The 144179-nt window shown below is 45.6% G+C and overlaps 5 protein-coding genes and 1 long non-coding RNA gene across 7 annotated transcripts in view; 5 read left to right on the top strand and 1 right to left on the bottom strand.

Moving 5' to 3' along the window:
- Nucleotides 1–985, bottom strand: part of LOC147608491 (uncharacterized) — a 3301-nt gene extending 2316 nt beyond the window's left edge. Inside the window, exon 1 of the mRNA XM_086789008.1 lies at nucleotides 1–985. This exon is cut by the window's left edge and continues 2066 nt beyond it. Coding sequence (XP_086645134.1) covers nucleotides 1–985 — 985 coding nt within the window.
- Nucleotides 986–18002: 17017 nt separating this feature from the next.
- Nucleotides 18003–21506, top strand: LOC147608490 (pentatricopeptide repeat-containing protein At2g03380, mitochondrial-like). The gene has a single exon (XM_086789352.1). It carries the CDS (start codon nucleotides 18214–18216, stop codon nucleotides 21172–21174), a length of 2961 nt encoding a protein of 986 aa, XP_086645478.1. The 5' UTR covers nucleotides 18003–18213; the 3' UTR covers nucleotides 21175–21506.
- A 4265-nt stretch (nucleotides 21507–25771) lies between these two features.
- Nucleotides 25772–27947, top strand: LOC147608489 (uncharacterized). Its single transcript, XR_015264464.1, has 2 exons — nucleotides 25772–25988; nucleotides 27738–27947. It is a non-coding gene; the product is annotated as an uncharacterized LOC147608489 (long non-coding RNA).
- A 22856-nt stretch (nucleotides 27948–50803) lies between these two features.
- Nucleotides 50804–52397, top strand: LOC147608488 (pentatricopeptide repeat-containing protein At1g11290, chloroplastic-like). The gene is made up of 2 exons (XM_086789446.1): nucleotides 50804–52273; nucleotides 52329–52397. The coding sequence occupies exons 1-2, from the start codon at nucleotides 50804–50806 to the stop codon at nucleotides 52395–52397; spliced, it is 1539 nt and encodes a 512-aa protein (XP_086645572.1).
- A 26-nt stretch (nucleotides 52398–52423) lies between these two features.
- On the top strand, nucleotides 52424–53062 carry LOC147608487 (pentatricopeptide repeat-containing protein At2g03880, mitochondrial-like). The gene has a single exon (XM_086789445.1). It carries the CDS (start codon nucleotides 52424–52426, stop codon nucleotides 53060–53062), a length of 639 nt encoding a protein of 212 aa, XP_086645571.1.
- A 297-nt stretch (nucleotides 53063–53359) lies between these two features.
- LOC147608486 (uncharacterized) lies at nucleotides 53360–126973 on the top strand. Of its 2 annotated transcripts, none has more exons than XM_086789328.1 (4): nucleotides 53360–53798; nucleotides 53926–54005; nucleotides 82189–82290; nucleotides 126662–126973. In XM_086789328.1, the coding sequence occupies exons 1-3, from the start codon at nucleotides 53389–53391 to the stop codon at nucleotides 82266–82268; spliced, it is 570 nt and encodes a 189-aa protein (XP_086645454.1). In that variant the 5' UTR covers nucleotides 53360–53388; the 3' UTR covers nucleotides 82269–82290; nucleotides 126662–126973. The 2 variants fall into 2 exon arrangements, with proteins under 2 accessions (XP_086645454.1, XP_086645455.1); XM_086789329.1 differs by lacking the exon at nucleotides 126662–126973 and adding an exon at nucleotides 116386–116860.
- Nucleotides 126974–144179: the final 17206 nt, after the last annotated feature.

Here is a 144179-nt window from a genome sequence, read left to right as displayed (position 1 = left end):
CAGTATCAGGAGCCACCCTGTTTGCAGTCATCTCTGAGAAAAGGCCTCGAGCTTCTCTGAACAATTTGGCTTTGCCAAAAAAGTTGATCATGGAATTATAGACAATACGGTCAGGACAAATGCCAGCCGCCTTCAGTCTATAGAAAAGAGCCATTGCTTTGGAGAAATTCCCACGCTTGCCGGCAAGGTCTATGAGAGTACTGAACGTAATGAGATCAGGTGTGATGCCAGCATTCTCCATTTGTTCAAGCCAAAAGAGGGCATCTTCCAATTTACCAGCTTTGCCAAATTGACTGATTAGGGTTGCAAAGGTGTACTTATCTGGGGAGACATTAAAGTTGATCATTTCTTTGTAGAGACCCTCTGCAAGGACCCATTTGTGTTCTCTCAAGACATTTCTAAGCATGATGTTATAACCATAGATGCAGGGTCTGTAGCCCCCTTTCTCAATCATCCAGTCATGGAGGGCCAGTGCACGTTGCCAGTCTCTTTCTCCACTAAGTACAGTATTCATAAGCCTGAATGAGAGCTTACCTTTCCAAGCTAGCATCGCCTCATCAAGCTCCTCTGCACTTGAAGTCTCTTCCAAGGCCGCCTTGATCTCTTCAACATTGATAAAATGGTCTTGTAGAGTAACCTGCTTTGCCCTACCTTCTTTGACAGATATACCCAATCCTGCTCTGCGCCAAACCTCCTGCTTGTTTGCAGTTCGATAGGCTGTGGTTGGTAAAGACCCAATACTATTGACTGTGTTTGGCGAAGACCCAATACTGTTTTCCTTCGCAATTTGTGACTCTGAGAGCTCATCTCCTACTTGGTGCTCCGATGATCTCACATGTGCAACAGCTGCAGCTGGTACGACGAGAATCCCCCGCACTGCTACAGGTGAACAAAAGCAGCCGAAAGGGAAGTGTGGTTGAGGGCGATTGCAAGACGCAACGGGGTTTAAGACGGCCATTCCTGGAACAGGATAAGGGGCTAACATAACATTTTCCGGTCATAAGTTGGTGTATCCATTGCAAGGTCGTCATTTCATTTGAGCATGCTAATGTTCCCTCTGTCTCCATGGATTTGTTCCATAGAAAAATGCTACGGATGTTTTCAAAATCCTATGTGCATCACTCATTCCCCTCGCCCTTGTTTAGACCCATCATCTTGTTTAGAGGTCCCTTGATGTCGTGACATTCCTTAATGTATATGAGGCCACCCAATTAGGATTTCAGTTAGGAAAAGAAGAACGGCAAGGGTTACTGCCCAAAGGCAAAGGGACATAGGGCTCTACAACCCGCTAACTGTGAGAGAAATGTGTGCTTGTATGCAAATGGATTTGAGACATAGTAATACACTCTAAAGAAAGAATACATTCTAGTTGTGAAGAGAGAAACAATGCACTCAATGAAATGCAATCTGCCAGGCGCTACAACAGGAAGGTGTTTGTTCAGTAATGAAACGTATCACACTTTTGCCATTTTCAAATAAATTTGAGGAAATTTTTTGGAAATTTTACATTTTAAAAAAAGGGTAGGGTTGTAGCGCTAGATGTTTAAGAGGGTGGAGGCGCGGGATCGACGGGTGAGGAACTCGGTGCGGGACTTGGAGGGTGGATGATCGTCGATCTTTGAAAATTGAAAACTCGGCTGAGTTTGTACACTCGGCCACGATTGTAAACTTAACCAAGTTTGAAAACTCAGCCAACCTGGAATGGTGGCGCCACTTGGCAAACATGGGTGACACGTGTGGTGTGGGACTAAAAGGGCGGGGATGTGCGCGAAAATTGGCCATCGAACTTCAAAACTTGTAAACTAGAGTTAGCTGAGTTACGAGTGAGACCAGCTGAGTGAGGGAGGAGTCACCTGAAGGTTCAGCGGGGTCAAAGAGAGGTCAGGAGTGTGAGCAGGAGACAGAAACCAAGAGATCTGAGGGTCTGGGTAGCAGATCTGACCCTAGTAGACTGAAACTGACTATCAACTGAATCAGGTAGACAGAGAACTAATGTCAGACTGAGGGTTTTCTAGATCAATTGGGATCAGATTGGAGTCTGTGCTTGGGGTTTTCTGGGATTATAGTGCTATAGATTGCTCTTACCAATGCCCTCTAGGTTGTCATCATCAAAGTCAATTGCATCTTGGCAACATGCAATGAATGTTCTATGATGGGCTATGTATAGCACATTAGACATCATCCCCGCCCCCTCAGCCCCGCGCCACCGTGTCACCCATGTTTGCTAGGTGGCGCCGCCATTCTAGGCTGGCCAAGTTTTCAAACTCGGTCGAGTTTACAATTTTCAAAGATCGACGGCCGAGTTTACAATTTTCGAAGATCGATGACCATCCACCCCCCAAGCCCCACACCCAGTTCCTCACCCGTCGATCCCGTGCCTCCACCCTTTTAAACATCCCATCGGATTTAATCTTGAGGACAGCCCTCCCCCATTTTTTTTAAATGCCTTCTCTCTCTGCCTTCTCTCTCTAATGCAATCCACCCAGCGCTATTGCCTTTCCCCATTTTTTGAAATGTAAAAGAAAAAAATTAATGCCTTCTCTCTCTCTGCGTCTTCTCTCTACCTTCTCTATCTCTATATATCTTATTGGGCTAACACCCCACCTCCACGTGGGGTGTTTTTTTTAGCATTCCTTGGACCCTCATCACCTTCACCTACAAATGGTAGATGGCAGAAACTTTTATTTCGAATATTTCAAATTTCAAACTCATCGTCTCCTTATCGGGCAACATCAACAGCAACAACAGGCCCTCCGTCTCCTTTTGTTGTTGCTAATGGTGTTGCAGATGAAACGCGAGTCGAAATATTGATTACGGGTAGAGAGAGGAGAAGAGAGCCTTCACCCCTGCAACAGAGTGAAGACGAGACAACACATTTGGCCAATAACAACATTGTGTGTGTGCAAAGAGAGGTGATGGCTCTCTCTCTCTCTCTCTCTCTCTCTCTCTCTCTCTCTCTCTCTCTCTCTCTCTCTCACACACACACACACACACACACACACACACAAACTAGTTAGAGTGAACTAGCTTTGCAAGCTTCAATTAGAGGCCCTGCATCTTTTTCCCACGTCAATTTTAACTGTTGTTTGAGGTGGTTAACGGTTTAGGGTTAGGAACCATTTTACCATCGAGTGAAATAAGGAGGTGTCTCCTTTTTGGAGTGTTTTCGAGCAGCATCAATAGCATGCCCTCTGTCTTTGGCAAAATCATCTCAGCCCTTGCAATGTCCAGGTCCCAAGTCAAGTGTGCGGGTGAGCATTTTTTTCACTCAAGATACCACTTCATTTTTTTCCCAGGTCAAGTGTGGTATAGGGTGATGGAAAGCATGGCCAAGAAGTGTTCAGAGACATCACTTGTTGCCTTGTTGGCATCCCCATCGGCGCGACAGGCTTCGAGTTTGTGACCATTGAGGGGCCCCAACAACCCAATGCCATTAACTATGGCTTCTACACCAAGATGCCAATGAAGCGCTTGGCAGAGGACATCTTCACTCGGAAGATGCCTAGGGGTTGGGTAAGCATTCATATTACAAATCTTGTTGTGGTGGTTTCTGTGTCCCTAACTTGGTTTGCCTTGCTTTGTAGCTTGGTCATTGATGACTGCTTCACAAATGATGATGTGGTGAGACTACGTGTAAATATTCGGGGTTGGTTACTGAAAATGCTGGAGCAGTGAGCCTGGTTGTTGTGCCTTTGAAACCATAGATGTGAACGCGCAATCTAGTTTTGGCTCTATAATCGTCCTTTGACTTGAAATATAAATCAAAATTTTGCACCTTGTTCCACCTTATCTAATTTTCTTTTTAACTAATGTACATTTAAACTCATGATACTTTTAATTAAAAATGTAAGATAATGTGATGTTTTCAACTCACATAAATGTGATGTTTTTAATTCACGTAACTGTTTATATACTCAATTCACATAAAGGTGATGTTTTTAATTCACGTAGCTGTTTATATACTTACCTTTGTGAGATGGGCATGTGTAAATAGTTTTTATATAATATGCCTCTCATTTTGTGATAACATGTCAACAATTGTTACACTATCACTCCATGTCTCATGGATACATATATGACCCATAACAAAGCAAGTAATCCTTTGTACATTACATATGCATAAGCACAAATAATCTTGGGAGATTAGCCATAAAAGTTGTTGTATTCAAACAAAATATGTGCTCAACCTTCGTAGTAAATTATATTGAGAAACCATAAGTAATATTTTGATAATAACATATACAAAATAGATGAAATTACAATAACACCATCCTGAGCTTTGATGCATAAACATCAAACATCATTTGACCATTGGCTAGAGTTAACCACAAAGCATCGCTCATCATACTCATTGTTGGGACCACATGAATAGGATGACACGTTTGCACATAGGCATATGAGTCATCGTATATTGTCACATGCCGACCCATCAACGCCCCTAGTGCATCCTGTGGAGCAAGTCTCTGTGTCAAAGGTAACAATGCATGGCAAGTTTGGCATGAGTCGATATACATTGGGTCCACCAACAAAGTCTTTGTACAACAATGATGACAATATACTCACGGCGGCCATTTCAAAGCGCATCTGATTCCATCCCCATTGATGCTTCCTCCTCAACACACCTATCTGGCAGGTAGGTTGAATGGGTGCCACACTTGTCTTGTCAATCACCTCTCCTTTAATCATGGGCTTGCCATGACCAAGCCGTGTGGCTGTCACATGGGATTGCACTTTGCCAAATGCTGCCTTTCATTGGTAACATAATCTCCTTTGGGGCCCTTGTATTGCAAAGTCCATCATTAGAGATCTTCAATGCTTGTATTTGTGATTCATCATATGAAGGAATCCCTTGTGCAATCTTGTCCAGGATAGCTTTTAATTATTCAATGTCATAACGTAGTAACTCGGAAGTGGAAGGCCTATCCAAATCACCTGGGGGGTCCATGTCACATGTTGGTGCACACTCCACCCCCATTGCATGTGTTGTGTCAATGATGGGGAGAATGGCATGAAGGTGTGGGAAACAATTTTTCAAGATGAGTCGTACTCCATAGAGATTCTTGTAGCCACTTGACCAATCTTGGCAATCATAATATGCCGATTGGATGCTCACACGGTACCAAATGTGTGAACTTGAGGTACTCAAGACCTTAATGAGCATTGCTGACTCATCAATGATCTAAAGAGTGGATGAGTCACCTTCATACCTCTGAAGTATACCCTCTCCACTTGCTAGCCTAGCTGTCTGTGACTTATCGTCTCTCGTTACCATAAATGTTGTATCATCCAGAATCAACTGCAATCAAACCTGAACAAATCAAATGCAAGGGAAAGAAACTTGGGTACTCAAATAAGCCCAGACACAAAGAAACTTGGGTACTCAAATAAGCCCAGACACATAGATAAGCCCAGGCACCAAAGTTCATGTTCTTAAGTCACTCACAAGAGCATGTAGAAGGTCCAGGACTGACCTATTTATCTGTGCATCCAAGAGTGTATACGCTTCTCAACCAGTTTTTTGTGTCCACATTGCCATGTGGAAAAAGATGACCAAATTTTAGCCACATTCATGTCTTGCTACATGTTAAGCTCACCCTAACGTGTCGTGGGAAGTTACCGATCCATCGAGCTTGAGAAATGCTTAAGAGCCACTCGTCATCGCCATCCTCCCGCACTTGTTGTCACACCGAGGCAGTTGCTAATCCAACGGGTGGTGCAACCTCTCTCGAGTGAAGATCGTGTGGGATCTCCGATGGAAGACGATCGCGATGGTAGCCTAATCACTCAAGCAAGAGGGAGAGAAGAAGCAAGAGAGAAGCATGAGAGAACAAATGATTAGCACTAATCACTCCCAAATCCTAACCCTAAGCACACCACACATACTGGATTAGAGTTGCAAGAGAGAGGGAGAGAGAGAACACTCCACTTCCATTGCACAAATGGAAGAATGAGTTATAAACAAGAGAAATGTGCGGGGGAGTTAGTAAGATAGAAAGAAGTTAGTGAAGTATTGGCGTTCAAAAATCCAACTAGTCTGATGGGCTCTTATGAATTCGCTTTCTTGTATGTGCCCAGTAGTACTCTTTATTTTGTTTTTGGTAGTTTTTCTTTTTTGTCGCCTTTGTGGCTGGACATCCTCTTTAGAGGAGTTAGAGTACTTGAATGAGTAGACTATTACAGAATACTTAATGATGAGTATCCATGTGGTAGGTGATGGGATTAAGGAGGGGTTAGTAAAAGAATGGTCTTAGTAAGTAAGTGGCAAGAGGGGGATTTTGGAGGGACAAGGAGGTAACTCGTATATGGAAACAGCTTGCGCTATGAGATGTTGTAGTTTGATGGTGATGTACATGAAGCTCTACCATCTTAATGAAGACACCCTGATGGGTATCCTAGCTCCCGTGGGTGTTGAGTTATCGCGCTTCAGTGTTCTCTCTTTTCCTTTTTGTGGTTTGTTTTCTTCTATCATTTTAGCTCATGGAACTAGGATCTTGTGTTGATCGGAGGGGTAGTTGATGGCAAGGATCCGTAGGTGTTGAGCATAAGAAGAAGTTATGGGTGGGATTAAGCATGAAGTAGAGTTATTCGGGTGAAGCGGGGGTGATTAAGATGATCCAAGTGATGGGTTGTACCATTGACCAGGCTTGCACCCTCCATGGTCCCCCCCATCTAGATATGTACCTGGGTGGTTCTTGATGCTAAGGCTTTGTGCGGTGTGTGCACATTGATAGAGCCATGTGATAATTGCAGGTGTTGTGCATGGGCAAGGGCAAAATGTGTGCTCATGGTCCTAATCACCTAGATATTCCTAATCACCTAGAGACTTTTCTTTGTTTTGTTTTGTTTTGTTTTTTTGGGTCCTCATGTGGGTGAGGACTTACATGTACTTATTGGTTAGCACCTCTAAAGAGGGTTTTGTACTGAGTAGCCCATTTGGCTAGATTTGGAAGCTTACCCTTGAGTTTATCTTTGAGTGGTTGGATAAGCTCTAACATTTGTAGCATTGCCCCTTGGTTCGGTGTGACAAAGGTGAGAGGCATGGTGGAGTGTTGTGGATGAGGCTCCTTTGGTTGAAAGGGCTAGGCGAATTGAGCTTTGGAGTGCCCAGGGGTTGAGTGTGGGCAAGTTCGTAGGATTTAGTTGATAAAGAGGGGACTTGTTTGCCCGTTGGTCGCCAAACCAACTGCGTCAATTGGACATGAACTGACTTGGTTGGTGTGGTTTGGACCAATTGTTGAGGGTATGTCGGGGGATCCAAAATGATAGAGTTGCCATCATTGAATCCTTGGGAATCTAAGAGACGTTTGGGCACCCATTGTTGCTGAGAGTGATAAAGGCCCACGGTTGATGAGGCTTCTTGGTTTTTGGTTGATGAGGCTCACCCTAACGTGTTGTGGCAAGTTACCGATCCATCGAGCTCAAGCAATGCTCAAGGTAGCTCCACCATATTGTCACCACCATCCTCCCGCACTCATTGTCACACCAAGACGGTTGTTAATCCAATGGGTGGTGCAACCTCTCTCGCGAAGATCGTGTGGGATCTCCGCGGGAAGATGATCGCTATGGTAGCCTAATCACTCAAGCAAGAGGGAAGCATGAGAGAACAAGTGATTAGTACTAGCCCTAGCCCTAATCCTAAGCACACCACACGTGCTAGATTAGAGTTGCAAGAGAGAGGGAGAGATAGAACACTCCACTTCTATTGCACAAATGGGAGAATGAGTTACAAACAAGAGAAATTGGCTTTTATAGTTCCAAGTCTTTTCCCACTAGGTCGTTTGGGAGTAAGTGCCCCGAGGCACCCAAAACATAGTTACAAGGCTTTTCTTTATGGTTTGGCCAACTAACCAAGATCCTCTTCTCTGTCCTTCGAAGCTCAATACTTGGGAGTATCTTTAGGGTGTTTCCCTTAATTAAATGACTTGATTGTAAGTGTGGAGATATAGTTGTCGTAGGAATGTGTTAACCAATATGTGGTTAACATACTCCTCTTCCAAAACTCGATCGCGCCCTCATGATTCGTAATAAGAGGTTGTCGAGGGACGCTGGTCGAGAAGTGTTACACTTAGTTGGTTCTCCTATCTCTTTGGAAATGAGAGGGGGTAGGGGAGTTAGTAAGATGGAAAGAAGTTAATGGAGTACTAGTGATTAAGTATCTAGCTAGTCGTATGGGCTCTTATGAGTTTGCGGTCTTGTATGGGCCCAGTAGTACTCTTTTATTTTTGGTATTTTTTCTTTTTGGTTGCCTTTGCGGCTATACATCCTCTTTAGAGGAGTTAGGGTACTTGAATGAGTAGACTAGCACGGAATACTTAATGACCAGTATCCAAGTGGTGGGATTAAGATGGGGTTAGTAAAATAATGGTGTTAGTAAGCAAGTGAAAAGGGGGAAATTCTGGGGGGACAAGGAGGTAACTCGCATGGAAACTGCTTGCGCTCTGAGATGCTATATGTTGATGGTGATGTACACCGTGGTGGGCATTTTCATCAAGACACCGTGATGGGTATCTTGGCTCTCGTGGGTGGTGAGTTATTAGGGTGCGGTGTTCTCTCATTTTCTTTTTGTGCTTTGTCTTCTTCTGTCATTGTACCTCATGGAACTAGGATCTTGTGTTGATAGGAGTGGTAGTTGATGGCGAGGATCCGTAGAAGTGGAGCATAAGAAGAAGTTATGGGTAGGATGGAGTAGGCATGAAGCACAATTATTGGGTGAAGCGGGGGTGATCAAGAAGATCGAGGTGATGGGTTCTACCATTGACCAGGCTTGTACCCACCATGGTCCCCCCATCCAGAGATGTACCTGGATGGCTGTCAATGATGAGGCTTTGTGCGGTGTGTACGCATAGGACAGAGCCTAGTGAGAATTGGAGATGTTGTGCATGGGCGAGGGAAAAGGTGTGCCTGTGGTTCTAATCACTTAGAGACCTTTTTTTTTTCCTCATGTGGGTCAGGACTTACATGTACTTATTGGTCAACACCCCTAAAGAGGGTTTTGTACTTATTAGCCCATTTGGCTAGGTTTGTGAGCTTACCCTTGAGTTTATCTTTGAGTGGTTAGATAAGCTCTGACATTTGTAGCACGGACCCTTGGTTTGGTGATGAAGTAGAGGTGGGGTGGAGTGTCATGGGACAAGACTCTTGAAAGGGCTGGGCAAATTGAGCTTTTGAGTGCCAATGGGTTGGGTGTGGGCTAGTCCGCAGGATTTAGTTGGTGAAGAGAGGACTTGCTTACCCGTTGGTCGATTGGGCAAGTACGGGGTTGGTTGGTGTGGTTTGGGCCAACTGTTGAGGGGTATGTTGTGGGATCCAAATGATGGAGTTGCCATCATTGAAGCCTTGGTCTTCTAAGAGATGTTTGGGCACCCATCATTGCTGAGTAATGAAGGCCCGTGGTGGTTGACGAGGCTTCTTGGTTTTTGTCGCAAGACGACGAGGTTTTTGAGCTATGATTAGAATGACTCTAAGAACATGCTCTTGATTGTGGCTTTGGGAGCCATAGGTGTGTGTTATCTTCATGGAAGCCTTGAGCTTTGAGCACATGGGTAGGCACCCAGCGTTGTTGGCTTCGTTGTGCTTGGGATTGCCTAACCTCCTGCGGCTGTGGAGCCTTTTGTCTCGCAGCTTCTTAGGGAGTTGTTGTGGTGGATGAGCATAGGTGGGGTTCTTGGGTAGCCAAAGGCATAGTAGCCTTGTGCTTATAGCAGGTGGTTGGGGACCAGCCAATGTTGAAGCTTTGGCTTGTGGTTGGTTTTTGTTGGCTTAGTTTGCTTCTTGTGTGCTTGGGTTTCGGGAGATGGTCGTTTTGGGATCCAGAGTTCTGTGTAGCCATCGTAGAATCCTTGAGCTGCAAGAAGATTCTTGGGCACCCCCACCATTGGTTTTCATGTAAGAATCCTTGAGCTGCAAGAATATTCTTGGGCACCCACCATTGGTTGTCATGATAAAGGAAAGAGGTGGGGGTGCTTGAAGTGTGGGTGGTCAAGGATGTAGAGGTGAGGGGGATTGTTGACGCTTGAGTGTCATTGCTGGAGGGTATTGACACTTCCCTTTCGACCGACCTTGGTGAGGCATGGGGTGTGGGAACAGGGGAGATTGCCAGTGGGACGACGTAAGGGGGAAGGGCAGTCAAGGGCGAGGGTGTGTGTATAATGTCCTCTTAGGGACACAAGAGGATGATGGCTTGTTTGCCGTTAACTGTCATGGTGGTCGTTTCTTTGCGCCAATTGATTTGGCAATGAGTGGCATCAATCCACTCTTTTCTAATGATAATTCGGCCTTGGAGTGCTCCTACATCTATGACATGAAATCTACACTCCAAGTGGTTATTTTCTATAGAAATTTTAGGAATGAAATACCCAACACTCATTAAACACATTTCATGTAAAATTTGAATGCAAGTGTTTTCTTATGTAAGTGTGGGTTTTCCAAGAGTTTTCCATGCCTCCAAGAATATGAGATGGTGTGGACCATAGGATAGATGTGGGCTTGCCACCGTTGTAGACCTTTCTCAATCGGGATGATTCCAATCCATATTCTTGATGGGCTTAGTTTTGGTGTAAGTTCGAGGTCGGTGGAAGACTTGCCAGCTATTGTTGGGGGTGAGAGAGTACCCTTTGTGTGGAAGCAGTTGGTGCGGGTAGAGAATCGATGCACTTCCCATGTTGTCCACTAGGTAATTGAATTTTGGCCTGGGCAATGTGAAGAGATGGTTTACCTAGGGAAACCCATGTTTCCCATGGCAAAAGATTATGGCTAGCTGTGGGAGATAGCAATGCACGTTTTCTTTGAATATTTCTGCCAAAGGGGAAATCTAGCTAGACCCAAAGGGTGGTCATTTCATGCTGGGGAGCTACGCTTACACTTAGGGTGTTAAGCGAGGCAAGGCCCTTGTAGGGTTCATGAAGGTACTAGCTGGTTGGAAGCACAAATTGCGTGTGCTGAGTTTGCGATATGGGAGGGTATCAAGTGTAGCAAGGACTTTCATCCAGTCGTGGTCTCGATGTCATCATCATTGATAGAAGTGACTGTGTATGGCACCCACGTGTCATCAAGGGTTTGATGTGATGCATCACAAACAAAGAGATCGTTGGTCTTGGTGGTGGTCACATAATCTTCGGGGGCGAAGGGACCTCTAACCATGGGATGTGGTGTGCTAGGTATGCAAATTCACTTCTTGAGCATTTGATTCCCTTTGCAAAGGTAGACATGATTTGTGTCCCAATCATGGATCAATCGTGTTTGTCGCATGAAGGGTCTTCCCAGGATGCTGTCATAGACACCATTACGATAGTCCATGACTACAAAGGTGAGTTTGAAGGTCAAGTCACTGACTCTAATCTTGAGGTCATGCGCTAGGCCAAGGGGTCGTGCAGATGTCCCGTCTACATGCTTTATTAGCAATGTGGTGGGGTCATGGCCTGAGTTTTCCCAGCACATTCTTGTGAGGATGCTTACGCTAGCACCCCCATCTAGTATGCCTTTGACCACATGTCTGTTGTAGGAAATGGGTAGGGCTGTGTTGGTTGCATCACCTTCAAAGTAGTGGCCCAACGCATTTACTCGAATTGTTGGTGCGCCTTTGGGTCGTGGGTTGGGCTGATGGAGGAGTAGTTCAGGATGATGGGGCTCAGATTCGTCCGAGGAATCTGAGTTAGCTCTCTCCTCCACAGAGGAATGTAGTTTTTGTTTCATCCAATCCCTAAGGTTATTCCACCATAAATGTGGATTTCCTTTTAACAAGGTTCCAATGTGCATTTGGATTTGGGAGGAAAGGAAGGCTGAGAGGCCAGCAAGGTCGCACATTGATGAGGAGCTTCCTCATGTGCAGGGCCTTGTTCATAAGGTAGACCAGCAATGGTATATGGAAGTTCAATGTGGTCCTTATTTGACAGGGGTGGAGGTCTAGATTTGGGTGTCGTAGAGCAGCAGGGTAAAATACCTCACCAAATTTTGTGTGGGCACCTCGTGAGTCTTTGTCGGACTCTGTGTCATTGTGTGCATTTTGTTTGATGTGAACATGGGATTTGGGCTTGGCTGCCTGGGCAATAGGCACTAGAGGATTAGGAGGCACAGGTGGGGCAAGATCTTCATTTGTCAGCATCATGTTGGTGAACGGATCTTCCTCAACTATGAGCATAAGCTGGGGCTACTGTCTTACCTATTGGTGGAAGTTCAGGTTCTTGTCCTAGACATTAAGTATGGGGGACTATGCGCACTTGGGTAATGGGTCGAAGGTCACAAAAACGGGTGGTGGTTCAAGTTGATCCTGGTCATGTGCTCGACCAGTGCTTGGGCCTCCTGAAGACGTTACTTCTTGAGGATGGGATTGAGATATGCGACCAGTTGTTTTTGTTGTTTAGTGAGTTTTTGGGGTGTTGCATGGGGGCGTGGCATTTTGGCATGATCACTCTCGGAGGAGGATGATGTGGTCTTTGTTGAGCCAGTACGAATGCTAATTTGATCTTCACCTTGGCCAATGTGGTTAGAGCGTTGTTTCTTTTTGGAGGGGGCACATTCAGTAGCTAAGGTGTTGGACTACTTGGGTTTATTGGCCTTCTTGAGTTTGGCATGTAACCATATGACTACATTCAATGGGACAGTGGAGATCTTCCCATGTTGAATGCTCAACACGTTGAGGGATGGCATGCCTTTGATTATGGAGAGAGGAACTGATTGCAAGGGGTAATGATTGAAGTAATGGTTGATTCCACAGCCATGAAATTGTGGTGTGACTTGGCAGGCAGCATTGCTTTTGAGGGCATTTAGCCACTCTATGGGGTCCCTGGTAGAAGAAACAATGAAGAGGTGGTTTTCACAGGTGCACCTATAGTGTGCACAATTGGCTTATGGTCCATGTGAGGCACCGACAAAGGGAGATGATGTGTTATGGGAGCCTCAGGTGTGACAAAGCGCATGGGCTCCATGGGTTTATCAATGGACTTGGTTTGAATCTTGCCATGATCAATGGGGTTTTCCTTGAGAGGCAATGGTTGGAATGGAACGATAGGCACTGGAGAAGGTTGTGATGGCACTATGTGAGTGGTGAGCTAGGGGTGGTGCCACCAGTAATGCATGGTGCCCGGGAGGAGAGGAAGGTAATGTTATAAATGAGCTTGGGGTTGTCATTGGCTCAATGACCAATTGCGTGGAATGGCTTTTGTGCATGTTGTCATCGAGAAAGATCGCCCATTTGCAGGCTTGATCAAAGGTGGAGGGGTCCTTGACCAACATGTGGTCGTGAAGCCTTGGATTGTGCAAGCCCAAGAGGAAACGGTCCATTAAGTGCTTGTCACTCAAATTTTCCTTTTCTTCGCAATGCAAATCGAGGTGCTTAATGTGTGCGATGTAGTCGCACACATTTGATAGGATTTCTTGTGTACAAGAGAGCTCAAAGGATGTGCCTACCCCAAACCCCCAACAAAAAATAAATAGTAGATTATGGTTTGAAACCTTAGAAAAAATATGGATGTTGCGTGTCTAGGTGGATTTGCGCATGTGCGCGAGATGAAAATAGAAACATTGTGGGTGATTGAGGAGACGTGCGACGCAATTGTTCCATAAGGAATTAAGGTGGCGACAGGGCTAGAAGAGGGAGAATTGCGATTGATTGTGTGTGGTTAATAGTGCGCGAGGTGAGAGACCACCAGAGTCATTGCAGTCAAGTGATGCTGCAAGTTTTGTTTGATTTTGCTGATGGTTGTGCGGCTAGAGTACCTGTAGTTGCTAAAGCTTTGCAAAGAAGAGGCCAGTGCAGGAGGGTGAGAGAAGTTGATTGGTTTAGAGTAGAGGGAGTGCAGAAGTCTAGAGAATTAGCTAGGTGTTGAGTCCCCTAGGTTCTCTGAGTCCCCTAGGTTCTCTGAGAAGCATCTCTGTTAGATACTTGACCTAGATCATTTCTTCTTGAATGTAGCTATTTGAAAGTAAATCTATGAAGTTGTCGGGTGATTGCCTATGGGGAATCCTTGAGTATTTTGGTTCTTCTTTCTTCTATTTGTGCCCATGTCTCAGGACTGTTGAGACATAGTTGTGTTTCTTGTCTATTTGATGAAGACAAAGGTTTTTGTATTGTATCTATTATGAGTGGATTCAAAGTCTTTTGTTTTGATATTCTAGATGTGGCTAGTGTGTTTGATTGAGTTCATGGTGATAGAAAGTCAGTATTTGTTAGTTTGAACTAGTGATCTACTACTGAGTTAGTTCTAACTCAGAATCAAAAGGGAAGGTACAGGGTCAATTCTGTGAACTTAGCATCAGAATAGTCGGCTGATGGTGTAGGGCCCTTGATTTGGCTTGTTTGAGTTTGAAGGGAAGTGATCCTGAGTCACAACTAACTTCGGAGGCAATTTACAACCAGTTCTGTGGGCAGCTGGAGGGGATTTTGGTCAGTTGGATATCAGCTATGGTTAGGACAGGCTTGAAGTTTGAACATTAGAGGTGTTTTTATAGGTCATTGACCTGGGAGGACAGCTAAAGTAGGTAGCTGGGCCAGACAGGGAGGTTGGGAGGGTGTTGAAGTGTTCAATTGTGTTAGCTGAGGATCAGGGGACATTAGCTGGGTGTACTGGTGCCTTGTTTTGGTGTTGTCTACCAGTGTTGTGGTGTTGGTGATAGTTTCCTCCTCATGCTGGTGTGCTTTGGACAAGGCTATAGAGGTAGGTTCTCCCGGACACATCATTATTTTGGTGCCCCCACTAAGGAGGGCTTTGAAGCACCCTTCAGCTCGTTTGGAGGTTTGAGAGATTTCAATAGGACAGATGGTAGGCATGATGATGTACCCAGTGTTCCATGGGCTTGCAGGAGAGGATCCAGAGGAATTTTTGGAGGGAATGGAGTTGGCAGCATTCAATTTTTGGGAAGGATAGAGATGAGGATAAGTTGAAGGGAGATGCCAAAAGGTGGTTTCAGACTTGGAGAGCTCGGTCTAATAAAGGTCAGGCATATGAAGACATCAAAGGGGCCTTGATGTAGCAGTATAAATAGGGTGAATCCCCAGATGCTTTGTGGCAAGAAATTCAAAAGCTAAGGCATAATCTGTTAGATGTGTTTACCAGATTTGTGGACCACTTTGAGGACCTGTGGGTAAGATGGGATGCTTCCTTGTTGGGAATAGAGCATCCGCTTGCTTTACTTAAGAAAGGCATGTTTATCCAGTCTCTACATGTTGATCTGAAGGAGAAAGTGGAGCTGAAGAGACCTGAAAGCTTTGAAGAGGCCTTGAGGATAGCTAGAGAGGAATTGAAAACGATAAAAGATGGTTGAGAAGCAAAGGGTAGTTTCAAGTGAGGATAGATCAGTTATGTCTCCTTAGTGTATTTACCCTAGGAGAATGGATGGTTATAGCTTTCCTGTGCTATTCAGAAGAGAAAAAGATGGTTGAGAAGCAAAGGGTAGTTTCAAGTGAGTATAGATCAGTTATGTCTCCTTAGTGTATTTACCCTAGGAGAATGGATGGTTATAGCTTTCTTGTGCTATTCAGAAGAGAAAAAATGCAAGAGCTAGGAGAGAGGCAGCCTAGGAAAGCACTAGGTGAAGTCGGTACATTTGATTTGTTTAATACGTGTCCTGTTAGGAGAAGTGTACAGGTTGTAGATCCCTATATAAGCACTGTAACATTTGATTTGTTTAATATGTGTCCTACTAGGAGCAATGTACATGTTCTAGATCCCTGTATAAGCGTTGTAACAGAAGATGCAAAGGCTGTGGAACTGTGTGTTTGTGAGGTTGAAGTGAATGCAATTTGTATGACCGGGGACCCCGAGTTGGAGATGGTAGATGCCTGTAAAGTGGAGAAGGAATGCCCAGATGGTGAATCTATTATAGAGGGGCAGGAGGTCCCTAGTATGCTGGTGAATCTATTATAGAGGGGCAGGAGGTCCCTAGTATGCTGGAAATTCTACAACAGTCTGAGATGAGGACTACTTCGTTTGGGGATGCCGATGTGGAGCCTACATGTTTGTTTGATGCTGTGGACGAGTGTCAGGTGGAGAGCCTACATGTTTGTTTGATGCTGTGGACGAGTGTCAGGTGGAGAGCCTACATGTTTGTTTGATGCTGTGGACGAGTGTCAGGTGGAGAGCCTATTAGAGTTGCCTTTTTTTGATGACACGAATTTGAAAGCAGGTAGACAGTTAATATCTGATTTGTTTGTGGCAATTGGGAGAGTTTATTATCAGCTAGTGGTTAGCTACGGGCAGCTCCTTGATTTAGAAAGGTTCTGATGCAAGGTTTTGAGGCTAGTTGACATTGGAGGACTCATTTTGGACTGGGGTGAACCATCAGAATTTGAAAGTAGGTAGACAATTAATATCTAATTTGTCTGTGGCAATTGGGAGAGTTTATTATTAGCTAGTGGTTAGCTACAGGCAGCTCCTTGATTTAGGTGTCCAATGGCTCGTTCATCCCTCGAATGAATCTGGCCATCAGCTGCTCTTCATCCAAAGGTGGAGAATATTTGAGGAGAAGGGAAAATGCCTGATGGTATTCTTCAATCGTCCGGCTATTTTGCTTCAGTTCCAAGAACTCATTCATTTTGGTTTCCAAGAAGCCCGGAGGACAGAACCTCTTCCTGAAGTAAGCTTTAAGATCTGACCAGGTCTGGGTATTTCGGTCGAGACGGTTTGTCTCGCAATGGTTCCTCCATGCGACCCTGGCCGTTTCCACAATTTTCAATCTGGCGAGAGCCATCTTGCTCTTCTCGTTATAACCGGTTACATCAAAATACTCTTCCATTGCCTCGATCCATTTTTCCACTACTTCTCCTAACTGTTCCCCTTCACCCTTGAAGGGACTAGGTTGGGATCGGTGCAGGGCTTTACGAACGTCCGGATCTAACTTGATATCCATATTTGAATTACTAGAGTATGGCGCAGTCATAGCACCAACTCATATAGTCGACACTATTTTTCTAAAGAGATGATATACATGATGTACATAACACATTTATCTCTATAAAACCACCGTCACCTCACGAGATGAAGAGGGAGAAGAACAAAGGAAGAATACACCTACCCCTTGTTTTAGGCCAATCTTTTCCTTAGCTCAAGAAAGCCTAGAAGCCAAGAAGGGGGAGGATAACAAACAGAGAGATACTAAATCTTCTTCTTCTTCTTTCCCAACTTTTGATTTCCCTACTAGCCTCTAGACCCTAAGGGGTTGCTGGAAGCTATGCTAACCATTGCAAAACTAATCGAAAACTGCATGCTCCATATCTGAAGATGCACAGGACGGAATCTATATTAGGTAGGGGGAATGTTAACTCCATTTTGGGTTAATTCAACATCTCTTCTCTATATATGAGAGATTACTTATAATAATTGTCATGAACGATAGTGTAAAATTTCATTTTATGAGAAAAATTGACTTATGACCAAACTTATAATAAGTTTTTGGACGCCCAAGTGTGAATAAGGGCTAGTTATATATAAGTGACTTTTTCTCATAATCTAAGACACAATCCCTCTTTGTGCCAATTAAGTCTTGCTTGTTTACTCTCTTGTGTTCTAGTCTTGTGTGAGAGAGAGAGGCTATAGGATTCTTGGTGCATGTGTCTCTTGTTTATTGTGTGAAAGTGAGCAAGAGTGAGAGGAGTGAGAGTCCTTGTTGCGAGTGTACATGGAGCTCCATGCAATGATAACAAGGAGAGGGATTCGGAGGAGAAGAAGCTAGCACTAACTATCTAGTGGAGCTTGAAAAGAAATACGAGCTCGGGAATCTGTAAGTCCTCACAAGAAGTTAAGTCGAGCATAACTGTGTAATATAAAGTTTCATAATCTATCGAAAAAAATACTTCTAATTAATTAGTAAACAATCTTTTTTGCAAAAGTAGGGACAACAACCAGGTGGTTAAAACGACACCCTTAATCCTTCCCACGTCTTTCCTCAAAAATAAAAAAATCAGATCTCTCTCTAACAAACACGCACGCACGCACGCTCGCTCTCACACACGCACTCTCTCTCTCTCGCGCACACACGCGCTCTCTCTCTCTCTCTCTCTCTCTCTCTCACACACACACACACACAGTCGTTTCTTCAACGTGCTTGTATATGGAAAACTGTCGCGAGAGGCAAAGTAAGTGCCCCATGATCGCTTGAAATTCGTTTTAGAACTAATCAAATTCTGAAGGATTAAGAAAACCACAGGTTTAATGCATGTAACTAATCAAATTAACCCTCGAAAACTTCGAACAACCCCAAGGAAGCAAGCATACGTTTACCATGCATTCGTTGTGGACAGAAGCCCCACACTTCCTGCAGAGTAAGGATTGGGAATGTAAGGGGTTCAAAGGCTGCATTATTTGTGGACCCGAAGCCCTGGCCTCAATGGGGCTAGAAAGGTCTGAAATGAATGGCATGGCTACATACATGTCTTTATCACCTAGGGATGGATCATCAGCTCACCATCAACACAACAATGACAGATACTCGGAAATGTCCAGCATAGAGGAAGCATTTGATGCTTTTGCAAGTAAGGACCAGCCGCCTCCCATCGACTCCTTGCTATGCATTTTGCAGAAGTGCAGTAAAGCCAAAAGCCTGGCACATGCAAAGCATGTGCACGTGCACACATGTAACCAGGGCCTGGAAAATCACAGAAGGGTCATCAACTACATTGTCCCAATGTTTGTGGAATGTGGAAGTGCTCTGGATGCCCAGCAGGCTGTCTGTAGGTCGGCTCATTGCAATGAGTATTCTTGGACTTCTCTCATTCAAGGGTTTATTGAATGTGGAGATTTATGGCATGCATTCATTTTGTTTCAAAAAATGCAAGATTATTGTGTGCATCCCAGTGAGTATACATTTATGGCACTCCTCAAAGCTTGTGCGAGACAGAAATGCGTGGAAAGAGGCAAGGAATTACACACTGAGATTTCCAAGAGGGGACTTGAGAGAGATCCTTTCCTTGGCAACACTTTGGTGGGCATGTACGCCAAATGTGGTGCACCCTTGGAGTCACAGGAAGTGTTTGGTAAACTTTTGGTTCGGGATGTTGTTTCGTGGAATGCATTAATGGCAGGGTACACTGAACATGGACTAAGCAGAGAAGCACTGGATTGTATAGAACAGATGCAACTCCAAGGTGTTTGTCCTGATTATATTACATATACTTGCAGCTTGAAGGCTTGTGGCAGCAAAGGAACCATAGAGAGGGGCCAAAATTTACATTCCGAAGTCATTAAGAAGGGGATGGAAAGAGATGCCATTGTTTGCAGCACACTAATGGATATGTATGCTAAATGTGGGGCACTTGCAGAAGCTTGTGAGCTGTTTAACGAGCTGCCAGACCGAGATACATTATCATGGAATGCATTAATGGCAGGATATGCTGAGAATGGGTTCTCTGAGGAAGTGCTGAACTTCTCAAATCGAATGCAGGAGGATGGTGTGTCACCAGATGCTTCTTCATATCTTTGCAGTTTGAAAGCTTGTGGCACCATGGGAGCCAAAGATAGGGGCCAAGAGATACACATTGAGCTTGTCAAGAAAGGGTGTGAAGATGATCATTACGTAGGCAGCACTTTAGTGGGTATGTATGCCAAATGCAGTTCACTTGCAGAAGCACGTAAAGTATTTGATGAACTTCCTGTCCGAGATTTGGTCTGCTGGACTGCACTTATTGCTGGATATGCTGAATATGGGTTTGGTGAAGAAGCATTAGCATGTTTTGAACAGATGCAAGTGGATGGTATGTGCCCGTGCGCTCTCTTGTTTGCTTGCACCTTGAAAGCTTGTTGTAGCATAGATGCTTTTGGCAGGGGCCGAGAACTACATGTTGAGATTGCAAAGAAAGGATTTGAAAGGGATTCTTTTATTGGAAGCACATTGGTGGATATGTATGCCAAATGTGGTTCACTAGCAGAAGCACAGCAAGTATTCAACAATTTATTAGCGCAAGATGCAGTCTTGTGGACTGCTCTAATTGCAGGCTATGTGGAACATGGGTTTGGTGAGGAAGCACTGAAGTGTCTGGAACGTTTACAATTGGAAGGTGTGTCTCCAGATTCTGTCATGCTTGCTTGCAGCTTAAAAGCCTGTGGAAGCATAGGAGCCATAGACAGTGGCCGAGAAATGCACGCTGACTTAGTTAGACGGGGATTTGAAAGGGATGGTGTTATTGGCAGTACTTTGGTTGATATGTATGGAAAATGTGGCTCCCTCATAGATGCTCGAAAGGTCTTCAAGAACCTACTGGCTCAAGATGTGGTGTCATGGAATGCAATGATTGCAGGGTATGCAAGCCATGGCTTCAGTGAAGAAGCTTTGTTTTTATTTCAACAGATGCAGCTGCTGGGGGTGTCCACAGATATTATCTCATGGAATTCAGTCATTTTGGGCTATGCTGAGCAAGGAGAAAGCAAAAAGGCCTTCAAGTTTTTTGCACGAATGCAAGAACAAGGTCTGCCACCAACTAATGTGTTGTTTTTGAGCATTCTGAAAGCTTGTGGCAACACGGCATCCCTAGACATTGGGAAAAGAATCCATGCGCAAATCTGCGGTGTTGGTGCTGGACTGGTTTCTGGTGAAGCCAATTTAACAACCATTCTCATTGAAATGTACAGTAAATGTGGGAATATGGTTGATGCTCAGGAGCTGTTCAATACTATGACTCCAAGGCATGTTAGGATGTGGGATGCATTGATAAGAGGATATGCCCGTCAAGCAAAGTTTGAAGTTGTCTTTGGCTTGTTGAAAAAAATGGGGTCAGATGGCATACAGCCAGACGAAGTTTTGTTTCTCAATGTTCTCAATGTATGCTCTCACTTGGGTCTGGTGGACATGGGCGAAAAATGCTTTCAGGCTATGAGTAAAGATTATGGCATAACTCCAACCATCAAGCACCACACTTGCATGGTGGATCTTCTTGGTCGTGCAGGCCGACTAGATGAGGCTGTGGTGATGATAGAGAAGATGCCTCTGCAGCCTAACCTTGTCGTGTGGTGTACCGTATTAGATGCTTGTCGTAAGTGGGGAAATGTAGAGCTTGGAAGATGGGCATTCGAGCATGCATGGAGATTGGGAGACAGAGATCCTTCACCCTTTATCTTGATGTCCAACATCTATGCAGATGCTGGCATGTACGATGCTGCAAAGAGGGTCAAGGCCTTGAGGGTGAAACAGGCACATGGGAGGATGGAAGAAAGACTTGGACAGGGAATGGAAGAACTGTGCTTGCTTTAGTTTCATGACATTTTTCTGAAGATATTGTTTGTGTCAAGATGAAGGCATAAGGTCGTGATGTTTTTTAAAAACAAGAAAAGCGATACCAATGTCCCAGTCTCTCATAAACTGGCCACGCTTCCTCTCCGCAACCCTCAAAGATCCCTGGATTCTGGCCTAGGTAGCCATAATAGTGTGAGTAATATCACTCCAAATTCTCAAACCGCCGGGGCCACAGCTCCCGATTTTTGCAAATTTGCAAGTGCCGTTTTTTCTGAGAAAAAAATGAGATTTTGTCTTCTCCACTTGTAGTGGGTCTAATTTCTCTTAGCCCCAGGAGTTTTCAAGCATGCTCTACAAGCTGGTGAAGTCAGAATTTGATTTGATCAAGTCTACAGTGAGATCCAAGCTCTTCATCAAATCTGCACAGGTGACTTTGGTAAAACAGAGATTAAGCATTCAATGTTTGGTCAAATCTTGTGTTTCCTGGCTTAGTCCTCTACTAGACTAATTGCTATTGATGGCCTTGAAAGGATTTGAGCTCATTTGAACTCTAAGGCCTCAGATCTGGGCTCCTCGCATACTCTGTTTTTTGCATACAAAATAGAGGATTAATTTGCTAATCAATGATTAATCAATACTAATCACTGTATTTTGGTGCAATTGAGGGTTCAAATTAACCATTAGGTATCTGATATAGATCCCTATAGCTTCATATTGCAATTCAGAGATGGTTTGATACTCCAACCATTCCGTACAAATTGGTTACCCTTGATTTAATTTCTGGTAAAATTATGCTGATAAATTTATGGTAATCATCATTTTGCATTTAACCCTTGGTTAATGCCTGTAAATCACACTCAAATTCAAGATTATTCACAACCAGAGTTGCATTTGGAAATGTGCATAAGAATGAATGCTATATGCATTATGTATTGGGCACGTTACATTTTGTAAAAATGGGATTAGACACTGCCCTTGTCCAAAATAAGGCAAGAGGTAAGACCTCCCACATAGATTTGGGTTTACATTGCATAATGACACAAGATAAACATCAAAAACCCAAAAGAACTGTCAACAAAACATTTAAACATGTTGCTCACATGGAGCAAGAACTGACAAACAAGCTCATGGCCCCAGCCATGAAAGAAGAAGAAGATCTCTTTCCAAGAGGAAGATCCACACCAAGAAGAAAAGCTAGAGGAAGCATTGAAGGAAGACATGGACACGAGAAGAGAAGCTGCCACAACAAGAAGACTGAAAGAAGAGGAAGACACGGATGCGTGAAGAGAAGCTGCCCACGACAAGAAGACTGAAGACAAGAGAAGATGCGAGGCTCCAAAGAGTGAGGAGCCATGTGAAAATCTCTAAGAGAGAGAGAGAGAGAAACCCCACAACCCAATGTAACCTGCCCCAACACAGTAAAACCACCTTTGAGCCACCGATGATGTAGGCCATGTGGTAGATGTATGTGTGAGCACTTTAGTCAAGGTCATGGCCCAACAGAGTAAAACCACCTTTGAGCCACCGATGATGTAGGCCATGTGGTAGATGTATGTGTGAGCACTTATAGTAGCCTTGGACACATAGAGAGAGAGAGTGTCAAGGACTATGAGTTTAGGGACTTGAGGCACTGGTCGCGGACTATCAAGTAAGAGGGAAACTTGGTATAGGGTCCAGGTGTGCTAGGATTGTTCACTTGAGGGGAGGTGTGCTAGGCACTAGTCGCAGACTATCAAGTACGGACTATCAAGTAAGAGGGAAACTTGGTATAGGGTCCAAGTGTTCTAGGATTATTCACTTGAGGGGAGGTGTTGAAATATACAAGTGAATAGGGTGTGTGTGGGAAGGACAAGCCCTTGGCTAGAGGCTATAAAAGAGAATCTGTAAATGTGAGAACCTGTGAAAAGGTGAGAAGAATCTACCTGGGAGAGAATAAAGGGTAGCATGAGGAGATTTAGGAGGTGTGGAGATATTCTGGGAGAGGTGGAGAAAATCAAGCAAAAGAGGTGGAGTGAATCAAGGAGAAATTAGTGGGATTAGATGCTTGGATGTAAACTCTATAAATTGAGGCATTGGCCTAATGAGAACTTGCTGGTTTTTTATTATCCATGCCTACATTAAGCTATTAGTTAATTGCTCACTAATTACGTCTTAATTATCATCTAATCTTTTTGTTAATGATGTTGATTCTAGCATTTGATCCACCATAACTCATCACATTGCTGTAATTTTAACACCATGTGGGCTGTTCTCTTGTGTCCATTCCGCTGAGGAAATCTACTACTACATTCTGATTGCCGGGGGTGTGTACTATAGTTCTTGCAGTAGAAGCATCCACCTTGCTATTAGCTTCCTGGTCAGATTTGGTTTATTCACTAGATACAGTAGAGCTTGATCGATATGGAACACAAAGTGGTTTCCTAGCAGATAATGAGACGGAACTTATTGATTAAGTAAATCAGTCCCAAGGCTTTTCCCTCTCAATGGTGCTTGTGTGAAAAGGGTATTTTTTCCCAGCCCTAAAAAGGGGATTTTCTCTTGTTTTATCAGATTTATTTGTTTTTTGGGTCTTGTGCTACTGGGGGCCGACAGCCCCTACACTAACCAGCCCACCCCATATATATAGCTTAGCTATAGTATTTAGCAGCTACCATATCATCGACTACATTTGCTGCTGTGCTGCTGTCGGTGCATGCTCTACATCAGATTATCATCGCCTTTCAGCTCCAGCGTTTTTCTTGCAGTAGATCACCTTGTTGGAAAAACAGCCCTCTCTGCTACAGCACATCAACGTTTTTCATCAGCTCACATCTTGGGATAGCAACCCACTCTCTGCTTCATCACATCTTCTACAGTTTACTTTGGGACAGCAGCCCATCTCACATCATCGGGATGCCATCCCTCTTTTTCTTATCTTCATTCGACACCACTTGGGACGTCAACCCTCTCTGCTTTTCACCACTACTCAGGTATTACAGCACCCTCATCACCAAAACCTGCACGACTTAGGACGACATCCCTCTCTGCTCTTTATTACCCCTCATGTACCATAACACCCTTGTCACCAGAGCCTGCACTACTTCACCTTCCGCTGCCCACTACCACCTCGAAGTGCCTCTGCATCCACCACTGACGTGAGACTTTGACACCGACCGACCTCTCAAAGTGCCTTCGCCTCACATTGATGCAAGCCTTCGTAACCGACCGTGCTTCAGCTCCGACCTTGTCTTTGCTTCTGCATCGATCTCTTCTACTCAGAGTCTCCTCACATCAGAGAGCCTCTTGTACATTATTTCATTTGCCATCATACATACACTCATTCACCCATTTCATGCTGTGTTGATTTGCTCTCATCTCTTGTATATCCGATCCTTTCGTCCTTTGTCCTCACATATTGTCCTCACATGGTATCACAGCTATCGTGAGAAAAGGGATTGAAGACCTCAAGAGCACACAACATGGACCCGCATTCCCGGAGAAACAATTTTTCTCACGAGAATTTGATTCTCCTTACTCTAATCTGTACCACATAGGGAATGGGACTTCTTACTCAATGGAGAGGCCCGTTCAAGATCTTACATTGGGAGACGATCAACCCATCTACATCTCCTCACCCACTACAACTTTGCCATCACGATCTCCCTCTCGAAACTTATTAGACTTTCTTTCCAGAGGGGGATACATTCCTTTTGCTAGTGTGTCAGTATGGGACCTTGGTATCCTTCATCTTCTCTCATGGTTCTCTTTTTGGCTTGAGAGGGGGTGTGTGAAAAAGGTATTTTTCTTGGTCCTAAAAAAGGGGTTTTTCTCTTGTTTTATTTATTTTTTTGGATCTTGTGATGTTGGTCGATAGCCCCTACATTGCTAATTGTTGTATTCGATGCATCTACGAAAACATGGAACCTCTTGTCCCATTCTGGTGGTTGGATGATCCGTGCACTAGCAAGCATGTGCTTTGAGAGAATGGCCCTAAGGCCATTCTAAAACACACCATGGATGGTCTGGTTTACAATGGCCTTAGGGCCATTCTTCCATGGACAATCTTGATGTATTTTGCATTCATATGTAGAGATTTTCCCTAGCGCGTTGACATAAGGGAATGGAGAATGGCCCTAGGGCCATTCTAAAGCACACCATGGATAATATAATGGCCGAAAGGCCATTCTTTCAAGCACACCATGGATGCAAAATACATCGGGTTTGTCCATGGATGCAAAATTTTTAAATGGTGAATTACTAAGATTTTGTTACTTTTTTTCTTTAAGACTTCAAGGTAAATTGTAAATTTTGAATGATTATATGTTAACTTATTTAGTATTTCATATTTGACAAAATATCTATGCTAGTGCCAATTGTAGTTTGATATTGTGAGATGATGGTTTTTAGTAGTTCTATAGGCATATCAGAGTCAAGATTTTAAGGTTAGCTTTTAGAGTAGGTAGTTTTTACATCTTCGGAAGAATTATTTTCAATTTGTATAGTTTGAGAGTAAATGTTCTACAGAAGTCTCCAAGGGTCATAAATATTGATTTTTCTTTGTAAGACTAACGTCAAGAGTGAATGTGAATTGAAGGACTTTAGTGGCACACACACACACACACACACACACAAACAACACTCCTAGTGTTTCTTATCTTAACCGATTTAGGGTTTTTTTAGATATAAACGCTACATATCTTTTTTGTGGCGGTACTACATCGATCATGCCTGGCAACACACAAAGGCAGGAGCTTTGCACAAAATTGCAGAAGGATTCTCCTTAAACACTCATGGTGGTGGTGGTAAACTGGCATCCTTTATGTGGCTGTGGGCATAAAAAGGCCACCTTTCATGTGAGTTACACAAACTCAGCCTTCTATGTGTAGTATTGGTTTTCGGCTATGTCGATTGTGCTGGCTTTGGCTGGGAGTTCTTCTTCTCAGGTAAATACAGTGCCATGGGTTGGAGTCCTATTTTCTTTACTGCTGACGATAGTCTCTGCACTCTTGGGATAATGATCTTATGAATCCCATTTGAAGGACTTTTTTAGGATTGTTACTCTGTTATGGCATCTGCATGTTGTGGGTGCATGAATCATTTTAACTCTGATACTCTCTGGATTTTTCATAAAACCAAATTTTAACCCTAAAAAACAGGTATACATATATAAACTCTGTTAATCTCCTAATATTTGTGATTATCTGGCTCCAAAATTGCACATGCATTTATGTCATAAGATATTTCATTTTCGCCCTTAAAGAATCTTATGTCTATCTGTTGACATGATATTTTGAATGTTGCTTGGTGTTTTTTTTCTATTATGAATGTTGATTGGAGGGCTCATGTATCGGTTAACTCACACTGCATTAGAATATGTTGCTTGGTGTTTTTTTTCTATTATGAATGCTGATTGGAGGGCTCATGTATCGGTTAACTCACACTGCATTAGAATATGTGTGTTCTATTACACTATGTGTTTTATTTAGTACATCTATATATTTTTTGGTTGGGATTCTTGCTTTTCTGATAATATGACTGTTAACCCTTAATAAGGTGCTAGTCATGCAAAGGATATGGCTATCACTAATGATCAAGCTATTACTTATGAGTAATATTGGGTTAAGCCAGGCTATTACTGGTTAGTCGTATAATGAATGACTCTTCTTAGGCATGACTTGTATTAATCTGGCCATTATCATTGAATGATATATCGCTAATTTCAAACCTTGTATTAAGAGGGCTTTTTGATATATATACTGATTCTCGGTTGTTGCAGAGATAACATTATTTCATTCATATGGCTTGCTCTAGGATTGTTAGAATAGATCGCTAATAATCCGAACATGGTATTGTTTGATCTCCACATAAGGGTGATGCTATCTATGAAGGTAACACGGCTGATTTCAGACCAGGTATTCTGAAATGTTCTTTTATTTTATACATTCATTATGGATTGGATATATTTACTTGTTTTCAATAATTTGTTGGCTCCACTAAGATAGGAAATACTGTTATAACCGATTGGTTGGATCTACTTTGTTGTTTATTGGTATCTATTGTTCGGGTAGGATTATCACTATGGTGTTGACTACAAGTAATCTGACCCTCTAAGTGCTTGGATGCATGATAAGCATGTGATAGCTTATGGATCTTCTCCCCTTTTTTGATTTTTTCTGTCGATAATTCAGACCTTTGATTCTATGGCCAAATTTAGTAACTCTCTTCCATATCTCTGACTTCAATTGATGTTGGTAGTTGGCTTGAAAATAATGTGTTGAACCATGGATGACTAGCAATAGAACATATGACTAGTTTCAGTCGTGTGTAGCTTGGGCATGGACATACAAGGCCCATTAGTCTACCCAGTATGTGGACTATTTTTCCATTTATTTGACTTACATTTTTTTTAAAAAGGATGATCACATGATATGTTATCTTTACTGGTTATTTGCTTGAAAATTGGGAATTGACTCTTGAAGTCTAAAAAGGGACTAATTGAACCAACCATAGCTTAAACATTAGGGTCTTTGAGTGACATCTATAACATGTGGTAGGTCTTAGGATAGGTTAACAATTTGTTTGTCCATGTTGGATGGATGCAGGTAACAAGATCTACCCTCTCACACTTTAAGCTTTACGACACATGTTTCACTATTTGAGACAGTCTCCCGTAAACTGACATGATTATTGTAGACAATACTTTTTTTATGTAATCATGTTTAACACATGTTTCACTATTTGAGACAGTCTCCCGTAACTGACATGATTATTGTAGACAATACTTTTTTTATGTAATCATGTTTAGCACTTCATTTATCAAGACTCTTTGGGTTCTCAAATTTATTGTTCGGTTATGGATATGTTGTCTTACGGTTCCATTCAACATCAATCATAGAGTACAATCATAGGAAATGTTTTTAGTTTCACATTGTTTCTTTTGAGCCATTTGGAACTCATACAACATTTTAAATTCATTATAAAAGATTTTCTTGAAATTTTAGGAATATGGAAGTCATAAACATTATCAATTAATATTAATACATAATTGTAGTTCCTCACTCTCATAACAAGGTGTAGTAATAGTTTCTCTCCACTCACACATAGTGCACATGTTAAGAGTTTTTATAGAGATCCATCATCTTTGACAAGAAGTAAAATAAAATTGACATTTGACAATAAAATTAATGATAGAGATTTTGGATTCCAATACAATGACCTCTTGCCTATTGTTGTGCTTGATAGAACCATTTTTCTGTACCACTTGAAGATTGCAAAAGTTGCACATCCCAAAATAGAACAATGTTTTTGGAATTATTAGCTAATTCCAAGAGTTTGTCCCAAGAAGTCCTTTTGAATGTTCCCAAGCTCAAGTTTTCATCATATACTTTTGTATTTTGGGACCCCTTTAAATGGGTACCTTTGAATTTTGGGGCAAGTTCTAGTTTTGCAAAAAAAAAGTCTCATATTAGTGTTTTTTTGACAAATCCTAGTTGGGAGGACCCCCCCATATCAAAGTTCAAACATAGAGTTATTAGTTGAGAAGTTTGAATGGTTGTAAAGTTGAGAACGTTGAATGGTTGTGAGGTAAATACTTAAGCAAATGTTAGCTAATATTAGGTTCATTGTAAATAGCTCACAATTTTGACATATTATTTAAAATGGAGAGGTTTTATTATGCCAAAATACTTTATAAATAATTTTTTAGATTACTACCATTGTAGCCACAAAATCATAATCTAAATTGATCGAAAAGTGGAGATTCACACATATTTATGGCTAGAAACAAAAAATGGCAATTTATTAAAGAGAAGATTGTAAAATTCAAAGGGTTTCAACTTCAATGTACTTGGGTCCTCTCTTTGCTAGGAGGATTGTGCCACTAATAACAACATCAATAATAGAGATTTTGGAACCTAGTCCCGTAACCTCTAAGCTCTCACCAACCTCAAGTTGGTAGCTACAAACCTTCTTCCATACCTTTCTAGAGAAGGTTCCAAAAATAGAACTCTTTAAATAAGATGTTTTCTCCTTGATTTTCCTTTCCAGTGTGCCCAAGCTTCCATCTCTATCAATGTATTGCTACACATACAATATGAAACTTATTGTAAGAACTGTTTATTGTAAGAACTGTTTCTCTAATGAACACCCAAAAATACTCCCCAAAAAAAACCCATCAAAAAGATTACAACATGCTTTTCATTCAATGATACTACATCTAGGTGCTCCATGTTTATGGGGGATTTGAGCCAATGCAAGTATGTATAGAGCTTTCTCTTTACACGTGTTAAGAGACCTTTATGCATGCAAAAGAGGCCTTTATGATTTTTTTACTTAACATGTTCTTGACTAAGAAAGAATTCGATTTCCTACTAAGGAGGAACACAAAGCATGGTAAGAGAAATATCGAGAGCTCTATTTGCATGTATAGAGGTCTATCTACATGTGACAAAATCGAGAAAGAGCATATATGAAAAGAGTAGGGAAGAGTTTAGATGGGTACCTTTTAGGAAAGAGTTTAGATGGGTACCTTTTAAGGGTAGAGACTACTTGAAGATTTAAAAAAAAACAATGCATGTGAATAGGAATGTTAGATTACAAGTGATGTGGGAAAGTGGCCTTTATATAGGGGGCATCTGGCCAATAGCAACAAATACCCCATGACTAGCATAAATGTGTAAAATACATATACGCCAATAAAAGGTCCGGTCTCCACACACAGCGAGATGCACAAATTCTAACACCCCCTCTGCAACTCATAGTGTGCATAAGTGTGAAGAATATAAGCTGATGAAGATGCAACCATGGACACTCTATTCCTGCAGATACTTCATACACCTTAGAAAGAGCACTTGCCAACTTGGCTCCTTGAAAAAAAATGCCACCGTGAACAACAAAGAAATCTGCTTGGCTCCAAATTCCCACACCAGTGTCTAGTGAACTCCAAGAATATAGAATTATGAATTATTAGACAAACCATTCCCATAATCCCCCAATAGTGGACTGTGAACACATCACGTCCCAAAACCTCAAACAATGAAATTGGAACTCATCTAGTCCATAATTTTTGCTACACCAAGCAATAAACTTAAAACACATCTAGCCCATAGCTCCAAAAAAGAACTTCTCGCCAGATATTTTACTTGCTTGGAACTCCGACACACTAGTCATGCACCAAAAGTCAGGGCTTGTGACAACCCCCTCTCCTGCCCATAAGCCTCCTCTAGCTAGAAGCACACGAGGGGAATCTATCTGTATAACTATAGAAACTGACCATCTAGGTCCTCCATGGCTTTTGCAGCCTTGGGGGGACACTAGAAGTATAAGAGTCACCATCCTATATATGATCATTGCACTTCTTTGAAAACTTGGTCCTAGCTTGTGCTTTACCATTACTCTTTCAATTCTTGGCCAAATGATCATATTTCCACAATAGCAGTAGAGTGACACTATCATGTCTGTTGCATTGTAAGTGTTTGATCTTGCCCACTAGGAGGGAACCTTACCTTCCCCGTAGAAACAAGGAGAGATTCCTCCTCCAAGTGGGAACCCATATCCACGGCAATAGCAAATCTTCGTAAGCAAGCCTTTATGCCATCAATGATCTTAGCACTCCACCAATCTCCAGAACTTCTCCAATGGAACAAGGCATAAGAATCAATCAGTCCCCTCTCAAGACTAAGAGAGAAAGGGGCTGGACAGCAGCAGCAAACAGTCCACCAAAACGCACTAGAAAGCATCCTACGGAGGGGGAAAGAAGCCGAGGAAGGAGAGGATTTGTCAAAGCCACGTATCTAGTTATACCATATGCTTGGCTACAAAATATCAAACCAAACACCACCATCCACTATAGAAAATGCTTGAAGAAGCAAGAAACATAGCCAAGAAGGCTTGCACCTTGACGTCGTACAGTTACGCAAGGGCCAAAGCACTGCTCGAGCCAAAACTCTGATGAAGAAGAGGCTCTTGATGAAGAAAAAACCGCAGCCACAGCAACAAAATGCAACCCACCAATCACCAACCAATGCAGCCCCCCATATTGTACCTGGACTCCGCAAGGAAACATAAGGCAGGAGATGAAAATGTGATCCAAAAGGGAGAGTAGGGGAAGAAGATGTAGCCACTATAGAAAACATAGCAGTGCCACGATCCTTTAAAAAACGTAGAAAAAGGGAGCAAGATGCCCATGTGGGTAGTAGAAATCTAGAGGACTAATACTATGATAAAGTAACACAATGGAGAGGGAGACAGCAGGCACACAGAGAGAAAGAGACATCACACAATGAACATCTTTATTATGTATCAATAGGCTTTACAAAATGGCAATACTAGCCAGCACATGGGTAAAAAACGAGTGCTTGTAAATAGGAATGTTGGATTACAAGTGATAAGGGAAAGTGGCCTTTATATAGGGAGGCATGGGCAAATCTCCCCTATGGAGGTGGCCATCGGATTGGCACAATTGCGTATGAATTAAAACTGCTTCCACATGTTAGAGTTCATCCAGTCTTTCATGTCAGTAGACTGAAAGAGAAGTTGGGAGGTGAGGATAACATAGTTACTCCTCAAGAACTCGTTGAAGTCGAAGATTTGTCGTATGTTCCACATGAACTTGAAAAGGTACTTGAATTTAGGGAAAGGAAACTTCGTAGTTGCTTAATTCTTGAGATTAAAGGAACGTTCAGTGCAATTTTTCTTCTTTTCATTGCAAGAGTGCAATGTTTTGAGAGAGGGGAAGAATGTTATGTGTGCAAATTATATATGCATATACTAGGAGGCTAACCCACCCTAGGCATGTGAACATGGGAGCATGGGAACATGCTCTAGTGGGGCGGCAAGGGTTAGGTCTAACCTTAGGTTGAGGTTAGGGGTAGGCAACCAAGGGTCACACATGGAAATGGAGAGTCAAGAGTCACTTGAGGGCCCTCCTATATAATAGGGTCATGGGGCACTCTCAAGGGATGTTCTCTTGTGTAGAGCATTGTGTCTACTCTCTTGCCATTTCATGCTAGAGCTGTGTACTGCTGGAGTGAAGTCATATCTCTTGGCGGTATGGGACACTAAGGTAAGGTATGTGGTACTTCATTGTATTTATGTGTGCACCCTTGGGCTCGGGGTAGTCGAGTGGATGAGTTTATGCCTAGTTCATGCATGTTTATGCATGGTTATTAGCTAAAGAGATCTTTAGGGTTTTAAATGGAAGAGTCATATTTAGAGGAGGGGAGGAGGAGGTAGAGGTCAAAGGAGGAGGTAGAGGAGGGGTCAAAGGAGGAGGTAGAGGTCAAAGGAGGAAGTAGAGGAGGGGTCAAAGAAGGGGGTTAGAGGAGGGGAGGACTCAGAGGAGGCGAATCAGAGGATGGGACGAGGGGAATCAAAGGAGGGGACTCAAAAGAGGGGACAAAGGAGGGGACAAAGGAGGGGACTCAAAAGAGGGGACAAAGGAGGGGACTTAGAGGAGGGGTCAGAGGGGTTAGAGGAGTAGTCAGAAGGGGAACAGGGGTCAGAGGAGCAGTTAGAGGAGGGGTTAAAGGAGCAGTTAGAGGAGGGATCAAAGGAGCAGTTAGAGGAGGGGTCAAAGGAGGAGTTAGAGGAGGGAGAGTGGTCTGAGGAGCAGTCAGAGGAGGGGTCAGAGGAAGAGTCAGAGGAGGGGTTAGAGCAGAGGTCAAAGGACGGGAGTCAGAGGAGTGAGAGGAATTAGAGGAAGGGCCAGAGGAGTCAGAGGAGTGAGAGGAATTAGAGGAAGGGCCAGAGGAGGGGAAGACTCAGAAGATGGGGCAGAGGAGGGTCAGAGGAGGGTACAAAGGAGGGATCAACGAAGGGCATAGAGAGGAGGGGGCAGAGGTGGAGTCTGAGAAGAGGGCAGAGGAGGGATAGAGGAGGAGTTAGATGAGGGGTCAAAGGAGTCACAGGAGGGGAGTCAGAGAGAGTAAGAGGAGGGGAGTCAAAGAGAGTAAGAGGAGATTTTAGAGGGGTCAAAGAAGGGGTCAAAGGAGGGAAGTCAAAGGAGTCAAAGTAGGGGCCAGAGGAGGAGTCAATGGAGGTGTTGTATAGAGGAAAAGCATGGAAGTATGCGAGGCCTGCAGATCCTCACAATGGTGAGTGTTACTGGCGTGCTGTCCTTTCTTTGCCTTGGCATGAGCCAAGCAAACAAATTGCCACACAGAGGAGAAATTGAACATGATTGTTGCAGCCTGCATTAAAGATGAAGAGAAATCCTTTCTTATGGGATGCTTAACAATTCCCAATCTCTTATATGCACCTTGGATTACTTACCTAATGACAAGAGGAAGCTACAACATTGGTTACACATGTTTGTTTATTGGCTTAAAATTTCTGATTTTGGGGGTATCTTTGTTGCATGACATACGTAATGCAGATAGAGTGAGGCTTCCTAATGACAATGTGTACACAAAGTATGTCATGACCAATCGAAGAAAGCCTTTAATGCAAGCATTGTAGATCTTGCTTTGGATGTTCAGAATTGGAAACCCTCCACCATCATGAGTGGAATTATGGAAGCATTGAATATAATTTATACTAAAGGCAAAGTGAAAGGGAAGATGGTGGATCATTGTGCTAATATTTGGTGACTTCCCATTTGACATTGTTGTAGAGGGTTGTTCCATAAATAAGATTCTATCTTGGAATAGGGTTGATGATAATCTATGTTGAGCTAATATTTGGTGACTTCCCATTTGACATTGTTGTAGAGGGTTGTTCCATAAATAGGATTCTATCTTGGAATAGGGTTGATGATAATCTATATACCTTGGCCTTTAAATTTGCTGACTTTTGTTTCTTTGATGCTGGCTTCTTTGCATGCCTACCTATACACAATGGAGGAGGCTACAAAGGTGGATCATTGTGCCTCAATTTAAGTTTTGGTAGTGGTGCATCGCCAGGTTGTGAAGTGTATATCATCGGGGGTGGGAAGAAAAAAGGAACTAATGGTAACAAAGGTAACCTTTCTACATAGAAGTCTACATAGAGGCAAATTTCATATAATACTTTATTTTCATTATTCTAATAAATGTGTAACACAGGTGACATGCCTTATCTTATCTACATTGGTACACTCTTCTTCGCCAAAAAATGTATTCTCAATTCATAGTGATCAAATTAAAGACTTGAACCTTGGAGAGGAACTTGATGTGGAGCATGAACTCATTCATGATATGTATGTATTTAGTTTCAATTATCTTTGATTCTGTTAAGAATTTGTTTAATTTAAATTCGTTTCAACATGTATGTACTTAGTTATCATTATCTTTATGTTCTTCATGTAGTTTGATTTTGAATGATAATTTATCGAATCACCAGATTTTCTCCTGAAGATTTGGTCAAAAGAAAGGGCTCTTCTTGGAGAGGTGGTTGCAAAAGAGGCCAAAAGTTCTACAAGTATATTGTTTCATTGTTCAGCAAGCGTGGGGATATTGTTGTGGATTTGTTCTCTGGAACTGGGACACTTGGTCTTACAATAGCATATATGAATCACAATGTGATACTGTTAGAGAAGGATGAGCGCATTTACGAGCGCCTACTAGAACCCTACTCTACTAAGGTCATAAGTATTTCCAAGCTTAAGTGAAGTTATTGTTGTGGATTTGTTCTCTGGAACTGGGACACTTGGTCTTGCAATAGCATATATGAATCACAATGTGATACTGTTAGAGAAGGATGAGCGCATTTACGAGCGCCTACTAGAACCCTACTCTACTAAGGTCATAAGTATTTCCAAGCTTAAGTGAAGTTATTCCCACTAATGTGCATTGAAATATAATTTCCTCTAACTAACATACATATTTCTTTTGCAGATTTAGAACAAAGCCAAACAACTTAGAATACCATTGATGCCTTCTTGTTTGGAACACCATTTCATGTTTTGATTCTTGTGTTTGTTTATTTAGATTCAGAAGCTCCTCTTACACTTAGAGCTTTGAACATTATGGACATTATCTCAGTTTCACTATTGTAGACATTTATGATCAATCTAGGTTTCTTGCCTTTGTTTATTATGACTAAGAAGCTCTTTTTCCTATTACAACTTCAAACATTATGGACATTATCCCGGCTTTGCTATTGTGGACATTTGCTATGATTTAAGTAGATTTGCGATCTTTAACATTGCTTATTTGTGAAGGTATTGTTAATATTATTTCATTTTATAACTTCATTTAATTTTATGTTATGCCATACATTTTTCACATTGATGAGCAAAAGGTGGCACATGGTTTGTGAATTAATTCGTTGAATTCACTATTAACTTTGGAATGTTGCTTAATACTTATATTGGCATTGTCTCTTCTAGGCACTTCATGAAAGAGTAATCAATCACAAAACTCAAATATGCTTGCTCACAGACCCAAACCATTAAAAAAAAGGAAATCTGCTCACTCAATTGTGCTCGCTTTTTGGCCATCCCCTTGGTTGCTTGGGTCTCCTTAAGCTTCTTTGGTTTGAGAGTGGTGACATGTTAAGACCATTCAAACTTCCTTTTGAGGGAGTCTGCTTTGGAGGCTTCGTCGTGTGTTGTCTTTGCAGCTTTGGCTACGGTAGCATCTACTTTATCCTTGGCTGTACATTCGCCTACAAAGCGTTTATGTTCGGCCTCTTTGGCCAGCCTTGCTTCACATTCGGCTACAAGAGGTATGTGCATAATCCTTGGTGGCAAACTAATTTTGCTCACTATGCTTGACCTTATAACCCACTTACATCCAATTGTCTTCTTTTCCTAAGGCAAAGGCACTAATTTGTTGGAAATCATGGAGGCTCATAGGTGTCCAGCAATCTCATTGTTAATCAAGTGCTTATCTCCTAGCATTTATGAAGTCACCCTTATTGAGAGATTCTAGAGGAATCAATAGAGGGAATGTAGGAATTGATTGAGGAGCTAGCTGACATCATCCATGACACATTTGATACTTTGTACTCAACCTATTTAAGAGGCTTTCTCTCGTGAATGATACATGCTTGCCTTCTCTCTATGATGATGTGATTATGTACAACTTATGTTAAGCTTCTTACTATTATGTGTGATTAACTGAATCATCTAGGTTTAGCACTAATACTTTTCAGCATTATGATTAATCATGAGATTCCTTGTCACCTATGAGCCTCCATGATTTCCAACATAATTCCCATGTTGCATTTTCATCTAATGCTAAAACATCTCATCCATAGCATCTTCCCATTTTTTATTTCCAGGTGCTTGCTTAAAATAAGTGGGCTCCAACTCTTGTATTGCTTTAACCACATAAGCATAATGATGGGATGTATATCCATCATACCTCAACCTCTCGGTAGGGTATCTAACCCTTGTAGACCTACAAACACTTGGATCACTGACACACAACCAATACAACACCTTTCTGGCTCTTTCATACCATGCTTTATATCCTTGCACCTACCAAGGGGTGGCATTTTCTTCACCAATCTCTAGGCCAAGCTCCTTTTCATCATTGGTGATGATGAACTCCCAATATCCATAAGGAAATTGGTCAGCCTAAACTTTCGTCCTTGTAAGTTATTTTTGTCCAGCTTTTTGCTCACAATCTAGGATAGATTGTCAGACATGATTACATGCAGTAACATACCAAATGGTGCTTTCAAAAAACTTTTCACTTGCAAAACAGACCTATAATCTCAACACAATGGTACTATAAACTTGTTATACTGTAACTATATGTGAACTAGTCACATAAACATACATCCACCAACACTAGCAATACTTAGATTCTCTACAGAGAATGTCGTACAACCAATTTATACTACAACTTTGCACCAAACCAAAAAGTGGGGATACACAGTTACAATCGACACTTGCCTCCCAAAAACCTGCAGAGCTAAAACAAGTCTCCAAACGTGCCCAAATCGCACCGAAACATACAAAATTTATAGCTAATTACACACTTATTCTTCTTCCTTCACACCCAAGAGAATGCCTCAATCTAAGACAGTGACTTTCCTGTTTGCCTATAGCTCTCATAGCTACCAAAGGTGCTGCTCCAAAATCAAAGAGAAAAAAAGATGAAAATACCCTTAGTCGTGTACCGCTTCCTTGCTTGTCTCTTACTTTCCTCCTTAGCTCTCACACAAACCGGAGCTGTGATACCATAAAAAGAATATGCAAGAGAGGGAGAGCTTGAGTTCCTTGAAAGCAAATACACGCGCACGCTCGCGCGTGCGCGCATGTGTGTGTGTGTGTGTATGTGTGTGTGTGTGTGTGTGTGAGAGAGAGAGAGAGAGAGAGAGAGAGAGAGAGAGCAAGACACAAGAGAGACATGAATGGTTAAATTTTCTTCTATCTTTGTCTCTTCTCTACAACCATAAAAGAAATTAGAGTACATACTATAATTACTCTCCTACTATGACATACAATGGTTGATCCATAGTATCAACACAACTAAATGAGTTGGTGCTACAACTATGCTATACTTTAGTTATCCAAATATGGCTATCACATAGCCTATCACATCAACTGTTGAAATATGGTGCCCATCATGTCCTATATGGAGCACATGCATGCGGGAGCAAGGTAGATGGAGCTTAGGATGTCATGAAATTGGAATGGATGAAGGCTAAGGTTATTAGAGGATGTGAATGGATGAATGTAAAAGGTAGTCAACGGTTAAAAAGTTGGCACATGGAAAGTGCAAGGGGGCACAAAGCATGCGGGCATTTATGAACACATGGATGGCACAAGGGTGCATTAAGCATGTGGATGAGAGCTATAAATGGATGTAACAAACTTATTCTCTTGATGCAAAAACTTGAGTATGTGATTAGCCCTAATTCATATCTTGATTATCTTCATTAGTGTCGACACTATGCTCTAACTTTGTATTTTTCCATCTTTCATCCACCATAGCTCTTATTTCCTATGTCTTTGCACTCATACCCTCTTTAAATCCACTTCTATTAGTAGAACATCCATTAGAACCATAATCTCACCAACTATACTAGAGATATAAGTGTGGAAACTATCACACATGCAAGTTTCACTGATGCCCGTAGCATTAGTTGAGCTTGCTATCTCAACAACCATGCATCCCCACCCATCAAATTTAATCTAAAATAAAATCAAAACTTATAAAATTATATGTGTATGTGTGTGTATATATATAAATTTATTTATATTTATAAATACATATATACATGTTATACATACATACGTACATACATATATAATATGTATGTATGTATGTATGTATATATATACATATATATGTACATACGTATATACGTATATGCATATATGTATATATACACACATACATATATGTATGCATATTTATATATGTATAATATATTTATCTATACTATCTATTGTGTATAAGTTTTTGGGAAGAGAGGGGACCCGTGGCAGTTGGAAGAGGGTGAAGTGTTAGGGTAGGAGAAAGAGAGAAGGGGGTATGATGAGGGAGGGAGGAGCCATGTATTCGGGCAAAGAGAGAGAGAGAGAGAGAGAGAGAGAGAGAGAGAGAGAAAGAAAGAAATATTTTATTAATGTCTTCCAAAAGACCGAACTCGGCCTATGAGACAAATCAGTGTACCTGTGTGGGGTATCCTCTGTCATCCCAACAAAATGAAAAAGTACTGAACTAAAAAGCTGAATCTGGGTGTGCAATAAGTACAATGAGTGGGGGAGGGGATGGAGCTCTACTACTAGGAGAATGCAAAGCTATATGCATGGAGTATACAATCATGATATGCAACCTAGCTAGCTCCATCCTGTACCATACTGGGGGTATAAAATGGTATACATCAATGAAGGGGGTGTCCATAGCTCCTTGAAGAACATGCCTGGGTCTACTCTGAAGCGAGCCAGTCCCTCTGCACCCTCTCTGTGAAACTGAGCTCTGATCTCTGTCATCTCTCTCTGGTATAGGCATGGTGTCCGAAAGCCAGATGTCCTCTGTCTCCTGCGGGCTCTGAGTGTCTCTGCTCTGGAGAGTAATTCCTCGCTGTGTAGGGGTTGGGAATGGGATGGATCTCTGAAAAAATGTAGTGATATGTGTCTGTCGTTCCCCCTCTGGAGCTGTCTAAGCCTGTAACGATGTCTCTCTGTGATGCTGTATGTCTAGAATGAATCTCCCCACTATGCGCTTGTCTGCTCCCTCAAAGATTTGGCGTAGGGACTATGGCTCAATGGGATATCTCTCTCTGATGGCTGTATATGCTCTACATCTGCATACATAATGCTCCTCACTCTCCACCTCCTCTCTGCACAATCTGCATACCCTCTCCTCTCAGGGGATCCGTGATGCAATGGCAGTCTCGATCTCCAATCGATGTGATGAGACTCTAAGCTGACCAATATAGCTACTCGGGAGCCATGTGGTAAAAAGCCCTCCATGTATCTAGGCCTCTCTAAAAATCCATCATCAGTGATACTCATGAAGTGATCTTTGTAGTATAGCATCTTCGGTGGAAGAGGCTGTGTAGGCGATATCCATGTCTCTCGTGTATAGAGCTGCCATAGGTCCTGTCTCAATACTTTGTTCCTCTCACTATGAGAGAGACGGATATGTGGTGGATCCTTGTCATACTGGAATGGTGGTAGATGATCCATGTCTAGGCTATGCTGTGAGAACCAATGTGTGACCTGTGCATACCATGATCCTCTGTCTCTTGGCTCAGCCAGTTGTCTAGATGCCTCAAAAGCTCTGTATGACAATCTGTCCTCTGGCATCTCTCTGACTCTGTCTAGCAAGCATATAGTCTGGAACATGGCCTCTACCATCATAAGAGGCACAACAAACTCTGCTCGGATAATGTTATGAGGTACTGACGGTTTGCTGCGTATCATGCGTGCCATCATGAGGGCCTGTGGTCTCTCTATCTGTGTCCACCAATGGGTAGCAAGGCCTGGCGCCCATACCACTGCTCCATACATCAGTGTCGGTGTGACTAATGTGTCAAATATTCACCCTTTCATCCGCTAGGCTCCTGAAAATGCGCCTGGTGGCACTGTCTCTCTAGCATAGCCAATGCTGCATATCCCCGTGTCAATCTAGCTCTGGCTGCTGAACCCATGGTGAAGCGCGTGGCTGCTGCTATAGAGAAGGTAACACCTAGGTACACATATGATGTCACCACCTCCCTGCCCTGTCTCGATGTATGAAAGACCATAACCTTGGTTTTCCCAAGGTTCACAGTAAGACCTCTTTGTGTGCAGGAATCATCGAGTGCATGTAGATGCTGCTGTAGACCTCCTGGAGACGCAGACACTATTACAATATCATTAGGCATAAAGCATAATATGTACTGAGGTACCTGCTAGATCAACTCCATCTCCGCCTCCCCATGTAATGAAGTCAGCCACCTCATCAATGTATAACCCAAACAGCGTGGGGGAAAGTGGGCATCCTTGCTTCACACCAATGGTGCTAGCAATAGTCTCTCAGACATACCTCCTGGGCATCTGACTCGCCCAAAAACCTGCTCATATAATGCATAGATGCCCCATGTCATATCTGTTGGTATGCCAAGAGACTGTAGGCATTGAAAGATCCCCTGGCATGGGCTGTAATGGTATCCATAGGTGCCAGGGGATCCATGAGTAGGAGCCCATCCTCTACTCTACCAGTGTATATGTCTGCCATGTCATGTGTGAAGTAGATGGTAGTGTGTGGCGTCGATATGTGGGGGGCTGGTGATACTGGTGATCCGACTAGTGAAAATGCCAAGTATGTATGATCTGCCCCAATAGGACGAGGTGGGATGGAGAATAAGGTGACAAGCTGTGATGCCTCCCAAAGACCCCATAATGTAGTCTACCACCGTGCCTCTGGTCTGTGTATGACCCCCATGTGGGAAGCATGTCAGCCCTCCTGATCCTGAAGTAGCATCCCGTTATAAATAACGAGACGATGCCTGGCTCCCAACTCTAGTAAGTGGTCTCCATAATCTCCTCTGTATGGTCCAGTGCCCTCTGATGCCCAACTAGCCCCTATCTCCTCTAGATCCACAGGGTGGAGGATCTCCATGTCATCATAGTCATACACCTCACACTGTCTGCTCTCTGTGTGTGGGCATTGAAGCCACCCGTAAGAAATACTTCCCCTAGTCTAGAATAATGCATAATCTCCTCTAACAGACAAGTGTATGGTGAGGCTCCTGTCTCCTCCTCCTGTGGCATGTCCTCTGTAATGACATAGGAGGATCTTGATGGAGGAAAGTAACATAAGTCTATGTATATAACCCTGTCCTATGAGAGCTGCAAGCTGATCCACATGTATCTGGCCTCTGGATCCTGTGCTACCACTCTCACTCTCCCCTCTCTCACTCTCCCCTGTAGCTCCCGTATGAATAGAACTGCTACTCCCCCCGACCCTCTCGAGGTACCTTAGCGTGTGGTCTTCCTGTATGCTAACTCCCACTGGGAATCCCTCTACTCGAGGTAGCCCTCTCTCTGGGCTCTGATGTGTCTCTGTCAGAAGTATGATGTCTCTCCCCACCATAGCATGCTCCAGTCGTCTAAGCTGCACCACCCATAGTGAACCATTACAGTTCCATACTGCCATTGCAGTGGCCTGGTCTGTGTCCCATAGGCCCCAAACTGAGCCTAGCACGTGGTACCATATCAAATCCTTTGCGGAAGTCCACAAAACAACAATATATCCTCCGTCCTCATGCTCGTCCCTCCTCAATAAGAGCTCTGAGGGTGAGTATGATCCAATGTGGTGTATCCCCTCCTAAAACCAACCTGTCTAGTTGCTTTATGTCCCTGCCTCTCTGCCCACAGGCTCATCTCATGCTCTAAGATGGATCCATATATCTTAGCCAGATAATGGCCAATCATGATCGTATGATAGTTTGGGCATCATGGGATCCCTCCTCTTAAGCAATGGCACAATAGTGTTATCTGTCCAACTAGCTGGGGAACCTTCACACGTAGCTCTATTAAACATGTGTACAAGGATTGGTGCCAGAGTATCCTGTGCATATGAGAAATGTTCAGCTGCTAGACCTTCATGATCTTGTATCCTCCCTATGTGTAGTCTATCAATCGCATCTAGCACCATCCGCAAAGTGAAGAAAACGCAATGATCCAGTCGAGGTGATGGTGGGCGTGGAATGGGAGGCTGTCTAGGTACATCATATAAGGACATCGCATACTCGTGCCAAGTCTCAGGTGCCATGATCGGGGTAGGTGGCTGACTCTCCTGGAACATTTTCCAAGCCCTCTTGCTATCCTGAGTCAAGAATAATTGGTACAACTCTGCCGAGAGAGAGAGAGAGAGAGAGAGAGAGAGAGAGAGAGAGAGAGAGAGAGAGAGAGAGAGAGAGAGAGAATATTTCTATATGTGAGAGAGTGCATGTGGGGGGAGAGAGTGCGTGTTTGCATTAGTTCATGTGCGGGTGTGTACATGTGCGTGCATGTGTGCGTGTGTGTGTATGAGAGAGAGAGAGAGAGAGAGAGAGAGAGAGAGAGAGAGAGAGAGAGGGTGGATGTGCATGTGCGTGTGTGTGAGTGAAAGAGAGACATTATAGGTAACATGTATTTATTTGGAAGTGAGCATACCTCACCACGCATCCCCACAACACTTAAAATTTAATCTAAATTAGAATTTAATTAAATAAAATTATGCATATGTGTGTGTATAAATTTAATTATATTTATAATTACACATATATATGTATATATAGGTATATGTGTATAAATATAATAAAACATAATATTGTATATTAAATATATTTGCGAGCACAAGTGCGCACGTGCGTGTGTGAGAGAGAGATTGTGTGTATGCATGGGTGTGCGAGCATGAGAGAGAGAGAGAGAGAGAGAGAGAGAGAGAGTTTCTATGTGTGGGAGAGTGTGTGTGAGAAGAGAGAGGGATTGTGTGTGTGTGAGGAGACAGAAAGGGGGAGAGAGAGAGAGAGAGAGAGAGAGAGAGAGAATTTCTATGTGTGATGATGAACTTAGGAATTTCATCCTATCCCTGTTTGGTGTTGGTATGAAGTATAACTATGAGAACATTATTTGCTGCCTCCTCATTATAGCGGCAAAGTTACCTACCCATCACAGGTGGCAATCTCTACCAAGCTATAACCAATGACAAGCAAATAAACGAGTACTCTTGTAAGAACTTCATAACCATATCTCACACCAAACTCATAATCACTACGGATTAAATGCCAGGGCTTGCAAAATTACCATCAATTATCTAGCAACCTATGGCTTCGCAGCAAGCTCAGTCATTATTTGTGGATTGATAATGTGGTTATTAGTAGTTTGGAATTTTTCTTGATAGATGGTACAACCCACCCAAATAATTCATAAGGGTGTAACCGCTTATGAAGGGTAATAATATGCAACAATGAAGCACTTTGTTACAAGTGTGAAACCACTGATCTGTTGCAAAGCAGTTTATCAATAGTACCACCATATGTGCGTAGACACTATACCACATATGTGCGTAGACACTATAGCCACCAATGACAAGCAAATAAACGAGTACTCTTGTAAGAACTTCATAACCATATCTCACACCAAACTCATAATCACTACGGATTAAATGCCAGGGCTTGCAAAATTACCATCAATTATCTAGCAACCTATGGCTTCGCAGCAAGCTCAGTCATTATCTGTGGATTGATAATGTGATTATTAGTAGTTTGGAATTTTTCTTGATAGATGGTACAACCCACCCAAATAATTCATAAGGGTGTAACCGCTTATGAAGGGTAATAATATGCAACAATGAAGCACTTTGTTACAAGTGTGAAACCACTGATCTGTTGCAAAGCAGTTTATCAATAGTACCACCATATGTGCGTAGACACTATACCACATCTTCGTTGCAAGATGTTTAAAAGTTTCTTGGAAGGACTCAAGAATATAACATATGATATTAAACACGGTCTATATTTGTTCTTGGACCTATGACACTAGCGCATAGTCCGCTTGAGAGTAGAGTTTTTGAGGACAAAAACCTTTCTTGAGGGAAAGGAGGGATATCCTCAAATATCACATAAACTCGAATAGTTGTGTGAGTCCAGACAATACTTGAAGGGATGTGTCTGGTAATAGCAACAAAGAGTTGTAAGTGATTGGATGTAACTGCAGACACCCGTAGTGGTGCAAGAATCTTTATCAAACATCTCCACATACTATATGGTCTACCCGCAGATATAGTATGGCATAAGAGATAGGAAGTTTGATTGTTATATTTGAAGGGAAATTTTCAAAACTTACATTTACTCTGAGTTAGAGTGGAGTTTAACCATTCGTAGATTGATGGTAGTTAGAAACTCAACAAGATTCTAGAGCATATGATTGTGCAAAGATGTTACTCTAAGAGAGAAAGTATCTCTCAGCTTTGGAACTAGTCCTTGTGATGCATGATTAGATTGGCTCTAGTTTATTTCTCCTATGGCCGTAGAGCTTTCCAAGGAGAAGTTTTAACAAGTTGGTGATGCAACATGGTAGCGTAGTCTACAAATATCTAGTAGCATAGTCTAAGAACTTGCGCTACTAGAGTGCTCTCCAGTACATTAGCTTCTGTGCTAATGACATGATGCAAAATCAAGGCATGAAATTTGCCTTGGGGTTTTGGTTAAAATACCAAATCACGGCTTACGTGAATACTACTAGACATTTGCTTACCAATGACTTCCCCAGGTAATGGCACGTCGGATTGCCCGTATAGTGGCGGTCGAGCTCGACCGGACACGTGGGAGAAATATGCTAATTACTCTATTGACGAACGGGTACTTACTTTACAAGGGTAGAGTATGTGTACCAACTATTGGTGTCCAAGTGCGGGTCATCCTGGGATTCAGAAGACCTATGCACTAGTTAAAAGACAGTTTTATTGGCCTAGTTTGTTTAAGGACGTCCAGACTTATGTGCTGAAATGCAGTAAGTGCCAGGTCAATAAACATGAACGTCTTAAGGTTGGAGGACTACTCCATCCGCAATTCCTCAAGGGAAATGGGAAAGCATTTCCATGGATTTCATTACGAGGGAATGACTCGGTGTGGGTGGTAGTGGACAGGTTAACTAAAATGGCAAAGTTTATCGCCACGAAGAAAACTGTTAAAATGCCAGAGTTGGCAAAACTCTTTATTGAACATCTCTACAAGCTATATGGCCTGCCCGCAGATATAGTGTCGGATAGAGATAGAAAGTTCAACAGTCATTTTTGGAGGGAAGTCTTCAAAAAGTTGGATACTACTCTGAGTATGAGTACGGCAGATCATCCGGAGTCTGATGGTCAAACTGAAAGAGTTAACCAAATTCTAGAGGATATGTTGCGTTCTTATGTTAGTAAGAAGCAATCTAATTGGGAAGAGTACTTGCCCTTATTGGAGTTTGCCTATAATAGCTCCAAACACTCAGCGACTGGATTTACACCATTCATGTTAATGTATGGATTCCAGCCGAGATCTCCGATGGCTATAGGCTTAGAAAAGGAGAAGATTCAATCTGTCAAGAATTTCCTTGAAGATATGAATGATATGCTCAGAGCCGCACGTGAGAGCATTCGTAGCGCTCAGGATCACGCTAAAACTTATGCGGATAAAGGACGAAGAAAGGTGACCTTTGCAGAAGGTGACTTTGTATTCCTCAAGGTTCCTGCGCAGTCAGAAACCATGAAAACGGGAAAGTGTAATAAACTTTCTCCGAGATATTGTGGTCCTTTTAAAATCCTTAAGAAGATTGGGGACGTAGCATATAAACTTGAGTTACCGGAGAGTTCTCAAGTCCATCTTGTCTTCCATGTCAGTAAACTGAAGAAATCAGTTCACGGGTTAGAGAACGCAGTTTCTCCAGAGATTTGGGTGGACTTGATAGAGCCACCAAAGATACCACATGAACCTGAAAAGATTCTACAGTATCATGATAGACAAACCCGACATAAAGTGTACCAGGAGGTACTTATTAAATGGACAGATAGGGATGAGAAGGTAGCTACCTGGGAACGCCGTAGTGCAATTTTCAAAAGGTTTCCCCAGTTTGTTTTCGAGGACGAAAACTCTTCTTAAGGGGGGGGTAATGTCATGTAGGCTGTAACGCCTGTGACCGACGGCAGACCGGATGGCTATGTCCGGGGTTCAGTGGGAGAGGACGCCCATGCGGAGTCATGGGTGGCCAGGCTAGTGTGGACGGCAGGCCACACACTATATAGCCTGGGGGATGAGGGGCAATCCTCATTCTTCCTCTATGGTGGCTGGGTGGTGAGCCAGAGGCCGTCCCCTCCTGTGGTAACGCCCGTAGCGACGTTACGAGCATGTAACAGAGTGAGTATATGTGGGGAGAGAGAGTGTGCGTTTACATTGGTACATGTGTGAGAGAGAGAGAGAGAGAGAGAATAAAAGTATTTCAATTATATATATATATGTGTGTGTGTGTGTGTGTGTGTATTTATTCTCAGACACACACACACACACATGTATGTATGTATATATATATATGTATGTATGTATATATGTATGTATGTATATATGTATGTATGTATATATGTATATGTGTATAATATATCTATTTATACTATCTATTATGCATACGTTTGAGGGGACACGTGGCGGTTGAAAAAGAGTGTGTGAGAAGAGAGAGAGAGTGTGTTTGTTGTTGAAATATATGATGTACAAGTGATAAAGGGTTAGAGGAAGAGGTCATGTAGGTGTGAACACACCCAAATAAAGTGGGCATGTGGGTGGAAAGGGATCTAGGGTTGGCCCAACCCTAGTCCTTGGTGAATTCTATATAAAGGGTAGGAGGCCTCACTTTTTGTAACACAACACAACACAACACAATCAAGACATTCATAAGGTGAAGGTCAAGCCAACTTTAGAGTGGTTGAAATAGAAGGTAATACAGAAGCTTTCTATACATCTTGTGTTTTTGCTCTCTCTCATATATGTTGCTCTATCTTGCCATCAACTATTTCTTCCGTTGTGCATACTCCCCATAATTTTGACATGGTATCAGAGCCTTGCAAAGGCTAAGTTCCCCTTCAGTCCCTTTTCTTTCTCTCTCACTATCATAAGCCATTCACATCCTCATCAGAGAAGGACACTGGTGTCAAGAAGGCAACAAAAGAGCTTCATCAAAGAAAAGATTCCGTCATCATCAACAAGCTCTTGAAGCTTGGAAAGAAGAAGAAGAGGAGGAAGAAGATGAAGAAAACGCAAGGAAAATTGGTAAATTTCTTTTCCGTCAAAAAAAAATTAGCCAATGTTTTTTTTCCATCATCTCAATCTTCTTCAAAGATGTCAAAGATGCATGGGAGCTTCTTTGTGATTGGTTGAGGGTTGTTGGGTATGTCCTCTTATCCCTCCATCAAAACACAACATCATAAAACGCAGCAAGTCGTCATTCCACTCGTCTCATAATTTTCCATCTACAGCCGCCGTTTGTCCACTGCTGCAACAATCAATTTCGTTGCCATCAAATATTTCCGTACGTCGCGCTAGTACACCTGCCACCTTGTATGGTGGTTAAGTCAACTTTTGTAAGCTTGGTTGCTACACAGGGTTCGGGAAAAGACGGGTTCACTTTAGCCTAGAACTTGTTCAACTTCGGGAAAATCCTTCTCAAATTCTTATGAGAAGGTAATAAAACCCTTTCAAATTTTACAAGTTTTAATTATATTTTCTAAGTTCACATAGAAAATACCATCTCAAAAATAGCAATTTCCTTCTCATTTAGTGGTGAAAAGGATTTAGTTCCTTTACCCTAAAATTGTTTTCCCAAACCGTGTTGCTACAACACGGTGTGGCAGCCCTTCAATAACTGCAGTCATGCAGCCGGCAACAACAAAACACAAATCGCGCCGTCCAACAGCAGCAAACGAGCACCCTGTTCTAGCGTTCACCGACATGTGCTAAGCGTCCTTCTCTATTGCTTAAGCAACATTGTAGCAAGACAACAGCTACACCAACGAAATAAGCACTACTTGGCAGCAAAGCTTGACGGCATCACATGCGCATCCACTCAGAAACGCAACAACATGCATTTTTTTCAGAAAAAAAAAGGAAAAAACACGTTTTTTTTTAAGGTTTAAAACCTTGCGTCATCTTTCCATCCAAAGTTATAAAACTCAAAAACAAAAAAAAAAATCCCTTATCTAAAGGTCTTTAAACCTTTTTGTATAAGGTTCTCTCTAAGCCTTTTACTCCATGTTTTTCACCCCGGTTTTTTCCAAAGCTCTCTAAGGTTTTGCAATCGGTTTTTTTCTCCAAGGCTCACAAAGCCAAAGGTTTTCAGAGGTACTCTTGTCCATCAAAAATCAAGAGGTGTTTGTTGTTCATCAAAGATCACTCGTCAAACTTGAATTCTTTTTGCCTTGTAAATGGAGTTAGACAGTGCCCTTGTTTTTTGCAAGTGGTAAGACCTCTCCTATCTCTATTAATCATGTCGAAGGAGATTGGAGCCTTGATTGAGAAGTTTGATAGCGAGGGTTTCCATACTTGGAAAGTTCAAGTAAGATATATGCTAAAGGTCAAGTAAGATATATGCTAAAGGTCAAAGCAAAGGGTGGATCTACATCTACATCACCTTTGTGAGATGAAACATGGTACGCCCAAATCCAACTTGAAATGTATCTTTTGCAAGAAGATGGTTTCATCAAAGCGAAGGAGCAACAAGGGTGGTGAACGAAGCCACTATGGAAAAGATGGTACCGAAGATGTTACTAAGGTTGAGGGAAATTTTGTAAGTTCCTCACATGATAAGCAACACTTCTAGATGAAGAATGAATCATGTTTGCTAGAATTGGGAGTGAACCACATTTCTCTATAACTCATCACTTTTGTAAAAGCCTAATTTATAAAGCCTACCTACCTTGTCATCTAGCCTATGATTGAGAGGGGGTCGTTTAGTTTTTGTATGCCCAATGCTAACCTTGCTCCATGTTTGGCATTGTCCCATGGTGGCATTGAGAGGGAGTGTTGAAATATATGATGTACAAGTGATAAAGGGTGAGAGGAAGAGGTCATGTAGGTATGAACACACCCTAAATAAAGTGGGCATGTGGGTGGAAAATTGGCCCAACCCTAGCCCTTGGTGAACCCTATATAAAGGGCAAGAGGCCTCACGTTTTGTAACACAACACAACACAACACAACACAAGCAGGACATTCACAAGGTGAAGGTCACAAGCCAACTTTGGAGTGGCTAAAATAGAAGGTAATATAGAAGCTTTCTATACATCTTGTGTTCTTGTTCTCTCTCATATATGCTGCTTTATCTTGCTGTCAACGTATGTAAGTGAGATGAGTGTGAGAAAAAAAAGAGCGCGTGTATGTAAGAGAGAGAGGGTGTGTGTGTGTGAGAAGAGAGAGAGAGAGAGAGAGAGAGAGAGAGAGTATGCATGCGTATGTGTGCATGTGTATATGAAAGAAAGTGAGTTGCTATGTGTGGGAGAGTGTGCGTAAGAAGAGAGAGACTCTGTGTGTGTGTGTGAGAGAGAGAGAGAGAGAGAGAGAGAGGGGGGGGGGGATGCATGTGCATGTATGTGTGTGTGTGTGTGTGTGTGTGAGAGAGAGAGAGAGAGAGAGAGAGAGAGACAAAGAGATGTAAGATGCATTTATTTGAGAGTGAACACACCTCACCACATATCCCCAACCATTAAAATTTAATTAACTAAAATTATAAGCATATTTATTTATATTGATAAATATAGATATATATGTATGTATAAGTATATGTGTCTAAATATAATATTATATATAATGTATATTTGCATGTGTGTGTGTGTGTGTGTGTGCATGAGAGAGAGAGAGAGAGAGAGAGAGAGAGAGAGAGAGAGAGAGTTTATATGTATGGGAGAGTGTGTGTGAGAAGAGAGAGGGAGTGTGTGTGTGTGTGTGTGTGTGTGAGAGAGAGAGAGAGAGAGAGAGAGAGAGAATTTCTATATGTAGAGAGAGAGTGTGTTTGCATTAGTGCATGTGTGTGTGTGTGTGAGAGAGAGAGAGAGAGAGAGAGAGAGAGAGAGAGAGAATAAAATATAAATACAAATATAAATTATATATATATATGTATGTATGTATGTATGTGTGTGTGTGTGTGTATTTTTATTTACATTTACACACACACACACATGTATGTATGTATAATATATCTATTTATTAGAGGCCACATATTGGGGAAAGGGGTATGTTGAGAGATTTTTTTAAATAAATAATTTAATACAAAAATATATAGTAAATAAGCAAAAAACATATATAGAATACAAATATATATAATATTAATATGTAAATAGATAATAAAGATATTGAATAAGGATATATATTAAATATATATATTAAATATATACTAATATATTATACTATATTGTTATATATATAGTAATAATACATAAGTATAAATTAAAAAAATAAAGATACATATATATAGTAAATATATTATAAATATGATAATTTAATATAAATATATATAAATAATACAATGTGACATATAAATATATATAGTAAATATACACATGCACACACGTACGTGCACACACACGGATTCACACTCACTCATACATGCTTGCACACACATACACATGCATAGATGCACGCACGTAAGCAGGCGCACACTCACAAACGCACATACATATGTATGCACATATCCATACAAGCAGCTTGTAGAAATGGCCAGTGATATCATGCTTCAGGGCGTCATGCCCTGAAGCATGATGTGGTGAAATCATACAGTGTCAATGTGCAGAACAGGCCGATGAAAGCTCTAGACATGCAATCTTCTTACAACGATGAGGCTCTGCAACACGCGGATCTTATGCTTCACCAAGGTATGCTTTTACCCAGGGACACCATCTACACCGTTTTGCAGCATTGCATCAAAAAGAAGGACCTTGAAGGATGTAGGCATGCACATGCCCTCATGGTTTTCTGTGGATTTGCTCCACTAGCAGCTCTAGTGGACCACTGCATCCGCATGTTTGCCTTGTCTGGAAGCCTGTTTGAAGCAAGTCTGGCTTTTAGTAGGGTTTCAGGACCAAGTGCTTACACATGGCATGCCATCATCTCAGCCCATTTCAAGCTTGGCACCTTCAAAGAAGCTTTTGATCTTTATCATGCCATGCAACATGAAGGTATACAGCCCAGCCCTGTAGTATTTCTAACCATGTTGAAAGAATGTGGTAGCCATTGCGTCATAGGCAAGGGCAGAATCCTTCATAACCACATCATTAGTTGTGGATTCGAAGCCGACTTGGCTGTTGGCAGTGCACTTGTTGACACGTATGCTAAATGTAGGAGCTTGATGGAGTCACGGAATATATTTGATCGATTATTGGTTCGAGATCTGGTGGTATGGAATGCCATGATTGCTGGATATGCACAGCATGGGCATGGCCTTCCAGCACTTCAACTTTTTGATAAAATGCAAAAAGAAGGCGTAAAGCCACATGTCGTTACGTTTTCAAGTGTGTTGCGAGCGTGTAGCAGCATAAATGACATAGAAAAAGGCAGGGAGATACATGCTGAGATCAACAAGAGTGGACTCGAATGTGATGTGGTTGTGGGCAGTGCCCTTATTGACATGTATGCTAAATGCTGGAGTCTTGGCGAGGCGCAAGAGTTGTTTGACAAGCTGCCAAGTAAGAATGTGGTATCTTGGAATGCAATTATTGCTGGTAATGCTCAACAAGGGCTTGGCAGTTCTGCCCTTGATCTTTTTATGCAAATGCAATGCGGCGGTGTAAAGCCAGACAAAGTCACATTCTTGTGTTTGTTGAAAGCATGTGATGGTCTACATGCCTTTGATCAGGGTCTGCTAGTTCATGATCAGATTGTTGAAAATGGATTTGACTCTGATGTGGTTGTAGGGACCACTCTTATTGATATGTATGCTAGATTTGGTAGTCTAGACGATGCGCACAAAGTGTTTAATCAGTTGCCCAATCGCAATGTGGTGTCATGGGGGGCAATAGTTGCAGGCTATGTTCAGCAGGGACATGGCCTTCCTGCTCTTGAGCTTTATTCCAAGATGCAGCAAGATCATGTTAAACCGGACAAGGTTATGCTCTTGTGCATGCTAAAAGCATGTGCAAGTGCAGGCGCCATGGCCCAGGGCAAGCTTATTCATGACCAGATCATTAGAGGTGATCTCGAGTCAGATGTGATATTTGGTTCTGCACTGGTTGACATGTACGCAAAATGTGGGAACCTTGAAGAGGCCAAGAAGGTTTTTCTTCGGCTGCCACGGAGAGATCTTGTGTCATGGAGCATAATGATTGCAGCTTACTCTCAGTTTGGCAACTCCTTTCTGGCACAACAATGTCTGGAAGAGATGCAAAGGCAGGGCTTGAAGCCAGATCACGGCATTTACACCAGCATGCTTGCTGCCTGCAGTCGTGCATGTGAAATTAAGAAGGGCCTTGACTGCTTCAAGGCCATGAAGGAACTTGCCATAACACCCAGGCTGGAACACTACAATAGCATCATAGTCCTTCTTAGTCATGCAGGATGCTTTAACGAGGCTGGGCAGCTAGTTCAAACTATGCCTCTCTTACCAGACACTACTGAGTGGACAGCTTTACTGGCTGCCTGCAGAGCGCATGGTAACATGGAGCTAGGAAGTCGATGCTTTAATCAAGTTGTCCAAGTGGATTCAAGTGTTGCGGCTGGGTATGTGCTTATGTCAAACATGTATGCTGATTCTCACATGTGGGAGGATGTTGACAAATTACAAGGTCTAAGAAAGTGTGCCAGTGCATGGAAGAAGCCTGGGGGTGCTTGGATTGAGGTGAACATGCAGATGCATGATTTTATCGTGGACGATGAAAGCCATCCAGAAAGTGTTTATATCTCTGCCAAACTTAATAGTTTAAAAAGTTTGATGAAAATTCATGGCTATGTACCACAAGGGGACTTCAAGGTAGGACCAACGACCATTGAGGGTAAGCAGCATGTTGAGGGCAAGCAGGATGTCTTGCTTCAACAGCCTGATGGTTTAGGTGTAGTTTTTGTGTGAAAATGGTTCTTATCCAGCCCTAAAAAGGGAATTTTCTGGATTTTATTTGTTTTATTTTGGATTTTGTGGGTCTTGCTCCTGGCCAACAGCCCCTAGCCTGGCCGACCAGCAGCCCCACTCACTATATATAGGAGAGCCTCATCATTCAGCAGATTGTACCACTTCATAGACATATCCGGTACCAATTGTCTATCTGCTGCTGCCGGCGCCTGCCCTACATCAGCACATCTTCGTTGACAGCATATCTGCAGCATTTTCCTTCAGCAGCATACCTTGGGACAGCAGCCCACTCTCTGCGACATATCATCAGCGTTTCATATCAGTTCATGGGACAGCAGCCCTCTCTGCTACGTAGAGCACATCTGCGTTTCACAGCAGCTCATGGGACAGCAGCCCTCTTTGCTACAGTAGAGCATACCATGGGACAGCAGCACTCTCTGCTACACAGAGCACACCAGCGTTTTATCTTCAGTTCACGGGGACAACAGCCCTCTCTGCTACATAGAGTACATCATCGTTTTTCTTCTACAGTTTACCTTGGGATAGCAGCCCTCTTTGCTCCTCATCTCTCACTCAGGTATTGCAGCAGCCTTGTCACCAGAGCTTGCACCACTTCCACCACTTGGGACGGCAACCCTCTCTGCTTCTCACCACCACTTAGGTATTGCAGCATCCTCATCACCAGAGCCTGCACCGCTCGGGATGGAAGCCCTCTCTGCTCTTCATCACCATTCAGGTACCGCACGCAGAACCCTTGTCACTAGAGTTCTATTTGATCGCATATTCTCCTTTCTTGGCATGAAGTTCTACTATTGGCTCGGTGGGATCTTGGTTATGAAAGACTACTTTTGAACTCTTTGCAGTTCGAAACATTTGTGGAGTCGCATGTCATTGTTTGGCCAGACAGAGATGCTTCACGCATACGACTCAACCGCATGGTCAGGTTAGGCTTGGTTAGAATCCGAGATGCTGTGATACCTGGTCGTGACAGGCCATATCTGTTTCGTCGTATTCGGCAGCATTTTAGGGTTCCTCGGACATTTCAGCCACTATGGGTTGACATCACGCATGCAGTTGAGCCTTTTACTCCATTGCCTCGGCCCATCTGCAGATCAGCCTTGGCTTGATTGGGCACTATGTAAATCTGGTGACTTGATATCACTTTCAGCTAACCAGGTCTATCATAAGCTCATATCAGAGAAAGATTGGGTTTCAGCCAAGGCCAATAAGGTGTGGGGATTGCACAAGTCTAAATCATGGTGGTAGAAAACTCTTATGCGTGGTTGGCAGTCTAAACTCCCTTACCAAGGTAAGGTTTTCATTTGGAGGATGTTGGTGGGAGGGTTACCTATACGGGATCAGCTCAGCCGTCGTAAAATTACATTGGCCTCTTGCTTCTTCTGTACGACATGCACTGAAACAGTATGCATCTGTTCATGAGTTGTCCAGTGGCCCGTCAGATTTGGTCTTTTGTCTCTTGCGTTTGGGAGGTAGTAGAGAGGTCTACTGTTTCGGCTTATCAGTGGATATTTGGGATTTGTCCTCAAGTCATTACTTCGGACAGTCACCTTGCGATATTCCATTTCCTTAGATGGACAGGACTTTGGCATATTTGGACTACACGGAATGGGTTCATCTTTGATTCCTTGTCTGGAATACATGGGCTCATTCTACGTATCCGCGATTTGCTGCTTTGGCAGTTTTCTTCTCTTCTCTCAGCTCAACTACGGGATGCAGATGTTATTTCGTTATGGTCTATACGGCGGCTGGACTGGCTCATCTTTGATGCTTTTATCTGGGATGCTTATTTGGCTAGGAGGCTTTCTTATTAGTGTACAGGTTTGCATGGTCATAGTCCTTTAGAGGATCTTTTGTGGGGTTTTTTTTGGGACCATAGGTTCTGTGTGAGCCATGTGGCTGATGTACATTTTTACATATAATATAAAACACCATTTCACGAAAAAAAAAGGAACCCTTGTCACCAGAGTCTGCATTGTCATCGATATCATCATCACTTCACCTTCTGCTGCCCACTACCACCTCAGTGTGCCTCTTCATCCACCGACGTGAGCCTTCTACACCGACCACCTCACGGAGTGCCTTTGCCACACATCGACGCGAGCCTTTGTCATCGACTGTGCTTCAACCCCGACATCCTCTTTGCTTCTGCACTGGTCTACTACTCAGAGTCACCTCACATCAGAGGGCTCTTGTACATATGTTCACTCACTATTATATATAGACTCACTCACCCATTTCATGTTGTGTTGTTTTGCTCTGATCTCTTGTACATCTGGTCCTTTCGTCCTTTTGCCCTCACAATCTTTGGGGTTTTAGATATCCCACAAGGTGCAAGTATCAGAGTTGCAACACTTTCAAATGTACATCCTGGCAGCTATAATTTTGGAAGACAAAATATAGTAATCAGTGGCGCAAAACATATTTATTTCTTTGATCATGCAGTGTCATTATGGTAGGACGTAACTCACTTATTAGAATCAATTAGAAATGCATAGAAAACATGGGTACAAAAAGTGCCTGCGACGATTGAGGAGGTGAGCTCACGTTGCCGAACCTCCATCGCGTCCTTCCTTGCCCTCGCCTCTGTCCCTTTTGCGTCCGTGTGCCCCTTCCGCCCCTGCGGCTCTGCCCCAGCTGCTCCTGCTTACCCACTGTCGCCTCCTTCCTTGCCCCTGCATCTGTCCCTTCTTCTCTTGCCTACCCCTTCCGCCTCTGCTCCAGCCGCTCCCGCTTTGCCCCCCACCTTTTGTTCCCGCCATTTGTTGCTCCCGCCTACGCCCTTTCTGCTCCTGCCTACTCCTTCTGTTCGTGCCTCTACCCCAGTTGCTCCCGCCTCCCCGCCACTTCCTCTTCCTTGCTCTCACCCTCCCACCACTTTCTCTTCCTCCCCCCCCCGCCACTTCTTTCCTTCAGCAGCATTTTTTATTTGGATTCGAGTCGGCCGCCCATTGTCGATTGGCTCTATGGCTTCTGCCACAACCAATCTTTCGTCACCCCCACAGGCCGGGAGAATCATCAATTTTTTGCAAGACGAGCTCATCTCTCTTCAGCACGACATTGACATTGAGGTCGAGACCACCCTTGTTGTGAGGGTTTATGGCTCCCACCCCTCTCGTTCGCAAGCCCGTGAATGGCTTCTATAGCAGCTCTCCCTTTGGAGCTGATTGTGTACTTTTGGGATAATTGTCTGCTTGGTCAAGGCTTCTTCCAGGTGGACTTTCATTCTCTAGAAGCCACTTCTCAGGTTTTGGCTATCAGCCCCTTCCCTCTTGGTCCTAGGAAGATTTTCTTCTTTCAGTAGTAGGTGGGCTTTGATCCAGTGGTGGAGGATTAGCGCCTTACCTCGGTCTCACTGTGGTTCCCTGCACTTCCTCGGGCTTATTGGAAGCTCTTAGCTTCCATAGGGGCATCCTTTGGCTATGCTGTAGAGGTATCGGCCCTTCCAAGCTCTCTCGCCCTCAGCTTCCGTGGTTACCGCCACTTTTGATGGTGTATTCCGGGCCTTTGTGCTTGTTCCTGATCCATCGATTACTGACGACCATATCATGCTTTAGAGACTTGACAGCTCTCATTTCCGCGAGAGGATGGAGATTGCAGGCAGACCTGACCAGTGTTGGATTTGCCGTTGACAGGGCCACATTACTAGAGGTTGTCCTAGATCGAGAGGCCATGCTATGAGGCGGCGTGGTCCTACCCATTAGATGCCTTCTGCAGTTGCCTAGACTCCAGTTGCCCCTATGCCCCAGTAGACCACACAGCGTTGGGTTGTGGTTAGAGATGGGCAGGCACCCTCGGACCCTCGTACTTGCCCCTCTATCTGCACCCCTAGTGGAGCACCCCAATCCCATAGTCACAGGGGACGGAAGGGACGACTGCTTGGAACGGAAGGATGCCGAAATGGGACGGACAGGCAATGGGAACGGCAGGCGACGGACGGATATCCCCTAAGAGGCGTTTCTCATAGGGGACGGCAACGGGGACGGCTCAGGAACGGGGACGCCGGTGGGGGACGGTTGTGTGAGGGGACGGCAGGGAGCCGTTTGCAGCTGTTGCGCCCGCCGTTTATAGCTGTTGCAGTCGCGTTTCCAGCCGTTTCCAGCCGCCGCTTGCTTGGTCCTTGGCCCTTGAGCCTTTGAGGCTTGGCCCTCTCTCTCTCTCTCTTGCCCTTGAGGCTTGCCTGTCTCTCTTGCCTATCTATATAAGAACAAGCCTCTACAAGGCTACAAGCACACACAACTCTCAAGCTTTCAAGCTTCTTCTAGCTTCCAAGTTCCAAGTTCCAAGCCTCTCACACAAGGCCCGCGGGCCGCTGCCCTACTATCTAGACTCTCTCTCTCTCTCTCTCTCTCAAGCCTCTTGAGTCTCGAGTCTTCCAACTTCCAAGCCTCTAGGCTCTAGGCCTCTCTCTCTCTCTCTCTCCCTCTCTCTCTCTCTCTCTCTTGGGACTCTAGTTGAGAGAGCTATCCGGTTGGGCAGATCCAGACACCCTAGGGTTCACGGATCCTTACATCAGAGACGATGCCTACACCGGAGGATTCAGAGCATCATTGCGAGGCATCGGGCTCGTCTGACTAGGCATTTCACTATGGCAGATATCCAGGCCATCCGGCAGAGACCCATGCTAGAGCTCCTAGGATGATTACCACTCCAGCCATATACTGTTGTACTCACTGTCACTTTTGTACTCCCCCATATTCATGTATTTATGTATCCATGTACTCATGTACCCCATTTTGACTAGTAGCATTAGCTTCCCACTCTCCCTAGTTGCTGCTTCTGAATGCTCCCTACTGATGTATTGTAGGGCTAGATACTTACCTTCAGTCCTTTCTTTTCTTTTCCAGATAGTGTATCAAATGTCATATGGTTGTAACTTTGGTCTCATAGGTCACTTTGGCCTTTTGAAGACGTTAATATAACATTTCATTTCATTTCTCTCTCTCTCTCTCTCTCTCTCTCTCATTCCTCAAGGCTCAAGAGTCAAGCCATCTTCAACCATGGCATCCTCCTCACGTGTCGGGGCTTCCCGTAGAAGGACAACGGGATGGACATGGTGGGAGGAGGTTAATTACACCCCATCCGCTCATGGAGGCGGTTTTCGGCCATGGGTATGTAAGCTTTGCCCATACCGGCGAACGGGTGGCGCCGACAAAGTGCGAGCCCACCTTTTGCATGAGAGTGGGCATGAGGTGAGGTTTTGCACGAATGTCACGCCCGACAAGAGACGGGAACTTCTTGACAAGCTTAGTGTCTACGAGGCGGTCGAAGCGAGAAGGACACCACGAGTGGCCGTGGATCCTGCGACGATGGGGAGAGGAACTCAAGCCTCTACAATGGAGTCATGTGGTGATCGGGATCATGCACACCATCACCTTCACCATCAAGTCGGAATGTTACTCCATCCACGACACCGGCACCCTCCATCTCCACGGCCTCTCAACCATTGCGTGTCCCACGACGACAATCTACACTTGGGGAGAATTGGAACCCCAAGTTGAAGGAGGAGGTGGATATGGCGGTGGCCCGCTTCTTCTTCCACGACCACATTGCCTTTCAAGCGGCTAGGTAAGTGCAATCGATCATTGCCAATTCATCATTCATGTTTTCATCATCCTAGTCCCCTTCTCATTAGTAAATTACTTTCTTGAATAGGTCGGAATACTTCAAGGTCATGGTTAAGAAGATTGGGGAGTATGGCTTAACCTATACGCCCCCCTCATCCGATGGATGGAGTGACACCCGCAAGAGGAGTATTCACGGCATGGTTGCATATCCATCCCCACCCCCCTCGAGCCGATGCTGAGGGAACTATCCATAGTCCCAATCATCTTCCTCTCGGTCGTGTGGAGTCCCCCCCTCAGAGTTCCGATCTTCCACCACCCCAAACATCATAGGGGCTTTGTAATTTTTACCTCTGTAGTATGAAAGTTATCAATGAAATATGCATTCTCTGTATGGGTCATCTTTCAAGACAAGACCACCCCCTGTTTGTCGTGTTGTTGTGGTCTTTTTGTAACAAACATCTCTTATTAATTGCACCGTGTTAAAGACAAGAAAAAAATGATGATCAACTTCCTTAGTTTCATTGTCAGATCTTCCCTCCCCTACCTATGCGAGACGTACCTCCGTCTCTAAAGGGGGTCCTTCATTGACCACGAGATTTGGTCGTTCCTACTCCGAGTCCTCATGAGGATTGTCTCATGGAACATTTAGGGCCTTGGGGGCTTTTTTCCGCATCGACACAAACAAATTGTCAAAACTTAGCTTCATTGTACAGTCACAGGTGGACCTATGGATATATTGCTCTGGCAAGAGCATAAACTTGATGCTAGTCAGGGTGGGAGATCAGGCAAGGTTCTCTCGGGACACACCTTTTGGTCACCAGGTATTGGTACCAAAGGTGGTGTCTGTATTTCTGTTTCAGCTTTGGTCTTGCCTTGCATCATTGGACATGTCATTTTGCCTGCGAGAGCGCAGTGGATCGCTTATGTAGGGTACTACACGCATTGGTATTCTCAACCTCTATGCTCCTAACCATAGAGGTGAGAGGATTGTCTTTTGGAAATCTCTCACTACGTTGATGCCTCCTGCTAACCATTGGATTATTGGTGGTGATTTTAACATGGTTGAGATGCCAATGGATAAAAGAGGTGGACATGAGGGTTTGGTGCATCCTCTTGCGAGAGCGTCTTGGGAGAGGTTTATACTCTCCATCCATGGCAGGGATTGTTGGCATGAGGATGACATTTCAAGGAAACCATCCACTCTTCTTTATTCATGGTCTAACAGGAGAAGGGATGTAGGATGTATCTATGCACAGTTAGACTGATTTTATGTGGATGATTGGGTGCTCGACAGAGGGGGGCATACTTTTATTGCTACAGGTACCTCTAAATCGGATCATTGCCAAGTGGTTTTATGCATTAGAGATCCGAGTCACCATGGATCAGCATGTCATGTGCATAGTGTGTATCTACGTGTGCTACACGCACGCAAGACTAGTTTCGAGGCTTGGGGAAGCTTGGAGCTAGGCAAGTTGATTGACGAGCTGAGTTAGGGATAGACTAAGGGGCGGGCACCCAAGTATGGACAGGCGGGCGTCCAAGTGTGGACGCCCGATGACCGGCCAAGAGCCTATAAAAGGGTGGCCAAGGTTAGTTATTGGGATATAGAGAGTCTCACGAGTTTGTGTCAACTTTGTGAGAAGATCTAGTGCAGACGTGCACCTGCTTTACGCAGCCGAGGCCGGCAGCAATCTCGAGGCCCACGAGGGTAGCTTCGTGGCGGTATGGGACGTCGCGAGGAGGAGATTGGTCGGTATGTCAACCTAGTTAGCTCAGCTCGTGGCTCGGAGGGGACAGCCAAGTCTATGGGCTTGCCCACGGCTGTCATGGTTGGGAGGTGAGTCAGGCCTGCACCCCCTTGTTTGTTTGTTCGTTTGTTTGTAGGATTCGAGTCTCGTACCAAGAACGATCACGAGGAGATCCGTGGGATTTGACAGTGGTATCAGAGCATACCTCGTGAACGAGCAAGTCGGTAGGTAGAGAAGATGAGGTCGAAGAAAGGTATGTGTTAAAAAAGCTTGCTGTTTTTTCTGTGCATACTGCTGTTTTCAGATTCAGTATGTGCTTTTCTTCATCAAAGAAACCCATGTTGATGGGAGGTGGTAGTTAAGAAGAGTCGTTTGCTTTGCAAAGAAGAGGAAAGATTTGTTTGTGCAGTCGCATGAACTGCAGGGAGAAAATTGAAAAAGCATGATTCGTTGCTTTTGGTTGAACGCGAACGAGAGAGAGAGAGCGTGCCAGGCGCACGCTGCAGTGCTCATCGTGAAAAGCTACTGGTCGTAAAGAGCTGCACGTTGGGTAGGTGTTGGACATTCGTGTCTAGCCAGGCGGCCAGGCCTACCCAGGCAGCCAGCAGGCTGGCGGGCGCCTAGGCTTACGTAGCCAGGCCTATGTAGCCTAGCGCGCAGGCGCCCAGGCCAGGCCAGGCCAGGCAGGCGCCCAAGCCAAGCAAGGCCGGTGCCCAGGCCCACGTGGCCTTGTGGCCAGGCCTACGAGAGGATGGCGCAGACGCTGGACAGCAAACACCGGCAGCGAAGGTGACGACAGCAGTACACCGGCGGGGTTAATCCAGGAGGAAAGAGATAAAAAAAAAAACAGGAAAGCACATGCCTTTTTTGGGCTTTCGTTTTTTTTTTAAAGGTTAATTTTTTTTAAAAAAAGTTTAAAAACCTCTCCTCCAAGGTTTCAAGATGTTTTTTTTATATATAAAGAAAATAGAATATATATATATATATATATATATATATATATATATATAAACACAAAAGCAAAAGCTACAAATAGCTTTTGGGGATTTTTAGCTTTTAGGGAAACCTTTATAAACACCTTCAGTGGGCTTCTTGCCACACATCTCTCAAGTTTTCAAGCTCTCAAGCTCTCAAGTTCCCTTGCACTTTCATTGTGCAAAGATCGAATTTTCTCTCCCCTTACCCTCTTCACGATGTCGACCCAAGAATCGGAGTTGGAGCCCCTTGTGGAACGCGAAAGCTTGCCGGCTACGGAAGATACCGATGCCGATCTTTTTGACGATTGTGTCAAAATCAGATTTCCAAGAGTTCAAAATAGCTCTCGAAGCTTCTTCGTCGGAACGTAAGGCACAAATCGCAGCCCAGATGCAAGCTTTGCAGAACTCTATCGGGTATGGATACCTTGGCTTCTGCTTTAGGCCCCAACATTACTCCGGAACTGTTCGAGGGCGAGTAAAAGCAGCGCACCAAGGAGATCGTGGACACGTGGCTACATAAGTGGCAAGTCCTCGCAGCACCTCACTTATGAGGTCTACCTTCAGAAGTTTAGGGACTTGCAGATAAAAGCTACAAAGATGGATCCCACTACTCTTTTGGGGTTCTTTGTAGCTGGTTTACCAGACTCATACCGTTTACAGGTTAAAAATAACAAATGTAAAACATTGGACGAGGCCATTCATTCAGCTCGTATCTATGATGATACAATGGTCTCTTCCAAGTCGAAACCCGTTACCGAGCAGGGGAACAAGCATAAAAGAAAGTTCTCCACACCTATGGCTAACACGACTGAAGGCAAGTCTTCGGACCAACCTTCGAAGAATTCCAGTTCGACACCAGCGAAGAAGAAACGACTCCTTAGGGCTTTAAAGCTCAAGAAGGAAGAACGTTGTTTTCCAACAAATGATGAACGATCTTTTTCGTGAACATTTGGAAAAATTTGTGGTGGTGTTCCTGCGTACTCTTGAGGATCATGTCCGACACCTCACGATTGTCTTATCTATTTTAAGATAGAATCGACTATATGCTAAGTTAAGTAAATGTGAGTTCTTTATGACCGACATCATTTACTTGGGACACAAGATCACTCGAGATGAATTGAGCATTAACTATGACCGAGTTCAGAAGGTTCTGGACTGGCCTATACCGCGAACAGTGAAACAACTTCGTTCTTTTCTCGGTTTTGTAGTTTTTCTTCGGAAATCTGTGCGGGAGTACTTTCAGCTCACACTACCGATGACCGACTTATTGAAAGGTCGTGGACGTAAGTCAAATCAGCCTATCACTTGGAATAACGATTTGGATATGGCCTTCAGACTTTTGAAAGATAAAGTCAAGGAAGCACCTATCTTAGCATTGCGTGATCCTAGTCAGCCTTATGTTCTTGAAACTGATGCCAGTGACTATGCTATTGGGGCTGCTTTATTTCAAGATGGTAGACCGGTTGCTTTTGAAAGTAAAAAGCTAGACGACACTCAATCTCGTTGGCCAACCCTTGAGAAGGAGCTTTATGCTGTGATTCATGCTCTCAAGGTTTAGAGACATTATTTATATGGCTCCAAGTTTGTGGTATTGACTGATCATCAGTCAATCAAGTATGTGTGTAATGCGGATGATTTGAGAGGAAGGAAAGCTCATTGGACGGAGTTAATGCAAGATTTTGATTTTGAGATCCGTTATCGGAAAGGGTCCATGAATAGTATTGCAAATGCGCTTAGTCGAATTAGAGAGGTGAATACTTTGTCGTTCACCGAGATTTCTACTGACTTATTTCAATCATTGAGAGAGCTTTACAGGACTGATAGTTATTTTGGTCTATTTTGGCAGAAGATCCAGGACGGGAGCTCATTGATTGACCAAGACTCAATGACTGAGTTGTCTATCATTCAGGCTGCAGGAGGCCAGTGGATGATTCGGAATGGTTTACTATTCCGTAATGACAAAATTTGTGTACCACAAATCCCGGACATTAGGTCCAAGATTCTTAAGGAGTGTCACGACACTCCTTCTGCTGGACACCCTGGGGTACACATGATGTTATCATTAGTGAAACACACTTTTTATTGGCCAAAGATGAAAGGATATATAGAAGGTTATGTTCTCAAGTGTCAAATTTGTTAGGCAAATAAAGCTGAACGCTTTAGACAGGTTGGGTTGTTGCATCCTTTGCAAATCCCAAGTAATAAATGGGAAAGTATTTCCATGGATTTTATTACCGGATTGCCAAGAACACATCACGGCCACGATTCTATTTGGGTTGTGGTAGATCGCTTGACAAAAATGGCTAGATTTTTATCGACCTGGAAGACTATTACAGCTACGCAATTAGCACGGCAGTTTATCGAGCAATTGTTTAGACTGTACGGGTTACCGCAGGACATAGTCAGTGATAGGGACTCTAAGTTTACGAGTGACTTGGAAACTTGTTTTTGAGAAGTTGGAAACAACTTTGAATTTGAGTTCCTCTGATCATCCTCAATCTGATGGCCAGACTGAAAGAGTGAATCAGATTTTGGAGGATATGCTTCGAGCATATGTATCCAAAAGGCAGAGTTCATGGGAGGATTATCTTCCTATGTTAGAATTTGCATATTACAGTACTAAGCATACGAGTACAGGTTTTAGTCCTTTCATGCTTATGTATGGTTTTCAACCTAGATCACCTGTTACAGTAGGATTCTCAGGACTTCAGCATGATGCAGCACGTGTGTGATTAAAGGTTCACTTTCCTTCATATCCAATTTGTAGAATTGCATTAACAGATTTATCTTTGAATTTTTCCACCCAAAGAGTTCTCTGAAGGAACGATGGTGTATTTGCGAGTTCCGAAAGATTCCGAGACTTTACGGACAGGTCGATCTCCGAAATTATCCCTTAGATACTGTGGACCATTTCGTATTACACGATGGATTGGTTCAGTTGCATATGAATTGGATTTGCTTTCTCATGTGAAAGTTCATCCTGTATTTCATGTCAGTAGACTTAAGGAAGTATTGGGTGGAGCAGATCAGTTAGTTACTCCTCAAGAAATTATAGATGTCGAGGACATGACATTTGTTCCGCACGAACCTGAAAGACGATTGCGTAATACGCTTATCACGGAATACAAGATCAAGTGGAAGGATCGTGTTGAGGAGGACGCTACATGGGAGACATTGACTACTCTTCAGAGAGATTACCCTGGCTTTTTAGTGAGCTCAGGAGTGAGCTCTTAGAGGAAGGGAAGTATGTCATGTGCACAGTGTGTATCTACCGTGTGCTACACGCACGCAAGACTACTTTCGAGGCATGGGGAAGCTTGGAGCTAGGCAGGCTGATTGACGAGCTGAGTTAGGGATAGACTAACGAGCGGGCACCCAAGTATGGACGGGCAGGCGCCCAAGTGTGGACGCCCGATGACCGGCCAAGAGCCTATAAAAGGGTGGCCAAGGTTAGTTATTGGGATATAGAGAGTCTCGCGAGTTTGTGAGAGCTCTATGGTCTTGGAGCCTGGATCTAGTGCAGACGTGCACCTGCTTTACGCAGCTGAGGCCGGCAGCAATCTCGAGGCCCACAAGGGTAGCTTCGTGGCGGTATGGGACGTCGCGAGGAGGAGATTGGTCGGTACATCAACCTAGTTAGCTCAACTCGTGGCTCAGAGGGGACAACCAAGTCGGTGGGCTTGCCCACGGTTGTCATGGTTGGGAGGTGAGTCAGGCCTGCACCCCCTTGTTTGTTTGTTCGTTTGTTTGTAGGATTCGAGTCTCGTACCAAGAACGATCACGAGGAGATCCGTGGGGATTCGACATAGCACCCCATGTATGCATCCCTAATCATTTGGTCTCAGATGCAGAGCTATCACGTCGCATGCTTGATATTTGGAGATCTCATGATTTCTTGCAGGCCTCGCAAAGCCTAACCTCTGCTCTCTGTGATATTAGTGACTTTCATCACACGTGTCATTTCTAAGAGGCAAGAGGCCTTGGATTTAGAAAGGGCTATTAGACGTAGAGTGGCTGCCTTGCAGAAAGAGCACGAGAAACATCCTCATGCTCAATGGGTTGCAGATTCTTTATGTACTGTTAGGGCCGAGCTTCATCACTCTCTTGAGCAGCGTGCTACCGTTACCACACCCTGGAATCCTTTTGGACCTAGATGAGTGGAAGATGCAACAAACATTTCTTTAGTACTCACGATCCATCTCATGCCAGAGATAGTGTCAGGCAGTTGTGCAGGATTCACATGGCACTCTTCATTCAGATCCTCTTATGGTTAGACAGACTGCCATTGATTTCTATCGCGAGCTTCTTAGTGCTAAGCCTCACTCTGACTTGAGACATAGGTCGTAGAGGAAGGTTTGGAATGCATTACCACGTTTGATTATTGAGGAGATGTGTGCCATTCTGGATGCCCCTTTTTCTATGCAGGAGTTCAGTCACGCTCTTCATGCCTTACCTCATGGTAAGCGTCCAGGGGAGGATGACCTCTCTCCTGTTTTTTTCATTACTTTTTGGGATGAGATTGGGGATGATATCACATCGGCTCTCTAGGAGATGTGGGACACAGGTTCTATGCCTTCTCCTCTCACTGAGGGACTTATCTATCTTATCCCTAAGAGTAGGGATAAGACATTGATTGGCCAGTGGAGACCTATCACCTTACTTGGGACTGCATATAAGATTCTTGCTAAGGCAGTGAGCATTAGATTGCAACCAATTTTGCAGGATGTCATTCATGATACTCGAAATGGATTCTTACAGAGAAGGAGCATCTTTGATAACATTTTCTCATTTTGGGAGGTCATGGAATGATCAGCCCTTAGCCATTTTGCTCTTGGGTTTTGAGAAGGCCTATGATAGAGTGGATTGGGACTTCCTTGAGAGTACTCTTAGCCATATGGGTTTCTCTCAGAGATGGATCAAGGGAGTTTCATGCATGTATCGTGATTCCCATAGTAGTGTGCTCGCTTGCGGCGATAGAGAAGAGCGGTTTCAGATCTCTCGCTCAGTACGGCACGGTTGCCCTTTAGCCCCATTATTATATATCATAGTTGCAGAGGCCATGAGCATCTTCCTCCGCTCCAATGTTGGTATTTCTGGATTGAGGTTGCCTCTTCGTAGTCAAGAGGAGCTGGTTGACTTTGAGTTAGCTGATGACACAACCATGTTCTTGGAGGCCTCACACATATGCTTATGTTCCTTCAGGATAGCACTGGAAGAGTTTTGTTTGGCAGCAGGCGCACTCATTAATTGGCACAAATCTGTTGGCTTTGGATTAGTGACCCACCGAGAGTTGCTTGGGGTGCAGAGCTTGGGTTTACTTGGATCAGTAGAGGATGCACTGCTGTATATTTGGGATGCCAGGTTGGGGTTGATATTTCTCTTGCATAGCAGTTTGCTCCGGTACTTATGAGCATCCGGAAGAAGCTTCTTCATTGGAGCTTCAGGAGATTAGATTCAGCCTCCAGAGCTTTGGTGGCTAATCAGGTATTGCTTGCCTCGGCTTGGTTTATTGCCTCTTGTTCGTGGGAAGGAAGGTAAGAAAAGGTTGGGAGGCCTTTTGCTTTGGTGAGAGAAGGAGCTTTTGTTTTTTGTATAGGGAGACTTTGGTTTGGAGTTGCGTTGAAGAGGAAGAGGGAATGCAGATTGATATATGCAGTGGCGCAGAGACAGGTACACGAGGGAGAAAGAAGGGACCAGAAGATGGAGTACTTGTGTTTGAAGAAGATGACTGTGAGAGGGAGTAAGAAAGAGAAAGGAAATATGCAGATGTTAGCTGCAAAATTTGACAGAGAGGCTTGATGCTGGGGGAGATGAAGATGAGGATTTGAAGAGTTGTTGCAGGAAGCTATCTGTTAGGTTTCCTCTCTTCAGACCCCCTGAATACGAGAAGTGGGAATGTATCAGTATGGATTTTATTACTGGATTACCTTCAGTGCAATCAGGTTACAACTCCATCTTCGTGGTAGTTGATAGACTAACCAAAGTTGGCCATTTGATTCCAGTAAAAGAAACCTACACTGCAGTGGATGTGGCCAGAGGGTTCCTCAAGGAAATCTTTAGATTGCATGGCCTACCCAGGAGAATAGTAAGTGATCGAGATCCCAAGTTCATGTCAAGATTCTGGACTGCATTTTTCGACGCAGTAGGAACTTTCTTGGATTTCAGCGCAGCTTACCACCTTGAGACCGATGGTCAAACTGAAAGGGTGAACCAAGTAATCGAAGATATAAGATAGCAGGCCTAGGAATGGCCTCCCTCTTTCCTTCACGAGAAATGGAATGGGTAGCTGTAGATCCTTCTGCAATGGTGATTCCTTTGGCACAAAGATAAGCTTTAGCAGCTTCAACTCCTTTGGCTTCTCGGTGGCTTGATCCTTGATCAAATCTTCAAACATTTGAGCCCTTCTTTTGGTCCTGTTTCCTCTTGGTTCTCCAAGCAAGGACTTCTTCGTCTCTGAGAAATCGCGTGAACTGTTGAAAGTCATGATACTCTTCTGATGACCCTGATTCCCATCCTGAAGTCGTGTATTGGCCTCATAGTTTTTCCCTTCATTAGGCCCTTGGTCTCTCTTTGCTCTTGACATGGCTGTGTCACCCCAAGAAAGTTTCTTCAAGAGAAATCGTGCTCTGATACCATTGTAAGCCCAACAGGACGTGCAATGACGGACTTAACCATGTGTCCAAGAGATAAAGATATATAGAGAGAGAGAGAGGAGAGAGAGAAGGGAATAGGGATCTTGCACAATACACCACATTGAGCGGGGAATAGGCCCCGCCTCCTTTCAGGAATTTATTCAAGAACAAACCATGGGCACGTTGGGCAGGATCAATACAATCAATGAATACAAAACAAACAGAGATGTAGGATATCTAAGTCGATGTCGAGACACAAGATCTTTGATGCTGAGCACATCACGGGGATGACCCACAAGTATCTCTCACCGGGCTAGTACCAGATCCAATATCCAAATCCAATGAATCCAAGTCCAAGTCCCAATCCAATGTCCAAGTCCAAGTTCATATCCAAGTTCGAATTCCAAGTCCAAGTCCAAGAAACACTCACTCATCCCATGAGTAGTAATCTCCACAACTCCTATAGCCTTGTCGATGACGAAAAAATGGAAAAGCTCTTTCTGGCAAGAAAACTAATATAAACTTGTTTTAATGGTTTTCGGGAGATAAAAACCTCCAAAAAGCAATTTTTAGGATTTTTGGAGCAGTTTTAGGGTTTTTGAAATTTTCTGCCCGTACAGTTGTACAGACAAATGATGACATGGCAGTGTAGTTGATGGAAGCGCTCTAAAATCAGTGCGTAGCGATGAAAAACTCCATGTTTTGGTTCATAGATGATAATGGAGAAGATGATCTCCACGCTTCAATGAAGATGGTGCTCAAGAGAGGCTCATGCTTCTTTTATACTTGGGGAAGCCTTGCTTTTTGCCAAAAAGTGATGCTTTTGCTTTGCTTTTGCCTTTTACTTTGCTTTTGGTCTTTTTAATAGTAAAATATTACTCAACTTTAGTCCAAAGTTCTTGTTTTGCTTTTCTAGCTTCAGGGCCTTGCTTTTTGGCCTAGAGCTGCTTTTTGAAAAAGTGGCTTTTAGCTTTTTGGTTGGCTCAGTCCCCTCTTTCCAATGGTGCCCTTGGCTCATGGTCAACCTTGTTTGACTTTTTGCTTTTTTCTTGCTTTTTGACCAAGAATGGTGCTTTTTCTTAATCAAACCTTATGGACCCTGTCCCCATGTCTTCTTCCACCTGTGTGGTGTCTGGGCATGGGCTTCATCATGTAAAATAGAGCTAGGAGGGCCGAATAGTTCCAGGTCAATGACCCAATGCTTCCTTGAATGACCAACAATCCTCACTGGACTAAGCCTAGTATTTGGGATGATCCCCTCCATGTTACATCTCCTCAATCTCCCTCGAGGCATGATAGAATAAACGATGCAATCTGTAGCCTCTTGGCCCGGGAGAGCAATGACTTGCAGAGGTATGCCTATCCTCGAAAAGACTCCCAGCCAACTTGGATGATAGTCTCCATGAAAGGTCCTAGAGAGCCACTCATGCGGAATAGCTGCAACAATTTGATCAATACACGCGAGAGCCCCTAAGATGTTGAATGGATGCAACTCTCCGATCCTTTGGAAGTCCCTTAAGGGTCTTCCAAGCAAGAACTATGTATGCACATCTCTCCCATCCTGACCACTCCATGTAACGAGATGCACCAAGTTACTGACCAGCCTCATCCCTGATGAACTCGTTCCACATAATAGGTTGTCGGTCAGCCCCATCCAAAGACCTAGGAAGCCTTTGTCGCAAAAATGGTCTCATGCTTCTCCATGCTCTGACAATGGCTGCAATAAGAGGGGAAGATGGTGCCCTGATATCAGCCTCTGTGAACAAAAACTCTGCTGGGCAACCAATCTCTCTCAACACGGGGTGTACATTTGGAAATTTGAGATAAGAAAAAATCCTTCCAAGGCTCAGTGCCTGGTAGGAAACCTCTGACCACAAGTTTGCAGAGCAACGCCCTGCACTGAACATCCGGATCAATAATATTCAGCCCCCACTCTCGTCTGGGCTGAATAACTATGAGCCAAGCTACCCTGGCACGAGTGTCTGTGGTGCCATCCAAACCCGACCAAAGAAAACTGCGGATACAATGTTTTGTTTGGGAGTCGACATGGGATTGGATTGAGGAAGATTGGGTCTAGCCAGGGCAGAGAATGCAGGAGGTGATAGAGGATCTTGTAGGAGGATGGCGCCCTAGGATCTCTGTGAAGTTGCATCTTTGTGAAGCTGCATCATCTCTGTTGGAACTTGATCTAGCCCAAGGCTTTGTTCAATGTTCTCTGCTGTGTTTGATGGTGGAAGGCCTGCAGGATTGGCTGCAGAGCCCTTTGTTGCTGGTTTTTTGTGGAATTTGAGGATACAGGGCTTGAAGAACTCTTGTAGAGAATCTTGTGGTGGATCCCCTTTGTTCTTGTTGCTCTCTCTCTCTCTCTTCTGTTGGTACCCCAAGTCTCACGGTTGTTGAGATAGGCTGAATTTTCATCTATATGCAAGAGGTTCCTTATGTTTTTTGGATGGTTGAGTTGATTTTGCTCTACTTTTGCTGTGTGGTTTGATATTGTTGAGAAAATACAAGTGTGAGTGAAGTTCTAAGGTCTAGTGAGACAGCTGTGAACCAAAAAGCTTAGATTTTGGGTCAGTAGGATCTGGCTGAGTCAGCTGTGTGTTGGGTTTGGTCAGCTGATGTTGTGAAAGGATACTTTTTATCTTGTTTGAAGCCTATGAACTTTGGGCTGACCATCAGAGGTCTGTCGGTCAGTCTGATAAATTGCGGATTGGATGGTCTGTGTCAGCTGAGGGCTGTGTCAGGTCAAGAATTGATCAGTTTGGATCAGGTGGACCAATAAGAGTCAGTTGAGGGTGTACAAGGGTAGCTTTGGTCTCTTTGGGTTGAAGGGGAAAGTTCTTGGTTTGTCTAAGTGTCAGAATTTCAGTCGGTTAGCAGCAGTTAGAATGGCATACTTGTTGGGTTTGGAGGGTTCCAGAGTCGGCGGGCAGTTAGCTGCTATCAACCTTGGAAGTGTGAAGTTGAGTCTTGGTGTGATTTGAGTTTTTTGAGGGATTGGAGGTGCTAGAAGACACTGGAGTGCTGTGGGCTAACTCAGAATTGAGTCAGCTGGGATAGTTGGGTTAGGTTCCAGTCAGTCGTGAGTCAGTAGGGGTCAGTTGACAAGTTTTGTGAGGCTCAAAGAAAGTTTTTGAAGATTGTTAGGGTTGGAGGAACTTTGAGGAAGCTTGGAGGAAATTCTTTTGACTGGGGTCAGTAGCCGGAATCCGAATCAATATACAGTCAGAATTGATCAGCTGAGTGTCAACTGGGGATGTTTTTGGTCAGTAGATTGTCAGCTGAGGTCAGTTGAAGGCTTGGGAGTGAAGACCAGGGCTGTGGGAAGTTAGAACTGATCTGGCAGGACAGTTGGAGGTATCAGTTGTGCTAGTGTGAGGAGTTTGGAGAGTATTCAGGCATCTGCCTGTGTCAGCTGGAGGTTAGGGGACATCAGCCAAGTGGATTGGTGTTGTGATTTGGTGTTTGTGCTGGTGTTGTGGTGCTGGTTGCTAGTTTCCTCCTCACGGTGGTGTGGTTGGACGAGCTGTAGAGGCGAGTTTCCCCGACACATCATTGTTTTGGTGCCTTCACAGAGGAGGGCTCTGAAGCACCCTTCAGTTTGCATTGTGTTCATATCAAGCAAACTTGTGTTGATGCGAAGCGACGGTAGTGATGGTGGCTGGGGTGTGGAGTAAGGTTGGCTTCCCGATAGAAATCCACGTGTCATAGGATATCAAATTATGGTTAGCACCCGTATCAACAAGGGCAACTTTTGGGTGAAACTTGTCGGAGTGGTCATTCCTAACCACAAATGAGCAGGATTCACTTCCAGTCCTCTTCCTCAAGGCCAATTACTTGAGCCATGTTTACTGTGATTTGTTGGTCTCTAAGTTTCTCGTGCCGTTCCTTAGCTTCTCATTGTGCTGTTTTTTTCATTTCATTGTGTTTCTGTTGCTCTTCCTTTTTTTTTTTTTTTCCGAGAAAAGATCCTTTCATTAGTTATGTAAAAACGCCCGTAGGGCTACAAAAGATCTCTCCTGCTCCTAAGAGAGAGAAGAGCAGTGAATACATCATGGCAGCCCGGGAGACTCTCCCTAGGTGCTGTAAAGTACAAGCATCAGTATAAAGAACTGAGCGGCTAAATCATACAATAGGGGGGGGGAAGAGCCAAACAGGTGGCCTGTAGTGCCAACGGGGGGATCCCGTGTGTAGGGTGTAGAACGGGCCGCAGCGCCAAGTGGCGTGAAAGGCCTGGCGCCGTAAGATCGCCTCATCCGAGTCTCCCCGGATGCGGTCGTACTGTCCTCGCAGGGTGTGGATCAACTCCTGCCAAATCCCCCGAACAGTCTCTGCTGGTGGCTCTAATCTCCCCTCAAAGGCCGTAAAGCACCGGGCCCTCCAGGTGAACCAGATGGTGAGGCTGCTGAGGAGCTCCCATCGTAAATCCCTCTCCTGTGTCCAGCTGGCGGACGAGAAATCCGGTGCCGGAACCAGGCGAGGCTGGCCCCTAATAAATCTGATGGCCTGACTGCCCTGCTCCATCTCATAGCCCATAGCAGGCCCTGACGAAGTCGACCAAGCAGCGGCACCCCACGTAAACATACCCTCTGGAGAGAGGGGGGCCAGAATACGCAGCATCCGCAGCCAAATCTGCTGTGCCTGAGGGCAGTCCCAAAGGCAATGTCTCTGTGTCTCCATAGGGTGGCCGCATCGGACGCAGGCCGCCGGAAGACCGCTGTAAACAAGCCAAGTGCCAACTGCTGAGCCCCTGTGGGCGACCAGCCACTGAAAAGCCGAGATCCTGCGGGCCTGTCGACTAGCCCAGAGCCGAGCCCAGAAATCCTCCAGGAACTCATGTGAAAGTCCCTGCAATCGCCAATGCCCCGCTGCCGCTGGAGAAACCGTCCTCCTCGCCGTCAAAATATGCCGTCCCAGCCGAACAGTATACTGGAAAAAAGTGATCTCTGTGGCCTCAAGGGATGCATAAGGATCATGCCACTCGTACTCCCCGGGGTCCCACTGTAGCCGGGCCAAGGGGCGCGCTGCATATGCCCATATGCGCCAATCCGGGAGCACATCAGCAGGGTCGGGGTCAATATGCCACTTCCGAGAAGCGGCAGCCACTACCCGAATCCTCTGAAAGGTGCACTCTGCAACCAAAGGCGACTCCACCTCCACTCTCTGGAGTCTGCCCTCATCCTGAATCTCATAATAAAGGCATCTGCCATCCTCAGTGCTGGCTCTGATAGCAATCAGGATCTCCAACTGTGTAAAGGCTCCCATCCACCGTGGGGCCACTGGCTCGAGGGGTGTGAACCACTCCTCTGTAAGTGCCTCCTGAATATCATCCCTCATAATCAACCCCCCTCTGAAGTGACTCAGCCTCTCCACCTGGGTCTCCTCTGGTAGACTGCAGAAAGCCTGCCAGTCTCCAAAACTACGAGCTGGGCCTGCCGCTAAAGGTCCCCAGGCTAGACGAGGCCGAGAACCAAGCATATGACCCTGCTCCGTACGAACCGCTGGGCTCCAGATGAGCGGCTGCCTGGCCCGCTCCTCAACACAAGAAGGAGGCCGCTGAGAAAGCCCCGGTCTCAGCAGCTCCCAAGCTCTCAGGATACTCAAAGCAAATCTGTCCTCCCATCCTCTACTGAGGCCTGTCCTCCTCATCTCTATGAAGATCTAGCGAATCTCTGGTGCCCAAGTACCCCCTGCAGGGGGCGCCCGAGCCTGCAGTCGCTGCAAGAGGAGCTCTTTCCAAGGCTCAGCGCCTGGAAGCAACCCCCGAACAATAAGCTTCCCCAATAAGGCTCTACTCTGATCGACTGGATCTATAATGCCCAAACCGCCCTGAGCCAGCGGAAGTGTAATAACTTCCCATGCAACCTTTGCCCGAGCTGGCTGACCGTCCCGCCCAGACCACAGAAAGTTCCTGATCAGCCTCTGTACCTGGCTGATGCAAGAGCTCGAGAAAATCCAGCAAGACATAATGTACCACATGGTCGCTAACAGCACCTGATTTGCCACCACCACCCTCCCAGCCAAGGATAGTCGAGCTGTACTCCAATACAGTAGCTTCTTCCGAATACTCAGAAGAAGCGGGGCAATCTGCTGCTCAGGTGACAAATCGAGGCCAATCTGGCATCCCAAATACCGCACTGCTGTGCCTGGAGGAATCCATCTAAAACCGGGGTCCGGGCTCCATGCCGGAGTGGGAGCACTACTGATCCAAAAGGCCACTGTCTTGCGCCAATTGATCAATGCTCCCGAAGCTGCACTAAAAACCTGGAGCGACTGCTCTGCCCGAATAAGATTGGCCTCATGGCCATGCAAAAATAAGCCCGTGTCGTTTGCAAACTCAGCATCAAGCAAATCCTCCCCCCGGACTGGGAGCTGAAGTCCTCTCAAACCAACCTCCTCTGCCGTCAAATACATACTCATAGCCTCCGCAAAGAAGAGAAAAAGGAAAGGGGCGAGAGGACACCCCTGACGGACTGATCTGGTCAGCTCAAAACTCGGCCCCCGACCTCCTGCAATCAGCACCTGGCTGCGAGCTGTGGAATACAGAGCTGACACCCCTCTGATCCATCCTGGCTCAAAGCCCAGGCGAAGCATAGTGCCCTCTAAGAATCCCCAATCAACTCTATCATATGCCTTCTCAAAATCGAGAAGCATCACGACCAAGTCCTCGCCAAGAAACCTAGCTCGGGCCGTCGCCTCCCAGAAAGTAAAGATGTTGTCAAGGATACTGCGCTCCTTGACAAATCCTGTCTGAGTAGCATGAATCAACTCCCCCAGGAAGGGCTGGATCCTCAAACTCAAGGCCTTTGCTAAGACCTTGTAGAGAGTATTGAGGATCGTAATAGGCCTCCAATGCCGAATGTCATCTGATACTCCCTCCCCCTTGGGGATAAGATAGATCAAGCCCTCTGAAAAGCTCTGCGGCATCACCCCAGTGTCCAAAACATGCTGAAAGCCTCTGCGGAGGCCTGGCCCCAAAAGGTCCCAATAGCGCATAAAAAAGGCCGGCGTCAGTCCGTCCTCCCCTGGGCAACTATGTCGCGGCAGGACCCTCAAGGCCTCGGCAAGCTCAATCTCTGACAAAGGCGCACCTAGAACTGTACGCATATGGTCTGTGACCCTCCTCTGCACATGGGCCCACACAGTCTGTCTGCAAACATCTCGATCCTCAGTGGCCGGCTCCGCTGAAAGCAGGTCACTATAAAAAGCAGTGGCAATGGCTCTGATCTCCCCGAGCTCAGTAGCTATCGATCCATCCGGTCTACCAAGGTGGCGGACTCCTGCTCGCGCATGACGGGGTCCAGTGATCTCAAAAAACTCCCCAGTCACTCTATCACCAAGCTGCGTCCACTGAGAGGCCTGACGACGATAGTAAAACTCATGTCTCTGCTCCTCTACCTCTCTAACCTCCTGACGTGCCTGGCTCAGCTGGGACGCCACCCACTCACATGCAGGCTGCTGCTCCTGAAGGCGCTGCAGCGAAGCAAGGCTACGTCTAAGCCGTTGCTCCCGCTCGCGAATCTCTCCCAGTCGTGTCAAAGCTGCAGCGTGTAGAAAAGAGCTAAGATCAATGAGTCCCTGGGCACACTGGCCCGCTGCATCCTGGTCAGAGCACTGACTATCATGCCAGATCCTCTCAATGTCCTCAGCGAGACTGGGATCTGCAAGTACCCTCTCTGGGATCCTCAACTGCAAGCTGGGCTCCCGTGTCCCCTCCTCCAATGTCAATATAACTGGCGCATGATCTGAAAATGAGGTGCCAGCGAGAATGCCGACGGAGCCCCCTCGCTCCCCTAACCAATCGCCCACATAAAAGCGATCAATCTGTGATAGATTAGTCCCTCCCTGCCGGCGATCCGACCGAGAGAAACTAAGACTGTCCTGAGACCGGGAGAAAGCCCCATGCTGCCATGCATCAGTGATCCTCAGTGACATGCAAAACCGGTCCCAAGCTGCAAGCTCCGTGCCGTGCACTGTAACATGACTGCCTCCCACCCTATCTGCCGGGTCCTCAAGCATGTTGAAGTCTCCCCCAACACACCAATGTGTGGCCTCTGGCAATGCATCTGTAACCTGAGTCCAGAACTCTGCTCTGGCACTAGCATGATTGGGCGCATAGATGTTGAGCACACCCAATAGCTCATCATGCATCCTCAGAATGACATACTGTGCTCTACCAGGCACAATGATCCCTCGATCCACAATGGCCTGCCGCCATACATCTGCAATAACCATGCATACTCCTCCCTGTCCACCCAAAGGACCAAACCCTGCAGACCAAAAAGTGTCCCATCTACCAGGCATCACCGAACCATATCTCCGGATCCTGCTCTCACCCAAGTGGTGCTCCTGCATCATCAAAATGTCAATGCTGCCACCAACCAGGCATCTCTGAAGCTCCTGCCTCAAGCAACCTCGATAGCGTATAAAGTGTGCTCCGCCAAGGCCCTGTACATTCCATGAGATGATCCTCATGGATGCCCTGCTGAGGTGGATGCTGTCTCAGCCGTACGGCGGGCCTTCGCAAGCGGCTTGGATGGAGAGTAGTCCCCATCCGAACGGCTGCGAATCTGCCCACCCGGTGTACTGCAAGAATCCCGGATCAAGCACCAGTGGCTGTGGCCCATGGCGACTGCCTCCTGCTCTGACAGAGAAACCTCGTGTATACTCACATATCCAGGGTCGCGTGCCAAGTCTGCCACTATGCGCACGACCAAATGCCGAATCCCTGAGGTATCCACACTCCCGGGATCCAAGAAGAAATGAGCCAACTCCCAAAGTCGGCCTATCACATCAGTCACCTCCAGATCGCTCATGTGGTGAGAAAACTCAACTGCTTGAGTCTTCAAAGTGCTGAGAGCGAGCTCTAGAGTCCACTCCCGATCACAAGGTCCACAAAGAGGGAACGAGAAGGCCACCGCTGAGTCTAGTGCCTCCTCCCCGCGGGCCGGAGGTATCACTACATGAACTCGAATGGGTGCTGGCTCATGGGGGCCCTCTGCTCCAAAAAGCCGTGTAAAGGTATAATCAAAGGCCTCCGAGCGCTGTCTAATGCCAAGGCGACTCAGCCGACTGCGGATAGATGAAATCCGTGAGGCCCTAATCGGCATAGGTCTCCTCTGTGATGCTCGAGCGAGGTTAGTGCTCAGCGCTCTCTGGACTGCAGGTGAGCGCCAGGGAACTGCCAGGGTCTCCCGGGAAGGTGAGGCGGGCGGAGGGGGAGGAGGGGGAGGCGAGGGAGGTGGAGAGGGAGCCGCTGCCGAAACCGGAGCGGGGGCAGGAGGAGGCGAAGGTGGAAACGAGTCGGTGGGAGGGGACGGGGGTGGGGGGGGTGAAGAAGGGGGAGCTGGCATCTCCTGGTCCTCGGTCGCTGCAGGGGTCTCCTCCTGAAGGGGAGCAAAGCTGTTCCTCACGGGAACCCAGTGAGGCTGAGACTGTGGCTGCTGCTGCAGCGGTCTCTGTGCGTGCTGCTGTGGCTGTCTCCCTCGGCGGCGCCCCTGTCCAGGCTACCACTCCGAGGTCTCTGTGGCCTGAGCAGGTGTCCCTGAGGCAGCCTACCGAGCCGAATCTGTGGGCGGGCCATCAGTAGCCCGCGGCGGTGGTGAGGGTCGAGGTCTCCTGCGAGGGTAGGCCTTGGCCAGATGACCGACCTGCCTGCAAATGAAGCACTGGTTCGGGAGCCCCGAGAACTCCACTCTCTGATCTATCCACCCCCCCCCTATCCTAGGTAGCTGAATGACCTTACGAAGGGAGGAGATGTCAGACACCAACACTCTGACCGAAGGTAGCCCAGCTGCTCTGGCCACCACTGAAGCTGTTGAGGGGCCCGTCTCTAGTACCGAGCCCACCAATGCTCCGAGCCTGGAGAGGAGCGGAAGATACTCCCGACGGAGACCAGGGAAACAAACTGTAATATGGAAGAGGCGCTCTCCCTGCTCCGCCGCTGCTGGGTCAAATCCATGCTGCCAAGGTCTGAAGAAAGCCCGAGCACCCCTGATGTCCAGAGGACTCATGGCAAGGACCTTGGCAACGCTCTGGGCGGCCTCGAACTCGATCTGATAATGGCCCCGGCCCAGGAGCTGTACATCAAGGATCTTGCCCACATCTGCAAGAAGGCGAGCCTGAAGAAGATCCCTGATCTCCCCTCTGCTGGGGCGAGTGCCGACTATACGGCAGATGGTGGAATGAGCCTGGAGGCGTTCCACCTCTGCAGTGAGGCTCCTCTTCCGGCGAAAGAGAAAGCCTGATGGGGATGTCCTCGGGGGCGGGCGAGGGGGCTGCGGGTGAGTCCCTCTGAGGCGAGGCGGGAGGAGTCTCCATCAGAGTCTGAAGCTCAGGCGAAGGTGAGGCGAATGCGGAAAACCTGCAAGGAGCGGGCTGCACCCAAAGAGGCGGAAGACCGGATGAAAATGAAGAAAAAACAAAACCCCCTGGGGGTGACCAACAGCACGAAAGAGGAGGGAGAGGGGGAAAACGAAGGAGAAGCCCTGGGGGGGGGGGGGGGGGGGGGGGGGGGGGGGGGGGGGGCGGCAACAAAGCGAAAGGGAGGGGAGGCGGGGCGCTGGCGCGAACAGGCGGAAAAGGGGGGGGGGCGAAAAGGCGACAAAGGGGAGGGGGGGGCGAACAGGCGAAGAGTGGGTTGGGGGCGAATATACAAAAAGGCGGCTAGGCGGGGGGGGGGACGAAATGGGGAGGAGGGGGGAGTCGCAGCAGCGAGGCAGGCGGGGAGTGAAGAGGCGAAACGGCGAGGAGAGGAGAGGACGAAATGGCGAGGAGGGAGGAGGCGCACCAGCGAGGAGAGGGGAGCGAAGGCAGGCGGGGGGTGAAGAGGCGAACCGGCGGAGAGGTGGGGGGCGAACAGGCGACAGAGAAAAGGGGGGGGCGTGCAGGCGCGCAGCGCAGGGTGGAGGCGGGAGGCTTCAGCGAGCTCGTCTGGCTGAGAACTTCTGTTGCTCTTCCTTTTTGAGGCAAATGGCCTTTAAGGTGTTCTGTGTGAGTGGCCCATAGTAGTGTCGCAGTTTGCTACCATTGAAATAACTGGCCATCTCGACACCGTCGAGAGTTTCAATGTGCATTGCGCCTTGTGGGGCTATTTTGGTCACTAGAAAAGGTCCTAGTCCTCTGTATTTGAGTTTTTTCTTATGATTTTTAGTACTATAGGGGAGGACCATATCCCCGTGGTTCATCTCCTTGTCCTTAAGCTGTCATCAAACCATTTCTTGCGCCTTAGTTTTTTGACAATCATTCCATACACAACCTTTCGTGTTTCATCGAGTTTCTCAAGCTCAAAGAGCCGATTGCTCAGGACATTGCCAGTGAGCCTTTCTTGTACAGTGACCCTTAAGCTTGGCACCAAGAATTCCATAGGCATAACTGCTTCAATGTCATATGTTAAGTTGAAGGGTGTCTGTCACCAGTCTTGACCAGTGTTTCACACACTGAGTAGAGCCAAGGTGTGAACGGGGATTTTCCACAGAAGAAAGCTGAAGCATTCACTGGCATGGATTGGCCTGAAAGATGGCCACACAGCATGAGCAGCATGGGATTTTATCAATAAAGTGACATAATGTTTATAAGTCGGTGTTTTCACACATCATTAATGAAGGGCTGGACATATTATTATTTTGGGCATCTACAGGTGGACAAAAGGAGGCACCTAGTTGTAACTTCGCAGCAAGTTTGGGAAAAAATCTTAAAAGTAGTTATTTTTGGTAGCTAAGGCCACTTTTGGCAAAAGGGGAAAAAGCAAGGGCTAAAAAGAGCTGGCTGACTCCAACAAAAGGGAGAATGGGCTGAATTCGTGGAAAGAAGAAGGGGCAGTAGTCAGGAACATTCTCCCTCTATTCAGCGCTGGCCATACAGTTGCACCCTCTTGCTAGTCGCCTGCTGAAAAACTAGCCGACAATAGCTGATTGTTTCTATATTCCACCTAGAGGCTGCAGAAGCTGGCTAAAGAGTGATTTCTTCTCTCTATATCTCTTGGTCGACTGGTTGCAGCAGAAGCTGATTTTCTCTATATCTCTCTATATCTCTTGGTCGACTGGTTGCAGCAGAAGCTGATTTTCTCTTTCTACTGGCTGCGATTGAGGCAGGCCATACAGTTGTGAACTTTCTCTATCATCTAGCTACCTGTGAGCAGGCCGTACACTGGCTGTTCTCACTTCTCAGGAAGGGTGGTTCCTTTGGTGGTCAGTACAGGCAAAATACGTCTTTCTCCTCTTCTGTCCTGAGTACAAGCATAAAACTGTGGGCTGTTTTGGGACTGTTTTCTCTCATCTCTGGAAGAGAGCTTGGTCTGAATATTGCTGTCGCTTTGTGGAAAATCCGGTGCTGTATGCACTCGCACCTTGGTTTATTGTAAAAGCTTCTATCTGAATAAAGAAGTTCCTACGAGGGGCCTGCCGTTCTGGCTCATTGCGGTGTTATTTTTATATTGTATTGTTCTTCCGCTGTGAAATCATGTTCTTGTCTTCATGCTCTGTGTTTGGTATCTAAAGTGTTGGTCTATTATTATTGTTTCGGGTCCCCTACGGGTGATAGTGTCCTTTTAATGGCCACTTTATATGCGGTGCGATAAGCCCAGAGTGTGGTCGGCAACTTCTGTTCTTTCCAGTCATTTGCATCCCGTCCCTACAAACGATGTCAAACTGTTTTGTTTGGACATGGGTCAATTCATTCAGATGCTTATGCTAGTAAGTTTCTTGTAGTGGACACAAGGTTAGGGCTCATGAGTGCTCGTGGTCTTCTATCTAAGAAGAAGATTGAGCTGGATGATGATCAGATGTATAAGCTACAAATGGCAACAGGTTTTGTTGCTAAGGATGTGGTGTTCTTCATGGAGCAATGGCTGGGTAGAAATGGTATATTTGAGGATAGCATTCGTGGTTTTGAAGAAACCAAGTGGAGAATGTTGAGTAATGCTATACCTTTGACATTGTCTGGTTTGACTAAGGACAAGGCAGCTCTAATTCCAAGGGGATTGCTGATGACGAGGACTGGGATGCTTGTGCATGGTGGGAAGTTGCCCTTTAGTATCTTATGGGACTACATGTGGATTAAACGAACAAGCGACAGAGATTATGTAATGCCAACTTCTGAGTTAGTGGGGAGTTGCTTGTGGTCGATTGTGATGGAAAGCAAGGGAGAGAAAGGAGGCTTTGAAGCCATTGTTTACATATGCGAGCATGTAATAAGGAGGCGAGAAGTGTTTCAAGAGAGTGCAGTAGGCAAATGTGTTAAAATTCTCATCACTAGCTATATTCATGCTTATGGACATTTTAAGGTGGATGGGAGACTGGAGTAGCCTTACACGCAGGGCCAAGCTCCGATTGGATTATAAAGGCATTGCAAGCATGCCTTTCTTAGGAAACAAAGTTCCGACACTCGGGAGTACATTGCCTGGTTATGTAACATTTCTATGGCCTAACTCGCCAACATTCCCATGTATAGATGGGATGCTGGTTGATAAGACGCACAAGGAAACAACGGCCATCCAAGTGACTATAATGCCCATCACGAGCCATGCAAATGAATTCTATGGAGATGATGATGGCAAGTCATGCCAAAGTGGCCGAATGGGTGAAGGCTCTAAACATTCCAAATAAAAACATGTCATTGATTTGGATAGGATTAGAGAAGCTAGAGAAGCACGGTCCAAGAGATTGGACAAAATGTGCAAGTAGTTGGATCATTCCACCGAGGCATTACTTTGTCAGTATCTCGGACCTGGTTGCAGCACATACACCGCACTTGAATGTCTTAAAGCTATTATACTCTTAGTGGTATATGTGCAGGAGGATCCATGCTTATGTCAGTGTGAAAGTACCTCAGTGCCAATGTGATCATTTTCTTATAACATGATGTTTCTACTTAGAATGAGAACAAACTGTTATATTGGTAATGCACTTGGTTGGGTGCCACATGTTTGTGTGACATGTTGAAAGTTCATGTCTTGGCTCCGCCTCATGTCAAAGGTTATATTGGATGTTTGGCTGTGGTGGTCCTCATCTCAACTTTGTGAAGGACCCATCTACACTATGTGATTTTGATTTTCTATTACTACCTTGCATTTTACTGTGAATGTTGGCAGCATGGACACCTACTTAACATATTTGAAGATGGGTGTTGATACTTAAAACAGTCTCATATGTATGAAACCCCCATAAGGATTCATGTGTCTTGCAGGATGGAAAATGGTAGAACAGTTGGGATTTAAAGACTGCTTGTGTCAAGAAATGAGAAGCCCTTGGCAGAACCTGCCTTAGCGTTGAATGCTTCCCATCCAAGGTACGTTTCTCTCTATTTTTCTCCCTCTCTTAGTACTTTGTTCCTTTCTCAGATCTGTAAAATAAGGGAAACCGCCTCTAGTTTCACGCGTGCTTTGTTTATAAGATTTGCAATGATCAGTTTTGGTCTTGTGATCACAACAGCCACTGGTCACACAACTAATGGAAAAAGATTTGAGTTTCTGCACTTGAAAAGTGTAAGATTAAATGAGAAAGGAATTGCACAAAAAGCAATAATCCTATGTTAGAATTTGCATTGACTACCCTTTAGAGGGATTACCCTGGGTTTTTATTGAGCTTAGCAGTGAGTTTTTAGAGGAAGGGGAGTATGTCATGTGCACAGAGTGTATCTACCGTGTGCAGCATGCAAACAAGACTAGCTTCAAGGCTTGGGGTTGCTTGAAGCTAGGCAGGCTGATTGGTGAGCTGGACTAGGGATAGACTGACGAGCGGGCGCCCTCATGGGCGGGCACCCAAGTGTGGACGCTCGGTGACCGGCCAAGAGCCTATAAAAGGGTGGCCAAGGTCAGTCAGTTGGTTAGAGTCTCGCGAGTCTTTGCGAGAGCTGTGCGGTCAGGAGCCTAGATCTAGTGTAGTTGTGCACCTGCTTCATGCAGTCGAGGCCGGCAGCAGTCTCAAGGCCCGCGAGGGTAGCTGAGTGGCGGTATGGGACGTCACGGGGCAGAGATTTTCCGGTGCGTCTTGCTAGTTAGCTCAGTTTTTGGCTCGGTGGGGACAACCAAGACTTGTGGGTTTTGCCCACGGTTGTCATGGTTGGGTGGTGAGTCAGGCCTGCATCCCCTTCACGTTGTTTGGCTTTGTTTTGCAGGTTTCAAGTCGTTTTTCAGGATTGCTCTACGAGGAGATCCGTGGGGATTTGACATACACACCATCAGGAAGATCTCTCCCTCGAAGGAGATCATCCTCTTCTAACACCTGAAGATCCCTTAGCTTTTTCTCTGAGCTCAAAATCAACTTCTCATGGAGCATCTCCAACTCTTGGAGGCCAGCGCAACATAACCAACTCCATCAGCTATCCCCGACTTCATCTCTCCTTTCTTTCAGATGGAACAACAAAGATGAGAAGGTGAGGCCAGGCGATGGGAAGAGAAAGTTGAAGCAGAAGCAAGAAAGCAACAAGACAAAGTAGATGTTAGCACATTCATCCCCAGTTTCTGCCCATTTCTGGTGTCCTTTTGGTCCCTTTTGTATGGCCCTTGATTGTAGGCTGACCACCCCTTTTTTCCATATTTTTCTAGGATTTTTCGGAGCTCTTTTGGTATTTTACCAGTTGGCCAGCTCATATGCTCCAGCCGGCCAGCATATTCAGTCTTAGTCGGCCAGGATTCCTCACCTATAAATAGGTGGGGCTGGCCTCTCCCTTTTCATTCAGTCTTGTACATATTTTGCTCCCTCACTTATGAGACTATCCGTGTCTCTTGCTTGGGACTGTTTTGCTTCAGTATATTCAGCATAGGTGCTCCATATCTCTCTCTCTCTTGCACTCGCTATTTAGCACACACTAGTGCCCCTTTGCTTCCGCTCTGTGCACTCTTTCATGGTATCATCGCTCCCGGTTCAGCGACTCCTCTGCTGCCCCAGATTCAGCCCTATTTTCAGCACCCTCTCCTTTGCGTTTTTCTCAGATTTGCAGTCTCTTTGTTGCTGCGTTTTCTGGACAGCACCTGCTGATCACTTTCTCTACAGATTGGCTTCATCGTTTGCAGCCATCAGATAATTTTCTGATCAGTGTTTCATTCCACGTGGAGTTTGGCGGCCCGTTTTTTTCAGGACAGCAGCCCTCTTCTGGCTGCATTTTCCTCTCCGGTGGTCATTCCCTTTTGCAGAGGGGGTTTGTGGTGTTTTGGGCTTTGGTGGCACACTTGGTACCTGTGGAGGACACTTCTTCTTCTGAGATTGTGCATATTTCTGAGATTGAGCCCAAGCTTTTGTGATGGCTACTCTGACTTCTCTTCATATGTTCTCTGAGTTTGCAAAGTTGGATGGTTCCAACTACACCCTATGGAAGGTGAAGGTGAAATTAGCCTTGCGTGGCATGGATCTTTGGGATTGGCTTGTTACACCGGCCAATGCCACCCCTCCCACCCTTGCTTCCGGTGGTGCGACTCAAGCACAGATTGATATTTGGCAGGCGAATGATCGTCGCATTTTCTCCTTTCTGATGTTGAACTGTCAGGATTCTGTTCTCTCTCACATGTGCGTACAGCAGATGCTGCACATGAAGTTTGGAAGGCTTTTGCGGATCTCTACGAGATTAAGTCTCCGGGTTGGATTTTGGCGTTGGAAAAGCAACTTATGAACTTATCAGTTTCTGCCTTTCCATCTTTATCAGCTTTCATCTCGAAGATGAAAGATCTCCGGGAGACGAGCTTGCTGTTTGTGGCAAGGACATCTCTACAGAGGACATGGCTATTCGGCTTCTCTCCAAGCTTCCAGAGAGGTTTGATGCATATTTTCAGTCTCTTGTTTCTTCTCCTCGTCCTGTTCCAGTTACTTGGGAGGAAGTTCTCCCCTCCATTATGCAAATTGAGTCTTGCTTTGAGGAGCGGACCGGCACCTCTGGTGGCCCTGATGGAGCTTTGGCGGCGCGAGATAAAGGGAAGAATCAACAAAAAAAAGGGAAAGAGCATTCTGACAAGAACTCCAAGGATTCCGACAAGGATAGAGACAACAGCAAATCTTCTAAGAACAAGGACATTAAATGTCATTATTGTGGCAAGAAGGGTCATAAATCACTCCAATGTCACAAGAAGAATCGTGATGAAGCAGCAAAGAACTCTTCTTCTACAGCGGTGTCCCAGACCAAGAAGGATGATGGCATTCTTCTTTTAGTAGGTACTCGTTGTATACTTGCTCTTGTGACTTCTCAGTCACGGTCGTGGATTGTGGATAGCGGTGCTTCTGCTCACATGACACCCCATCGAGATTGGTTCGAGGACTTCACTGCCAGGTCAGGCAAGATCACTTTGGGTGATTCTTCTTCCGTGCCAGTACATGGTTATGGCAACATCCCCATCTTCAGCTCTTCCGAGGACAAGAGCTACTTCTCTGACATTCTGTATATTCTAGATTTGGCTTTTAACCTTTTGTCAGTGAGTGCTCTTACAGCTCAGGGTGTGGAGGTGATCTTTTCTCATTATGAGATTACCGTTTGTGATAAGGGGACTGGTAGCATCTTGGCTCAGGGAGTCCAAGATAGTGGTCTGTACAAGTTGACCGCTCTCCTTTCTGGTGCTTCTTTTGCTCTTTGGCATACTCGGTTTGGCCATTTGAGCTATCAGCTTCTGCAACGAGCTTCGAAGGATGGATTGGTTGAGGGTTTACCGACCATCAAGGCTCCGTCTTCTGCTTGTTCCTCTTGTTTACAGGGGAAGCAACACCGAGAAAAGGCGGCAACACACAGATCTTCTACATCACTTGCTCTCATTCATGCTGACTTATGTGGTCCTATGAGTACCGCGTCTTTGAGTAAGGCGTTGTACATGCTCGTGATGGTGGACTCGTGAGCACCAACGAGAACTCGATCATGAGCGAATGTTACTCGAACACAAGCAAAAAGGGAGATCATGCATGTGCAGTTTCAACATACCCTCTCTTCATTCTCTCTGCCCATAGTTGCCACCAGCCATACTCCTGCAACATCAACTACCGTCATCCGAACTTAGCTAAACTTTATTAAATATGACGGTAAATGTGATTATTCAGTTGTCAATCAATTTATTCATCAATTTAATGCATATTTTCCTTTGGCTAAGTTGACAGATCCTCAAGGTAAAGTCCACGTAGCGGCTTCCCATCTTACAGGCGAGGCAATCACTTGGTGGCAGCATTGGTCTAGCTTACATACAAACCCGACCACAGGTGTTACTTCTTTTCATTGGGACACCTTGGTTCTTGACCTGAAGACTAGATTTCTCCCTCCCTAGTATTTGACCAACCTTGCAGATGAGTTCCATGGACTTAAATAGAACGGGTCGCTTGTGCTTCAGTTTTCTGGTGAGGTTATTACTTTAGCATAGCAGTTAGGGTTATTTGAGCAGGCCAATATGGATCAATTCATTCGTGGATTGGATCCTAACATTCGGTTCACAGTTCATAACTTTGAAACCAGTATCTATGATAGGGCTTTGACTCCCGCTCAAAATGAAGAAATGAAGATGAACGGAGGTAAACCAAAACAACCGTAGTCTAGTACCAAACCCCAGCAGCAACTGTCTTCTTCGCAGCCACTCTGTCTTCTAAAGACGCCTAGAAGGACAACAGTTCTAGCTCTAGTTCAAGGGGTAAGGAATCCAAGTCTACTGGAGGCTATCTTCGTCTAGAGGAGCAGAGGAAGTACCAGTTAGAAAACTGATGTTTCTACTATCATATCATTGGGCATGGTAAGAAGGATTGTTAGAAATGGCAAGCGGAGCAAGCCTCTATACTGTCTTCTGCCACAGTTGCCACAGCATCTTCCGCTCTTCTTGCTACCACCTATGCGGTTCAGCTCTTACCCTCTGTGCATCCCATGCCATCTGTGGTGTTTGATGCTAAGGAGGAGGGTGAGATTGAAGCCACAAAGAAATGCCTCATCCAAGTTTACGGCTCTGCACCACCAGTTTGTTCTTTTTGACATGGGTATTTTTGAGGATGCCATCTCCTCCCAGTTTGCTACCAAAATGAGATGTACTTTAGTGTCCTATCATTTGGAGGTGGATAGGTTTACACTTGGTCTCCGCACCCACATATCTCAAAAGGTACAACAGTTTTCTTTTCAAGTTCAAAAGGTCTATTTCTAGGGAGATTTCATTGTCTCGCCTCTTTTGGGGTGTGACATGATCTTAGGAATCCAGTGGTTTCGCTAGTATGAACCCATTTCCGATTTGAGGCATGGCACTTTTACTATTTGTAAAGGTTTTTCCGAGCGTGTCATGATTCATGGAGATAGGAGCATTCTTGGAATTCCATTGATTTCTCCTCTCTAGGCTTGATGAGCTATCTGCAAGGGAGCGGAAGGTTCATCTTCAGTCCCTGAGGTGGTAGATCTCTTTTCTCGACATCAGGACATTATGCTTAAGGACGATCTCCCACCCAGTCTCCCACCCTCGGTCCTAAGGATCATCATATCGATTTGGTCCTTGGGGCAGCACCTCCTAGCAAGTTTTTCCATCGTCTTTCCAAGACTTTAGAGGGCGAGCTAGAAAAGCAGTTATCTGATGGGAATTATTCGGTTTATGACTGAGAGCTTTCGGCTGTGATCACAACGCTCAAACATTGGAAGCCTTTTCTTTATGGATGGGTTTTCATAGTCAAAATAGACCACCAAGCACTTAAGTGGTTCCAGACGATGCCAAGTATCCAATGGAGTGATTGACAAGTCAGATGGAGTCAGATCTTCCAACAATTTGGAGGATTGATTGAGTACATCCTTGGTAAGCATAACCTAGTTGCAGATGCCCTTAAGTAGAAAGACCAGCATCTAGATCATTCAAGAGTCTACCATTCTCGAGATATCTGGAAACGACTTGGATAACATGAAAGATCAGTATGTCGATTTTGCAGAGTTTGGTACTCAATATAGTTTGGCTCTCACTTCTGAGCCTGGTCATTATTTAGTGCACAAACAGGCAAATAAGTCTAGACGAGTTGTCTACTTCAAGGAAAGGGATTGGGTCTATTTGCATATCATGAAACAGAGATTGAAACAAGTGGGGAAATATTGTCCCAAGCTTTCTTTTCGTAGTTTTGGACCTTTTCCTATAGTTCAAAAGCTAAGTGATGTCTCCATGAAGTTAAAGTTTCCTAATAGTTGGACGATGCATGATGTTTTCCATGTTTCTTGGCTAAAATCATATGTTGGTTTAGAAGTTTTTGATGTTTCAGATGATCATCAGCCAGACGTGGTTGACGAAGCAGAAGTCATTGAGCCCGAGCAAAACCTTCTTCATTATTGGAAGCATGGTTTCGGTCAAAGACCCTGTCAGTTACATGAAGTTACGAGATCGAGGTATCCACCATGAAGCAGTTTGGCTAGACGAGGAGTTCTTTTAAGAGTACCCCTAGTTGTTGGCGGACTACTTGGAAACCATGAATATGCCGCCAAGCTAAGCAGGAGGGAATGTCACATGCATTCTGCACTGTAGTTCACGGTGACAAGATGGCTCATCATCAGTGCATCATTATACATTAGTAGGACCCTTGAGGATATGATTTTAATGTATGCTGGGGTCCCATTGTGAGCCCCAATCCGGGACATGTCAGGCACGAGTTACATAGGTCTTTCCTCAGCCATAGAAGGTCAGTTAGTCAGTCAAGTACTTTAACCCACTTGAAGAGAATCATTCATGCATGTAGAAGTCAGTCTAGAAGCCTTAGTGTTTACATTAGGTCATGGTCTGCATTACATAGCATTCATCTCATGTGCATGTGAACCCTTAGCTTTACTATCCTTTAGCCATAGCATTATAACCTTTGCATAAGCTTATGACCTAGTCGACAGCCTTATGGGCCAGTCGACAGCATTAAAAGCTTTATAAACAACATATATATTATATTTATCCACTCGCGTAGCATTAGGAAGCGAGCTGACCTGCTTCTCCCAGTTCGTCTTCCCTTTCCCCACCCGCTGCCACACACTCTCTTCGCTCCCCTTCTTGCACCCGCTTTCTCACTCTTCGCCCCCCTTTCCCCACCCGCCGCTACCTCTTTCTCTCTCTTTTCCCCCCTTCCTGCAGTCCTTCTCCCAAGGGTCTCCCCTTTCCCCTCTCGTTGCGGCTTTCTCTCTCTTCGCCCCCCTTTCCCCACCCGTTGCCGCTTTCTCTCTCTTCGCCCCCTTTCCTGCAACTGCTTTCTCTCTCTTCGCCAACCTTCCTGCACCTACTTTCTCTCTCTTCGCCCACCCGCTGCCGCTTTCTCTCTCGTCGTCCCCCTTCCCCACCCGCTGCCACTCTCTCTCTTCGGCCCCCTTTCCCCACCCACTGTCTCTTTCTCTCTTCGTCCCCCTTCCTGCAGTCCTTCGCCCTGTTCGTCTCCCCTTTTCCCACCCATTGCCGCTTTCTCTCTCTTCGCCCCCCTTCCTACACCTGCTTTCTCTATCTTCGCCCCCACTTTCCCCACCCGCTGCCAATTTCTCTCTCTTCGTCCCCCTTCCTGCAGTCATTCTCCCTATTTGTCTCCCCTTTCCCCACCCGCTTCCTGCAGTCCTCCTCCCTGTTCGTCTACCCTTTCCTCCACACCCAGTGCCACTCTCTCTCTTCGCCCGCCTTCTTGCACCCGCTTTCTTACTCTTCACCCCCCTTTCCCCACCGGTTGCCTCTTTCTCTCTCTTCGTCCCCCTTCCTGCAGTCCTTCTCCCTGTTCATCTCCCCTTTCCCCACCTGCACCTGCTTTCTCTCTCTTCGCCCCCCTTCCCCCACCGGCCGCTTTCTCTCTCTTCGTCCCCCTTCCCCACCCGCTGCCACTCTCTCTCTTCACCCCCCTTCTTGCACCCGCCTTCTCACTCTTCGTCCCCCTTTCCCCACCCACTGCCTCTTTCTCTCTCTTCGTCCCCCTTCCTGCAGTCATTCTCCCTGTTTGTCTCCCCTTCCCCCCCACCCGCTTCCTGCACTCCTTGTGGCTATTCGTCTTTCCTTTCCCCACCCGGCCGCTGCCACTCTCTCTCTCTTCACCTCCCATTTCCCACCCGTTGCCTCTTCCTCTCTCTTCGTCCCCCTTCCTGCAGTCCTTCTCCCTGTTCGTCTCTCGTTTCCCCACCCGTTGCCGCTTTCTCTCTCTTCGCCCCCCTTCCCGCACCTGCTTTCTCTCTCTTCGCCCCCCTTCCCCCACCTGTTGTCGCTTTCTCTATCTTCGTCCCCCTTCCTGCAGTCATTCTCCCTGTTTGTCTCCCCTTTCCCCACCCGCTTCGTGCAGTCCTTCGTGTTCATCTTAACTTTCCCCGTCCCACTTCCTGCAGTCATTCTCCCTGTTTGTCTCCCCTTTTCCCACCCGCTTCTTGCAATCCTTCTCCGTGTTCGTCTTCCCTTTCCCCACCCGCTGCCACTCTCTCTCTCTTCGCCCCCCTTCTTGCACCCGCTTTCTCACTCTTCCCCCTCCTTTCCCTACCCGCTGCCTCTTTCTCTCTCTTCGTCCCCCTTCCTGCAGACCTTCTCCCTCTCGTCTCCCCTTTTCCCACCCATTGCCGCTTTCTCTCTCTTTGCCCCCTTTCTTGCACCTGCTTTCTCTATCTTCGCCCCCACTTTCCCCACCCGCTATCGCTTTCTCTCTCCTTGTCCACCTTCCTGCAGTCGTTCTCCCTGTTTGTCTCCCCTTTCCCCACCCGCTTCCTGCACTCCTTCTCCCTGTTCGTCTACCCTTTCCCCACCCGCTGCCACTCTCTCTCTCTTCGCCCCCCTTCTTGCACCCACTCTCTCTCTTCTCCCCCCTTTCCCCACCACTGCCTCTTTCTCTCTCTTCGTCCCCCTTCCTGCAATCCATCTCCCTGTTCATCTCCCCTTTACCCACCTGTTGCCGCTTTCTGTCTCTACGCCCCCCTTCCTGCACATGCTTTCTCTCTCTTTGCCCCCCTTCTTCCACCCGTTGCCGCTTTCTCCCTCTTCGTCCCCCTTCCTGCAATCATTCTCCCTGTTTGTCTCCCCTCCCCCCCCAACCCGCTTCCTGCAGTCCTTCTCCCTGTTCGTCTTCCCTTTCCCCACCCGCTGCCACTCTCTCTCTCTCTCTCTCTCTCTCTCTCTCTCTCTCTCTCTCTCTTCGCCCCACTTTTCCCACCCGCTGCCTCTTTCTCTCTCTTCGTCCCCCTTCCTGTAGTCCTTCTCCCTGTTCGTCTCCCCTTTCCCCACACATTGCCGCTTTCTATCTTCTCGCCCCCCTTCCTGCAACTACTTTCTCTCTTCGCCCCCTTCCCCCATCCGCTGTCGCTTTCTCTCTTCGTTCCCCTTCCTACAATCATTCTCCCTGTTTGTCTCCCCTTTGCCAACTCGCTTCCTGCAGTCCTTCTCCGTGTTCGTCTTCCCTTTCCCCACCCGCTGCCACTCTCTCTCTCTTCGCCCCCCTTCTTGCACCCGCTTTCTCACTCTTCGCCCCCCTTTCCCCACGCGCTACCTCTTTCTCTGTCTTCGTCCCCCTTCCTGCACTCCTTCTCCCTGTTCGTCTCCCCTTTCCCCACCTGTTGCCACTTTCTCTCTCTATGCCACCCTTCCAGCACCTGCCTTCTCTCTCTTCGCCCCCCTTCCCCCACCCGCTCCCGCTTTCTGTCTCTTCGTCCCCCTTCCTGCACTTATTCTCCCTGTTTGTCTCCCCTTTCCCCACCCGCTTCCTGCAGTCCTTCTCCGTGTTCGTCTTCCTTTTCCCTACCCGCTGCCATTTCTCTCTCTTCGCCCCCCTTCTTGCACCCGCTTTCTCACTCTTCGCCCCCTATCCCCACCCGCTGCCTCTTTCTCTCTCTTTGTACCCCTTGCTGCAGTCCTTCTCCCTCTTCGTCTTCCCTTTCTCCACCCGTTTCTGCTTTCTCTCTCTTCGCCCCCCCTTTCCCCACCCGCGGTCGCTTTCTCTCTCTTCGTCCCCCTTCCTACAATCATTCTCCCTGTTTGTCTCCCCTTTCCCCACCTGCTTCTTGTAGTCCTTCTCCCTGTTCATCTCCCCTTTCCCCACCCGTTGCCGCTTTCTCTCTCTTTGCCTTCCTTCCTGCATCTGCTTTCTCTCTCTTCGTCTCCCCTTTCCCCACCCGTTGCCACTTTCTCTATTCGCCCCCTTTCCTACATCTGCTTTCTCTCTTCGCCACCCTTCCTGCACCTACTTTCTCTCTCTTCACCTCCCTTCCCCCCCTTCCCCCACACGCTGCCGCTTTCTCTCTCGTCGTCCCCCTTCCCCACCCGCTGCCACTCTCTCTCTTCGCCCCCCTTTCCCCACCCACTGCCTCTTTCTCTCTTTGTCCCCCTTCCTGCAGTCCTTCTCCCTGTTTGTCTCCCCTTTCCCCACCCATTGCCGCTTTCTCTCTCTTCGCCCCCCTTCCTACACCTGCTTTCTCTATCTTCGCCCCCACTTTCCCCACCCGCTGCCGATTTCTCTCTCTTCGTCCCCCTTCCTGCAGTCATTCTTCCAGTTTGTCTCCCCTTTCCCCACCTGCTTCCTGCAGTCCTTCTCCCTGTTCGTCTACCCTTTCAGCACCCGCTTCCTGCAATCCTTCTCCTTGTTCGTCTACCCTTTCCGCACTCGCTGCCACTCTCTCTCTTCGCTCCCCTTCTTGCACTTGCTTTCTCACTCTTCGCCCCCCTTTCCCCATCGGTTGCCTCTTTCTCTCTCTTCATCCCCCTTCCTGCAATCCTTCTCCCTGTTCGTCTCCCCTTTCCCCACTTTCTCTCTCTTCGCCCCCCGTCCTGCACCTGCTTTCTCTCTCTTTGCCCCCTTCCCCCACCCGCTGCCGCTTTCTCTCTCTTCGTCCCCCTTCCCCACCCGCTGTCACTCTCTCTCTTCGCCCCCCTTCTTGCACCCGCCTTCTCACTCTTCGCCCCCCTTTCCCCACCCACTACCTCTTTCTCTCTCTTCGTCCCCCTTCCTGCAGTCCTTCTCCCTGTTTGTCTGCCCTTTATCCAGCCATTGCCGCTTTCTCTCTCTTCGCCCCCCTTCCTGCACTTGCTTTCTCTATCTTCGCCCCCACTTTCCCCACCCGCTGCCGCTTTCTCTCTCTTCATCCCCCTTCCTGCAGCCATTCTCCCTGTTTGTCTCCCCTTTCCCCACCCACTTCCTGCAATCCTTCTCCCTGTTTATCTTCCCTTTTCCCACCCGCTGCCACTCTCTCTCTCTTCGCCTCCCTTCTTGCACCCGCTTTCACTCTTCGCCCCCCTTTCCCCACCCGCTGCCTCTTTCCGTCTCTTCGTCCCCCTTCCTGTAGTCCTTCTACCTGTTCATGTCCCCTTTCCCCACCTGTTGTCGCTTTCTCTCTCTTCGCCCCCCTTCCTGCACCTGCTTTCTCTCTCTTCGCCCCCCTTCCACCACCCGTTGCCGCTTTCTCCCTCTTTGTCCCCCTTCCTGCAGTCATTCTCCCTGTTTGTCTCCCCTTCCCCCCCCCGCTACTAGCCGTCCTTCTCCCCATTCGTCTTCTCTTTCCCCACGTGTTACCACTCTCTCTCTTCGCCCCCCTTTCCCCACTCGCTGCCTCTTTCTCTCTTTGTCTTCCTTGCTGCAGTCCTTCTCCCTGTTCGACTCCCCTTTTCCCACCTGTTGCCGCTTTCTCTCTTCGCCCCCCTTCCTGCACATGTGCTTTCTCTCTCTTCGCCCCCCCTTTCCCCACCCGCTTTCTGCAATCCTTCTCCATGTTCGTCTTCCCTTTCCCCACCCGCTGCCACTCTTTCTCTTCGCCCCCTTCTTGCACCCGCTTTCTCACTCTTCGCCCCCCTTTCCCCACCCACTGCCTCTCTCTCTCTCTTCGTCCCCCTTCCTGCAATCCTTCTCCCTGTTCGTCTCCCCATTCCCCTCTCGTTGGCGCTTTCTCTCTCTTCGCCCCCCTTCCTGCACCTGCTTTCTCTCTCTTCGTCCCCCTTTCCCCACCCGTTTGCCGCTTTCTCTCTCTTCGCCCCCTTTCCTGCAACTGCTTTCTCCCTCGTCGCCACCCTTCCTGCACCTGCTTTCTTTGTCTTCGCCCCCCTTCCCCCACCCGTTGCCGCTTTCTCTCTTGTCGTCCCCCTTCCCCACCCGCTGCCACTCTCTCTTCGCCCCCCTTTCCCCACCCACTGCCTCTCTCTCTCTCTTCGTCCCCCTTCCTGCAATCCTTCTCCCTGTTCGTCTCCCCTTTCCCCACCCATTGCCGCTTTCTCTCTCTTCGCCCCCTTCCTACACCTGCTTTCTCTATCTTCGCCCCAACTTTCCCCACCCACTGTCGATTTCTCTCTCTTCGTCCCCCTTCCTACAGTCATTCTCCCTGTTTGTCTCCCCTTTCCCCACCCGCTTCCTGCAGTCCTTCTCCCTGTTCGTCTACCCTTTCCGCACCCGCTGCCCTCTCTTCGCCCCCCTTCTTGCACCCGCTTTCTCTTTCTTCGCCCCCCTTTCCCCACCGGTTGCCTCTTTCTCTCTCTTCTTCCCCCTTCCTGCAGTCCTTCTCCCTGTTCGTCTCCCCTTTCCCCACCCGTTGCCGCTTTCTCTCTCTTTACCCCCCTTCCTGCACTTGCTTTCTATCTCTTCGCCCCCTTCCCCCACCCGTTGCCGCTTTCTCTCTCTTCGTCCCCCTTCCCCACCCGCTGCCACTCTCTCTCTCTTCGCCGCCCTTCTTGCACACCCGCCTTCTCACTCTTCCCCCCTTCTTTCCCTACCCGCTGCCTCTTTGTCTCTCTTCATCCCCCTTCCTGCAGTCCTTCTCCTTGTTCGTCTGCCCTTTCGCCAGCCATTGCCGCTTTCTCTCTCTTCGCCCCCCTTCCTGCACTTGCTTTCTCTATCTTCGCCCCCACTTTCCCCACCCGCTGCCGCTTTTTCTCTCTCTTCGTCCCCCTTCCTGCAGCCATTCTCCCTGTTTGTCTCCCCTTTCCCCACCCACTTCCTGCAGTCCTTCTCCCTGTTCCTCTTCCCTTTCCCCACCCGCTGCCACTCTCTCTCTCTTCGCCCCCCTTCTTGCACCCAGTTTCACTCTTCGCCCCCCTTTCCCCACCCGCTACCTCTTTCTGTCTCTTCGTCCCCCTTCCTGTAGTCCTTCTCCGTGTTCGTCTCCCCTTTCCCCACCCGTTGCTGCTTTCTCTCTCTTCGCCCCCCTTCCTGCACCTGCTTTCTCTCTCTTTGCCCCTCTTCCCCCACCACTTTCTCCCTCTTCGTCCCCCTTCCTGCAGTCATTCTCCCTGTTTGTCTCCCCTTTCCCCCCCACCCGCTTCCTGCCGTCCTTCTCCCTGTTCGTCTTCCCTTTCCCCACCTGCTACCACACTCTCTCTCTTCGCCCCCCCTTCCCCACCCGCGCTGCCTCTTTCTCTCTCTTTGTCCCCCTTCCTGCAGTCCTTCTCCCTATTCGTCTCCCCTTTCCACCCGTTGCCGCTTTCTCTCTCTTCGCCCCCCTTCCTACACTTGCTTTCTCTCTCTTCCCCCCCTTCCCCCACCCTCTGTCGCTTTCCCTCTCTTTGTTCCCCTTGGTGCACTCATTCTCCCTGTTTGTCTCCCCTTTCCCCATTCGCATTCTGCAGTCCTTCTTCGTGTTCGTCTTCCCTTTCGCCACCCGTTGCCACTCTCTCTCTCTTCGCCCCCCTTCCTGCACGCGCTTTCTCACTCTTCGCCCCCCTTTCCCCACCCGCTGCCTCTCTCTCTCTCTTCGTCCCCCTTCCTGCAGATCTTCTCCCTGTTCGTCTCCCCTTTCCCCACCTGTTGTCGCTTTCTCTCTCTTCGCCCCCCCTTCCCCCACCCGTTGTCGCTTTCTCTCTCTTCGTCCCCCTTCCTGCACTCTCTCCCTGTTTGTCTCCCCTTTTCCCTCCCACTTCCTGCAGTGCTTCTCCCTGTTCTTCTTCCCTTTCCCTACCCGCTGCCACTCTCTCTCTTCGCCCCCCCTTCTTGCACCCGCTTTCTCACTCTTCGCCCCCCTTTCCCCACACCTGCTACCTCTTTCTCTCTCTTTGTCCCCCTTCCTGCAGTCCTTCTCCTTGTTCGTCTCCCCTTTCCCCACCCATTGCCGCTTTCTCTCTCTTCGCCCTCCCTTCCTGCACCTGCTTTCTCTATCTTCGCCCCCACTTTCCCCACCCGTTGCCACTTTCTCTCTCTTCGTCCCCCTTCCTACAGTCATTCTCCCTGTTTGTCTCCCCTTTCCCCACCCGCTTGCTGTAGTCCTTCTCCCTGTTCGTCTTCCCTTTCCCCACCTGCCTGCCACTCTCTCTCTCTCTTCGCCCCCCTTCTTGCACCCACTTTCTCTCTTCGCCCCCGACCCGCTGCCTCTTTCTCTCCCTTTGTCCCCCTTCCTGCAGTCCTTCTCCCTATTCGTCTCCCCTTTCCCCACCCGTTGTCGCTTTCTCTCTCTTCGCCTCCCTTCGTGCACCTTCTTTCTCTCTCTTCGGCCCCTCTTTCCCCACCCGCTGTCGCTTTCTCTCTCTTCGTGCCCCTTCCTACAGTCATTCTCCCTGTTTGTCTTCCTTTCCCCACCCGCTTCCTGCAAATCTTCTCCCTGTTCGTCTTCCCTTTCCCCACCCGCTGCCACTCTCAATCTTCGACCCCCTTCTTACACCCGCTTTCTCACTCTTCGCCCCCCTTTCCCCACCCACTGCCTCCTGTCTCTTCGTCCCCCTTCCTGCAGTCCTTCTCCCTGTTCATCTCCCCTTTCCCCACCCATTGCCGCTTTCTCTCTCTTCGCTCCCCTTCCTGCACCTGCTTTCTCTATCTTCGCTCCCACTTTCCCCACTCGCTGTCGCTTTCTCTCTCTTCGTCCCCCTTCATGTAGTCATTCTATCTGTTTGTCTCCCCTTTCCCCATCCGCTTCCTGCAGTCCTTCTCCCTATTTGTCTTCCCTTTCCCCACCCGCTGCCACCCTCTCTCTCTTCGCCCCCCTTTCCCCACCCACTACTTCTTTCTCTCTCTACGTCTCCCTTCCTACAGTCCTTCTCCCTGTTCGTCTTCCCTTTCCCCACCCATTGTCACTTTCTCTCTCTTCGCCCCCCATTCTTGCACCTGCTTTCTCTCTCTCCGACCGCTTTCTGAACCTGCTTTCTCTCTCTTCGCCCCCCTTCCCCCACCTGCTGCCGCTTTCTCTCTCTTCATCCCCCTTTTGTCTCCTTGTTTGTCTCCCCTTTCCCCCCAACCCGCTTCCAGCAGTCCTTCTCCTTGTTTGTCTCCCCTTTCCCCCTTACCCGCTTCCTGGAGTCCTTTTCCCTGTTCGTCTTCCCTTTCCCCACCCGCTGCCACTCTCTCTCTTCGCCCCTCTTTCCGCACCCGCTCCCTCTTTCTCTCTCTTCGTCCCCCTTCCTGCAGTCCTTCTCCCTGTTCGTCTACCCATTGACGCTTTCTCTCTCTTCGCCCCCTTCTTGCACCTGCTTTCTCTCTCTTTGCCCCCCTTCCCCCACCCGATGTCGCTCTCTCTCTTCGTCCCCCTTCTTGCAGTCATTCTCCATGTTTGTCTCCCCTTTCCCCACACGCTTCCAGCAATCCTTCTTCGTGTTCGTCTTCACTTTCCCCACCCGCTGCCACTCTATCTCTCTTCGTCCCCCTTCTTGCACCCGCTTTCTCACTCTTCGCCCCACCCGCTGCCTTTTTCTCTCTCACGAGGCTGCAGCTTGAGCATAGGAGAACTTGCATGCCACGAGTCTTACACGCGAGGAGAGAAGGCAAGAAGGCCTTCTATCGAGATGGTCGGGTCATCATTGATGGCCGGCCCATGGATTAGCGGTTTGGGGCCTATGGGACACAGACCAGGCCACTGACAGATATACACATAGCAGTATGGAACTGTAATGGTTCACTATGGGTGCAGCCTGGACGACTGGAGCATGTTATGGTGGGGAGAGACATCATACTTCTGACAGAGACACATCAGAGCCCAGAGAGAGGGCTACCTCGAGTAGAGGGATTCCAGTGGGAGTCAGCATACAGGAGGACCACACGCCAGGGTACCTCGAGAGGGTCGGGGGGAGTAGCAGTCCTATTCAGACGGGAGCTACAGGGGAGAGTGAGAGTGGTAGCACAGGATCCAGAGGCCAGATACATGTGGATCAGCTTACAGCTCTCACAGGACAGGGTTATATACATAGCTCTATGTTACTTTTCTCCATCAGGATCCTCCTATGTCATTACAGAGGACATGCCACAGAAGGAGGAGACAGGAGCCTCACCATACACTTGTCTATCAGAGGAGATTATGCATTATTCTACACTAGGGAAAGTATTTCTTACGGGCGACTTCAATGCCCACACACAGAGCAGATAGTGTGAGGTGTATGACTATGATGACATGGAGATCCTCTACCCTGTGGATCCAGAGGAGATAGGGGCTAGTCGGGCATCAGAGGACACTGGACCAGACAGAGGACATTATGGGGACCACTTACTAGAGTTGGGAGCCAGGCATCGTCTCGTTATTTATAACGGGATGCTACAGTGGCCGGGATCAGGAGGGTTGACATGCTTCCCACATGGGGGTCATACACGGACCGGAGGCACGGTGGTAGACTACATTATGGGGTCTTTGGAGGCATCACAGCTTGTCACCTCATTCTCCATTCCACCTCGTCCTATTGGGGCACATCATACATACTCGGCATTTTCACTAGCCGGATCACCAATATCACCAACCCCCCACATACCGACGCCACACACTACCATCTACTTCACACATGACATGGCAGACATATACACTGGCAGAGTAGAGGATGGGCTCGTACTCATGGATCCCCTGGCATCTATGGATACCATTACAGCCCAGCTCGCATCACTCCTACACACGGCTACATTACAGAGCTTCCCACATCGTGTACACTCAGGAGAGCCTGCGAGACCTGGGACTATGCCCCAGAACAGATGGTATGATGACGAGTGCAGAGCCCTATACTCACGGCTCCGCATACAGAGAGCCTTGGGAGCCATCACAGAGCAGGAGTCGAGGAGAGAGATGAGGAGACTTACTCGCCGCAAAAGGCGGGCCTTCGCGGAGACACAGGAGCTAGAGATCTTTCATTTCTTCATGAGTAGAGATAGCCCTGTCTCATGGCGGCACTTCAGAGAGCCCCGGACCCCGACACCTATTGCAGACCCACAGACATGGCACACATATGCAGAGGGTTTATACCATGCCCCACAGCAGCCACCTATACCTCAGCCACAGGAGCCTCGACCTACCACAGCTAGCTTCTTTACCCACTCGATGGTACAGGAAGCTATCCGCCGCCTACAGCATGGACGGGCCGCCGACCATATGGGCCTGCAGGGTGAGCATCTCATATATGCAGTAGATTCTTTAGCTCCTTTTCTTGCACACCTGTTTAACAGGGCACTAGCAGAGGGTTTGCCTGCGGAGTGGACGATGCACACCATTGTGCCAATTCACAAAACAGGGGATATGCTCGATCCGAGCAACTACAGGACGATTATGGTTGGCCACGTGCTGGCCAAACTCTATGGTGCAGTGCTGGAGCAAGAGCTTAGCTTATATGCTGAGCGAGCAGGTTTACGCTCATCAGGGCAGGCAAGCTTCAGGAGAGCTTTCTCTACCACTGACCATGTATTCACTTTGAGATGTATGATTGATCAGGCCAGAGTGAGGAAGAGAAAGCTCTATTGCTGCTTTGTGGATTTCCGCAAGGCATTTGACACAGTACCACGAGAGAGGCTCTTTCAGCGCCTGCAGTCTCTTGGCATACCAGCAAATATGACATGGGGCATCTATGCATTATATGAGCAGGTTTTTGGGCGAGTCAGATGTCCAGGAGGTATGTCCGAGACTATTGCTAGCACCATTGGTGTGAAGCAAGGATGCCCACTTTCCCCCACGCTATTTGGGTTATACATTGATGAGGTGGCTGACTTCATTACACGGGGAGGCGGAGATGGAGTTGATTTAGGAGGTACCTCAGTACATATTATGCTCTATGCTGATGATATTGTATTAGTGTCTGAGTCCCCAGGTGGTCTACAGCAGCATCTACATGCACTCGATGATTTCTGCACACAGAGGGGTCTTACTGTAAACCTTGGGAAAACCAAGGTTATGGTCTTTCATACATCGAGACAAGGCAGGAGTCAGCTGACATTCACTCTCGCATGATGCCAGGTGGAGGTGGTGACATCATACGTGTACCTAGGGGTTACCTTCTCTGCAGGAGCCACACGCTTTACCATGGGTTCAGCAGCCAGAGCTAGATTGACACGGGGATATGCAGCATTGGCTATGCTAGAGAGACAGTGCCACCAGGCGCATTTTCAGGAGCCTCGGACGAAGGGGTGGCTATTTGACACATTAGTCACACCGGCATTGATGTATGGAGCAGCAGTATGGGCGCCAGGCCTTGCTACCCATTGGTGGACACAGATAGAGAGACCACAGGCCCTCATGATGGCACGCATGATACGCAGCAAACCGTCAGTACCTCATGACATTATCCGAGCAGAGTTTGCTGCGCCTCCTATGATGGTAGAGGCCATATTTCAGACTATATGCCTGCTAGACAGATTCAGAGAGATGCCACGCACAGATTATCATACAGAGCTTTTCAGGCATCTAGACAGTTGGCTGAGGCAGGAGACAGAGGATCATGGTATGCACAGGTCACACATTGGCTCTCACAGCATGGCCTAGACATGGATCATCTACCACCATTCCAGTATGACAGGGATGCACCACATATCCGTCTCTCTCATAGTGAGAGGAACATAGTATTGAGACAGGATCTATGGCAGCTCTATACACGAGAGACATGGATATCGCCTACACAGCCTCTTCCACCGAAGATGCTATACTACAGAGATCACTTCATGAGTATCACTGATGATGGATTTATAGAGAGGCCTAGATACATGGAGGGCTTTTTACCACACAGCTCCCGAGTGGCTATTGGTCAGCTCAGAGTTTCATCACACCGATTGGAGATTGAGATTGGCAGAGCAGCACGGATCCCCTGAGAGGAGAGGGTATGCAGATTGTGCAGAGAGGAGGTGGAGAATGAGGAGCATTATGTATGCAGATGCAGAGCATATACAACCATCAGAGAGAGATATCCCATTTTATTCAGAGAGCCACATTCCCTACGCCAGATCTTTGAGGCAGCAGACCAGCGCATACTGGGGAGATATATTCTAGACATACAGCGCCACAGAGAGACATTATTACAGGCTCAGACAGCTCCAGAGGGGGGGCGATAGACACAGATTACTACATTTTTTCAGAGATCCATACCCCTCCCAGCCCCTACACGGCAGGGAATTACTCTCCAGAGAGCAGAGACACTTAGAGCCCGCAGGAGACAGAGGACACCTGGCTTTCGGACACCACGCCTATACCAGAGAGAGATGACAGAGATCAGAGCTCAGTTTCACAGAGAGGGTGCGGAGCGACTGGCTCGATTCAGAGCACACCCAGGCATGTTCTTCAGGGAGCTGTGGACACCCTCTTCACTGATGTATACCATTTTATACCCCCAGTATGGTACATGATGGAGCTAGCTAGGTTGCATATCATGATTGTATACTCCATGCATATAGCTTTGCATTCTCCTAGTAGTAGAGCTCCATCCCCTGCACACCCAGATTCAGCTTTTTTATTCAGTACTTTTTCATTTTGTTGGGATGACAGAGGATACCCCATACATGTACTCCGATTTGTCTCATAGGCCGAGTTCGGTCTTTTGGAAGACGTTAATAAAATCTTTCTTTCTTTCTTTCTTTCTCTTCGTCCCCCTTCCTGCAATCCTTCTCCCTGTTCGTCTCCCCTTTTCCCACCTGTTGTCGCTTTCTCTCTCTTCGCCCCCTTTCTACACCTGCTTTCTCTCTCTTCGGCCCCCTTCCAGCACTCATTCTCCCTATTTGTCTCCCCTTTCCCCACCCGCTTTGTGCAGTCCTTCTCCCTGTTCGTCTTCCCTTTTCCTACCTGCTGCCACTCTCTCTCTTCGCTCGCCTTCTTGCACCCGCTTTCTAACTCTTCGCCCCCCTTTCCCCACCCGCTACCTCTTTCTCTCTCTTTGTCCCCCTTCCTGCAGTCCTTCTCCCTATTCGTCTCCCCTTTCCCCACCCGTTGCCGCTTTATCTCTCTTCGTCCCCCCTTCCCCACCCACTGCTGCTTTCTCTCTCTTCGTTCCCTTCCTGCAGCCATTCTCCATGTTTGTCTCCCCTTTGCCCCCCACCCGCTTCCTGCAGTCCTTCTCCTTGTTCGTCTTCCCTTTCCCCACCCGCTGCCACTCTCTCTTCGCCCCCCTTTCCCCACCCGCTGCCTCTTTCCCTCTCTTCGTCCCCCTCCTGCAGTCCATCTCCCTGTTCATCTCCCCTTTCCCCACTCGTTGCCGCTTTCTCCCTCTTCGCCCCCCTTCCTGCACATGTTTTCTCTTTCATCGCCCCCCTTCCCCCACCCGCTGGCGCTTTCTCCCTCTTCATCCCCCTTCCTGCAGTCATTGTCCCTGTTTGTCTCCCCTTTCCCCCAGACCCGCTTCCTGTCGTCCTTCTCCCTGTTCGTCTTTCCTTTCCCCACCCGCTACCACTCTCTCTCTTCGCCCCCCTTTCCCCACCCACTACCTCTTTCTCTCTCTTCGTTCCCCTTCCTGCTGTCCTTCTCCATGTTTGTTTCCCTTTTCCCCACCCGTTGCCGCTTTCTCTCTTCGCCCCCCTTCCTGCACCTGCTTTCTCTCTCTTCGCCCCCTTCCCCCACCCGCTGTCGCTTTCCCTCTCTTCGTCCCCCTTCCTGCAATCATTCTCCCTGTTTGTCTCCCCTTTCCCCACCCTTTTCCTGCAGTCCTTCTCTGTGTTCGTCTTCCCTTTCCCCACCCGCTACCACTCTCTCTCTCTTTTCGCCCCCCTTCTTGCACCCGCTTTCTCACTCTTCGCCCCCCTTTCCCCACCCGCTGCCTCTTTCTCTCTCTTCGTCCCCCTTCCTGCAATCCTTCTCCAAGTTCGTCTCCACCACCTGTTGCCGCTTTCTCTCTCTTCGCCCCCCTTCCCCCACTCGCTAATGCTATTTCTCTCTTCGTCTCCCTTCCTGCACTCATTCTCCCTTTTTGTCTCCCCTTTCCCCACCCGCTTCCTGCAGTCCTTCTCCCTGTTCGTCTTCCCTTTCCCTACCCGCTGCCACTCTCTCTCTCTCTTCACTCCCCTTCTTGCACCCGCTTTCACTCTTCGCCCCCCTTTCCCCACCCAGTGCCTCTTTCTCTCTCTTTGTCTCCCTTCATGCAGTCCTTCTCCCTGTTCGTCTCCGCTTTCCCGACCCGTTGCCACTTTCTCTCTCTTCGCCCCCCTTCCTGCACTTGCTTTCTCTCTCTTCGCCACCCTTCCTGCACCTGCTTTCTCTCTCTTCGTCCCCCTTCCCCCACCTGCTGCCACTTTCTCTCTCGTCGTCCCCCTTCCCCACCCGCTGCCACTCTCTCTCTTCGCCCCCCTTCTTGCACCCACTTTCTCACTCTTCGCCCCCCTTTTCCCACCCACTGCCTCTTTCTCTCTCTTCGTCCCCCTTCCTGCAGTGCTTCTCCCTGTTCGTCTCCCCTTTCCCCACACCCATTGTCGCTTTCTCTCTCTTCGCCCCCCTTCTTGCACCTGCTTTCTCTATCTTCGCCCCCACTTTTCCCACCCGCTGTCGCTTTCTCTCTCTTCGTCCCCCTTCCTGCAGTCATTCTCCCTCTTAGTCTCCCCTTTCCCCACCCGCTTGCTGCAGTCCTTCTCCCTGTTCGTCTTCCCTTTCCCCACCCGCTGCCACTCTCTCTCTTTGCCCCCCTTGTTGCACCTGCTTTCTCACTCTTCGCCTCCTTTCCCCACCCGCTGCATCTTTCTCTCTCTTCATCCCCCTTCCTGCAGTCATTCTCCCTGTTCGTCTCCCCTTTCCCCACCCGTTGCGGCTTTCTCTGTCTTCGCCCTCCTTCCCTCATCTGCTTTGTCTCTCTTCGCTCTCCTTCCCCCACCCGCTGTCGCTTTCTCTCTCTTCGTCCCCCTTCCCCACCCGCTGCCACTCTCTCTTCGCCCCGCTTTCTTACTCTTCGCCCCCCTTTCCCCACCCACTGCCTCTTTCTCTCTCTTCGTCCCCCTTCTTGCAGTGCTTCTCCCTATTCGTCTCCCCTTTCCCCACACCTGTTGCCGCTTTCTCTCTCTTCGCCCCCCTTCCTACACCTGCTTTCTCTCTCTTCGTCACCCTTCCTGCACTCATTCTCCCCGTTTGTCTCAACTTTCCCCACCCGCTTCCTACAGTCCTTCTCCCTGTTCGTCTTCCCTTTCTTTACCCACTGCCACTCTCTCTTCGCCCCCCTTCTTGCACCGACTTTCTCACTCTTCGCCCCCCTTTCCCCACCCGTTGCCTCTTTCTCTCTCTTTGTCCCCCTTCCTGCAGTCCTTCTCCCTGTTTGTCTCCCCTTTTCCCACCCGTTGCCGCTTTCTCTCTCTTTGCCCCCCTTCTTGTACCTGCTCTCTCTATCTTCACCCCGTCTTTCCCCACCCGCCGCTGTCGCTTTCTCTCTCTTCGTCCCTCTTCCTGTAGTCATTCTCCCTGTTTGTCTCCCCTTTCCCCACCTGCTTCCTGCAGTCCTCCCTGTTCGTCTTGCCTTGCCCCACCCGCTGCCACTCTCTTCGCCCCCCTTCTTGCACCCACTTTCTCACCCTTCGCCCCCCTTTTCCCCACCCGCTGCCCCTCTCTCTCTGTTCGTCCCCCTTTCTGCAGTCCTCCTCCTTGTTCGTCTCCCCTTTCCCACCCGTTGCCGCTTTCTCTCTTCGCCCCCCTTCCTGCACTGACTTTCTCTCTCTTCGCCCCTTCTCCCACCCGCTGTCGCTTTCTCGGTTTTCCTCCCCCTTCCCCACCCGCTGCCACTCTCTCTCTTTTTGCCCCCCTTTTTGCACCCGCTTTCTCACTCTTGGCCCCCCTTCCCCCACCCACTACCTCTTTCTCTCTCTTCGTCTCCCTTCCTGCAGTCCTTCTCCCTGTTCGTCTCCCCTTTCCCCACCCATTGCCGCTTTCTCTCTCTTCTCCCCCCTTCCTGCACCTGCTTTCTCTATCTTCGCCCCCACTTTCCCCACCCGCTGCCACTTTCTCTCTCTTCGTCCCCCTTCCTGCGCAATAATTCTCCCTGTTTGTCTCCCCTTTCCCCATCCGCTTCCTGTAGTCCTTCTCCCTGTTCGTCTTCCCTTTCCCCACCCGCTACCACTCTCTTTCTCTTTGCCCCCCTTCTTGCACCCGCTTTCTCTCTTCGCCCCCCTTTCCCCACCCGCTGCCTCTTTTTGTCTCTTCGTCCCCCTTCCTGCAGTCATCCTCCTTGTTCGTCTCCCCTTTCCCCACCCATTGTCGCTTTCTCTCTCTTTGCCCCCCTTCCTACACCTACTTTCTCTCTCTTCGCCCCCTTCCCCACCCGTTGCTGCTTTCTCTCTCTTCGTCCCCCTTCCTGCACTCATTCTCCATGTTTGTCTCCCCTCTCCCCCACACCCGCTTCCTGCAGTCCTTCTCCCTGTTCGTCTTCCCTTTACCCACCTGCTGCCACTCTCTCTCTGCGTCCCCCTTTCCCCACCCGCTGCCTTTTTCTCTCTCTTCGTCCCCCTTCCTGCACTCCTTCCTGTTCGTCTCCTTCCCCCACCCGTTGCTGCTTTCTCTCTTTGCCCCCCTTCCTACACCTGCTCTCTCTCTCTTCGCCCCCCTTCCTCCACCCACTGTCGCTTTCTCTCTCTTCGTCCCCCTTCCTGCACTCATTCTCCCTATTTGTCTCCCCTTTCCCCACCCGCTTCCTGAAGTCCTTCTTCGTGTTCGTCTTCGCTTTCCCCACCCGCTGCCACTCGCTCTCTCTTCGCCCCCCTTCTTGCACCCGCTTTCTAACTCTTCGCCCCCCTCTCCCCACCCACTGCCTCTTTCTCTCTCTTTGTCCCCCTTCCTGCAGTCCTTCTCCCTGTTCGTCTCCGCTTTCCCCACCCATTGCGCTTTCTTTCTCTTTGCCCCCCTTCCTGCACCTGCTTTCTCTATCTTCGCCCCCACTTTCCCACCAGGTGCCGCTTTCTCTCTCTTTGTTCCTCTTCCTGTAGTCATTCTCCCTGTTTGTCTCCCCTTTCTCGACCCGCTTCCTACAGTCCTTCTCCCTGTTCGTCTTCCCTTTCCCCACCCGCTACCACTCTTTCTCTCTTCGCCCCCCTTCTTGCACCCGCTTTCTCTCTTCGCCCCCCTTTCCCCACCCGCTGCCTCTTTCTCTCTGTTCGTCCCCCTTCCTGCATTCCTTCTCCCTGTTCGTCTCCCCTTTCCCCACCCGTTGCCGCTTTCTCTCTGTTCGTCCCCCTTCTTGCACCTGCTTTCTCTCTCTTCGCCCCCCTTCCCCCACCTGCTGCCGCTTTCTCTCTCTTCGTCCCCCTTCATGCACTCATTCTCCCTGTTTGTCTCTCCTTTCGCGCCCATTTCCTGCAGTCCTCCTCTCTGTTCGTCTTCCCTTTCCCCACCCCACTGCCACGGATCACAATATCTAGGAGATAATTTTGAGCACTTTCCTGTTGACAAAGTTTGAGAATCTTTAGGAACTTTCAAATAAACCAATGCTCCTGGTTCAAAAGTCTGAGGTGAGCATCCCCTATCAGCATAAAACCGTACTCTATCTTGGGCCCTCCTGATCTTCTTGATTGTTTAACAAAGAACAATAATGCGACGGACCTCTTCTTGAAGTCTCTACCTCAGGCTATGCTCCGGCGGCACTTGGTTCCACATCCAGGAGCTAATAGGGGGTGTTAGCAGTCATCTCTTGTTTGTACACTATGTCAGGGCCTCTATTTTGGGTGTGCTTGCCCCTTTTAGTGTCTTCCCATTTTTCCTCACTCTCTGTGTATTTTTTCCTATTTTTTGGAGGTGTGTATGGGATGTCGGCTGCCTTCAGGTGCTTCCCGACTGCTCTGGTGCTACCCGACCTGTCCCTCAGTGCTAGCCGACTGCATGTATTCTAGCCGACTAAGATTTTTGCTGGTCGTGTGCAGTCAGGCTGTTGTTGGCTGTTTATGGGCTGGCCGACCAGCAGCCTGGGGCCATATAAAATGGCCCCTTGCCCCCACACTCCACATTGTATATTTCTGGGATTTTCTTTGGTGTATACAATAGAGTTACACAGCTTCTCTCTCTCTTTCATCTATGTCTTGCTCTTTATAGCAGTTGTCTTCATTTTCATTGTGCATTCTGACACCGGAGAGATTCTGAATCTGGACATCCAAAAAGTCTACGGATTTGGATTGATTTTGAATCCGGACATCTGGAAAGTTCGTGGTCTTGAATTGATTCTGAATTTGAATGTTTGGAAAGTTAGCGGATCTAGATAGATTTCGAATGCAGACATTCGGAAAGTTGGTGCATCTAGACAGATTCTGAATTTGGACATCCGAAAAGTTGGCGGATCCGGACTGATTCCAAATCCAAAGATCTGGAATGTTGGTGGATCTGGACTGATTCCTACTCTAGATATGCATAGTGCATAGTGCATAGTGCATAGTGCATACGGAAGGTCATAATGCATAGTGCATCCGGATGGTCGTAGTGCATAGTGCATTTGGATGGTTTTAGCTCATCCAAATCTAGATTGAATCCGAATCCGGACATCCAAAAAGTTTGCAGATCCGAATAGATTCCAAATCCGGACATTCAGAAAGTTCATGGATCCGGACTGATTTCGAATCTAGATATTAGTAGAGCTCGTGGATCCATACTAATTCCAAATTTGAAAATTGGCCGATCTGGATAGATTCTGAATCTAAACATCTGAAAATTGGCCGATTCGGATAGATTCGAACTCTCTCATCTCTCTCAGTATTGTCTAGGCTTCTCTAATTTTTTGGCCCTAGTTTTTTTGCTACCATGTCTTTCATTGCAAACAGTAGGACCTATACATTTGAAGAGTTGTTTTCATTGGCTTCTTAGTAGTAAATACTCCTCAACTCTGCCCTCCTTGGTGTTAGAGTCTCCATCGCCTACCTTCTCATCATGATGGCTATCATGTCCAAACCCAATGTCCAATCTTGGTTCCATAGCTTATCTGGCCATTCAGCATGATTGAACGCCATGGATAGATAAGACATGGAACCAAGCTTGTGGACAAAGCTTGTCAACTCATAATATGGTAAACAAATCTCCTTGACTCTGCCATGTCCATAGCTATGAAGCTCGTCAACTCACAATATGGTAAATAAAGATCCTCCTCATGTTGGTTGTTATGTACAAACCCAATGTCCATGCTTGGTTCCATGGCTTATATGGCCATGGCGTTCAATTGCACTAAGCACGATTAAACGCCATGGTCAGATAAGCCATGGAACCAAGCTTGTGGACAAAGCTTGTCGACTCACAATATGGTAAACAAAGATCCTCGACTCTGCCATGTCCATTGCTACAAAGCTCGTCGACTCGCAATATGGTAAATAAAGATCCTCCTCACGCTAGCTGTCATGTCCAAACCCAATGTCCAAGCTTGGCTCCATGGCTTATATGGCCATCGCGCTGAGACTGGCTGTCATGTCCAAACCTAGTGTCCATGGCTTATATGGCCATGGTGTTGCATGGCCATATAAGCCATGGAACCAAGCTTGTGGACAAATGGTAGGCACAACAGGTGTTGACATGAAGTAATATAATCTTTAAATAAAAAATAATATTTTCTTATGATTTATTCAAATACTTTTTATTTAATAAGAAATAAGTACATATATATATTTACATGAATAAATACGTGTTTATATATGTATGTATATTTATCAATATACATATAGCCCGAGTTTACATTTTTGCCCGAGTTTACATTTTTCCCAATGTCCAAGCTTGGTTCCATGGCTTATATGGCCATGGTGTTCAATTGAACACTGAGTAGCGCGATTGAACACCATGGCCAGATAAGCCATGGAACCAAGCTTGTGGACAAAGCTCGTCAACTTGCAATATGGTAAACAAAGCTCCTCGACTCTGCCATGTCCATAGCTACGAAGCTCATCGACTCGCAATATGGTAAACAAAGATCCTCCTCATGCTGGTTGTCATGTCCAAACCCATTTGTCCACAAGCTTGGTTCCATGGCTTATATGGCCATGGAACCAAGCTTGTGGACAAATGGTCCGCATGATAATTGTTGACATGAAGTGTTGTAAACTCTCTCCCATAGTTGACTGGGAGGAAAAAGATGATAGACAAGCACACAAACATTGCCACTACTCTCTTAGGGGAAATCAAGGTAAGGTCTTTAGATGGATACTATAACCTAGAGGATGATATGCTTGGGCGAGGAAGTGTTGATCGAAACACACTTGTGACTATTCTCAAGGGCAAGGGGAGGACCAAGGAGGACAAACTCCAAACTGCAATTGTATATTTACTAGTAGTAAAAGCTACCCCTATTCCTGCAGAAGTTGAAGCTATTGTAGGACTAGTAAGAGGAGGGGATGGCATAGAGGAGGGGTAAGAAGAGGAGGACCTAGAGGAGGATTGGATAGAGTAGGAGGAGGAGGAGGAGTTAGAGGAGGAGTTAAAGGAGGGGTGAGCTAGAGGAGGGGAGGAGCACTTAGAGGAGGAGTTAGAGGAGGGGAGGAGTCAGAGGAGGAGTTAGAGGAGGGGAGGACTTAGAGGAGGGAAGGAGGGGTTTGAGGAGTCAGAGGAGGGGATGACTTAAAGGAGGGGGCAAAGGAGGGGTCCGAGAACTCAGAGGACGGGTGAAAGGAGGAGGGGTTAGAGGAGTTAAAGGAGGGGTCTAAAGAGGAGTCAAAGGAGGCGAGGGCTGAGAGGAGGGGTCAGAGGAGGGGAGGAGTAAGAGGAGGGGTAAGAGGAGGATCAAAGGAGGGGAGGACTCAGAGGGATCACAGGAGGGGAGGACTCAGAGAATGGTTTAGAGGAGAAGGAGGAGGATGGGGGGTTATGTTGAGATATCGAGCTCATCTAGTGAGGTGGTGACACTGATGACCCACCTGGGGGATAGGCCCCACACTTACACCACTGGCATGGTTGGTGAGATCTTGGATGATATGTGGCCAGTGAGATGACAGGCTGTGTGACAGCCATTCTAGAGATTGGCATAGTTATAGCGCCATCTCATTTAGTTGGGTTCACACTATAGAGAACCCTAGTATGTATTTGGTTGAGTACCTTTTCATATTTGTGTACTCTTATCTTTGTATATGGTGTGTTGAGTGTTGTGTGAAGGAGAATAAGATTTTCAGCCTCTCACCTTGTGTGTTCTCTTTTAGGGTTTTGTGAGTGTGTGTGTGCTTGCAAGAGCTCAAGCTCTCTTCTCTCCTGCATCTTTTCATGGTATCAAAGCCTGGTTCATGCTAAGGGCTGAGCTGCAAGCAAGAGAAGCACAGGAAGCGGTACTAGGGTAAGAGCTTCATCTACTCTTTCCTATTTGTGTTGGCGACTACACCCTTGTCGGGAGCTCTACGGGAGGCACCGGCGGTAAATGATCTCTAATTGAGGAGCTTTCTTCGTAGGAGAGTAACGCTCTAGGACAACTAACTTGTTCTATTGAATGTCATTTTTCAGGCACCAAAAACGCGTTTCGGACATGTTAGGACCTCCGTTTTTTGGAAAGCAAGCAATTTCGAGCACTGCGGGGTAGGTCATCGATTCTCTGTAGACTCTGTTTTAAGAACCGTAGGAAGACAGATTGGTTGTGCAGACATTGTGTGTGCTACAAGGAGGTCAACAGTTGCCATTGGGGGTGTATGTATGCACATTGAGGTCATTGGTTGTGACATTTGAGTGTAGTACAGTACCGCTGCAGAAAATACAGCAGTTTGTGCAGGACAAACCAGAGTGTTGTTTCTGGTAAATTTGTGTGTAGCAAGATGTCAAATAATGGCATAAACGAGATTGTTGCTGAGAAGCTTGATAAGAACAACTTCCATGCTTGGAGGTTCAGGTTGACAAATTTCTTGATGGAAAAGGGTTACTGGGACTACATAGAAGGTGAGCGCATGAAGAGGCACCGGAGATACCGGAGATCAATCCGACTCCTGCATATGTGAAAGGGTTCAAGGATTGGAACCAAGGAGCCAGAAAAGTTATGTATTGGCTCTCTATCAGTATACAGGACACCATGATTGGGCACATACAGGATCCCAAGTCCCCCAAGGAGGCGTGGGACACCTTGGTAAAACTCTATGAAACGAATACCAAGGCACGAAAGATACAGTTGAAGAATGAACTTCATACTGTGGAGAAAAAGAGTATCTGTGAATGACTGCATTGGAGATCAAGGGTATTATGGAATCCCTTGCATCTATTGGTGTTTCAGTAGATGATGATGTGATAAGATGGAAGTCTGTCTACGTGGTCTCAGACCACAATACAAGGCGTTCAAGATGTCTATTCAGACTCGGAAAAACATTCCCAATTTCACAGATTTGGTGTCTGTTGATTATAGAAGAGAAGAGCTTGGGTGAAGACCAACAGTCTTCACAAAACAAAAACAGTTCAGAGCAACATGCCTTCTACACAAGTTCACGAAGAGGAAGAGGACGAGGTAGAGGAGGCCGTGGACGCGGCCAAGGAGATGGCCGAACAGGTAATCAGAATTATGGCCAGCAGAGCAGCAACAACAGTCCTAGAATTCACAACAACAACAACACGTAGGTGGAAGAGGCCAATTCAGAGGCAGGGGGAGTCAAAGAGGTAGTGGAAATTGGCAAAGGTAATATAATGATACACGTGGATGCTTTTATTGTGGTAAGCTTGGACATGTGCAGGCAGATTGTTATAAGAAGCAGGCTGACATGCAAAATGAAAAATTATAGCAAAACAACTATGCATCCTCAAGCAAAAACAATGAGAATAATGAAAGGTTGTTTGTTATGCAGCATGTTGTTAATGCCATGTCTGAAATGTTGAAGCAGCACATAAAGATGATGTCTGAAATGTTGAAGCAGCACATAAAGATGATGTATGGTATGTTGATTCAAGTGCTTCAAACCACATGGGGAGTGGTTCAAGGAGATAAAAAACCTTGAAAGACCAAGTTTTGTGGAAATAGGGGATGACACTGCTCATCCAATCGCCCATGTTGGAGATGTGCCATTGTCTATGCAGGATGGCAAAGTGAAGTACCTTGTAGATGTACTTCATGTTCCGAACATAACAAAGAATCTGGTTTCAGTTGGCCAGATGATTGAGCAGGGTTTGTAGGTTGGTTTAATCCTGATGGTGTTTGTTATGTTGAAGACTTTAAAGACAAGTGCAGGTTGGTTGCAAAAGGCAACAGAGTGGACAGAATGTTTACATTGAATGTAAACATGCGTGAAGCGAGTGCTGCGATGTTTGCAAATGGTTCAAGAATTATTGCAGACACAGACATTCGACATAAAAGAATTGGACATGTGAATGTGCAGAGAATGAAGTCTATGCAGACTAAAGGAATTGTGACAGGGCTGCCAAAGTTTAAAGTTGAGGATATGCAGAAAATATGTGAAGCATGCTAATTTGGAAAGCAAACAAAGCATGTATTTCCACGTGATAGAAATGTGAGCAAAAATGCACTAGATGTTGTGCATTCAGATGTATGGGGTCCTACGAAGACCATGTCTATGGGAGGCTGCAGGTATTATGTGACATTTATTGATGACCACACAATGAAAGTGTGGGTATACTTCATGAAGGAGAAGAGTGAGGTGTTCACTCATTTTTAGAATTTCAGAGTTATGGTTGAAAAGCAAACAGGGAAACATGTAAAGTGCCTAAGATCAGATGGAGGGGGAGAGTACTTCTCCAATGAGTTCTCTGAATTTTTGAAGAAGAATGGTATTCAGAGAAATGCAGATACACTCCGCAGCAAAATGGAGTTGCTGAGCGGAAAAACAGGCACATTGCTGAAATTGCACGAGCATTGATGGGAGAGAAGAATATGCCGCATAGCTATTGGGCTGAGGCTGTTTTTACAGCAGTTTACATCATGAACAAGACTCCAACTGTAGCCATACATGATGTAACTCTAGAGGAGAGGTTTACTGGCAGAAAACCTGATTTGTCTCATCTGAAAGTCTTTGGATGCATTGCATATGTGCATGTGCCAGATGAGTTGAGAAATAAGCTGGATCCAAAAGCTGAAAAATATGTGTTTATTGGGTATTCCCTTGAGCAAAAGGGATACAGGTGCTATAACCCTGCTACACGTGAGTTGAGGGTAAGCAGGGATGTTGTTTTTGATTAGATAAGTAGCTGGTATGCTGCTGAAAAAGAAGCTATTGGGGCTGATGTGAGTGGAAATGTGATTGCACAGAATACAAGTTAGCAATCACAGTCTTTGAGTGGACCAGGAGAGTCCTCATCTAGTGGTTCAGTTGATAGACCATGGAGTGGCAGGTTGCGTCATAATACCAGTCCTGCAAATGTGATTAGTACATCACATAAAGGCAAAGAGAAAGTGGTTGAACCCCTTAGTGTGCCTGACATTTCTGCAGGACATTCTCATGTTGATGGAGAGTCTAGTAGCTCAGAGATGAGCCTTGATGAGGATCTTGGGATACCAGCTATGAGAACACCTGGTGTAAAGAAGGCTATGGAAGCCATGAATGCAAAACTGCGAAGATCTGGGAGAGTGAAGAATCCTATGCAGAGGTTTACCTATGATGTGGCACATCACTATGCATACATGGTAAAAGTTGTGCAGGTTGTAGAGCCCACATGCATTGATGAGGCTGTTGGAAATGTGTGTTGGGAGAAAGCTATGGATGAGGAGATGGATGCACTATATGGAAATGAGACTTGGGATTTAGTGCAATTGCCTGAAGGCAAGAAAGCCATCAGATGCAAGTGGGTGTACAAAGTAAAACATAACAGTGATGGAAGTATAAGCAGGTACAAGGCTAGATTGGTACCAAAGGATATGCGCAAACATATGGCATTGATTATGAGGAAACTTTCAGCCCAGTTGCCAAGATGGCAACAGTGAGTTGTGATAGTAGTGGCTACGTCAAAGAAATGGTCTTTACATCAGATGGATGTAAAGAATGCATTCTTGCATGGGGATTTGCAGGAAGAGGTGTATATGCTGCAGCCACCTGGTTATGAGGATGTGAGTCACCCCCGAGCATGTTTGCGGGTTGAAGAAAGCCTTGTATGGCTTAAAACAAGCACCAAGAGCATGGTGTGACAAGATTTTTGAATATCTTGTCACTATTGGCTTTCATGTAGCCACCAATGCAGATTTCTCGCTGTATGTGAGACAGTGATAGAGGGGTTGTGCTTGTTGTCATCTATGTAGATGACCTGATCATTATGGGGGACCATGATGCAGAGATCTTTTATGTAAAGATCTTGCTTAGACAGGAGTTTGAGATGAAGGATCTGAAGAGCTCAGATATTTCGTGGGCATTGAGGTGATTGGGTCACCACATGGTATTAGATTACTGCAGAGACAGTATGGCTTGGACATGTTGTCCAAGTATGGTATGACAGACTGTAAGCCTATCTCAGTGTGCCATTGGATCAAAATGGCAAGTTGAGTGCAGATTCAGGAGAGATTTTGGAGGATCCTACTATGTATAGGCACATAGTAGGAAGCTTGATCTACATGACGATCACGAGGCCAAATTTGAGCTATGCTATTGGGTTGGTGAGTCAGTTTATGCAGGTTCCTCGGAAGCCGCATCTGGATGCATTGAGACGCATACTGAGGTATGTGAGGTCTACTTTGCATTGTGGACTATTTTATGAAACTGGGATAGAGATATGTGTACACGGGTACATAGATGCTGATTGGGCTGGTAATATCTCAGATAGAAGATCTACTAGTGGCTTCATATTCTCTTTGGGGAGTGCTGCTGTGACTTCTTGGAGCAGCAAGAAGCAGCCTACGATTGCTCTATCGAGTACAGAGGCCGAGTACAGAGGTGCTGCTATGGTAGCATGTGAGGTAGCTTGGTTGAGAAAGCTACTTGCAGATTTGGGTCTATCAGTGGATAGACAAGTTGTCATTTTCTGTGACAACATTAGCAGTATACAGTTGGCCAGGAACCCAGTTTTTCATGCTCGCACGAAGCATATAGAGGTCCACTATCATTTTGTCAAATAGAAGGTTTTGGCAGGAGACGTTGACCTTGTTTATGTCAGCACACAGGATCAGGTCGCTGACATCTTCACCAAAGCATTGGGTACAGAGAAGCTCCGCAGATTCAGGGCTTTGCTTGGTGTACATGAGATGGAGTTGAGCTCGAGGGGGTGTTGAGATATCCAGCTCATCTAGTGAGGCGGTGGACACTGATGACCCGCCTGGGGGATAGGCCCCATACTTACACCACTGGCATGGTTGGTGAGATCATGGGTGATATGCGGCCATAGGGATGACAGGCTGTGTGACAGCCATTCTAGAGGCTGGCATAGTTATAGCGCTAGCTCATTTAGTTGGGTTCACACTCTAGAGAACCCTAGTATGTATTTGGTTGAGTACCTTTTCATATGTGTGTACTCTTATCTTTGTATATGGTGTGTTGAGTGTTGTGTGAAGGAGAAGAAGATTTTCAGCCTCTCACCTTGTGTGTTCTCTTTTAGGGTTTTGTGAGTGTGTGCTTGCAAGAGCTCAAGCTCTCTTCTCTCCTACATCTTTTTAGGTTAGAGGAGGGACCATAGGATGAGGACTCAAAGGAGGGGTTATAGAAGGGGAGGACTCAGAGGAGGGATCAGAGAAGGGTTCAGAGGAGGAGGGGAGGTCAGAGGAGCGAACAGAGGAGGACTCAAAGGAGGGATCAAAGGAGGGGTAAAAGGAGGAGGGTTTAGAGGAGGAGAGGTCAGAGAAGGAGGGGTTAAAGGAGGAGTTATAGGAAGGGTCGGGAGAGGAGTCAGATGAGGGGAGGGGCAGTTAGAGGAGGGGTCAGTGGAGGAGTCAAAGGAGGGGTGGAATCAAAGGAGGGGTCAGAGGAGGAGGCAGAAGAGGGGACAAGGAGAAGTCAGAGGAGGGGACAAGGAGAAGTCAGAGGAGGAGGGGGGGTTAGAGGAGGGGAGGATTGAAAAGAGGGGAGCACTCAAAGAAGGGGGGGAATCAGAGGAGGTAGTCAAGTGAGGGGGTATAGGGGTGAGAGGAGTAGTCAGATGAGGAGTCAAATGGAGTCAAATGAGGGGAGTCAGAGGAGGGGAGGAGTCATAGGGTTGAGAGGAGTCAAAGGAGGCATTATAAGAGGAGTCAGAGGAGGGGTCAGAGGAAAAGGCAAAGGAGGAGAGTGAGAGGAGGGAAGGATCACTTAGAGGAGGGTTTAGATTTGGAGTGCCATAAGATAAAATTTGGTGGATTTCAAAATTAGTAAATTTTGAGACCCTATAAAATTAAAAAAAAAATCATGATAAAATATTTTTTTCTCTAGAATTTAATATTTTCAAGGGTTATTTAGTGTTGAAATATGTTTTTTAGGTGCTGACATTAGATAGATGCAGGTTATTTGTAATGCGAGTGTGCCTCATATTTATACTTGTTTTTGTTTGGATTAATTCTAGATGATGTTTTTTTTATTTTTTACCGTTGTTTAACCACCAAATGCTAATTAAAGCATTTTTTCTTATGTGTAGTCAGTTCTAGCGAATTGATCATTTTGGACAAAAGTGGACAAGTAAAGTTGGTTCGAGTGAATCGTGATTTTTGAAGAACTTTATTACCATAGCTTATATTGACTTCTCAATCAATGATAATATCAATGAGATGAGTGATCATCCCAACTCAGGTAGGGAAGATCTAAAATTCCAAGTTGAAGAAGAGAAGGCCGTTGGAAAGAGTGAATTTTTGGAAGTGACACAGCTTCTAGAGGCAACTATTGCCAAATGCCATGACGAGATGGAGTCACTAAAGATGTAGATTTTGACTTTGTAAAAAGCTCTTTTGGCAGCATCTTTTGCTCCTACCAAAGTAGTTTCTTCGTCATTTGCACCAAAAGTGTACGGAGATGAGAAAAAGGAGAAGACTCAGGAATGTGTAGATGCCTGGCTCAATAGATCGACTACACATTTTACCTTTCATCCATTTACTGATTCGCACAAGCTGCAGATGGCGTAGGGGTTATTGAAAGGAAAGGCATTAACTTGGTGGTGAAAGAATCTCAAAGAAGATTCTATTCCTACCACTTGGCAAAGTTTCGAGGAAGCTTTTAAAAAAGAGTTTGTCCAACCAGAGGAAATAATTGTTAAGATTGTTAAAAATAGCATGGGAAATCAGTCTTTTGACAATTATGTGTAGAAGTTTAGACAATTGGTTGCCAAAGCCAAGTCTGATGATCATACCTTGTGTGGGATTTTCATTAATGATCTAGCTCGTGACTATTAGTACGAGGTAAAGAAATACAAGGTCAAAACTGAGGGTGCTATTCAGGTAGCTTAGGTTTTTCATAAGATTATGGTCGATGCCAACACTTCAAAACCATCGTCTAATGAAAAGAAATCTACGTTCATTTTTTCAAATAGTGGACAAAAAAGAAAGTTGGTTTTCACACCAAAACCAAAAAAAAATTGACACCACCAATAAGAAGTAGAAATTTGTGATGAGCAAGGATAATAGGATAATATCACATGTTTCAAATGCAAGGAAAAGGGACACGCAAAGAAATTATGTCCTTTGAATGAAGCTACAGCACCTTCAGTAGCGCATGGACAAAAGGCGGTATCGAAGAAGTTCATACCGAAGAAATCTGTGCACATTACAGAACTTTAAGGTAAATTTTCTAAAGTTAATATTACGCATCTTGAAGGAAGCCAATGTTCAAATTATACTTTCAGTAGACGTTTTTGGTCCAAACGAATTATTTCGTGTTTATGGATCAATAAATGGACATCAGGTTCATCTTTTATTTGATCTTGGTAGTACTCATAATTTCATTGACAACATTGTGGTACAAAGGATGAAGGTGGAAACCACACAGAATGATCACATATACAAGGTCAGGATGGCTGGAGGACAAGTCCAATTTTGGGACAAGAAGGTGTCAAAACTACTGTTAGACATCCAGTTGTACTCAAATAGACTTGATTTTCATATCATGAGCTTGGGTCATGTAGACATGGGATAGAATGGTTTCATCGAAAAAATAAGAATTTTTCTGTTGATTGGGTCAAACATTTGATGTCTTTCCATCACAATGGAAACCTTGTTACTCTTAAGGGAAACATTGTTATAGCCAAGGAAACTTTTATTAAAAAGCTTGAGTTAATGGAAAATCTTTTTAACTATAAACTTTTTCAATTGGATATGGATCCAGTGTCTTTATGTTTTGATGTAAACACTGTTCTTTGGATGTTTGGGAAAGTAAAGTGTTAAATTTCATTAAGAGTGAATTTCAGGATGTATTTCTTGATGAGTTACATCACGGATTACCTCCTAAAGGAGAGGTGGACCATAAAATTGAGCTGGTGTCTGGTGCAGAATGTGTTAGTATTCCTCCATATCAGTTTAGCTAGACTGAGGAAGAGAAGGTAGCAAAGCAACTAGGTGAATAATTGAGGATGGGTCAAATTAGACCAAGTAAGTCTCCTTATAAAGGTTACAATTAAGAACAAATACCCATTGCCTAGATTAGACGATCTTATTGATAGGTTGCAAGGAGCTAAGTATTTCACAAAGCTTGATTTGCAAACAGGTTATCATCATATTCGTATTGCAAAGGAAGATGTCCCTAAAACTGCTTTTAGGACACGTTATGGCCATTATAAATTTTTAGTGTTACCCTTTGGTCTCACTAATGCACCAACAACTTTCCAACAAATGATGGATAATATATTTCGGGATCTGTTAGGAAAATGCATGGTGGTTTTCTTAGATGATATTTTGATATACAATAAAACTTTGGCTGAGCATGAGAATCATCTTAAAGAGGTTCTAGGAAGGCTCTGGAAGGAGAAACTGTATTGTAAATTATATAAGTTTGATTTCTTAAAAAGGAATTGTTATACTTGGGTCATAAGATCTCTTGAGATGGCTTAAGTATAGATTTGGATTGCATCCAAAAGGTTTTGGAATGGCCAGTTTCGTGTACAGTCAAGCAGTTAAGATCTTTCTTAGGTTTCGTGGTATTTCTTCGAAATTATGTCAAGGATTATTCGAAGGTGACAGTGCCTTTTACTAACCTTCTTAAGGGTGAAAATAAGAAGTCTAATTCTCCGATTAAGTGGAATGAGAAGCTACAGGGAACTTTCGATACTTTGAAATATAAAGTTCGAGATGCTCCTGTGTTAGCCTTACCAAATCCTAGCAGGCCTTACATTGTTGAGATTGATGCTAGTGATTTTGTGGTAGGTGCAGCTTTGTTCTAGGATGGGAAGCTTGTGGCCTTCGAAAGTAAGAAACTTAACGATGCACGAACTAGATACCCAGTTTAGGAGAAAGAGTTGTATGCAATCATTTATGCTTTAAAGGCATGGAGACAATATCTCTACGGGTCTCAATTTATGGTCTTGACAAATCATCGGTCTTTGAAGTTCATTTGTGAGATCAACTGAACTTGAAAAGTAGAAAGGCCAGATGGGTTGAATTGATGCAGGACTTTAATTTCATGAATATAGAAAAGATAGCTTGAATAGCATTGCTGATGCGTTGAGTCGAATTCGTGAAGTTAATGAACTTAGCTTCATGGAAATTACTTCTAACTTGTACGATTCACTCAGGGAAAAATGCAGTACATATATTTTCTTTGAAAAATATTGAAATTTGGCAAAATTAGGGTCCAGCTCTAAGGTAGATCAAAACCTAGTGAATGAAAGAAAAGCCAACCAATTTTTTATTTGAAATGGTCTTTTATTCCAAAATGATGAGGTTTGCGTACCGGCGGATGTGCCAAAAATTAAACTGAGAATCCTATTTGAGTGCCACGATGCACCATCGTCAAGACATCCAGGTATACATTGTACCTTGGCTTTGGTTAGAAGGACCTTTTTATTAGCAAAAAATGAAAGATTTTGTTCAGAATTATGTGGTTAAGTGTCATCAGTATCAGACTAATAAGACAGAGCAACTTAAATCTGTTGGGTTATTACATCCTTTGGATATTCCGTCGTCTTGAAAGTGGGAAAGTATTTCCATGGATTTCATTATGGGACTTCCACGTACTAGCAGGGGTCACGATGCCATTTGGGTAGTTGTGGATAGATTGACAAAGATGGCTAGGATTTTACCCCAAAGACAATAGTTAAAGCGTCAGATTTGGCTTACCAATTTATTGAGCAAGTGTTTAGATTGTATGGTCTATCTTCTGATATTGTGAGTGATTGGACTCTAAGTTCATGGCTCATTTTTAGCAGGAAGAAATTCAAAACTACTTTGAGTATGAGTTCCTGTGATCACCCATAGTCTGATTGGGCAAACAGAGCGCGTGAATCAGATCGTAGAGGATATGCTTCGTACATGTCTCTGGAAAACCATCGAGTTGGAAAAAATGTCTTCCAATGATGGAATTTGCCTATAATAGTTCTAAGCATATGACTACTGGTTATAGTCCGTTCATGCTTATGTATAGGTATCAACCCAAGGCACCTATTGATGTCAATCTTAAGGACATTGAGCTCGATGCATCGAGGGATTTCTTGCGCTGAGATATGTAGGAAATACTTACCCAATCTCGGGACCAGCCAAGATCTTCTCACGAACAAAGTGATTTATATCTCTATGTGCTTGGTCCGGGCATGGAAGATTGGGTTCCAAGAAATAGCAATACAACTCTAGTTATCACACTGGATGACCGTGGGCTCCTTCTGTGGAAACCCAATCTCGCCAAAGCAACCTCCGAACAGCCACACAACCTCGCAAGCAGCACCACAAGGCAACCCGATACTCTGCCTCTGTAGATGACAAGGCAATAGTTGGCTGCCTCTTGCTGCTCCATGAAACAGCTCTTGAGCCGAGGGTAAAACTATAGCCTTATGTAGATCTCCTCCCCAATTTGAGTCACTCCAACCTTGGAGTCGAACTCAGTCCTTGGTTTCACGTCTAGTAGCATAGAAGAGTCCAAGATCCTTCATACCCTACACATACCGCAAGATCCGCAATCCTACGTCCCAGTGAGACTTCAACGGCATCTGCATAAATGAGCTCAGCAACCCCACAGGAAAGCTCAAGTCTAATCTGGTGTTCAACAACCAGATCAATGAACCAACCAGCTTCCGGTACAGAGAGGCATCAACTCGCTCACAAGGATTATTCACGCGGTAAGCTTCATGTTCGGGTCCATCGGCGGTGATGTGATAAGCTTTCAGTTCTCCATCCCAAAGGCCTCAAGCAACTCATGGACATACCGCTGCTGTTCAGAGACAATGAACCCCCTCTGGGTTTGCCAGATCTCCAATCCTAAGAAGAAGTGGAGTAAGCTTAAACCAATCATCTCAAACTCCTTTCACAAGGTAGCCTTCGTCACACTGCAATGTGCTCCACATGACCGCCAGGTGAGAATGAGGTCATCCACATAAAGGATGATCAACGTGACCATGTCGCGTTCCTAAAAGAGATACAAAGACCATACAAGGCCTTCCGCAACCTGTAAACCATCCCCTTTGATCCTGGAACCTCGAAGCCTGGAGACTGCTCAGCATACACCTCCTCTGCAGGTCACCATTAAGGAACGCAGATTTCACATCCATCTGAAATACGGGCCACCACTTAGAAGAAGCAAGGGCAAGAGAACGGTCTAAATTGTGGTCATCCTTCCTGTCGGTGCAAAGGTATCCTTATAGTCAATGCCTGGCCGTTGAGCATAACCCTTAGCCACCAGAAGTCTAGCTTTGTGTTTGTCCACTGACCCATTTGACATATACTTGGTCTTAAAGACCCACTTAACACCAATGACAAACCGTTTTGATGGCCTCGGAACCAACTCCCAAGTTTTATTCTTCTCTATGGCATCCAGTTCCACCTGCATGGCTTTCCTCCAAGTATCCTGTGCAAGGGATTCCTTGACGGAAGTGGGCTCTTTGTCCCACATGATATGAGACATCAAAGCATAGTTTACCTGTAAGAGCTCCGCTGAATGACTTTTGTCTCGAACTCTATGCGATCTTTGAGGTCCATCCTCTATGGTCCATTCGGAGGGAAGCTCTGTAACACTTGACTCTCGAAGGGTGTCTAACAACCACCTGGGTACTCGAATAGAACACGGAGCCTCCTGTTGTTGCAGGGGCTCATCTCCAACCTGCGGGCTCAACCTCCTCAACTGAATCATCATCAGAATCATCTGGGTCTCCAAGAAGAAGTGGCGGCTTATCAACAGTGGAAACTAGAACATGCTCATCAAAAACCACATCTCTGTTGACGAGACGACCTCGTTCCTCTCTGGATCATACAACCTGTATCCCTTGGAAAGAGAGTTATATCCCAAAAAAACAAGCTTTTGGGACTTTGAGTCAAGCTTCCCCCTCTGCTTCTTTGGAATGTGGACATATGCATCACTCCCAAACACATGGAAATGGGAGACATCTGGTTTCTTGCCAAAATACGCCTCAAAGGGAGTCATGTTCGGTACTGATGTCATCGGAGAATGGTTGAGGATATGGACAGTTGTAGCCATAGCCTCTCCCCAAAGTGGACGAGGAAGATCATGATGCTCTAGCATCGTCCTCGCCATCTCCACCACAGTCATGTTCTTACGCTCAACTACTCCATTCTGTGAAGGCAAACCTATATTGGCCAGCTCCCGCTTGATGCCATGTTCTGCACAAAACCACACGAATGCATTGGAAGAAAACTCTCCTCCTTTGTCAACCCTAAGAGTCTTTATCTACAAGCTAGACTCTTTCTCCACCATCACATGCCACTCCTTGAACCGAGAAAAAGCTTGGTCCTTCTGTGAAGAAAATAAACCCAAGTGAATTTGCTACAATCATCAAACAAGCACCATGAAATACAAAGAACCTCCCAAGGATTGCGTCTGCATAGGTCCACACAAGTCAGTGTGTATCAACTCCAAAGGTTTCGAAGCCCACCTAAAAGCCTAGTTCGGAAAAGATTTCCTGTGCTGCTTACCACGAATGCAAGAACTACAACATCCCTGCGTGCTGCCAACATCTGGCAAGCCAACCACTATCGGGTCTCGGAAAGCTACCGTAGCGCATCCACATTCAAGTGGCCAAGCCGAAAGTGCCACAAGTCACCAATCTGAGAGCCTGTCAATGAGGAGAGTGCTGAGAGTTTGTATATACCATTCTCCACTCCGCCTTCCCAAACAACCTGGCCAGTCTCTTGGTCCCATAGAGGAATAGAATGCTCCTCAATCTCCACCCCAGAAGCCAGTCTTGCAAACCTCATGCACTAAAACCAAGTGCAAGGACGTAAAGAACACAAGAGGAATGCTTCCCCCCTCTGCCATTAGGAATGATCACCATCTGTCCCTCACTGCCAATGAAAATGGGACCTGACTACTGTTTAAGATCCTAAAAGAAGTCACGGAAAGGAGTCATGTGCCTGGAAGCACCACTATCAAGAATCCCCTCCCATGTATCCTTATAGCGGGTGAAGCCAACTGCCTCCTCGCTCGAAGAAGATGAAGCACTAGTGTCCAACATCTCTAAGTACACAAAGCCTGGAGTTTTTGCAGCTGAAGCTAAAGAATCAGCACTCTTCCCAGTCCGCTTGGAACACTTCCTCCAATAGTGGCCTTTCTTGCCACAATCGTTTTACAGGTCCTCTCGGCCTTCAATTTCTCATGGTATGAATCGGGCTTCTTCTCAAAAGACTTCCCTATGGCCTTTCAACCGCTAGCCAGTCAAGGCCTCAGAACCTCCGCCCCCTGTGGAGGGTTGGTAAATCTCTCTTCCTAGTCCAAGACCATTGTCACAAGCTCCTCCCATGTGATGGTGTTGAGCCTGCCACACTGGTGATCAAGGAGGAGTAAAATGCTAAGTACTAAGAGGGAAAATGGGACAACAACATGATGGCCATATCCTCTGACAATATCTCTTTCCCCGCCTGGAGAACCTCCTACTGAAGAGCCTGAAACTTGTTGATGTGCTCCCATCATCATCGACAACTTTGCAGGATTCATCACCCGCATCTGAACTTCCAAGGAGATCCTCTTCATGGGTGGAAACCCAACAACAATGAAATCAGCCAAGTCATAAGACTCCAAAACAGACTCCATCATTACCTTCCATATGTCGTAGTTGTTCCCATCCAACCGTCGGTCCACTGGGAACGTGGGGAGTGTTGGGATCTTCACGTGCTTCTCAGCCACCTCTCAAGCAAGTCTACCATCTCAAGGGTTCCACAAGGTCTTGTGAGAAGGGAGGGTGGGTAGGAAAAAAGAAAAAGAAGAGGCAGTAAATAATATGCAAGGTGGCTATCCAAGGGTGATGGCCGCCTTCTACCTGATCTCCAAGTTCTATACAGCCAAACAGTCTCCAATCGGCACCTCAAATCAACAATTCCTCCATGTCCCACTGTCTTCAAGCTTCAAGCCACATGGGGCTCTGATACCATGTCAGAACGCACAACAAAAATGAAGACAACTATTGTAGAGAGCGAGACACAGATGAAAGACAGAGAGAAGCTGTGTAACTCTGCTATATACACCAAAGAAAATCCCAAAAATATACAATGTGGAGTGTGGGGGCAAGGGGCCATTTTATATGGCCCCAAGCTGCTCGTCGGCGAGCCCATAAATAGTCGACAATAGCCCTGATTGCTCATGACCAGCAAAAATCTTAGTCAGCTCTAGAATACATGCAGTCGGCGAGCTATGAGGGATAGGTCGGGTAGCACCAGAGCAATCGAGAAGCACCTGAAGGCAGCCAACAGCCCATACACACCTCCAAAAAATAGGGAAAAGTACACAAAGAGTGAGGAAAAATGGGAAGACACTAAAACGATGGCACACCCACAACAGAGGCCCTGACATGGTGTATAGACAGGAGATGACTGCTAATATCTGGATCTGCTAATTTTCAAATTTGAAATTAGTATGGATTCACAAACTTTTTGAATGCCCAGATTTGGAATCTATCTAGATCTGCCAACTTCGTGGATGTTTAGATTCGGATTGAATCCGGATTTGATACTTTTTGAATTCATTATCATTCGGATATCCAGATTTGGATTAAGTCCAAAATCCACAATTAAAGATATTTAATCTTAGAAAGAATTTTTTTTTAAAAAACGCGAATCACAATCAAAATTTAATAAGCACGATCGAGGTGGTGGTGGCAGTCGGAGCGTTATCAGACGGCACGTCTGCAGGCTCTTTGCTTTGAATCAAGGATTCCTTCTGTCATCTTGCTCAGATTCTAAATTAGTACGGATCCACAAACTTTTTGAATGCCCGGATTTGGAATCTGTCTAGATCTGCCAACTTCGTGGATGTTTAGATTCGGATTGAATCCGGATTTGATACTTTTTGAATTCATTATCATTCGGATATCCAGATTTGGATTAAGTCCAAAATCCACAATTAAAGATATTTAATCTTAGAAAGAATTTTTTTTTAAAAAACGCGAATCACAATCAAAATTTAATAAGCACGATCGAGGTGGTGGTGGCAGTCGGAGCGTTATCAGACGGCACGTCTGCAGGCTCTTTGCTTTGAATCAAGGATTCCTTCTGTCATCTTGCTCCGAGAAAAACTCACGGTGGTGCCTCTTTGTTCGAGCTGAGGTAGGTGTGATGAGCTCTTGATGCCTACGGTCACCTTTGCCTACCTCCATTTAATGCACCATGTCACTTAGTGCTAAGGTTTTGCCTTCCTTAAATACTAGATCATACCTCCCCTTGCACGGTTAAGCGAAAGCAAGATAGGAAAAATACTCTCAAACAAAATCTATTGATCTCTAGAAGTCCTCTTAGGTCAAATGTGACCTCATACAGCCTTGATACTCAACCTACACAGCATAGAGCTGACTTCTATTTGACACCCTTCTAACCTGAATCAACCCCAACTAACACCTGCTGACTGCAATATGAATGTAACCTGATTCAATTCCTTATTGCTGACCACTGTTAGATTTTGTCCTCCAACCCTACAAACTTTCCTCCAGCATCCAAAAAGCTCAAGTACCTTGCCTCAGACCCATGTTGAACCACTCACCAACTGACCTTCTGGTGACTCCCACACTTTACTGAATGTTGATGATGGAATCTAACATAGATGACACAACTGATTCAACTGATCCAACTGACTCTAATTTCTTCACCGATGTGTCCTCTAACTCATCCAAACACTCAAACACTCAAGATTCTAGATAGATCCAACTAAATAGGTACATAAATCACTCCATTTGACCATCAGCTGTGACAACTGACTAAATCCTCTGGCTGAACTGACTAACTAACTCAAATCCTTCAACACTTTCATCCAAATGTTTGTCTGATTCTTAGACTGATGCTTTCCCAATTGACTTTTCCCAAGTGTTGAAGGATTTGGCAGACTTAGATCCTTCAACACTTTCATCCAACTATTTGATACTACTGATGCTTTCCCAATTGACTTTTGCTCATTATTTATCATCCTAAACCCTATACATACATATAGTGATAAATACACACACACACACACATATATATATACACATATATTTATTCATGAAAATATATATATGATTTCTTATTAAGTAAAAAGTCTTTGAACAAATCATAAGAAAATATTATTTTTTTGTTTAAAGATTAGATTACTATTCACATAAAATAGATTTTATTATTATTATTGATAAATATTAGTTTTGAATTAAAATATAAAAACTTATTTTGATATTTTTTTACTGAATATTATATAAAAATATTTTAAATGAAATTATAACTAATTAATAATATATGTAAGGTTTATAAGATATCAAAATAAAATAAAAGTGAATGTAAAATAGTAAATAAATCATTAATCTATTAATGGTGCAGGTCTACAAAGGTTTTCTTGGGAAATGTTGGAGCAACTTCTATTGAAGTTCCTTTCATAGATGGAAAGGTTGTGGCTTCACATAAAATGCTGTAAGAAAAGCTTAATTGCAATCATGATGTGGTGTTAGAGGCATTGATTGAAATGGATGTGGTTTATCAAGTTCTTTGTCCAACTCTTGTCTATAAAGGGATTGACAGTGAGAAACATTTCATACTTAAATGTAGTTTATCTTTGTGCTTTTTAGCAAGAGTAAATCAAAGCAACTCAAAGTCTTCTAGGTTGCACTGTAACACCAATGTAACACAATAAAGTGGGGTTTTCAACTCTCCAATGTGAGTAGTATTCCCTTTTTTCTTTTTTTTTAAAAAAAGTGAAACTTTTGACATTTTGTGCCATAGAAATTTTGATAAAGTGATATTCTTTCACATAGTAATTTTGATAAGTCAAACAAGAAGGATCATGCAATGAAAACATTGTCCTGGATATTGACACAAAGACTATATTTCAAGAACCAGTGTCAACAATTGTTGAAATATACAAGTGAATAGGGTGTGCGCGGGAACAAGCCCTTAGCAAGAGGCAGTAAAAGAGAATCTGTAAATGTGAGAGAACCTGTGAAAAGGTGAGAAGTATCTACTCGGAGAGAATAAAGGGTAGCATGAGGAGATTTAGGAGGTGTGGAGATATTCTGGGAGAGGTAGAGAGAATCAAGCAAAAGAGGTGGAGTGAATCAAGGAGAAATCAGTGGGATTGGATGCTTGGATGTAAACTCTATAAATTGAGGCATTGGCCTAATGAGAATTTGCTGGTTTTTGATTATCCATGCCTACATTAAGCTATCAGTTAATTGCTCACTAATCACATCTTAATTATCACATCTTAATTATCGTCTAATCTCTTTGTTAATGATATTGATTCTAGCATTTGATCCACCATAGCTCATCACATTGCTGCAAATTTAACAATAATTCGGACTCTTCTCGTACTGATCTTCTCAAAAAGTTGGTAGAAGAATGTGAATACAAGGGTAAAGTAACTAACCCCAAGCTTTGTGTCGGGAGTTCTATTTATGAATTGATAAATGGAAAAGGGGTGGAGGGAATGGAATAGAAGTACGATGTAAATGCATGGAAAAAACCGCAAACACAAACCAGATCCAACAAAACATTTATTATAAGAAAAAGCTTTTGTGGTGAAATCTATCGGTGTATGAATAAAAGATGTTTGTTCCTTGCCCGTTCAAAAGTTCCAAATAGACTTTATTGGAAAGGGCAGTTATTGAAATCTCGCTCTTTGGCAATGGGTAGTTTTTGAAACTTGGAGTGCTTCTTTTGTAAGCATGTTCCTATGTGTGTGGAAATATGCTTAGTGTGTGTATACCACTTTATGCCCAAAGACTCTTTCCACAGTAAACTGTTTATACAACGGGGGATGCATAGGTACCAAAGGGGATGATTATACAACGAGGGATGCATAGGTACCAAAGGGAATGTGTAGAGCAGCTTTGAGAAACACAAATGACCTTGTTGCTCGAGTAGTTAGCATGGAACACAATGTAGGTCTGAGAAAGATTTAGATGATTATTGCTAGGGAATTAATTTTGAAAGCATTTACAAATGAAGATAGAAAGGTGGGAGAACACGTCTAAGAAAGAGTTTTTTGAGATGGCACAAGAGCTCCAAGGATTGTTGAAGCTTAGCAAGTAAGTTATTCCTAGTACTTTTATGTATTGTAGTTGAAAATTTCAAAACACGGTGTTTTCAGTGTCCAAATAGTTCCCTTGCACTCTCATATTTTAATTTTATTTTCAGTATCCAATAGTTGTTGACAATTGCCACATGTGAGTTCAAGGAAGAAGATGAAGAGACACATGTCTTATTCTGGGAGAATCTAAATTTAGTTATGATTCAGCAAACGAGGGAAGCTAGCAAATTTTTGTGGATTTATGGTGGCTGATGTTACAAGAGCCAATTGGAATGCTATGTGTAGGGTTTACAATAATGGTGAAAAGATGGTTGGAAAAGAATGCTCATGCCTTTTTCATTGGAGAGATAGCCTTAATGTTCATACCAATAAATATATTTTCTCGCAATATAGAGAGGCGCACATTGCAATGTGTGAAAAGTGGAGGACATGAAAAACAAAAGATGATGCTCTTGTATAGTTCAAAAAAATTCGTGCTTGGTGGGCAATAGGTAAAGGTGCAGATAAGAGCATTGCAAAACTTAATAGCTGGCTCAGTTTTGGTGGCATTTTAAAGTAGGACACTAGGAACACTTTCTTGTACAGGTGCATAAAAGCTCTTTGTTGTTTGTAAGATATATGAGATTGTGTCAAGACCTAAGAATCATGTGTGTGTGCAGGGTGCGGAGTTGGCTAGCAAGAGAGAGTTATAAGCATAAAATTAGCCTCTATGATGCTTGTGTCACAAATCTAATAAATGCAATCTTGCAATGCACTCGGCAACTAGCTTTCATGGAGGGAAAATACATTAGTAGTGGACCTGACCTTCAAATGCTAATAGATAGAACTTTGTCAAGGCGAAAGACAGCCCGTCTTTTGGAGCCACTTCATGAATAGTTGGTGATGCAATGATGGAAACTCTAATTTTTACAAACATGATAAAATTCAAGTGGGAGAAGAAGACTATTTGAGCATAGAGACCTCTTCACCAAGGAGAAGAGGAAAATGCTGCTAATTGTAGTCATAGACCAGAATTTATCTCTGTGAGACAGTAGACTGGGTGGATTCTGTAAAGGCAAAGGATGCAACGATAGACTTGGATCATGATACAAACAAACAACTAGTAGAAATGGAAAAATGAATTCATGATACAAAGTGGGCTATTAGGAGAGTTCCAAAGACAAGCAGGGTAAAGTGCCATCATTGGGCAAATGTGATGTGCACTTGCGAGGTGGGGATGTCGCTCCTTGTTTTTCAAGTGACTGTTAGTTGTTGTTACAATGGACAAAAGATAAGATGTGCTATTTTTGCAATACTAATGTGAGACATACATGGGAGATTCAAACACTAGTTTTACATCCACCTCGTAGTGTTCCTGATGTATGGCCCATTGCAAAGGGCACCTCCTTGAAAATTGGGAAAGCACAAACGCTTATTTGTGTAGGTTTTGATATTGGTATTTCACTTGAGGATCTCCCAACATCCACAACTTCACACGGTGACAGTGACCTTCTTGGGAAAAAAAGCCATAAGTTTCCCTATAGAAGAGGTATATCTAAAGCTGCATTTGAACAGATTCAGCAAGCATTGGACATGAAAGCAGAGATTGTTGGCGGAGTCGTATACAAGGCTGGTGGTTAAAAAAATGTTCTATGTGAAAACAAAGGATGCTGATGAGAGCAGGGGATGCCACCATTTGAAGTGATAATATAGAAGCAACCTTCCTGTTCATGTGGTGCATTTATGGAAAGGGTAAATAACAAGAAGACATATCTTGCTTGCATGAACAGGAGGGTTGCTTGGTCAAGGCTACAAAACATCAGCAACATTAAGTGATAGGTTGAGCAGAATGAGGCAAGCGGCTAACCCAACTACTTAGACCATTCTCACAGCACTTGAAAATATTACAAATTGTGTCATGGACAAGCTAGAGAATAAGGAGAGACTTGCCAAAATCAATCAGTGGAATAGAGGTGCAGCTGCTAGCCACCCAAGTCCATCAACAGTAGCAGCAAGCTACCACTCAAAACTTGCTCGAGCAACAACAGCACAAGACACTATCACAATGCTTGAGCATGAAGCAACAACTCAAAGAAAAAATAATCATCATGGAAAAGCAAATGTTGGTGCAACAAAATGAAAACATGGCCAAACAAATGGCCATGGCAAAATTAGAAGAGGAATTCAAGAAAACAGACAAAGCACTGGAACATGCGTATGCAAAGTTGGACAAACAAAAAGCCAAACTCTTCTAACTCAAAGACCAGGTGGCGGAGACCAAGGCCTCTCCCAAAACGAGGTCCAAAAAGAAGGCTGACTCAGCACCAAACCAAGAGACCATCACTGCTAAAAAGATGCAGGCAACTACGTAGTCTAAAGGAAGAAAATAACAAGCTGACCTCCTAGCTGCTCAAAACTCAATAGGAGTTGGAAGCTGTCCAAAAAAAAAAGCTAGCCAACCACCACAAGAGAAACACGAAGAGCTGACGGAGGCAATAAAGAAACAATTAATAGATCTGCTCACAGAGAAATCCAATTAAAGGATGCCAAATTGGAAAGGGCTACACAGGTAGCACTAGAGCTACAAAGGCTCCATACACATCTCATGTAGGAACAAAGCAAACACAGAAATCTGCATGAGGAACTGCTAACAGCCAGGGAGTAGTTGAAAGTAGCAACTTTGCCAGTTGTTGTAAAAACAATCAGATGAGCATCCTCCATCAGCAGTAGTTGGTTCACCTTTGGGAGACACATTAGCAAGAAAAGGTGCAAGCAATGGAGCAACTGAAGGCCAAAGCACGAAATCTAGAATATGTTGCATACTCGCTCAACAAGTTCAAACATCAATACGAAGAGGAAATCTAGGACCTGCTTGTCAATCCTTCCAAATTGGATGAGTTCCTCTGCAAGTTCAAACATCAATACGAAGAGGAAATCTAGGACCTGCTTCTTGTCAATCCTTCCAAATTGGATGAGTTCCTCTGCAAGTACGAACCCGAGGATCGATCCACATCCCAGGCCCCAGGATCCTCAACATCGGATCCTAAATGAAGGTGCGCAACTACTGTAGGGCAGGAGGATGAAGAAGAGCCAGAGATCCATGCAGAAGATCGACGCCCTATAGCAGTAGAGCTAGATTTTAGCCCACATTTTAGCCCACAAATACAAATTTCCACTAAACTATTTTTTTATTCTTTAAATTACCAAGCAGCACATGTTGATGTAGAAAGGGTTTTTGACATAATGCAACCACATGATAATAAAAGGGGTTTAGGATGTGATCCATAGGTGGCAAACAGAGATTGGCGATAGAATAAAGGGTCATACAAGTCAAACCCATCAACCACCACCACCCATTCATCACACCTTCCGATCCCCCTCTCAGGTTGTTGCTAGTACAGTACCACCAAGCATGTCAGGTGTTGAGCGTGTGACAGGAGTTGACTTGTGGGACATAAAGAACTGGTTGGAGGGCATAGGCCAATAGTGAAAAGCTAGCACACTAGAAAAGTGCGTTGTATTTATGCGGGAGTGGGACCATGGCATTTTCTTTTCCTCTAGTCCCACATGTCTTTCATGGCATCATGATGCTCCTGAGTGGTTAAAATTGCCTTACATATTGGGGTGATTCTATTCCATTCCAACTTATAGCCGTGATTATTGTATGTTTTTTCATACTTAATAGAAGTCTCTTTCCTTTAAAAAAAAGAAATCTCTTTTTCATGCTTAATAGAAGTCTCTTTCATACAAAATAGAAGTCTCTTTTTCATACTTAATAGAAGTCTCTTTCCTGAAAAAAAAGCTAGCACACTGATAGTCATGCACAGACAGCAACGCACACGCGTGCCATTGTAATCATATGCATTGTATTATAACAGTTGTAATAGAATGAGTCTTGTAATAGTAGGGAACGGATGGAAGGGACAAGAAGAAGGTCCTTCCAAGATAGCAAAGTAGTTAGCAATTAAAAGATAGGTATATAGAGAGATAGAAGAGAATAGTAGAGACAGAGTTAGTATGAAGCACATTGCCTTGTACTATTTTGACGAGTAATACAGGAGTACTTGAGCATTATTCTATTGTGTACTTCCTAAGTGAGCGTGTGCTTTCTATTTCACATGATAGCTAGTGAGTTTTGAACCTATTGGGCTTAGGCATTGACAGACTCACTTATGACCCGAAGTACTGTCTTGCCAGTCGAGCTGACCCCCTACATCAGCTGTTTTGATCAGCCTAACTTTGACTAGTCATACTTCAGACAACTCTTAAGGGACATGCTACCGATAGTTGTGACCTGAATAACTCATGATTCTCTACCAATAGTCAACACCAATTTAGTTAGCACTGACTCCGACACTTCTTACTTCAAACAACTTTATTCCAAATGACTCCTTGATCTAGATACTCTTGCTCTGAATGCTTTTTTGCTCCGTCGACAGGTTAGAAGAGTTCGTCTCTCTAGACTCCCTTCTCAGATTGAATTTCTCTGATTTATCCTTCAACTGGCACCTCTCATAAAGAAAAAACACATGCAATTAGATCCACCCTGACCCAAAAGCTCCTGCCTTATAGAGGTGCTTGCATCAATAAAAGTTTGCCCCCCTTTGTCAAGCACCCAATCATCCACATAAAATTGGTCTAATCATACATAGATACATCCTGCATCCCTTCTCCTGTTAGACCATGAATAAAGAAGAGTGGATGGTCTCAAAATCTCATCCTCATGCTAGTAATCCCTGCCAAAACGAATGGAGAGTATAAACCTCTCCCAAGACACTCTCTCAAGAGGATGCACCAAACCCTCATGTCCACCTCTTTTATCCATTGGCATCTCAACCATGTTAAAATCATCGCCAATAATCCAATGGTCAACATGAGGCAGCAATGTAGTGAGATATTTCCAAAATACAATCCTCTCACCTTTATGGTTAGGAGCATAGAGGTTGAGAATACCAAGGCATGTAGTAACCTGCATATAAGAAGGATCCACTACGCTCTCGCAGGCAAAATGACACCATGTCCAACGATGCAAGGCAAGACCAAAGCTAAAACAGAGATACAGACACCACCTTTGGTACTAATAGTTGGTGACCAAAAGGTGTGTCCTGAGACAAGCTTGCCTCATCTCCCACACTGATGGCTAGCATAAAGTTAATGCTCTTGCAAGAGAAATACATCCATAGGTCCACTTTCACAATGAAGCTGAGTTTTAATAATTTGTTTCCACTGCGATGATGCAAAAAAAATCCCCCAAGACCCTAAATGTTCCAAGAGACAATCCTCATAAGGACTCAAAGTACGCTGATCAGATCTTGTGGTTGATAAAGGATGGAGGAAATCTGACAATGAAAACCCTACCTCTCGTTCCCACTCTTGGGAAAAGCCAAGGTGGTCCTCAAAACTGGAGAGATACCATGACATTGCAACTGCACAAAATCATCCTCGAGGGTGCAATCATTCGGTAACTATAATGCAACATCCTCCTATGAGGGATCCAAATCTTGTGCCTGTAGAGCCTCATCCTCCAAGAAGGATCAACATCCTATGAGGCAAGATCTGCATAAGGGTTAGGGTGCTCCACTAAATACGGGGGTCCGAGGGCGCCTGCCCATCTCTAACCACAACCCAACACTGTGTGGTCTACTGGGACATAGGGGCAACTGGAGTCTAGGAAAATGTAAAGGGCATCTAATGGGTAGACCATGCCACCTCCTAGCATGGCCTCTTGATCTAGGACAATCTCTACCAATGTGGCCCTGTCTCGTGATGGCAAATCCGACACTAGTCAAGTCTCCCTGCAATCTCCATCCTCTAGCGGAAATGAGAGCCATTAGGTCTCTAAATCATGATATGGTTATGAGTAATCTATGGATTAGGATCAAGCACACAAAGACCCGTTGGTACACCATCATAAGTGGTAGTAGTGATAGTCGGTGGGGGAAGTTGAGGCACGAGAGTCTAAAAGGGCCCGTACCTCTAAAACCTAGCCAAAGGATGCCCCTATGAAATCTAAGAGCTTCCAATAAGACCAAGGAAGAGCAGGGAACCATGGTGGCGGTGAGTGAGATCAAGGTAAGGCGATGATCCTCTACCACTTGATCAAATCCCACCTAGTACTGAAAGAAGAAAACCTTCCTAGGTCCAAGAGGGATGGGGCTGCCAACCAAAACCTAAGAAGTGGGCTTCTGGAGAATGAAAGTCCACCTGGAAGAAGCCTCAACTAAGTAGACGAGTATCTTGTAAGTGCACAATCAGCTCCGAAGGGAAAGCTGCTAGAAGCCATTCACAGGCCTACGAACGAGAGGGGCGGGAGCCATAAACCCTCGCACAGGTGGTCTAGACCTCACTATCAATGTCCTGCTGAAGAGAGGTGAGCTCGTCTTGCAAAAAATTGATGATTCTCCTGGCATGTGGAAGTGGCGAGGGGTGGGAGCAAGGCATGTGTGAGCAACTCTGGGACAAAGGCTGGAACATAAGGGGCAGAGGAGGGAGCATAAGGAGCATAGGTGGGAGTAGCAAATGGCGGGAGGAAAAGCAGGAGTAGCTGCGCGGCAGGCAAGAGAAGAAGTGAAAGAGGTGGGGGTAAGGAAGGAGGCGACATTGGCTAAGCGAGAGTAGTTGGGGCAAAGCCACAGAGACAGAAGGAGCGGGCAAGAGTAGAAGAAGGACAGAGGTGGGGGCAAGGAAGGAGGTGACAAAGGTTCAGGAGGTGCGAGCTCACCTGCTCCAATAAAATCGTCCTTTCACTTCCATCATCAACTAGACATTTTATTTCAGTCATAGCATTTTGGTCGACAGGTAGAAGGGGCAGTCGACTTGCAGCATGTGGATATATAAAAGAAACAGCATGTTCAATCCCAAAACATGTAGGTATAGATGAGATATTATCATCAAACAACAAGCATGTATGCTTAGGCTCTTTCATGTGCATACTATAGCCATACTTGTGCTCTCAACCCAAGGCAAAGAAGCTCAGTCTCTTTACGAGTATTTAGCACAACTACCCTTAGTCTCGGGCCGGTGTTTTTTTTTCAAGAAAGAGACTTCTATTAAGTATGAAAAAACATACAAAAATCATGGCTATAAGCCGGAATAGAATAGAATTACCCCAATATGTAAGGTGATTTCAACCACTGAGGAGCATCATGATGCCATGAGAGACCTGTGGGACCAGAGGAAAAGAAAATGACATGGTCCCACCCTTGCATAAATACAATGCGCTTTGCCTACACGAAACAAGAGGAACCCTGAATATGAGCCCAAATAGCTATGAAAGTATGGATGATATCACCCGACATAGTACTAATGCACTGAGACCCAAAAATCAGGACACCCTCAATAGCCTTCGTGCAACTAGCTCTCCAATTCTACCATGTTGTAATATTGGCAAGAATCTCCCAACTGGTATCAATCCTCTATCTAGGGGGTGTATAATTAGAGTGAGGGACATCCAGCAATAAACCATGCTAGGCAATACCTTTACGAATGAAAATAGGAGAGTTTGTATCACTGCCCTCGTAGAAAAGCTACGAGCCAGACTAGGAGAGCTAAGCAATTGCCCCCCAAGTCACATACATTGCCCCCCAAGTCACATACATGGTGCAGCCACTCAATTTGCCCATAAGTTAGGCTATAGAACCCCAAATATGATGTGTAGTGCTGCATCCCCATAAACAATGTTGTATAGTCTCAGAATCTGCCGCACATCTCGGGCAATCAGGCGCTACACTGAAACTGATCTCCACTAATTGGTGGTGGGGAGACCAACATGTAAAAATAATCAAAAGAAATGAGAGATATGGATCCTTCTTTATGAATGCCACCAAAGCCTATGCCAATATATGTGCTGTATCGCTGGAGAGATATTATAGCTATCCCAAGGAGGCTTGAGAGTACGGATCCTATGCATCTATTGAGTCAGGAGAAGCGTGGCATTCTGGACCGTGAAACTGAAAAAGGAAAGGCTTTTCAATGGATTGAAGGCATTAATCCACTCCCACTCTCCTGGATCTCATTGAAGATATGTGATAGGACTGCCACCATATAGCTACAAACACCAAGAGCCCTGAGTCACTATCTGAGGAGAAGGATCAATGAACCAATGCTTCCCCAAACAATCCTCACTGGACTAAGCCTAGTATCTGGGATTATCTCCTCCATGCTACATCTCCTCAATCTCCCTCCGCGCATGATAGAATAGATGATGCAATCCTAGCATGGGAGAGCAATGACCTGCATAGGTATGCTTATCCTTGAAAACAATCCCAACCAACTCGGATGATAGTCTCCATGAAAGGTCCTAGAGAGCTATTCATGCAGAATAGCTACATCAATCTGATCAAACTATGTGATCTAGCGTGGAAGACACTTAAAGGTCTTCCAAGCAAGAATTGTGTATGCATATCTCTCCCATCCTGATGACCACTGCATGTAATGAGATGCACCAAGCCTCATCCCTGATGAACTCATTCCACATAATAGGTTGTTAGTTTGCCTCATCAAAAGACCTAGGAAGCCTTTGTTACAAAAATGGTCTCATGCTTCTCCATGCTCTAACAATGGCTGCAAAATAAGAGGGGAAGATGGTGTCCTGATATCAACCTGTGTGTACAAAAACCATGTGTTGGGTAGCCAATCTCTCCCAATACGAGGTGTACATCTGGAAATCTGAGACAAAAAAAAAATCCTTCCAAGGCTCAGTCAATGGTAGGAAACCTCTGACCACAAGTTTGCAGAGCAATGCCCTGCACTGAACATCCGGATCAAGAATATTCAGCACCCCCTCTGAGTTGGGATGAATAACTATGAGCCAAGCTACCTTGGCAGCATGAGTGTTTGTGGTGCCATCCAAACCCAACCAAAGAAAATTGCAGATCAATCTCCGCAATTGACTAATACATGCACAAGAGAAGTACCAACAAGAGGTAATAAACCAAGCCGAGGCAAGCAATACCTGATTAGCCACCACCAAAGCGTTGGAGGCTAAATCTAATCTTCTAGAGCTCCAATGAAGAATCTTCTTCTACATGCTCATAAGTATCGGAGCAAACTATTGTGTAGGAGAAATATCAACCCCAACCTGGCATCCCAAATATTTAGCAGTGCATCCTCTACTGATCCAAGTAAACCCAAGCTCTGCACCCTAAGCAACTCTCCGTGAGTCACTAATCCAAAAGCCAAGAGATTTGTGCCAATTAATGAGTGCCCTTGCTGCCAAACAAAACTCTTCTAGTGCTACCTGAAAGGAACATAAGCATATGTGTGAGGCCTCCAAGAACATGGCTATATCATCAGCTAACTCAGAGTAAACGAGCTCCTCTTGACTACGAAGAGGCAACCTCAACCCAGAAATACTAGCAATGGAGTGGAGGAAGACGCCCCTAATGCCAAACAAAACTCTTCCAATGCTACCCCTAGAAGGAACATAAGTATGTGTGAGGCCTCCAAGAACATGGCTATGTCATCACAGCTAACTCAGAACCAACGAGCTCCTCTTGACTACGAAGACGAAACCTCAATCCAGAAAGACCAGCAGTGGAGCAAAGGAAGATGCTCATGGCCTCTATAACTATGATATATAATAATGGGGTAAAGGGCAACCCTGTTGTACTGATGAGCGAGAGATCTAAAACCATTCTCCTCTATCACTGCAAGCAAGCACACTACTGTGGGCATCACGATACATACATGAAACTCCATTAATCCATCTCTGAGAGTAACCCATATGGCTAAGAGTACCCTCAAGGAAGTCCCAATCCACTCTATTATAGGCCTTCTCAAAATCCAAGAGCAGAATGGCTAAGGGTTGATTACTTATTGCTTTGGCCCATTCCACGGCCTCCCAAAATGAGAAAATGCTATCAAAGATGCTTCTTTCGTGTAAGAATCCATTCTAAGTATCATGAATGACATCCTCCAAAATTGGTTGCAATCTAATGCTATTAACCCAATTCTAGGGTGGTTAACAAGATCTACCACCATCATCTTACATCAAGGAGTCACAATAGATACACCAAAGGGTTACACATTCAAGATATGAAGCAATGGTGTTCAAAGCTACAACTTGGACGGGCGCCCGTAATGGTGTGACAGAGTATTTATAGTGATTCTCGCTTCAAGAGTGTGTGGTAGCAAGATATAGGATGAAGTCCTAAGTGATGTACTTCATGGATATATTATACGAGTAGTCATTGTAATAGCATTAGGCCTCTTATAAGCCTAAAGTGCCCGATCGGCCACAGTTTAAGTGAGTGTGAACACTTATGGCCATGTATATAAGTGAATTTCTCTCATAATACAACATACACTCCCATTGTGCAATTGAGTCTTGCTCTTGCTAATCTCTCTCGCTAATGCATGATAGTGAGTGTGTGTGAATGAAGTGCGGTGAGAGGAGGGACGAGTACCCATAGTGCAACGCAATGGTATGACAACACTTGCGAGAGGCACGGTGGAATTACTTCTCATCAAGGAGTTGTAGAGCTTGGTGACCTCAAGGGTTATGAGCTCGGCCATTGGAAAGATCACGACAGTTGCGGTTCACCAATTCACGACCTGCACTTTCACGGAATTCCATCTCACGGAACTATACTTCATGGAATTCCATCTCACGGAATTACCCTTCACAGAATTCGAGTTCACGGGCCTACACTTTCACGGAATTCCATCTCACGAAATTACCCTTCACGGAATTCCAGTTCATGGCTTACACTTTCACAAAAACACCATTTCATGGGATTAGGCCATTTCACGGAATATCCCTTCACGGCCAAAAAACCTGCAATCTCAAGAGTTCAGGTCTCGCACGAGTTAACAGTTTCACGGCTTAAGAACCTACACTTTCACGATTTAAGCCACATCACGGATTAAGCCATCTCACGCATTAACACTTGCACAAGGATCTTCAATAGCCATTATATATTTGTTAAGATTATTGCTTACTATTCTTTTGGCTAAATTAATGTAGCCACTGGTCCATGAGTACATATCCATACTCATGCACTGGAGAACATTTGCACCAAAGCCTCACCAATCAACAACTTTCAAGTACATCTCTAGATGGGGGGGCCATGGTGGGTGAAAGCTTGGTCAATGGTACAACCCATCGCCTGGAATTTTCCTTCAAATTACAAACCTCTCCACAAATCAATGATCTTTAATCCTTAGTGAAGATATTTATATTAGCCTCGCAAGTCAACGTAATTCTTTCAATCCTCACCAACAAGTGGCTACTTCAATAAGAGTCTCTCTGACTCAAGTCTTGTACTCCATGTATATCTTCTTCATAATAGCACTTAAATATACATAAAAACATAAAAAGCACATGGACAGAAGAAGACAGGAACAGGTCCTACTCAACAACATTTGACAAGAATCCTGCCACACAAAGGGACATCATTGAAGGCCAATTTTGTCAAATGATGAATGTCGCTTCAATGAATCAAATGAGGAACTGAGAATCACCATCTCGTTTTCTGATGACTAAGTCTACGTTCCTCCATATCCTTCTCTCTCTTCTCTCCCATTATTAACATCTTAGTGTCCCCACTAACAAAAATCACATGTAACCTTGCTGATGATTGCCAAAAAAAACTGAGCAAAAAAAAAAGCCTCACATAAATATAAAAATGCAATCATTCGCAAAACACCCCACCCCCCACCCTGTTAGGAATTCCCAATAAACCACTAACCTTTTCATTCACTAACTAGCTTTTCTTATTCCTTCTAGAGGAACAAAGACCATTGAACGTCACTCAACATCAAAGCCATCGACAAAGCTTGTTCATTATCCCCACACAAAGGTCTTCAACGCGATCACAAGGATGTGATCGCCCCCATAGGAAGGTAGGGATGTTAACCCAATTATAGGGTTAACAAGATCTACCGCTATTATCTTACATCAAGGAGTCATGATAGATACACCAAAGGGTCACACATTTAAGATATGAAGCAATGGTGTCCGAAGCTACAACTTGGACGGGCGCCCGTAATTGTGTGATGGAGTATTTATGGTGCTTCTCGCTCTTCAAGAGTGTGTGGTAGCAAGATAGGATGAAATCCTAAGTGCTGTACTTTATCGATATATTATGTTGTAATAGCATTAGGCATCTTATGAGCCTAAAGTGCCCGGTCGGCCATAGTTTAAGTGTGAACACTTATGGCCATGTATATAAGTGAATTTCTCTCATAATACAACATACTCTCCCATTGTGCAATTGAGTCTTGCTCTTGATACTCCTCTTGCTAATCTCTATCCTAATGCATGTTAGTGAGTGTGTGTGAGTGAAGTGAGGTGAGAGGAGGGAAGAGTATCAGTAGTGCAATGCGGCGGTGTGACAATGCTCATCACGGGAGGCGCGGTGGAATTGCTTCTCAAGGAGTTGTAAAGCTTGGATACCTCAAGGGTTATGAGCTCGGCCACCATTGGAAAGATCCTCACAGCAGTTGCGGTTCACCAGGTAATCTCTTATTGGATGTGTTTCAAGGAGGGTTAGGGTGAGCCTTAACAAATGCTCACTGCCTTAGCAAAACAAGAATCTTATATGCAGTCCCCATTAAGGTGATAGGTCTCCACCACTAGCCCAATCAATGTCTTATCCCCACTCTTAAGGATAAGATAGATAAGTACCTTAGTGAGAGAAGAAGGCATACAACCTGTGTCCCACATCTCCTAGAGAGCCAAAATGTGATTTCAGCCCCAATCTCATCCCAAAAAGGAATGAAAAAAATAGGGAAGATGCCATCCTCCCTTGGATACTTACCATGAGGTAAGACATGAAGAGCATGAATGAACTCTAGCATAGAAAAAGGGGCATCCAAAATGGCACACATCTCCTCCGCAATCAAACGTGGCAATGCATTCCAAATTGTCCTTCTCTGTGATTTGTGTCTCAAGTTAGATTGAGGCTCGGCACTAAGAAGTTGGCAACAAAAATCAGTGGCAATCTATCTAACCATAAGAGGATCTGAATAAAGAGTGTCATTTGAATCCTGCAACTACCATGCTGACACTATCTCTGGCATGAAATGGACCATGAGTAGTAAAGAAATGTTTGTTATAGCTTCCACCCATCTAGATCTAAAAGGATTCTTGGGCGTGGTAACGATACTCTGCACACTACTCAAGAGAGTGATGAAGCTCTGCCGTAACAGAACATAAAGAATCTACAACCCATTAAGCATGACGATGTTTCTTGTGCTCTTTCTATAAGATGCATGATTATCTGGTACTAGCTTGACCGACTACTCTAGATGCATGTTGTAAACTGGCAATTGGATATGAAGATAATATGCTTGAAGTGCCATAACTGGAAGATGTCAGAATATATTCGGCAGCAATGTGACTGCGTGTTTTGAGTCACCTAGAGATTGGAACTCGGAGCAAGCAAGTCGGAAACATGAATGTGGACGAACTCAGTAATGCAATACTGGAAAAAATTGAAGGTAAAGGAGGGAAGAGAAACACTGGGCATGGGCATACCCATCTTTACCCCCGTAGAGAATTGGTATGGTGCTCTATGTGCAGATTAAATCACACTACCACCAAATGCCATAGTTAAGAGCAAGGCCACTACTCTATTGTGCACACTGTGTAAAATTAGGGAATCATGACACCTCCATGTATAGATATCCAAGGTTCCAAACAGTAGCACAGCTGGCTGGCACACCTAGAGCTCCATGGGTCTTACCAAAACCACCTATGCAAATCACTACAGCTGCAGGACAACCAAACTCTTCCTATTTACCTAGGGGGATGTTTCAGGTACATGACATTTCACCTCTGCCGCCACACCTGTTCTACCACCACAACCACCATAGGCTAAAATTAACAAAGTATTAATTGAAGATCCATCAGAAGATATGGATATGGTGCGTGAAGTAGAACTCAGTGGAAAGTACTATAAGGAATCTGCGGAGATCGTACCAGAATTCTATGTCCTACAGAATAACACGCCAGTACCTGTGTTTCAAACACGGTACAGTGGAAGGGTAAGGACATAAACTCAAACATGAGGAGAGGACCGCTACAATGTTTTGGTTGCGGTGGACCGCATTGAATCGTTGAATGTCAAAACAAGAATGTGGTTCATACGCACCAACCCTAACAATTGACTGCTCCACCCAATGACATGCCAGTACTTACTTGTACTAAATGTGGGATTGATCATTTGATCAAGGATTGTCCATACTGCATAAGTGGCTCGACTTCCACGTCTAACCAGGCCACCGTCCAGACCATTCGTGTGCAACCTGGAAATATCAGGACGTACCTACTCCAATTCCAAAAGAGACGGAAGAGGGATCTCAAGGAAACACAATGTCAAGAATGTTTGAGGAAGATGCACAGGATGAGTCCATCCTGTCATTCCCTAGGGATGGATACAAGACACACACATGGAAGGAACCCTCAATTGCTAAAGAACCCAGAGACATAGGCAGCCTTGCGGCTGTATTGTCCACTTCTATGCAAATGCCATTGGGACAACTGCTAGGCAGTTCACCAACATTATGGGAAGACGTAAAGGAATGGGTAGAAGGCGGACTAAGGCTAGCCGATATACCACAAAGGATGTTCTGTCACCTCTAGAAAGAACCTTAAAACACATAAGGGAAAGAACAACCCGAGATGTCGGAATACCGGTTAATCAATTGGGGCATTATTATGAAAGTGACGACACTAATGCTACAATCCTAGTTCATCATAATGGGTACCAGGCACTGGCTATCTTGGATGGTGGGGTGGGGGCTAGTATCATCACAAAACAGTGTTGAAAAAACTGGGGAAAACCTGATCTAAAAAGAGCAGATCCTATTGTTAAAATGGCAGACGGAACATCTTCAAGGTCCATTGGGCTTTTAGAGAATGTGAGACTCAAACTCTTTACATTTTGCTACCATCATACATTTGTAGTAATGGACTTTCTACGCCAACTAGACTCATATGACATAATATTGGGAAGACCCTTCGTGAGGGAATCCAAATTAATACACGATTGGGCATTAGATCATGTGTATGTGCATAGGGATTCGCAAATTCTAAAGATAGATCTGAGAACGCGGAGAGCACACCCCATGGAAGGGTAACTGTTCGGTAATGATTCGATCACAACTGAGTGGACCACACCCGTACAAATATACCAGCCCACGGTGGAAAATTCCAAAGAGGAAGAGGAAACGAAAATGTATGCATCGCTTCCTCCTTCAAATTTCAATGAAAACTGGATGCATGTGTTAGCTACCATAGATGTGTGATGCAACCCGAAGGAACCCAATATGTGAAATCTCGAACTGTTCCCACTACCTCTATTTGTATGTTCAATTGGCAAACCATTGATGAGGAATCAAAAGAGGAGGTCTCTAGCATAGAAGGGACTGGATCACAAGGTCGTACCAGCACCCAATGCCTTAGAAGATGGTGAAAGCAAAAATGATATATCACTCGACGAAATGCCCTACTACGAAGAAAACCCACGGATGCCCAGTGGTTGAGATACCTCGAAGCCACTAAGGTACATGACGAGTTTTCTAAGGATTGGGGTGAGGAAATGAGCAAGATATCACTTGAAGGGAAACATAAGGAGGAAGTCATACTTGCAAGAGCCAGAAACGCCTAAGCTTTCGAAAGCTAGGCACCGAAAATGAAACAAAGCTTTGGTAGAAGCTGAGCGAGAGGCCAAGAAAGTTATGGCTAAAACAAAAAGGGAGAATTAGGATAAACCAAACTTGCTTTTAGTACCAGACCATTTCAAAACCTACACAATTGATGAACGAAAGGTGATTCGACTAACGGCAGCAAAAAGAGTTAAGGAAGATGGGTTGTCCACATCATACGAT

The sequence above is a fragment of the Cibotium barometz genome, chromosome 53, assembly GCF_041138505.1.
Source record: "Cibotium barometz isolate CiBa-2024 chromosome 53, ASM4113850v1, whole genome shotgun sequence".
NCBI classification, from domain to species: domain Eukaryota; kingdom Viridiplantae; phylum Streptophyta; class Polypodiopsida; order Cyatheales; family Cibotiaceae; genus Cibotium; species Cibotium barometz.
Note: the sequence above shows the minus strand (reverse complement) of the source record. Positions and strands in the feature narration are given on the sequence as shown.

Bases quoted from the DNA above. Each gene is read 5' to 3' on its own strand.
- LOC147608488 (XM_086789446.1), top strand. From the start codon at position 50,804: ATGAAAGCTCTAGACATGCAATCTTCTTACAACGATGAGGCTCTGCAA. The intron at 52,274-52,328 runs GTTTTTCTTCGG...TAATGATTGCAG, and splicing joins ACCTTGAAGAGGCCAAGAAG to CTTACTCTCAGTTTGGCAAC.
- LOC147608487 (XM_086789445.1), top strand. From the start codon at position 52,424: ATGCTTGCTGCCTGCAGTCGTGCATGTGAAATTAAGAAGGGCCTTGAC.
- LOC147608490 (XM_086789352.1), top strand. From the start codon at position 18,214: ATGCATTCGTTGTGGACAGAAGCCCCACACTTCCTGCAGAGTAAGGAT.
- LOC147608486 (XM_086789328.1), top strand. From the start codon at position 53,389: ATGGGACAGCAGCCCTCTCTGCTACGTAGAGCACATCTGCGTTTCACA. The intron at 53,799-53,925 runs GTACCGCACGCA...AACTCTTTGCAG, and splicing joins TGCTCTTCATCACCATTCAG to TTCGAAACATTTGTGGAGTC. The intron at 54,006-82,188 runs GTTAGGCTTGGT...TGTGTCTTGCAG, and splicing joins CGACTCAACCGCATGGTCAG to GATGGAAAATGGTAGAACAG.